Here is a 143,772-nt window from a genome sequence, read left to right as displayed (position 1 = left end):
CATGAACCACTGCGCCTGGCCAGCTTATGTTTATTATGTCTGTGTTTACTTAGGGTATAATCTCAAGGAAGGAGGAAGAGGCAATACAAGGGTGCACCACCAACCAGGTCACCACTTGGTACTGAGCATGACTGATTGCTCGATCTCCTGGAAATGTCTTCTATGAGACCACATGAATAAAGCCAGCTCAGGACAGTCCACCCAAGGGAACAAAGGGAAAGGAATTAATCCACCTGCTTCTGCTCCCACTAGGTAAATATTCACTAGTGGGGCATTGATATGGTTTGGATTTGTGTCCCCACCCAAACCTCATGTTGAATTGGAGGAGGGACCTGGTGGGAGGTGATTGGATTGTGGGGGCAGATTTCTCCCTTGCTGTTCTCATCATGGTTATGATGAGAGTGAGTTATTGTGAGATCTGATGGTTTAAAAGTGTGTGACCCTGTGAGATCTGATGGTTTAAAAGTGTGTGACACTTCCCCCTTCACTGTCCGTCTCCTGCCACCATGCGAGGAAGGTACTTGCTTCTCCTTCGCCCTTCCGCCATGATTGTAAGTTTCCTGAGGCCTTCCAGTCATGCTTTCTGTTAAGCCTGTGGAATTGTGAGTCAATTAAACCTCTTTTCTTAGTAAATTACGAAGAAATTCTTGGGTAGTTCTTTATAGCAGTGTGAAAATGGACTAACACCGGCATTAACCCCCTCACTTTCCCAGTAGCTCAGGCATGGGCTCCTAGCAGGTCCCAGGTCATCTCCCACCTCAGTGTCAATAGGGAATCTCCAGAGCAGGAGGCAAGGGCAGGTGGCCCAGGCATGAGATCAGTGAGAGCCCACACAGAGCTGGCCACAGAGCAGTGGCAACTAAGCTGGAACCAGTGGCCAAATCTGTGGAGCCAGGGGAGGCCGGGAGGACCGGGAGTGCCCATGAGCAGTACTTGCTACCAAGCTCCTCTTGGCTCGATCCTCACTTTCCTCTTGAGGGCTCAAACACTGCCCTCACAGAACCCTTCCCTGATCATTTTTAAATTTTCTTGTTTAATTAAATTTTTCGTTTTGAGTTGGGGTCTTGCTCTATTATCCAGGCTGGAGTGCAGTGGTGTAATCACAGCTCACTGCAGTCTCCATCTCAAACCATCCTCCTATCTCAAACCTCTCAAGTAGCTGGGACTACAGGCACGCAGTACCATGCCTAACTAAATTTTTGATTTTTAGTAGACAGGAGGTCTTGCTATGTTGCCCAGGCTGATCTCAAACTCTTGAGCTCAAGTGTTCCTCCCACCTCGGCTTCCCAAAGTGCTGGGATTACAGGTGTGAGCTACCGCGCCCGGCCCCACAATCACCCTTTTAAACATTGCAGCTCCCTCATCTGCTTGAGTCTTCTCCAGACCAGTCATCACTTCTGATAAATGTGCAATTTACTTTAAAAGGAATGTGGTCCCATTGGGGGAGGAGATTTTTTTGGCCTGTTTGTTCACCGATGGGTCCCCAGTGCCTTGAACAGTACGTGGCACCTAGCAGGTGCTTGGTAAATATTTACTGAATAACTTGAACAAAGGGCGGAACTGGATGGAGCCCTTGGAAGTCATTGAGTTTGCCGGTCTTTAGGTTTATTTCCAATGAAATCTGACATGGAAGCCCCATGTTGAAACAGATAAAAGACAACAACAGCTGCGGCCTCTCTGCAGGTGTCCTGGGCATACCCTCTCCTATGCTGGTGACAGAAAAACTGCCCAGAGAGGGGATGTCCCTTTCCCATATAACTCTACACTCAAAAATCACAGATATAAATAAGCAAGAGTTTCTTTTTCTGCTTGAAAGGCTTACCTGAAGGCCTAAAAAGGAAACAAGAATGAGCACAGCCTAAATTAATGTTCCCTGGGCTGAGAATTCTCCCAGTATCTGCAAAATCCTTTCCTGAACAGGAAAGCCCAAGTTCTCTACACTGAATTAGATTCATGGGAAACCAGGGGGATCAGTGTATTGATGCTAGAAGAAAACTTGTTATTTTATTTTAATTTTAAAATTAATTATTATTTTTTTGAGATGGAGTCTTGCTCTGTTGCCCAGGCTGAAGTGCAGTGGTGTGATCTTGGCTCACTGTGATCTCTGCCTCCCAGATTCAAGCGATTCTCATGCCTCAGCCTCCCGAGTAGCTGGGACTACAGGTGTGTGCCACTGTGCCTGGCTAATTTTTGTATTTTGTATTTTTATTTATTTATTTATTTATTTATTGAGACAGAGTTCTGCTCTGTTGCCCAGCCTGGAGTACAGAGGCACAATCTCAGCTCACTGCAGCCTCCACCTCCCGGGTTTAAGCTATTCTCATGCCTCAGCTCCTGAGTAGCTGGGATTACAGGAGCGTGCCACCATGCCCAGCTAATTTTTGTATTTTTAGTAGAGACGGGGTTTCACCATGTTGGCCAGGCTGGTCTTGAACTCCATTGATCCACCCACCTCGGCCTCCCAAAGTGCTGGGATTACAGGTGTGAGCCACCACACCTGGCCTATTAATTTTTTTTTTTTTTTGAGACAAGGTCTCTCACTGTTACCCAGGCTGGAGTGCAGTGGCACAATCACAGCTCACTGCAGCCCTGACTTCCTGTGCTCAAGCGATGCTCCCACCTCAGCCTCCCAAGTCACTGCAACTGCAGGCTCGCCCCCACACCTGGCTAAGTTTTGTATTTTTAGCAGAGATGGAGTTTCGTCGTGTTGCCCAGGCTGTTCTCAAACTCCTGGGTTCAAGCAATCTTCCCACATTGGCCTCCCAAAGTGCTGGGATTACAGGCGTGAGCCACTGCACCCAGCCAAAACATGTTATTTTATAAGCAGTGTGCGCATAATACTGTCTATAGGCAGATATTAGAATTCTTCCTTGAGAAAGAACTCCTCTTTTGTTTGGGAAAATATTTCAAGAGACCTATTGATTATGCAAAGAAATGCCTGGGGAGTGGGTGAGACACCTGCCAGGGGGGCCAGTGTCGCTGCACTTGATTAAAGAACCGGGATTTTCAGCTCTCCCTAAATACTTAAATACTGTCTATGGCATTTGCCTCATGTATCTTTGCTCTTTTTTTATTGTTAACCTTTATTTAGCACTTTGTTTTAACTGATTTTTGTAAATGGCATGCAGAGGGGAGATTGGCAACAGGCCAGGGTGAAAGGAGTGACATTCCCAGGTGGGGGATGTTGGCTACAGCAATGTCTAACAGTCGGTTCAAGAGACTATTTATTCTGTGATGGCACCTCCTCGTCTTTGTTCTCAAATCTTCAGTATCAGTTGAAACTCTAGTAGTGGGTTGAATTGTGGCCCCCCAAAAAGATATGTTCACATCGAAATCCACAGCAGCTGTGACTATGACTTTTTTCTGGGGAAAAAAAAAATGCTTTCACAGGTATAATTAAGGATCTTGAGATGAGATCATTCTGGATTATCTAGGTGAGCCCTAAATCTAATGACAAGCATCCTTATAAGCAACAGAAGAGGCCGGGTGTGGTGGCTCATGGCTGTAATCCCAGCACTTTGGGAAGCTGAGGCAGGTGGATAACTTGAGCACAGGAGTTCTAGACCAGCCTGGGCAACATGGTGAGACCCTGTTTCTTTTCTTTTTTTCTTTTTGAGATGGAGTCTCACTCTGTTGCCCAGGCTGGAGTGCAATGGCGTGATCTCAGCTCACTACAACCTCTCCCTCCTGGATTCAAGCGATTCTCCTGCTTCAGCCTCCCAAGTAGCTGAGATTACAGGCATCCGCCACCATGCCCAGCTAATTTTTACATTTTTAGTAGAGATGGGGTTTCACCGTGTTGCCCAGGCTGGTCTCAAACTCCTGACCTCAGGTGATTCACCTGCCTCGGCTTCCCAAAGTGCTGGTATTACAGGAGTGAGCCACCGTGCCTGGCCTACCCTCATTTTTTGAATGTTTGTTTTTCTTCTAACCAGCAGACTCTTTACTAAGGCATGAGAGGTGAAAGGAGTCCAAGTGGAAGGAGGATAGAACGCGAATTGTTTCCTTTTTCTTATTTTAATTTTTTGAGACAAGGTCTGGCTCTATCACCCAGGCTGGAGTGCAGTGGCATGATCACGGCTTGCTGCAACCTCACACTCCTACGGTCAAGCAATCTTCCTGCCTCAGCCCCTCAAGTAGCTAGGACCACAGTTGTGCACCATCACACCAGCTAATTTTTTATTTTTGTAGAGATGAGGGCTTGCTGTGTTGCCCAGGCTGGTCTCGAACTCCTGGGCCCAAGTGATCTTCCTGCTTCAGCCTTGCAAAGTGCTGGGATTATAGGCAGGAGCCACCACGCCTGACCGAGACTGACAACCCCAGCTCTGGGTTGGGCTCCTTAGGAGGTAGGTCTTTGGGCTTCTCACTTTCTTCACACTCCCCCGCCTCCACCTACTAGCCCTGTCCAGAAACTGAGGTCTTAACAAATGCCTGCAGTACATAGAATACACCTCGGTGCTTCTTGTTATTTAATATTTATTGGAATGGAATGAAATAGTAGATGCAGGGTGTGTAAACAGATCCCTGGATGTATGGAGTAGCTCTCCATTTCATAAAATGGATTTCGAATTTGTTGGAGAGGACTGGAGGAGTGGAGTTATGATGGGATGTGACCAGCGGGTAACTGCCCTGTCCACACCTCAATATGCAATGTACTGTGGCCTCACAGATTTCTCATTTGTCTCGACCCAGCACCTGGCACTTAGCAGGTGCTCAGTAAACGTCTCAGGCTGAACTGTGAATCTGGCATGCCACTCATGATCAGTACTGCCCTTAGACCCAGGCAAGTGGGGACCCCTGCCCCAGGCCTCAGGGGCCCCATGCTTTGGAGTGCCTTCCTCAAAGGAAGTCTCTTTCTGGTGTCTGGGACCTGGTGGAGTGGGCAATTCTATTCCACCCTGGTACCCTGTGAGGTGTTCAGTCAAGGTCACCAGAAACACCTACCTCGAAAATTTCTAAAAACCGCTCTGGGGGCTGGGACCGGCAGTGCCATGTGGGCGGAGTCCCCTGAGCCTGAACTAGGCTCCAGAGGGGCTCCTTTTCCTATTTATCCTCTTTGAAATGGTCTCCAAGGCTGGGCATGGTGGCTCATACCCATAATCTCAGCACTTTGGAGGCCTAGGTAGGAGGATCGCTTCAGTCCAGGAGTTTGAGACCAGCCTGGGCAACATGACAAAACCCCGTCTCTACCAAAAATACAAAAATTAGCTGGGTGTGGTGGTGCACGTCTGTAATCCTAGCTACTCAGGAGGCTGAGGTGGGAGAATCGCTTGAACCTGGGAGGCGGAGGTTGCAACGAGCAGAGATCGCGCCACTGCACTCCAGCCTGGGTGACAGAGTGAGACTCTGTCTCAAAAAAAAAAAAAAGAAAGAAAAGAAACCTCGGCATTGCATGCAAATATTTTTCTATCCTATTAGGTTCATTATTTGTTGTTTTTTTGTTTGTTTGTTTTGAGAGACGGAATCTCACTTGCTCTGTCGTCCATGTATATATGATCATGCCAGAATGAATGAGTCTCTAGAATGCTCCCAACACACACATTTTGGGTGACTCTTGGATCAGACCCAGGAATAGTTCAGAGCTCTGGGCTATCAATGGCCTGGCCTACCACTGACCCTTGAGTTTCACTCCTGTGTAGGGCCCATGCACTGGGTCTCACCCATTTGCATTCAGGCTGTGATGCCACCTCTGGTCTGCAGCACCCACGGCTGCAGGGTGGCAACAGGCATCCTTACTCCGTGCACTCTGCTGCTGGGCCCCCACCCCTCTGTAGGCTTCAAGCCACGTGTCAGACAGTCCTCTGGTGCAGCTGGGACCATTCATTGTTCTGCAGCACCCATGAGCTCTTTCTACCAATGCCCTTTCTTGCCTCTGATTGATATGACAAGTCCTGCTGTTCTAGGTTGGCCTTAAGCTGTGCTGGATTGGAACAAACATTCCTCACATGAGTGGTACAGTTCTTGCTCTATTCATGAGCCCCTCACCTATGCTCCCCACTGGTAGTGGTGTGTGGAAGGCAGGGGGTGAGGTCAGCGTTGAAATAGATCACATTTTAGGAATGCAGTGATTGTGGCACAAAGAGTTGAAGAGAAGAGATGGTTGGGAAAAGCACTGTCCTACATTTCCATGGTGTGTTCGTCCTTTTATGTTACGGTATACCTGAGACTGGGTAATGTATAAAGAAGAGAGGTTTAATTGGCTCCTGGTTCTGCAGGCTGTACAGGAAGTGTGGTGCTGGGGTCTGCTCCTGGGGTGGGCCTCAGGAAGCTTACAGTCATGGTGGAAGGCAAAAGGGGCAGGTGCATCATGTGGTGAGAGCGGAGTGAGAGACAGCTGGGCAGACGTGCCAGGCTCTCTAAACCAGCTCTCTAAACCAGGCTCTCTAAACCAGCTCTTGCATGAACCATCAGAGCCAGAACTCACTCATTACCATGGGGATGGCACCAAGCCATTCCTGAGGGACCCGTCCCCGTGATACAATCACCTCCCACCAGGCCCCACCTCCAACACTGGGAATTACACTTCAACGTGAACTTTGGAGGGGACAAACATCCAAACCATATCACACTGTAAAATTCTAAATGGTAAATTTAATATGACCAGAAGACAAGTGATCGTTCATATATTCTCTAGACTCTGGGGAAGACTTCCCTTGTGGTCATCATCAATGAAGCACTGTCTTTGAGTCATTGGAAGCCCAGTACTCCCCAGTAGCACAACGGATGATGCAACCTAATGAGTAACCAGCATTCAATAAATGTTGTCAGGGAAATGCAGAGGCAAGAAAATCTTTATTGTTTTGATATAAACAGAGCCTGAGGAGCCTGGCATTGTGAGCAATAACAATGTTGCTTGTGTTTTTTCTTTGTGGTGGGACATATGAGCCCAGAGCCACACATTTGACAGTAAAGATCAGGAAGAGATGGTGCCTGGATACTGCAAAGAATCTTCACATGCACTAATTGAAAAATATTCAAATACCTAAGTACTTCTTCTGTATTCACAACTCTCAATCTTCATCAATACCTCATCATTCCTCACATGGGCCCAATAATTTTGTAATACATTTTAAAATCAAATTGTTTATATAGGCAGGGCTTCCACAAACATATTTTCCAGGGTCCCATGCACCTTAGGGACAGCCCTGTTCTCACTTTCAGATGCAATGTCTTCCGGAAGCTCACACGTGGGCCCCACATCCATTTATCCTCCTTCCAGTATCCATGGCCCCATTTTCCTCTGAAAAAAACACTCCCTGCCCATAATCAGCCCGCATGGAATCTGATGAAGCAGAATTGACCAACTCTGGGGATGAAAGTCCTGACTTAGCCCTAAGCCAGTCAGCATATCTCATTCTGTGGTCCCAGCACTTGGTTCAGGAATGGGTATATGACCCAATCAAAGTCAATGAGATGCAATGAAACTTTTATTTGGGATTCTGGGAAAGGGACACTTTCTTTCCTGCTGTACCTGAAACCTAAAAGCACATAATAGCTGGATCTATTCCTGCCATCTTGTTGTCACATGAGGCCTAGAACTCAAGCAGCAGCTGAAGAAGCAAGTGGGGACATGGTAAGGGAGCTAGGATCTGGTGAGTTCATCTGTGTTCCTGATCAAGCTGCACCTGAAGCCAGGACACACCCTTGGACCATAGACCAATAATATCCCCTTTTGCGGAAGCAGTTTTGGTTGGACTTCTTCTTATTTGCAACCAGATTAAATCAAATGGATTATCATGTCTGAGTGTAAATGCTTTTGTTGTCCATATAGTAATGCCTTCTCAATTCTGATTTTTTTGGCTGTCTAGCAGAATAATGTCCTGAAGTATGCATTAACCTCTGCCTGATTCCTCTTTCTTTTCTTTTCTTTTCTTTCTTTCTTTCTTCTTCTTCTTCTTTTTTTTATGGAGTCTCGCTCTGTCACCCAGGCTGGAGTGCAGTGGCATGACTACAACCTCCGCCTCCCAGGTTCAAGCAATTCTCCTGCCTCAGCCTCCCAAGTAGCTGGGATTACAGATGCCCGTCACCACACCTGGCTAATTTTTTTGTATTTTTAGTTGAGATGGGGTTTCACCACCGTGTTGGCTGGACTGGTTTCGAACTCCTGACCTCAGGTGATTCATCCACGTTGGCCTCTCAAAGGGTTAGGATTACAGACCTGAGCCACCGCACCCGGCCCTGGTTCCTATTTCTGCCTCCTCCCTGCCCCACAACTGAGGCCTCTTGACATCTGCTGCAGGCTCAGCCCCTCTCCAATTACCATGGAAAAATCCTGCCCTAAGTTGGAGGAGTCAATAACTCCGGCCCCACTACAGACTCAATTGAGACCTTCTCTCTCATTTCATAGCCTGTCCAGCCTTTCCAGTTTATAACTGTATTCCCCACTCACTCTAAGGTCTGAGTCCAAGTCATGGTGTCTGAGATCTTAAAAATAGAATCATCAGAATGACCCGCCTTGCCAGTTTGAGGGTACAAATATAGCCACCTTTATTTCAATTTTCCACTCATTCAAGTTCTCACATACTTTCATTAATGCAAGGTCCCAAGACACCCTCTTTAGGCATCCACTGATCCCTGGATTTTCAAAGTCTAGGGGATAACTTGGGCTTAGAGCATCAGTGTGGTTCCAATGCCACCTACAGAGAGAACTAGTCTATCAGTCCACCAGCAATAGTCATTGCTCCTCTCTGCCACATGGTGTCGCTGTTGAAGACCGATTCTGCATAGTCTCATAGCTGCTTGTCCTTTGCTGCTAGATGTCCTTGCTGGGTTCCTGCACAAGTCACAGTAGTGCCCCCTCTTGGTCTTAGCATTTATCACAAATTTAATCACATATTTGTTTTCCTGCTTATTGTCTGACTCTCCTATAGGATGTAAGTTCCATGGGTGCAGTTCCTATGTGTGCTTTATTCAGCACTACTGAATTTGTACCAGAATAGGTACTTAATAAATATTGCTGAAATCAATGAATGAATGAAGAAAATGCATGCATGCCTGCATGAATAAATGAAATAAAGTGTCTGAAGCAATGGGGAGACAAGACAGAGAAAGTGGTTTCCAGAGACAGAATCTCAGCCTACCTCTTGAGAGGGAGATGGCAATACTTGTTACATAAATGCTTCTACTCCCCACTCCTTTGTCCATCTAATCAATCACATCATTCTTGCTTACTGAGGTTGGAGACAATTTCTAAATCCTCAGTACAGAAGTCCAGCCATCTCTTGTAATGAATTGGAGGAGGCAGACAACAATGGAACGTTTTGTGGTAACAGGATGCAAGGGAATGTTCTCACTGTGGCAGTTTTAACATCTAGCCCCCAAATTCTTTGACATTCCTCTTATTTAATGGTGGGATCCCTGACCCTTGAAGCCCTTGAATCTGGGCTTTGTGAATGCTTGACCAATAGACAACGGCAGAAATGATGTTCTATAAGTTTCCAGGAACAGGCCTTAAGAACCTGGCAACTTCCTCTTTCTGTCTCTTTAAACATTCATCTTGAAACCCAGCTGCCATGCTGTGAGGAAGCCCAAGCTGCTTTGGGAAGAGGCCCACCTGAGAGAAAAGAGCAGCCAATGCCAGCTTGCTGGCCATGTGAGCGAGTCACCTTGGCAACGGACCCTCCAGCCTCAGTAGAGACATCCCTGGTGACATTACATGAACAAAGATGACCTGTCCCCACTGAACCCTGCCCAGACTGCAGGCTCATGACAAAATAAATGGTCTCTGTCTTATGCCGCTAAGTTTAGAGTGTTTTGTTAGGCAGCAGTAGTAACTCGGACACTCATCAAACTTCAGCATCAACTCTCCTACCATGGCTCAGTCCCTACAATCAAGTTCTGTCTCAGTTTCCCTGGCTCCACATGCCAGGTCCCCTTCTGGGCCTGCGGCTTTGAGAGGAAGCTTACATCTTATTCCATCCATGGAATGGGATAGGAGCTTATTCTGCTCCCTATATTGCCAGTCATGTAGGGGGATTGCGTAGCCTGCGGCCACCACCCACTTGGTCTCTCCAGCAGCCCATGCTGAGAGCCTGCATATTTCATGATAGGCTGCAGCTTTTGAGCTTAGGAAGGAACTGTGGGTGTCATTTCAAACTAGTTCCCATCCCTTTCATTCTCATGCCTGGATTTGTCAATGCTTAGCAGAGGACTCACCCTTGTGCACTGTTTGGGAAGCTGTGTGCCATGTCCGATTCACTGCCCCTGTCGCTCCCTGCTACTCCTCATGGATGCAGATGCCCTAGGCTCAGGGGCACCATCTTCAGAGCCTCTGCTAAGTGGTTCTCAAACATGTTTAGATGCCATTTAGCCGCTTGGATGAGCCAGTTACTGCCTCATTAATCTGACAAGCGTTGGAAACAACTTGCTTCCTTCTCTCTTTCTGACATTAGGCACCAGCAGCTTCCTCACCTCTGGGACACTTTGAATTATAGGAGGGCAGTGGAGCCTGCCTTTGGAGGTAGACAGAGGTGAATTCAACTTCCAGATTTATGATGTGAATCTCTCAAGTTCTTGTGATCTTGGGCGGGGGATATCATCTCCTTGGTCCTGGGGTTCCACATTTGTTCAGTGGGGATAATGGCAGCCTCGGAAAGCTGCTATGAGGAGTCAGTGAGACAAGGTGCACAACTCATAGCTTAGTGGGTCCTGTTAGCCCCTTGAGATCAGCACAACATGAGTTCAAATCTCCCACTTGCCATTCTAAGCAAGTTAGTGCTTGTTAGGGCTCAGAATAGTGCCTGTTAGGAAGCACTAGAGAAGCCAGGCATGGTGATTCACGCCTGTCATACCAGCACTTGGGAGGTTTAGGCAGGAGGATCACTTGAGCCTAGGAGGTCGAAGCTGCAGTGAGCTATGATTGTGCCACTGCACTCCAGCCTGGGAGACAGAGCAAGACCCTGCTTTAAAAAAAAAAGAAAAAAATGACAAGAAAGCACTAGAGAAAGGACTGAGCCATGGTAGGAGAGTTGAGGCTGAAGTTTGGTGAGGATGAATTTTATGGATCACTTTTGTGTGTCTCCAACTCCAGCCTTCCGGAATGTCTACCTTTGATAATAATTATTTTTCTTTTTTAGAGATGGGGTCTCACTATGTTGCCCAGTCTGGTCTTGAACTCCTGGACTCAAGTGATTCTCCTGCCTCAGCCTCCCAAAGTGCTGGTATGACAGGTGTGAGCCACCACATTTGGCCTGGAATGTCTGTCTTGAGAGGTGGTGAGGGTCAGTGGTAAAAAGTGTGGATTCTAGACCCAGACTTTCCAGGTTTAAACCTCAGCTCTAATACTTACTATTTATGTGATCTTGGGCGAGTGAACCTCCCTGGGCTGCAGTTTCCTCATCTGTAAAGTGGAAATGATAGTATACCTACTTTTTTTTTTTTGAGACAGGGTCCAGTTCTGTCACCCAGGCTGTAATGCAGCGACACAACGACCATGGCTCACTTCCCATGCTCAAGTGATCCTCCCACCTCAGCCTCCCAAGTAGCTCGGACTACAGGTGTGCACCACTACTCCTGGATAATTTTCTTTCTTCTTCTTCTTTTTTTTTTTTGGACATACAGGATCTTGCTATGTTGCTCTGGCTGGTCTTCAACTCCTGGGCTCAAGCAATCCTCCCTCTTCAGCCTCCCAAAGTGCTGAGATTACAGACATGAGCTACCATGCCTGGGTAGTAACACTTCTTAAGGCTGTGATATAGATTAAATAAGTCACTGTATGTGAAGTACCCAGCACAGACATAGCACTATATAAAAGTAAGCTATTGTTATCCTGCATAATGTTGATCCAGATGTGAAATTCCATCCCTTCCTTAATTCCCACAAACTCTAATTCAAAAACATTTTTTTTTTGTGAGTATATTAGAGCTTACAGAAACCTTTGGGTTCATGCAATGGGTAAAGGAGGGATTTACTGCTTGTTGCACACACTGCTTCAAGTAGAAATGTAGACATGATCATTCATAAACTCCAGCCATGACTCCATCTGTGGCAGCCCCTCACCATGTCACCCCATGTGGTCCCCATCCTCTCACCTTCTCAATGGTTCCTTGCTTCTCCTTCCTTACACCTCCATCTCTTTTCCTCAACCCTCCACCCTGGATCATCCTTATCATCCCATCCAAATTCTTCTCTCTTGAGTATGCCAAGCAATTCTGCTCTCCCCAGCCCTTACTTTCTGCACAAGCACATGCAACACCCACCCCCACCTCCCATGTGCTCAGCAGAACATGAAGACTGATATGGTTTGTCTTTGTTTTCCCACCCAAATCTCATGTTGATTTATGATCTTCAGTGTTGGAGGTGGGGCCTTGTGGGAGGTGATTGGATCATGGGGGATGACTGCTGTTCTTGGGATAGTGAGTTCTCATGAGATCTGGTTGTTTGAATGTGTGTGGCACTGCCGGGCGTGGTGGCTCACATCTGTAATCCCAGCACTTTGGGAGGCCAAGGCAGGTGGATCACAAGGTCAAGAGATTGAGACCAGCCTGGCCAACATGGTGAAACCCTGTCTCTACTAAAAATACAAAAATTAGTTGGGTGTGGTGGCACACGCCTGTAGTCCCAGCTACTTAGGAGGCTGAGACAGGAGAAATGCTTGAACCTGGGAGGTGGAGCTTGCAGTGAGCTGAGATTACACCACTGCACTCCAGCCTGGGTGACAGAGCGAGATTCCGTCTCAAAAAAAAAAAAGGTGTGACATTTCCCCCTTTGCTTTCTCTCTCTCCTGCCACCATGTGAAGAAGGTGCTTGATTCCCCTTCGCCCTTCTGCCATGATTGTAAGTTCCTGAGGCCTCCCCAGCCATGTTTCTGGTACAGCCTGCAGAACTGTGTCAATTAAACCACTTTTCCTCATAAATGACCCAGTCTCAGGTATGTCTTTATAGCAGTGTGAGAATGGACTAATACAAAGAAAGACCTTCCATTTAAACTGGCCCTACCCTCCTTGGAAGGCAGTTTGAGTTATAAAAAGAAATGAGGCTGGGCACTGTGGCTCACGCCTACAATCCCAGCACTTTGGGAGGCTGAGGTGGGATTGCTTGAGTCTAGAAGTTCAAGACTAGCCTGGGCAACACAGTGAGACCCTGCTTCTACAAAAAATTAAAAAATTAGCTGCATACAGTGTAGCATACCTGTAGCCCCAGCTACATGGGAGGCTGAGGCAGGAAGATTGCTTGAGCCAAGGAGGTCAAGGCTGCAGTGAGCTAAGATCACACCACTGCACTCCAGCCTGGGTGACAGAGCAAGACCCTGTCTCAAAAAATACATGTATATATACCTCTTGTTATAGGTGTGTAAAGACTATAATAGAGTATAAATTACACAGGTTCAACTATTAGCTAAAATATACATGTATTATATTACATTTACCCCTTTACCTTCTCACCCTCTTCCTCACTAGACCTCAGCTCTCACTGCTCCAGGGAAAGGGAGCCACAGCAGGATGGGGAGAGAAACCAAGGAAGTTAATTTCCAAATATCCAGGTCCTGGTGATTGAAAGGCAGTTAACACAGAATCTTAGGATAATTTTGACAATCAGTAATTTTCGCTTTAAAGTGTTGAAGTTAGGACATAACTCCCACATGAGATGGGCATCTACAGCTCAAAAAGTGTTGATGGTCTTCTTAGAAAAAAGAAAATTACGCTTCTAACAGAGCAAGAGAGTAAAAGTGAACATGAAATCTTTGCACAGTTATTTGAAAGAGAAAATTCTGATTTTGGCAATGAGATCTACCATGCTTATGTGGATACTTGTTTCAGCCACAAACATAGGGAAATGTTCAATAAAAGTCTTGAAACAGAGCTTGGGGTCTCACTCTGTTGCCCAGGCTAGAGTGCAGTGGCACGATCATAGCTCACTGCAGCCTCCAACTCCTGGGCTAAAGGGATCCTCCTGCCTCAGCTTCCCAAGTACCTGGGACTACAGGTGCATGCCACCAAACCTGCCTAATTTTTTTTTAATTTTTTTGTAGAGATGGAGTCTTGCCATGTTGCCCAGGCTGGTCTCAAACTCCTGGGCTCAAGTGATCCTCCCACCTTGGCCTCCCAAAGTGCTGGGATTACAGGCACGAGATGCCATGCTGGGCCTAAAACATATATTTTTAATGCAGAGCTGAGTTGAGAAGGAGGAAAGGGAAATCTGCAAGGCCCTGAAAATAGGAGTGATCTTCAATGAAGAACAGTAAACTCTCAGCTGCTGTTATGGCAGCCCCCAGGGCACATCCTTGGACTTCAGGGACAAAGGACAAGGGTTTTAAAACCCACGCAGGTCAGGAGATGTGGCCCTGGGGCCCCATGAAACAGTGATCGGGAACGAAGACCCAGTCAAATCAAAGCTGGAGCCTGGAAGGACTCTTTCCCATGAAATGGGGACTAGAAGTTCTCCAGCCCAGGCCCGGGCCTAACAGGCTGAGGACAGAGCAGGTGACAAGGACAGGAATCCAGACACACAAGCAGAGCACAAGACCATTTATCACAGTGTGGGCACAAGATTGGGGCACATTTGATGCTGAGTCTCAAAGCACAAGATTGAATAATAAGAATGAGAATAATTATGGCCATTTATTGTGCACTTACTGTGTGTCACACGCTAAGTATGTCACACTGAATTCTCCTGATGAAGTAGATGCTACTACTGACATTGTCACTGCGAAGCTGATCTTGTAGATTTGGACAATGTCAGGATGGGAAAGTGGTTGTCTACTCCTCCAGCCTTGTGGGGAGCTTTAGTGGAACAATTAAGAGGATACTTTTTCACCCTGATGGGTTTTAAATTATGCCTTGTGGAAGGTCAGGGGCTGCCTTAGGTAGCAAAGGGAAGGTCCTCTATTTGAGGCATTGTTCCACCCCCTCTTCAACTGAAGCAGTTTCATTTATATCTGTTTTATTATTTATTTATTTATTCTTTTTTTTTTTTTTTGAGGTGGAATCTCACTGTCACACAGGCTAGCGTGATCTCGGCTCACTGCAACTTCCACCTCCTGGGTTCAAGCGATTCTCCTGCCTCAGCCTCCCGAGTAGCTGGGATTACGGGCACACACCACCATGCCCGGCTAATTTTTACATTTTTAGTAGAGATGGTGGGCGGGGGGGGTGGGGGGCGGTCTCATCATGTTGGCCAGGCTGGTCTCGAACTCCTGACCTCAAGTGATCTGCCCACCTCGGCTTCCCAAAATGCTGGAATTACAGGTGTGAGCCACCGAGCCCGACTTCTATCTGTTGTATATACTGTGCTTCTCTCTCATGAGATCTGCTTCACTAAGAGGGTTTTGTAGCTAATAATAATCATCATTATAAATAAAATACAATAAAGCAAAATAAAATAAAATAGGCCTCCAAAACAGTGACAATCAGACGTGGTGTCTATTGTTGTGCCACAGCCTGTCCCTGTCCCTTCCAGCACCTCACGATGCTACATTGTCAGCTCTTGTTCGGCGGCCACTGGACACAGGCTGAGCAGGGACTTTGTTCTCCCGGATTTCCCCAGCATCTGGCCCAGAAGAGATCCCCCACAACCATGGAAGAGGAAATTACATTGGATTTCCACATGCCTCAGGCCAACCTGGGAGTCTAGAGGGTGTAGACTTGGAACAGGGGTCTGCCCATGGGACATGGGCTGCCCTCCAACCCCTGGGCACCCCACACATAGCTAAGAAGAATATGGGTCTGTTTCCTGCTCATTATATTCATCTAAAAGGTAAAACAGGCTCTGCTTCTGGAAGATCCTTAATTGCAGCTTTATAAAGAGGTCCCACATGCGGAAAAGAGGGGAAATTAATTGGTCTTCCAGGGAGCAGCTGAACGAGGTCTGGTAATTGAATTTCACAATGGATGCCTCCCTCTGGGTGGCCCACATGTGATCTGGGATGGATATTTGAAGTTTTCCTCATGTAAATGGCTTGGGCTCCTCAAGGTTTATATTTTTTGGTAGGCATTACTCATTCACACTTCTATCTTGGACAAGATGAAGAAGAATTTATGCCATCTTACAAATTCTAAAATGATAGAAGGGAAAGAAGAAGGGGGCAGGGGCCTATCCTCATCTTGAGATGCAATTTGGTAGATCCTTTGCAAAGGTTGGGGAAGGGCTAATTCAGAGAATAAATTATTACTCGAAGGCCGGCTACCCCGGAATGAAGGTGCAGACCCAGCTGGTAGGTACTAGTGCTTGGGAGCTTGACTCCAAAATGAGTTATGATAGGTGAGATCCGGAGGGGCAAGAAACACACCAAGTCGTGATGATAATTAATACCTTGAACAGGTAGCTATATACTGAGATGACCCCCTGAAGATTTAACTAGCACCATGACCCAAATTGTTACTTAAGTCTCTAATGTTTAAAGACTTAACTTGTGTGTTTTCTGTCTCAATAAAATAGTTACTAGTAAATCACTGTCCTTGGGCTGGACGTGCAAGGTAACCCCCAACCACTGCCACTACCAGGATAGGCATCAGACCTTTTAGGTTTTTAAAATCCAAGTCAGCGCTGGAAATATAAAATATATTTCTAGAAATATATCAAATAGAAATATAATATGGGCCACAAATGCAAGTCACATATGTAATTTTAAATTTTCCAGTAGCCATATTTAAAAAGTACCAACAAGATGATATCAGCTTCACAATAGGCTGAGCACAGTGGCTCACGCCTGTAATCCTAGCACTTTGGGAGGCCAAGGTGGTGGATCTCTTGAGCCCAGGAATTCAAGACCAGCTTGGGCAACACAGTGAGGCCCCGTCTCTACAAAACACACACACACACACACACACACACACACACACAAATTAGCTGGGTATGGTGGTGCATGCCTATAGTCCCAGCTACTCTGGAGACTGAGGTGGGAAGATACCTGAGCCCAAGGGGTTGAGGCTGCAGTGAGACGTGACAGAGCCACCGCACTCCGGCCTGAGTGACAGAGTGAGGCCCCATCTCAAAATAAAAACAAAAACTTAATAATGTTTTATTTAACCCAATATATCAAAAATATCTCAACATGTTATCAGTATAAACATTATTAATGAGACATAAACAAATGTAAAATGTGATGCATGTAATGTAAAAGAATTTACATTATTTGAAATTTTTTTGTTTATATTATTCACATGATTCATTATTTGAGGGCTGTAAGAGAAGGATCTGTTTCAGGCCTCTGGAATACACTAATTCTTCTACTAAATACATTATTTCTTATACTAAGTCTTTGAAATCCAGTGTGCATTTTTTTAAGAGATCAGATCTCACTCTGTTGCCCAGGCTGGAATGCAGTGGAGCAATCATAGTTCACTGCAACCTCGAACTCCTTGGCTCGAGTGATCCTCGCGCCTCAGCCTTCTGAGCAGCCCAGCGTGTACTTTAACTTACAACACATCTCCATTCACATGAGCCACATTTCAAATGCTCAATAGCCACGTGTGGCTAGTGCTACAAATTGGAGCATGCAGGTGGAGTCCTTCCTACAGACAGTGAAGCCAAAGAAATAGAATAAACCCTTTGTGATTCAAGGGCCACAAAGGAAACTGAAGAGAGTTCTAGGTTAAGAAAGCCAATTGAGGTGGGGTGTGGTGGCTCATGTCTGTAATCCCAGCACTTTGGGAGGCTGAAGCGGGTGGATCACCTGAGGTAAGGAGTTCGAGACCAGCCTGGCCAACATGGCGATACCTGTCTCTACTAAAGATACAAAAATTAGCTGGGTGTGGTGGCGCACACCTGTAGTCCCAACTACTCAGGAGGCTGAGGCACTAGAATCACTTGAACCCAGGAGGTGGAGGTTGCAGTGAGTGGAGATGGAGCCACTGCACTCCAGCCTGGATGACAGAGTGAGACCCTATCTCAAAAAAGAGACATAATCTACCACAATAGTGCCAAGATAACTCAATAAAGGAAAGAATTTTAGTTTAAACAAATGGCACTGGGACAACTGAATATCCACATGCAACATGAAGTTGGATTCCTATTTGCACCCTAAAAATTAACTCAAAAAGAATCAAATACTTAAATGTAAGAGTTAAAACTATAAAACTCTTCGAAGGAAAAGATGTGAAAATCAGCCAGGCGTGGTGGCTCACGCCTGTAATCCCAGTACTTTGGGAGGCCGAGGAGGGTGGATCACAAGGTCAGGAGTTCGAGACCAGCCTGGCCAACATGGTGAAACCCCATCTCTACTAAAAATACAAAAATTAGCCTGGTGTGGTGGTGTGCACCTGTAATCCCAGCTACTAGGGAGGCTGAGGCAGGAGAATCACTTGAACTTGGGAGGCAGAGGTTGCAGTGAGCCAAGATCACACCGTTGCACTCCAGCCTAGGCAACAGAGTGAGACTCGGTCTCAAAAAAAAAAAAAAAAAAGACGTGAAAATCTTTGTGACTTTGGATTAAGCAATGGTTTCTTAGATATGACATCAAAAGCACAAACAAACCAAAAAACAGATAAATTGGACTTTGCCAAAATTTAAAACCTTTGTGCTACAATAGGGAAAAGACGACCCACAGGATGGGAGAAAATATTTCCAAATCATATACCTTTTTTTTTTTTTTTAAGAGACAGTGTCTCACTCTGTAACCCAGGTTGCAGTACAGTGGAATGATCATAGCTCATTGCAGCCTTGAACTTTTAAGCTCAAGAGATCCTCCCGCCTCAGCCTCCCAAGTAGCTGGGACTACAGGCTTCCACCACCATGCCTGGCTAATTTTTTAATATTTTTTTTGGTAGAGGTTGGGGGGGGGTCTCACTATGTTGCCCAGCTGGTCTCGAACTCCTGGCCTCAAGTGATCCTCCTGCCTCAGTCTCCCAGAGTGCTGAGATTGTGGGCATGAGCCACCCCCGTGCCTGGCCTCCAAATTATGTATCTGGTAAGAGTCTAGTACCTAGAATATATAAAGATCTCTTACAACTCAACAGTAAAAAGACAAATAACCCAGTTTTTAAATAGGCAAAGGATTTGAATAGACATTTCTCTAAAGAAGATGTAAAAATTATCAAGAAGGCCTGGTGTGGTGGTTCATACCTACTAATCCCAGCTCTTTGGGAGGCCAAGGCAGGCAGATCACCTGACATCGGGAGTTCAAGACCAGCCTGACCAACATGGCGAAACCCCTTCTCTACTAAAAATACAAAAATTATCTGGACTTGGTGGCACACGCCTTTAGTCCCAGCTACTCGGCAGGCTGAGGCGAGAGAATCATTTGAACCTGGGAGGTAGAGGTTGCAGTGAGTGAGGTGAGTGAGATGGCACCACTGCACTCCAGTCTGGGCGACTGAGCAAGACTCCATCTCAAAAAAAAAAAAGAAAAAAAAGGAAAAAAATAGCCAAGAAGTACATGAAAAGATTCTCAATATCATTAGTCATTAGGGAAATGCAAACTAAAGCAAAACAAAAAAATCAACTAACAACAATATTGAGGAGGATGTGGAGAAACTGGAACCCACATACATTGCTGATGGGAAGGTAAAATGGTATAGCCACTTTAGAAAACAGTGTGGTAATTCCTTGAAAGGTTAAATATGTTCATAGTAAAACTCATACACCAATGTTTATGGCAACATGATTCATAATAGCCAAAAGTGAAAACTAACCCAAATGTCCACCAACTGATGAATGCATAAACAAAACCTTGTGGCCGGGCGCGGTGGCTCACGCTTGTAATCCCAGCACTTTGGGAGGCTGAGGCGGGCGGATCACGAGGTCAGGAGATCGAGACCACGGTGAAACCCCGTCTCTACTAAAAATACAAAAAAAATTTAGCCGGACGTGGTGGCGGGCACCTGTAGTCCCAGCTACTCGGAGAGGCTGAGACAGGAGAATGGCATGAACCCGGGAGGCGGAGCTTGCAGTGAGCCGAGATTGCGCCACTGCACTCCAGCCTGGGCGACAGAGCGAGACTCCGTCTCAGAAAAAAAAAAAAAAAAAAAAAGAAAACGTTGTATATGCCAGGCACGGTGGCTCACGCCTGTAATCCCAGCACTTTGGGAGGCTGAGACAGATGGATTACTTGAGTCCAGGAGTTGGAGACCAGCCTGGGCAACATAGGGGGACATCCTCCCCTTCCCCTGTCTCTACAAAAAATACAAAAATGACCTGGACATGTTGGCCTGTGCCTATAGTCCCAGCTACCCGGGAAGCTGAGGTGGAAGGAACACTTGAGCCCAGTAGGCAGAGGTTGCAGTGAGCCAAGATTGCCCCACCGCACTCCAGCCTGGGTGGCAGAGTGAGATCTTGTCTTAAAAAAAAATAGTTCTGCCGGGCGCGGCGGCTCATGCCTGTAATCTCAGCACTTTGGAAGGCTGAGATGGGCAGATCACAAGGTCAGGAGATCGAGACCATCCTGGCTAACACGGTGAAACCCTATCTCTACTAAAAATACAAAAAAATTAGCCAGGCGTGGTGGCGGGTGCCTGTAGTCCCAGCTACTCGGGAGGCTGAGGCAGGAGAATGGCGTGAACTCGGGAGGCAGAGCTTGCAGTGAGCCGAGATTGCACCACTGCACTTCAGCCTGGGCGACAGAGCAAGACTCCGTCTCAAAAAAAAAAAAAAAAAGTTCTGAGAGGCCAGGCGTGGTGGCCTGTAATCCCAGCACTCTGGGAGGCCGAGGCGGGCGGGTCACTTGAGGTCAGAAGTTCCAGACCATCCTGGCCAACATGGTGAAACCCTGTCTCTACTAAAAATTAGCTGGGCATGGTGGTGCACACCTGTAATCCCAGCTACCAGGGAGGCTGATACACGAGAATCACTTGAATCTGGGAAGCGGAGATTGCAGTGAGCTCAGATCGTGCCACTGCACTCCAGCCTGGGTGATGGAGTGATAATCCATATCAAAAATAAATAAATAAAAGTGATGGTTATACAATCTTATAAATATACTAAAGCCACTTAATTGTACAATCTAAAGTGGTGAATTTTATGGTATATAGATTATATCTCAATAAAAATGGATGCCTGCAAAAAATCCATGAGACTTCATTAGAAAACAGAAAAATTGATAAAATTTAACAATGTAAAAATAATAATATAAATAACAAAAATTGGGACGTAAAAAGAGAGGAGGTGAGAGTACTAGTGCCATCATTTTCAAAATGGGGAGATAGACAAAACTGAAACACGTAGTTTAAAATAAAAACACAGTGACCACGACTTTAACGTATTTGTAATCTCTGCTTTATAAATTTAGAGAGATATTTCAAAAAGTTGTCTCTTGAAGTACAGAAACATTTGTTTGACTTTCAACAATTCCTTTAGTTTCTCTCCAGTTCTTTTTTTGTCTAGTAAATTATAATAAAATGTAATGCTTCTTAATTAAAATTTGAACCTATAATATAATCTCCTTTTAATAAAATATTTCTATCTCATCCTCCTAATTTTATATTGGCACAAAGAGATGTTTCAAATAATGCACATCTCTTGTAATTTCTAGACCACAAATGTGATTTTTTTTCTACTATCACCTTCACCCTTTCCTTTATTATTTGAATTCTTCATAATAATGTTGTATCAGCTCCCTGAAACAATAGAGTTCAAGTTCTAAATGACTGGAAGAAAACATGCCAAGACAGGCCATGGTGAAATATAGATTTTTTTTCTTCACATTATTCTGTGTTTTTAAAATTGCTACGCCCAGCCTCCCCAGAGGAAACTGACCCAACCTTTAGGCTGGAAACAGGGAAAAAATAATTGTGGTTTTCATAAGGGAAAGATGTCTAAATAGCTTTGGCACAAAACTTCCTGGGCATCTGTGCTCCAGAAGAGAATGGTTGGTAGGGTACAAGAGCTGTGCCTGGCACCTAATGTTAAACATGGCCCCAGAGCAGTGACGGAACTCTCTCAAAGGACCACAATGGTCCGTGCTGGGACCTGGAAATAGTGAAACGTTGCTGCAGCCTGGACCAGCAGTACTCAAGGAGGTAGGAGGGTCACCATGTGACAGTAGCTTCTACTGGATGGGAAGTGACACAGCAACAATAGCACTCCTGGACTCTCCAACGTTGCTCCCATGGCTTTTGGATTTAATTTAAAGAAATAAAAGAGGGCCGGGTGCAGTGGCTTATGCCTGCGATCCTGGCACTTTGGGAGGCTGAGGTGGGCAGATGGCCTGAGCTTGGGAGTTCGAGACCATCCTGGGCAACATGGTGAAATCCTGTCTTTACTAAAAATACAAAAAGTTAGCTGGGCGTGGTGGTGCACACCTGTAGTCCCAGCTACCCTGGGAGGCTGAGGCACGAGAATCGCTTGAACCCCAGGAGGCAGAGGTTGCAGTGAGCCGAGATTGCACCACTGCACTCCGGCCTGGGCTGGAGACAGAGTGAGCCTCTAGTCTCCAAAAAATAAAAATAATAATAATAATAAATAAATAAAATACGGCTGGGCTCGGTGGCTCACGCCTGTAATCCTAGCCCTTTGGGAGGCCAAGGTGGGTGGATGACCTGAGGTCAAGAGTCTGAGACCAGCTTGGCCAACAGGGTAAAACCGTCTCCACTAAAAAAAAAAAAAAAATGGCTGGCCTTGGTGGCATGGGCCTGTAATCCCAGCTACTTGGAAGGCTAAGGCAGGAGAATTGCTTGAACCCGAAAGGCAGAGGTTGCAGTGAGCTGAAATCATGCCACTGTGCTCCAGCCTGGGTAACAGAGTGAGACTCCACCTCAAAAATAAATAAATAAATAAATAAATAAAATAATCTATAGCAGTTGCTATCTACAGTTGAGGAATAGTTTACAACTGTTCCATATACAAACTTACAGGTTGCAAGTCCCCTGTAATATCCATTATTTTATTGAATCCTTTTTAAACAGTCCTATGGGGGAAGGCAAGGATTAGAATCAGTATTTTATGGGTGAGAAAACTGAGGTTCAACAGAGTTCAGTGACTTGTTCAAGATGACACAGCTAGGCCAGGTGTGGTGGCTCACGCCTGTAACCTCAGCACTTTGGGAGGCCGAGGCTGGTGGAACACTTGAAATCAGGAGTTCAAGACCATTCAAGACCAGCCTGGGCAACATGGTGAAACCGTCTCTACTAAAAATATAAAAAATTATCTGGGTATAGTGGCGCAGGCCTGTAGTCCCAGCTACTTGAGAGGCTGAGGCATGAGAATCACTTGAACCCAGGAGGCAGAGGTTGCAGTGAGCCAAGATCGTGCCACTGCACTCCAGCCTGTGCCACAGAGTGAGACTGCATCTCAAAAAAAGAGATCACACAGCTAGTTTGAGACTCAAAGCCAGCTTCGTCTATGGCTAGATGGTGCCTAGCACAGGAATCTAAGGGAAGCGTGGTTCCATTTAGAGTTTTTGGAGAGAACATGTAGCCAGAGGGACAGTGGGTGAGTGTGAATGAGGCACCCAAAGCGAGCTCGGGTCCCGAGTTGAGACCCGGGAGAATCAGTGGGCCCTCTTAGTGTGGGTCTTTTCTTCATTCTTAACTTATTGGCAGCTCCTCGGCTCAGATCTGCCTCTTTCATCAACTAATACTCACAACTCTCTCATTTCCAGGCACTTTCCTTTAATTGTGTGTGGGATCATACACAGTATCAGGGAAAACTATCCATAGCAAGCTTGATTATAGACACTGGGAAATTAGCAAAGAGAGAAGAGGTTTTGTTTTGTTTTGTTTTGTTTACCATTTGTTTAACATATGAGGTCTGCTTACCCATGGTGTCAGTGCCTGTAACAATTATACATGTAACCCAGATGTTCCCCAGGGTCTCTCACCATAGGCAAGCTCAGTAAGATGGACTCAGATTCCATTTCCATGGCCTATACGTCCACAGAGCCCTTCCCAAGAGTCTGGAGACCCTAGGTGACTCATATGCTCGGTAACATTGCCTCTGGGGTCCTGGTTCTGGCATGAATCTCTATGACCCAGATGTGAAACTCAGCCACACTCTCAGACAAATAACCAAAAGCATTCACAGGTATAATTAGATTTTTTCTCAGTTGGTAAAAATCTTAAATACAGAAAAAACAGAGAGCTGTCTAACAAATAACCATGCCCTCCAACTCTTTGAATTTAATGTTATTATTTTACAGGATTGGCTTTGCCTTTTTTAATCTAACAGGGTTAAAAGTGACATGTCTTACATACGCCTTCCTTCCCATAGGAATCCACTGTAGGGAATTTGGTGTCCTTCCAAATCTTGTTTTTATACTTTTACTCATATAATGTATCCATAAATGTTTGTCTTATGTGCTTTTATAATGCTATCATATTTCATTTTCTGCAAGTTGCTTTTTTATGCAATAATGTGTGTGTTTTGTTTGTTTGTTTGTTTTTGAGACAGAGTCTCAATCTATTGCCTCAGCCTCCCATGTAGCTGGGATTACAGGTGTGTGCCACCATGCCCCGCTAATTTTTTGTATTTTTAGTAGAAACAAGGTTTCACCATGTTGCCCAGGCTGGTCTTGAGCTCCTGAGCTCAGACAATCTGCCCGCCTCAGCCTCCCAAAGTGCTGGGATTACAGGTGTGAACCACCACACCCGGCCTGGTTCTTGTTTTTGTAAGGAGATTGGAATGAGATGCAAATAAACAGAGAAGTGATTATATCTAAGAAATACAAACAAGTCTGTCTGCCACCCTCACTACATGGATATAGACCCACCAGGCAATTCCACCTGCTGCTTCAACTCATATTATTCCCAGGCATTTACCTTCTGGCTGGCAACCTTCTCCTCCTTACCTACTTTTAATGCTCCTACCCCCATTCTGTTCTCTCTGCCTTCTTCGCAGGGGCAAAAAATAAATTCCTTCCATTTTCTCATGGAAAGCTCTTAATCATCTCTTCTGTTACTAGGGGCCTGGTGCTCCTGCCTCCAGTTTGTGGTTCCTCAAACACCGTTTCTTCTTGTATCAGTTAAGGATTGCAACGTAGCAAGCCCACTCCAAAACTTAACTGTCTTAAAACAGTACTACTTATTAGCTCTTGAATCTCTGGGTCAGCAGTTTTGCCTGGGCTCAGCTAGGTATTATTTCTGGTCTTGGCTAGGCTCATTCAGGCACTGTCGTTAGCCAGGTGGCTGTGCTTCAGGGATTGGTTGACTGTCAGCTGGGGCAACAGCAGTGACTTGACCACTCGTCTCTCCTGCTCCTGCAGGATAGCCGGGGCCTGTTCTCACAGTAGCAGCAGGACTCCAAGAGTTGCAGAAGAAGCACGCAAGGCTTCTGGAGGTTCAGGCTCAGAACTGGCACAATGTCACCTCTGCCTCATTCTATTGACCAAAGCAAGTCACAGGCCAGCCTAGATTCAAGACGTCAAAAAATAAACTCCATCTCTTGATTGGAGAAGCTGCAAAGTCACATTCTAAGGGGCCTGGAAACAAGGAGGAGGGGAGGACTGTGGGTTGGATTCTCTGGGAAGCCGACTCTGAGATGGAGATTAACATGCAGGAAGTTACTCAGGGAGTGCTCTTGGGATCAACACCAGTGGAAGAGCAGAGAAGGAAGCAGGATGGAGCAGAGGGAGAAACTGAAGCGCAATGTCAGAACAAAGGCTTCCACTGAGCTCATGGAGACATCTGAAACTGGAATAGGTCTTCCAAGTTGTCCTGAGTAGAGGCAAGGGGACCAGCCCTCTAAGCTCCCAAGCTGATCAATCATTTATGCAGACTGCCCTGAAAAGGCAGCTGCCAAGGAAATTCCCAAAGAGGGCTTAGAGCCAAGGATCATCTGCCAACGCTTTTCCCAGTAGCAGGTGGAATAAATCCTTCATTCCTCAGTGGGGAAGGAGGGTTGCCTGTGCCGGAAATCACAGTCCACTCCACTGCCACCTCTCCCTAAGAATGCTAATGCTTATGATAAAACGCTTGTCACTTGCTATATATGTATACATTAAATATTTATAATCACTTATTAAATGCATCGCCTAACATGTACAGATTTTAGATGATCACAATGCTAAATGTCACTCCTTTGAACTTAGTCTTCATAGTTTCATTGCTCATTTATCTAGGTCATCCACTCAAAACTTTAAGGATGAGGAGAAACAGCTTCTCCCATCAGAAATCTAGGCAAGAGGCGCTCGCTGGCTCCCACCCAGGGGGAGGGTCGTCGTGCGCCTGCGCCTGGGTTGGGGGAGCTTTTGCGCCTAGGCCTTTCTCTCAATTTTTCCGCTTTCTCCCCGGCCCCGCACTGGGGCTTCCTGGTCGGCGCTTGCGCAGGGAACTCAGCGCTGAGATTATCTAAAGCCCCAGGAAAAATGGAAAATTCACTGTCACCGTTGCCAGAGAGACCAATTTATGGCCTTGTGCTTCTCTTAAGCTCCCAATTTGGCTTCATACTTTACCTCGTGTGGGCTTTTATTCCTGAATCTTGGCGAAACTCCTTGGGTTTAACCTATTGGCCTCGAAAATATTGGACAGTTGCATTACCTCTCTACTTCCTTATTACTATAGTAATTGGCTATGTGCTCTTGTTTGGGATTAACATGATGAGTACCCCTTCACTCGACTCCATTCGTACAATCACAGATAACTATGCTAAAAATCAACAGCAGAAGAAATACCAAGAGGAGGCCATTCGAGCATTAAGAGCTATTTCTATTAGTGAAGTAAACCAAATGTTCTTTCTTGCAGCCAAAGACCTTTACACCAAAAACTGAAATGTATGTGGCCATACCAATGAGAGGTGAAGCTGGCTGGGCTTCTGGGTCGAGTGGGGACTTGGAGAACTTTTCTGTCTAGCTAAAGCATTGTAAACACACCAATCAGCGCTCTGTGTCTAGCTAAAGGTTTGTAAATGCACCAATCAGCACTCTGTAAAAACGGACCAATCAGCGCTCCGTAAAATGGACCAATCAGCAGGATGTGGATGGGGTCAAATAAGGGAATAAAAGCTGGCCACCCAAGCCAGAAGCAGCAACTCGCTGGGGTCCCCTTCCACACTGTGGAAGCTTAGTTCTTTAGCTCTTCACAATAAAGCTTGCTGCTGCTCACTCTTTGGGTTTGTACTGCCTTTATGAGCTGTAACACACCGCGAGCATCTGCAGCTTCATTCCTGAAGTCAGCGAGACCACCAACCCACCGGAAGGAAGAAACAACTCTGGATGTACCACCTTTAAGAGCTGTAACACTCACTGTGAAGGTCTGCGGCTTCACTCCTAAGGTCAGCAAGACCACGAACCCACCAGAAGGAAGAAACTCTGGACACATCTGAACATCTGAAGGAACAAACTCCGGACATACCATCTTTAAGAACTGTAACACTCACCGCGAAGGTCCGTGGCTTCATTCTTGAAGGCAGCGAGACCAAGAACCCACTGGAAGGAATAAATTCCGGACACACTAACACCAAGCATTTATTTTTTATAAGTTTTTGCTATCATAATTTTGACGACAAATTAATTCAATCATCTCTCTTATTAATAGAGGAGATGTAAAAAATGTAAGTTGATCTTCTCTGAGATTATGTTCAATGAATATTGTAAGTGTTCTCATGTATTGTTAATGAACAGAATAAATAAAATACTGCGTTACCATTAGAAAAAAAGAAAAGTCTAGGCAAGAACCATTTCAAGCCATGCTGGTGACAGAGTCACCAGACTGCAGTTAAGATGGAGACACGGTGTTCCTTGTAGCTCTTTGGAGAGAGAAAGACTAAGATCTGGGTCATGGAGAGATGATCACTCAACAGGGAATGCGGGAAGCTAGAGTAAAATTTGGCTGGCAGATCAAGTCGTGAGAGGAAAAAGAGACCAAATGAGGCATTGAAAGATAAAGAAACAGGCCAGGCGCGGTGGCTCACGCCTGTAATCCCAGCGTTTTGGGAGCCCGAGGTGGGCAGATTGCCTGAGGTCAGGAGTTCGAGACCAGGCTGGCCAAGATGGTGAAACCCCGTCTCTACTAAAAATACAAAAAAAATTAGCCAGGTGTGGTGGCAGGTGCTTGTAATCCCAGCTACTCAGGAGGCTGAGGCAGGAGAATCACTTGAGCCTGGGAGGCGGAGGTTGCAATGAGCCGAGATCGCACCATTGCACTCCAGCCTGGGCAATGAGTGAGACTCCGTCTCGAAACAAAGAAAGAGAGAGAGAGAGAGAAAGAAAGAAACAACCCACCCCACGAGGGCAGCTCTTGAAATCTGGGAAGACATTTCATGCCTTACAGAGGCAAGTTGCTTGTTTGGCAAAATTCCAGGAGAGCTGTCAAATCAGAATTTGGGGACCTGGATGGAGAATTGATTTCACCTGCAACAAAGGCGTCTCCCTGTGACCACATAGAAAAGACTCTGCTTTTTGGAAACCAAAGGCTGTGACCTTCAAACGCAGGCTTATAGATAGGAACAAATTAACAGGTCAGGCCAAAAAGGAGGAGATGACAGCAGTGGCCAGTTGGAAAGTTCTGGGAGAACCATAAAATGTCAGAGTCTCTCAATTAAAGTGGAAAAGACAGCTTAGAGTGATTCAATGGTAAGACCAGGATCATGCCATGGGTTGTTAGCTATTCTGTTTAGCCCTCCAGATCTACCCTTCGCCCTCTCCACCAGTGGTGCTGTGCCCCAGAGATTCACTTTAATGGAATATGTCAAAAGGATTTTTTACTCCCTGGCTTTCTATTGGGTTTGCCCAATGGGAGACACATGCAGGATACTAGAGGATAGAAGAAGAGAGAAATGAGGGTATTTATTTACCCAGCTCCCCCACCACTGGGGCTGAGGACTGGAACCATCATGGAAGACCGTTTTCGCAACTCTAGCTCTTTCCACATTCACGGAAGCACTCCTTCTCCCTGCCTCTTTAGGCTTTGACCCATAATGTACCCCCCTCAACTGTTGCAGTCTTTGGGGTGCTTCCCCCATTCCTGTTGGCTTCCCTTAACCATTGTTACAACTTTATAAATACTTTCCTGGCCAGGTGGGGTGGCTCACACCTGTAATCTCAGAACTTCGGGAGGCTGAAGCAGGAGGATTGCTTGAGTCTGGGAGGTCAAGGCTACAGTGAGCTGTAATCACACCACTGCACTCCAGCCTGGGAAACAGAGTGAGACCTTGTCTCAAATAAATAAATAAATAAATATTTTCCTTGATCGCTGCACTTGAGTGCTATCTCTTTTTTAAGGCAATTCTAAATGCTAATCACTTGAGCTAGCTTGTTGAAAAGGGGACACTGTGAATTTTTATGGATAGTTGTCCCTTTTGGCTGTCCAGCCTCAGAAACACATACTCATGTCTGGAGAATTTCCCATCATATGAGTCTTGGTGGGAAGTAGAGCTCACTTCCCCACATAGAATGTGGAAGTGCTAGCTATTTGCTTTTCAGCCTTCCTTGCGGCTAAGGTTTGGGCAAGTGACCTAGGCTCAGCCAGTCAGAGGCATAAACTAAACTTTGAATGAGGAGTCAGTGATATAAAGACATAAGGACAGTGCTGGGCATGGTAGCTCACGCCTGTAATCCTAGCACTTTGGGAGGCTGAGGCGGGTGGATTTCTTGAGGCCAGGAGTTTGAGACCAGCCTGGCCAACATAGCAAAACCCCATCTCTACTAAAAAATTCAAAAAAACTAGCCAGGTGTGGTGGTGTGCACCTATAGTCCCAGCTACTTGGGAGGCTGAGGCAGGAGAATCACCTGAACCTGGGAGGTGGAGGTTGCAGTGAGCCAAGATCATGCTACTACACTGCAGCCTGGGCAACAGAGCGAGACTCTATTTTTTTATTTTTTATTTTTTAAATTTTATTTATTTATTTATTTTTGAGATGGAGTGTTGCTCTGTCACCCAGGCTGGAGTGTAGTGGCACGATCTTGGCTCACTGCAACCTCTGCCTCCTGGGTTCAAGCGATTCTCCTGCCTTAGCCTCCTGAGTAGCTGGGATTACAGGCGCACACCACCATGGCTGGGTACTTTTTGTATTTTTAGTAGAGGCAAGGTTTCTCCATGTTGGCCAGGCTGTTCTTGAACTCCTGACTTCAAGTGATCCACCCGCCTCAGCCTCCCAAAGCGTTGGGATTACAGGTGTGGGCCACTGTGCCCAGCCGAGACTCTGTCTCTAAACAAAATAAAACACAACACAACACAACAACAACAACAACCACCCAACCCAAACCAAACCAAAAAAACAAAAACTTCCACCTAAATCTTAAAAAAAAAAAAAAAAAGACATAGGGACAGTGGAGAGGCACAGTCTGGTGGTGGTGGCCATAGAAGCAGCAATATCCTGTCTCTGGGGCAGCCCAGGCAGTAGGGCCAGTGACTGTTCCTAGCATGCAGATGTGGAGCTTTAGCAGAGTCAGAGAGGCAAGTGGAAGGGTCTGGTACTCTGCACTGGGGGCAGCAGGGTCCTCACAGGCCCTGTGTTTCTGCCATTGCGGTGTCCAGGTCTGGTTCTTCAGCCTTCCCAGAAATGCCAAAAGCTCTCTGGTATCTTTTCTACTGATTCCTCTCCTGCTTAAATCTACCACAATCAGTTTCTGTTGCTTGCATTATGAATCCCAACTTGTGGTTTGCTTGCAACCCAAATGTGGGCTACAGCTAGGCTTCACAGGGAAATAGAAAACAGGGGCCAAGGCAGCTACTCCCTCTGCCTCCCACTTTGGTGCCTCAATTTCTCTCTCTCTCTATTTATCTATCTCTTTCTCTGTCTCTCTCAATACAACTCCCACATACTTCTTTCCAGCTGTGGTTTTGTCTTAATTCATGGAAAGACATTATAGCTTATTGTTTAGGAAGCACCCACTTTGAGGTCAGAATGCCCGGATTCAAATGTCAGATGTACAGTTTACCAACCGCAAGGTTTTGGTCAAGTTACTGATCCTCTTTGGGCTCTGTTTCCTCATATGTACAATGAGAACAACAGTTTTCCTGTTTTGAGGATGAAATCACACAACGTGTGTAAAGCCCTCACCAAGCTATTAGGCCACAGGAACCATCAGTAATTGTTGCTATTGTTATCTTCATTATCAGCATTATTATCAGCATGGTTTGGGGACTTATAGAGACTACTTAGAGCAGGCATCTTAAACTTCAAATGCCTACAGGAGCCAACAGGGATGATGAAAAGGAGCCATGTATAGAACACAGACACACAAATTTTCCATACTCCCAAGGGACTGTGGAAAGTGCGCGAGTGTGTGCCTGTCTAGAGGGGGCAGCCACTTCCCAGCCACAGCCATTTATTGCCATGTGGAATGTGAGCCCAGTGATGCCAGATTTTCCACTATTTCATTTGGGGTAAGCTTGATGTTTTTCAAAAATCTAAAAAAGCACTATCCTGGCCAAAGGAAACCTTCCTGGGGCCACAGCAGGCTGCAAATGCTAATTTCTATGTTCTAATGCAAATTTCTGGATTGAGTTGAAATTGTCAGGGAGGCAAAGTGGCTAGGCCAGGTTAATTTCATTGGCTCAATCAGGTATGGCCATGGCCCACCACTCACCCAGTGGGGAATGTGGTGGACACTCTCTGACAATGGGGTGTGGGCAGGAACGTAGTGATAGGCATACTTTAGAGAAGGAGGCAAGGACCAAAGGGGTGCCTCAAGAGTTGCTTTCCTATGGATGCCAGCACACTGAAAACAAATGCATCAGGAATGCAATAAGTCCCAATAACTGCAAGGTTAAGATTGAGGATTGTTTATCTTGTTATTTATTTAAATAACAGTGTGTCTGGTGGTAGGGCATAACAGGGCTAGCACAAAGGCTCAGATATATCCATGTGATTCCAGATTATTTCCACCTTTTCACACCTCCGTCCTAGCATGTAGGCCTTTGTCCCCATACTTGTCACCTCATGGTTGCAAAATGGCTGCAACTGTGACCATCGCAACTATGTTCCAGGCAGAGGGAGAGGAAATGAGAAGGAGTAACTAATAGCCCTTATGTCAGGACTTTTCAGAAATCCCCAGCATATATATTTTTTCATCTTATTGGCCAGAGCTAGTTCCCATACCCATACCTAGTGACAAAGGAAATTATGAAGGTGAGTATTTTTAGCTTGGTACATTGCAGCCCCAAAGAACATCAGGGTTTTTAAAAACCCTATTTCGGAAACAAGGAGAGAATAGACCTGGAGTAGGAAATCAGCAGCCTCTGCCACCTCCTCTGAATATGCACCATGTGCCAGACCCCAGCTAAGTACTGGGATACCAGGCTAACAGACACAGTCTGCACAGCAGAAAGATACAGAAGTGGGCCTGGTGCAGTGGCTCACGCCTGTAATCCCAGCACTTTGGGAGGCCAAAGCAGGCAGATCACCTGAGGCCAAGAGTTTGAGACCAGCCTGTCCAACATGGCGAAACCCTGTCTTTACTAAAAATACAAAAAATTAGCCAGGCATGGTGGTATGCACCTGTAGTCCCAGCTACTCGGGAGGCTGAGGCAGGAGAATCACTTGAAACCAGGAGGCGGAGGCTATAGTGAGCCGAGATCGCACCATTGCACTCCAGCCTGGGGAACATGAGCAGAACTCCGTCTCAAAAAAAAAAAAAAAAAAAAGAGAGAGAGAGATACAGAAGTTGTTGTTGTGGAACCCAAGACAGCTGGGCTGGGTTCCAAAGTGAGAAAATCAGCGCTTTGGCTCCTTACAGATCCTCTAGGCCTCCCATCCTTCCTGACCCTTCCCTGACCCTCCTGCTGTCAGTGCAGTCCCACAAAGGGCAGAGTAGGGTGGAAAGAATGTGTGATTAACACCAGTAGCAGTTTCAGGAGGCATCCAAGAGATGTTCCAGAGAGAAATATGTAACTGGCACATCTGGTTTATAATGTGTATTAATTCCTGACATGTAGTTTGAGTAATATATGTAAAGCAAAAAGTCCAAGTGCTGATTTAGGGGCCTTATTATTACTCTGTCAGCAGAATTCATGTTCTATTTGTGCAGTGCTCTGGGCCCAGCATCTCACCTAGGGCAGCAGGAAGGGGAAGGCTTTCTCATGGGTGCCAGCAGATGGTGGAGGCCCCTGCTGATGGCGATAGGGATGTGGATGAGTACTTGGAGCCCCTGGTAGGGCTGGCAGGAGCTCATCTGGCAAAGAAGATCGTGGAGCTAGACTAAGTGCCAGCTGTGGCTAGAAGCAGAGGCATCCTACCCCTCAGAGATGGAAGTAGCTTAAAGTCTAGAAAACTGTGGGCTGCGGAGTTCAAAGCTAGCTCTGCCACTTCATTGACATGTAACTTTGAGTAAGTTATTCTAGCTCTCTGAGCCTCAATTTCTGCTTCCATAAATGAGAACCATAATAGCGCCTACCTAACAGGACCGCTGTGAGGTTTAAATAAAAATAACAGGTGCTGAGAATTTACTGTGGGTCAGCGTAGTGTTGCAAGTGTTTGACATGCATTATCTCATTGAATCCTCACAGTAATCTCACGTAGATACTATTATGATGCTTAATTTACAGTTGAAGAAATGAGGCACAGAGAGGTGAAGTAACTTGCTCAGGGTCACACAGCTAGTGACTGGCAGAGCTGGGGTTCATACCTAGACAATCTAGCCCCAGAGAACACCCACTGAGATGTTTCAACAGACTGCTATATTTTATAGTAAGCACACAGTAAAGGGTAATTCTCTAGGTCAGTGATGTCCAATGGACCTTTCTGTGATGAAAATGTTTTGTAATTCTGTGCTGTCTAATACACGAGCCACTAGCCACAGATGACTATTTAACATTTGAAATATGGCTAGCTTGACTTAGGATGTGAATTTTTAATTTAATTTAATGTTAATTAACTTAAATTTAAATAGCCAGGCTGGGCACAGAGGCTCATGCCTGTAATCCCAGCATGTTGGAATGCCAAGGCAGGTGGATCACTTGAGGCCAGGAATTCGAGAGCAGCCTGAGCAATATGGTAAAACCCTGTCTCTACTGAAAATACAAAAATTAGCTTGGCATGTTGGCACATGCCTGTAATCCCAGCTACTTGAGAGGCTGAGGCACGAAAATCACTTGAGCCTGGGAGGCAGAGGTTGCAGTGAGCTGAGATGGTGCCACTGCATTCCAGCCTGGGTGATGGAGTGAAACCCTGTCTCAAAAAAAAAAAAAAAAAAAAAAAAAGAAGAAGAAGAAATAATTTTGAATATTGAACCAGCCTTGCATACCTTAACAAAATCTCACTTGGTCATGGTGTATAATTCTTTTTATCTATCGCTGGATTTGATTAGCTAGTATTTTGTTGAGGACTTTTACATCCAAATTCATGAGAGCTGTTGGTTTGTTGTGTGCCTTCTTCTTTCCACCCTTGAGAATCTTCCTAGGCTTGCTGTGTTGTGTCCAGGGATTTTTAGTTTTTAGGGAGAGGACCTGGGAGAAATGGAGCTATTCCATGTTGGTGGAACTGGAAATCCCACACATTCTTTTTTTACACATACGTACTATTATATAGATGTGCTGCAATGGATTAAACCAATTTCCTGGTTAACACTTAGATTCTTTCTAATTATTTGTCATTGTGAACAATGCCACAATGAATAAGTTCATGCATTTGTCATTTCATACTTAAAGGTAAAGGTGCTATTGTAAATTCTCAGAAATGGAATTGTTGGGACAAAGAGCACATGTATTTTTAATTTTGATGTTTCCAAATTATCTTCTATAGGTATTGCACCAACTTATATTCCTCATTCTCCTGAGACTGCCATGCCCCCTCCACTGACCCTCTGCCAATAGATACCATGTTAGGGTCTTGCTAATCTGATAGTTTAAAAAAACTCAAATTTATCTGAGTTTTGAGTCATAATTAGGTAGGCCTTTTCCATGTCCTCAAAATAAAGGAATTTTCCTATGTTTTCTTTTAGTGTCTTTACTTTTTTTTTTTTTTTTTTTTTTTGAGACAGAGTCTTGCTCTGTTGCCAAGGCTGGAATGCAGTGGCGTGATCTCGGCTCACTGCAACCTCCAGCTCCCGAGTTCAAGCGATTCTCCTGCCTCAGCCTCCCAAGTAGCTGGGGCTACAGGCGCGTGTCACCATGCCTGGCTAATTTTTGTATTTTTAGTATAGATGGGGGTTTCACCATGTTGGCCAGGCTGGTCTCGAACTCCTGAACTCAGGTGATCCGTCCACCTCGGCCTTCCAAGGTGCGGGGATTACAGATGTGAGCCACTGTGCCCAGCCAACATCTTTACTTTTTTATTTGAATCTTCGATGCATGTAGAAATTATCCTGAACTGTATGTGGTGGCATGTACCTGTAGTTTCAGCTACTAAGGAGGCTGAGTCGAGAGGATTGTTTAAACCCAGGAGTTGGAATCTAGCCAGGCAGCATCAACAGAGGCCTGTCTATCTTTTAAAAATTCCCCTATCTTATCACCAGGAACTAGAGACAAAAAAAGAAAAAAATTACCTGGTGAAGAGAGAGAGGAATAGATCTAACTTGTTGCTGTTGTTGTTTTCTATCATATGGGTATCCAGTTTTCCCGTCAACTCTCTTGAAAAAGTCTATCTTATCTCCTCTGGTGTAAGATGCCACTATTATCATATACTTAATTCCTGTGTGTATTTTGGATGTATTCTAGGCTTTCTAGTCTATCTGGCTAGTTGTCTATCTATTCATACAACAACACTATACTGCTTTAATTATTATTTATAAAGATTGTATCTTTGATAGCAGTAGTCCTGTCTCATTCTTTTTCTTTTCTTATTTATTTATTTGTTTTATTATTTCTTTCTTTCTTTCTTTTTTTTTTTTTTTTGAGACAGAGTTTCACTCTTGTTGCCCAGGCTGGAGTGCAATGGCGTGATCTTGGCTCACCGCAACCTCCGAATCCCGGGTTCAAGCGATTCTCCTGCCTCAGCCTCCCGAGTAGCTGGGATTACAGGCATGCGCCACCATGCCCAGCTAATTTTGTATTTTTAGTAGAGACGGGGTTCCTCTATGTTGGTCAGGCTGGTCTCGAACTCCCGACCTCAGGTGATCTGCCCACCTTCACCTCCCAAAGTACTGGGATTACAGGCATGAGCCACTGCGCCTGGCCTTCTTTTTAAATTTTTTTGTAGAGATGGGAGTCTTGCTTTCTTGCCCAGGCTGCTCTTGAACTGGCCTGAAGGGATCCTCCTGCTTCAACCTCCCAATGTGCTAAGATTACAGATGTAAGCCACCACACCCAGCCTTCTTATTTACATTTCTAAAGTTAACTGTAAAACATCCTCAAGCAGGTCCTTCAGGAGGTATTCCTAAAGAAGGCATTATTATCATAGGAGTTGACAGCTCCATGTATATATTGCCACCGAAGACCTTCCAGTGGCATGAGATGTGGGTGGACCTGGAATATGATGATATTGATGATCCTGATCCTGTGTGGGCCTAGGCCAATGTGTGTGTTTGTGTCCCAGTTTTTAATTTAAAAGTTTAAAAAATAAAAACAAAAATCTTCAGAATCAAAAAAGCTTATAGAATAAGCATATAAAGAAGGAAAATAGTTTTGTAGAGCTGTACAATGTGTTTGTGTTTTAAGCTGTGTTACAAAACAGTCAATAGGTTTTTAAAATTTTTTAAGTTTATAAAGTAAAAAAGTTACAGTGAACTAAATTTATTTTTTAACAAAAAAGATACTTTTCATAAATTTAGTGCAGGCTTAGTGTCCAGTGTCTATAAAGTCGACGGTAGTGTACAGTAATGTCCTAGGCCTTCACATTCACTCACCACTCACCCACTGATGCACTCAGAGCAACTTCAGTCTTGCAAGCTCCATTCATGGTAGGTGCCCTATACAGGTGTACAATTGTATCTTTTATACCATATTTTTACTGTACCTTTTCTATGCTTAGATATGTTTATTTATTATTTATTTATTCAGGAGACAGGGTCTTGCTCTGTCGCCCAGGCTGGAGTGCAGTGGCGCAATCTCAGCTCACTGCAACCTCCTCTTCCTGGATTCAAGTGATTCTCTTGCCTCAGCCTCCCAAGTAGCTGGGATTACAGTGCGTGCCACCACACCTGACTAATTTTTGTATTTTTAGTAGAGACGGTGTTTCACCATGTTGGCCAGGCTGGTCTTGAACTCCTGACTCAGGCGATCCACCTGCCTTGGCCTCCTAAAGTGCTGGGAGTACAGGCATGAGCCACGGCGCCCAGCCAACTTAGATATGTTTAATTACACACACACTTCCCATTGTGTTATAATTGCCCATAGTATTCAGTATGGTAACATGCTGTATAGGCTTGTAGCCTAGAAGCAATAGGCTATACCATATATATGTCTATGGTATAGCAATAGGGTGTGTAGTAGGGTATACCATCTAGGTTTGCGTAAGTGCACTCTATGATGTTCTTTGCACAAAGATGAAATAACCTAGTGAAGCATTTCTCAGTATTTATCCCCATGGTTAAGTGATGTATGACTATTTATATGTATATGTATATATATATATATATATATATAGAGAGAGAGAGAGAGAGAGAGAGAGAGAGAGGGAGAGAGAGAGAGCACATAGGGACTGTGTATAATTATATATATTTTTTCACTATGTCATATATATTAAAAAAGAAATATATATATATATTTTACTATTGAGTCATCTTATCCAAGAACATGACACATTTTCCTATTGTTCAAATCTTTCATGTCCTTTGGTGATATTTTAAACTTTTCTTCATATAAATCTCGCACCTTTATTCCCAGGTATTTTGTTAAGAAGTGTTTAAATTTCTTCACAAATTGAATCTCTGCATCTTTTTTGTTGCTATTGCAAATGGGATATCTTCTTCCTTTGTGTCTTCTGGGTGACTATTGTTTGCATACATGAAAGCAGTTGATGTTTATTAATTCTTTACCACGTTATTCCGTGGAATTCATTTATTGTTGTCAGCAGTCTCGCAATTGATTTTCTTGGTGTTTTCAGTTACATAGTCTTTTCCCCAAATACTGATAGATTTATTTCCTCTTTTCCACATCAATACCTATAAGATGACCTAATAAGAAGAGACCTCAGTTCCCTACCCTAGTAGTCTATCTGGAAAAAAGATGTTTCAACAAATTAACCATAATAAATATACAAAGGGCAGAGTCAAGACAAGAAGCGAAGGTGTCTGGAATCCCAGTTTAAGTTCATTTGCAGTGTTCTATGCAGCCTACGAGGTGAGGGCCTGCCTGCCTCACCCTCCATTACTGTTGCTTCTCAAATAGCCAGCTTAGAGCTGCTTCTCAAAACCCAACCATAATTTTTCCAGACTGGGCTGAACCAATGAAACAAAATATCTAACTGAAAGAGGAGGGGAGAAGAGGAAGGGTGGAAATCATGCTGGCTTTCTTGGGTTTGCACTATGGCTTCTGGCTAAAATCTTCACACTAGCACTTGCCTAACCTTTCCATGGTCTCAGGAATGGGAGAATCTACCAGAAAGACACAGAACCTTTGTGCAACAGTTCTATGTCCAAGATATATCACTAAATAACACATTATTGTTACAAAACAATGTACCAAATAGGTTTATAATAATACTTTTCAAAAAAAGTATTTTTATTTTGAATAAGAATACTTTATTTTAAATAATATTGTTTTAAAATATTTAAATACTTTATTTTTATTTCAAAATAAAATAGTTTTTTTGAAAAGTATTGATATATGCTGGTACATGCATAGAAAAAGAGATCTAGAGGAATATTAGTTAAGATGATGTCAAAAGCAGTTATGAGCCAGGTGCAGTGGCTCACACTTGTAATCCCAGCATTTTGGGAAGCCAAAGTGGGAGGACTGCTTGAGTCCAGTAGTTTGAGACTAGCCTGGGCAATGTAGAAAGACTCTATCTCTACAAAAAATTAAAAAATAACTGGGCATGGTGGTATGTGCCTGTAATCTCAGCTACTTGGGAGGCTGATGAGGGAGAATTGCTTGAGTCCAGGCAGGTGAGGCTGCAGTAAGCCCTGATTACACCACTGCACTCTAGCCTAGGTGACAGAGCAAGATCCTGTCTCAAAAGAGAAAAAAAGAAAGAAAGCAGTTATGTCTAGAGATTGTGGCTGTGAAAGTCTGTTTTCTGCTACTGTAACACAACACCACAGGCTAGGTAATATATAAAGAACAGAAGTTTATTTGGCTCATGGTTCTGGGGGCTGGGAAGTCCAAGAACATTGTATTAGCATCTGGTGAGGGTCTTCCCATGGTGGAAGGGCAGAAGGTGGAAGCTAGTGCACAAGACAGAGAGAGGATATCGGGCTAAACTCTTTCTTTTATCAGGAGCCCACTCCCATGATAATTAACCCACTCTCTCAAGCCCTCATGACCTAGTCACCTCTTAAAGGCCCCACTACCCAATACCATCACACTGGTAAATAAATTTCAACATGAGTTTTGGAAGGGACATTCAAACCATAGCAAGGAATATTTATTTTCCATGTTATCTGTGTCTGTAACATTAGCGTTTTTAAGTAACAACCAGGTATTGCTTTTGTCATTAAAAAAAGAAAGATAGGTCTGACACATACTAAAATGTTTATGAATGAAAAAATGTGATTTCTGAGATTTGCTTCAAAATAATGTGGGAATAAATAAATGAGTGTAGGTAGAGACTAGCCATAAATTGATAAACACTGAAGTTGGATGATGGGCAAATGGGAATTTGATATATTATTTCCTCTGCTTTTGTATATACTTGAAATTTCTCATAATAAAAATATTTTGAAAGGAAGTAATTTTATAGACACAGATTTGAAGAGAGAGCCACATTGTAGTTTTTAAAAGAAACAGCATTGCATATATGATATTGCATTTGTGTGCAATGATACTTGTGTCTCTCTCTATATTGGTATACATGTAAAAAAAAAAGACTTAGGTCAAGTAATAATAACAAGCAAGTTTACTGAACACTTGTGAGAGTATCAGGCAGCATCTTAAGTATAAAAATCTCTACTTTCTTTTTTTTCAAAATGATATATTTAAGGCTGAGCACAGTGATGTGCACCTGTAATCCCAGCACTTTGGGAGGCCAAGGAGGGCAGATCACCTGAGGTCAGGAGTTCAAGACCAGCCTGGCCAACATGGTGAAACCCTGTCTCTACTAAAAATACAAAAATTGTAATCTCAGCTACTCAGGAGGTAGAGGCAAAAAAATATATATTTAAAGCCACTACCTGCAGGTCTTTTGGAAATTTAAGTTTTCACTAGCCCAGTAAATTTTTTGACATACTTCCCATAAAAGAGTGGTGTCATGTACCCTCCTTTTGAACCTGGATGGGCTTCTGTTTTGACCAACAGAGTACAACAGAAGTCCCACCTGCCTAATGTTCACACCCTGGCTCTACCACTTGCTAATTGTGACCTGTGGCACAATATGACTTTTACGGCTCTATACCTCCTTTTCCACCTCTGTATAATGAGGATAATCATAAATACCTCATAGGATAATTGTGAAGATTAGATGAGTTGTATGTGAAATTCACAGAACAATTTCTGGGCAGGTAGTAATTAATAAATCTTTTCTTCATTAACAGCAACAACAACAACAACAACAAGGAAGAGTATAGCAGAAATGATGCAGTGTGATTTCAGAGGCTGAGTCATAAAATACCACGCAGCTGCTGCCTTGTTCACTGGAATACTTACTCACAGGTTCCTGAGCCACTATGTAAGGAGTTTAACTACCCCGTGGCAGCCATGCTAGGAGGAAGCCCAAGCCACACGGAGAAGCTATGTGTAGGTATTGTGATCTACAGTCCCCACTGCGCCCAACCTTTGAGTCATCCCAGCCCAGGCGCCAGATAGGTGAGCACAGAAGTCTTCAGATGATTCTAGTCCTCAACCCTGGGAGTCTTCCTCAGTAAGGCCCTAAACATCATGGAGCAGAAATAAATTATCCCTACAGTGCCCTGTGTGAATTCCTGATCCTCATAATCTATGACCAGAATAAAGTTGTTTTTGTTTTACATCCTAAGTGAGATGGTTTGTTATACACAATAGATAACTGGAACATGCGGACTTTCAGTTGTATGAGATAATTACATTTGGTTCTTATGGTTGAAATCACTGTAAAGAGCATTTTTGTCCTTACTCATAGTTAATCACAGTCTTACACTGTAGTCTTGTTTACTTATGTTTTTAAGTTAATCTATTCTTTTGGTTTAAATATGTCTTTAAGGAGAAAAAAAGAGTATTTGTGTAATGCATAGTAGAAACAATTGCTATGAAAATTTTAAATCATGCATTTCCATATATCATTTTAAATCATCTTGTGGCTCACCAGGGATGTATCCCACCTTCTAGGAATTACTGCATTAAGCTTTTCTTCTGATCACAAAGGTCTCTTCTAACTTTTACTTTTGAGAATGTATGAGGTTCCCTTCCCCAGGTTGTCATTGGATGTTGCCCCAGGACACCCTCTCTCTGAAGGAGTTCACAGACAGAGTTCCCGTGCAGTGCATGAGACAGTTAACACTCATGGGAGGTGACCCACATCAGGAACTGTGAAGGGTCTGAGATTTTACCCTACTTACAAACTCATCAGCTAGATTATTTCCTGAATGCTGGCAGAAGACACAGACTCCTGGGTCAGAGATAAGAAACTGTATTACTTACAGAGAAAGTGGAGGCTGACTTCAGGCTTACCCTGATTCCCCAAACCTCCGAAGTCCTGAGGATGTGATGCAGGTGGGCCTGCTCACACAGAGTTCTGTCACAGGAGAGGAATACTGAGCTAAGAGAAACTACTGCTTTTACAGTGAGCAGTCACAAACCTTCCCTTTGAAGACATGACTTCATCCCTCAAGGTTGTTTTCTGCAAACACAACCCTGAGAAATGGCCAGAGTAAAGGGCAATCAGGGTCTTGCCTTCCTGGTGCACCAGCAAGAACGTGCAGGGATGCTCAGAGCTCATGGATATCCTGATCACAAGCTGCATGGTCCAGGTCAGATAGGCTAGGGAGTGCTGTGAGGTCCCAGAGCTGAAACTCCACCACTCCCTTCCCAACTCCTGAAAGCATAGCATAATGTCAGCAAAGCAGAAAGAGGGATGTTAAGGGGTTCACCTTGACTCCACTTTAATCAGTAATAATAAAAGGTGAATGATTTGCTCACTTCAGCTTTACTTTTATTAGTACAATAATCCAAATGATGCTGAGCTTCTTCAATTTGCACATTCAAGGAAAATCACACTAACAGCTTCTGTCAATTAGTTATTGCTATAGCAATACCACATAACAATCAACCTCAAACTCTCAGTGGCATACGACAGTAAGCACTGGGATTACAAGTTTCCTGATCAGCTGGTGGCTCTGCTTCACTCCACAAGTAGGCTGGGTGGCTCTGCTGCACGCGACTCCCATTCTCTTCCTGGAACCAGTGGGCTAACCAGAACATATTTAGCTCTTGGAGATGATGGAATTACAGGACAGTATGCCTAGTTGTGCAGGCATATTCCAAGCTCATTTGTTTTATGTCTGGTGCTATTCCATTGGCCAAAGCAATTCTCACGGCCAAGCCCAAAGTCAAGGGGTGAGGAAGTATACTCCATCCATGGAGGTGGAGGGGAAGAAGGAAACGTTTCTGACCACGATGGAATCTATTTTCTATCAAAAGCCCATGGTTTCTCTTCCTACTATTTTTCACTCGCATGGAGCCTCACACCCTTTTTGCAAAGTCTTCTTCGGATTCTGCCTTCAACTCCAAAGTACCAAAGTACAATTAATTCTCAAATAATGAATATTCATATGATAGTTCCTCCCTCATCTCTCAGAATGGGGCTATAGAAAAATTTACACTCGTTTTATTTCAATTAAGCAACATTTCTTCCCAAATAATAAAGAAGAAACAAAACATTGACTAGGAGTTTATGCTTCTTAGCTCCTACATCTGCCCACTACACTGGGATTGGCTCCTGGAGGACTTAACAATGACCCCAGCACTTTATGTTCGAGCTTTTACATGCACACGAGAACTTCTGTTTGAGAGATATGTATTGTGCAATTCCTCATAAAGAAGGACTATAGTTTTTATGGTTATATAAGGTTATAAAAGGTAATAAATTAATTTAGGAACGATTCCGAAAGAAGAGCAAGAATAAGAGAACAATAGCTAAAACATCTATTTTCTTTGCTGCCTTATAGAGTTGAAAAGAACATACTTAAGGAATTAGCTTTACAAAGAGGTTAAACAATACAGTACCTGACTAAGAATGTTGTTATGGTAATATCTTTTCCTTAAAGGTATTTTTTCTTTATCCCTGGTGTGTTTGTGTGTGCGTGTGTGTGTGTGTGTGTGTGTGAGAGAGAGAGAGAGAGAGAGAGAGAGAATATCAGGGGACGTGTGTATCCCTAGGAGTCCCTGGAAGGTATTTGTTACATGCTTAAAGACCAGCTATTGGCAGCCATTTTTATAGCCCCCAATCATGTCCTAGCTGTGAACATCTGCTGCCTGGGAGGCCACCTGAAAGCTCCTCATCTTTTCCATTGCTGGGGATATCTGTATTCATCAAAGATTTTTTGTTGGAAGTGATAGAAACCGAACTGCAACTACTTTGAGCAAGAAAGGGTAGTTCATTGGTTCACATACCCAAACCATGGACAGCGCCCGGTGGAGCCAATACCCCAGATGACTGGATTCAGACACCCAAAGGCCACCAGGCTATTCTGTCTTTTCTCTGCTGCTCTTTGCCTGTTGGAGCCATTCTTACCAGTCGCAGGCAGACTTCTCCATAGGGAGGGGAAGATGGACTCTGGCCACTCCAGAATCACAGCCTTCCAGCTTTAGCAACTCTCAGAGTTCAGAGAACATCTCTCCATTAGTTTTGGTGTAAAAAGTTCCAGGAGATATCTCTAATTGGCCTAGCTTGAATGACATGCTCATGGCACGGACCAATCACTATGGCTCCATTTCCACAACAAAGGTGGGACGCACTGACATGGCCACCAGGGACATCATTGGGAACTATGAAACCACTTTAATTTGTATGAGCTATGGAGATTCTTATGAGAACTATCAAGTTGGTAGCAAGCCCTTTCTCTTTGTCTTAGGAGGCCCATCAATGGGAGGGAGGGGATCTGAAGTTCCTCCCATACAGCAGGGTTTGGTCCCTGTGGGTCAGTGAGTGGGGCTTATAAAATTAAAAGCCAGGTGTGGTGGCTCACGCCTGTAATCTCAGCACTTTGGGAGGCCGAGGCAGGTGGATCACCTGAGGTCAGAAGTTCTAGACCAGCCTGGCCAACACGGCAGGAACCTGTCTCTACTAAAAATACAAAAATTAGCTGGGTGTGGTGGTGGGTACCTGTAATGCCAGCTACTCAGGAGGCTGAGGCACAAGAATCGCTTGAACCTAGGAGGCGGAGGTTGCAGTGAGCTGAGATCGCACCACTGCACTCTAGCCTGGGCAACAGTGAGAGTCTGTCTCAGAAAAAAAAAAAAAACTAAATGAGTGATGTTTTAGGGTTCTCTCAGTTGCACACCTTGGGACAAGAATCCAAGGCCAGGTAGTTTATTTGGGGGGTGATCCCAGGGAACACCGTTAACAGACTGGGGAGTGAGACAGGGAGGAAAAGGCTGCCAAGAAATCAGGTGTGATGAAGAAATTCCCCACTGTGGACAACTGGAGCTCAATCCCACTGGGGACCTCCAGGACACAAGAACACTCAGGTTTATCCAGTACAAGGGGAGAGGATACTAACATCATCATCAATTCCCTGTCATTGGCTGAACGATATTTCTGTGAGTACTACATCTCCAGTACTTCTGTCTTGTCCAGTGAGTGGGCCAAGTGTGCCCTGACGTCAGGAGAAAGCTCTCGGCAGGGTCATAGCTGCAGTCATCACCTTAGGGACTCTGAGTGCTGAGGAGGCACAGGCAGGGCCCCTGCAGATGACCCCGGATGGATTTTCAGTCCACGAAACCATGATATGCTGTGGTTTCTCCATCCCGCTGCTGAGTCAATGGGAAGGGCCTCTCAGGTCATATTCCCAGAGGATGGCTCAAGAATCCATGTGTGGCCTGGCTGACACCCAGGCCTTTTTGAGGGAGGAGGAGGTGGGAGGAAAGGAGGATGAACCTTTTACTCAAATGGTATGAAATACTCCTTCATGAGACTTTTAAACTGGAAGACACTTGGTTACAGTTAGTAATCAGATTTATATTTTTCCCTCTCAGAAAATAAAGGAAGCACAAGAAAAAATTGATCACTTATAGAAAATACAGGCTACTCAGGAGACTGAGGTGGGAGGATCACTTAGGCCCAGAGGGTTGAGGCTGCAGTGAGCTATGATTGCGCCACTGCATTGCAGCCTGGAAGACAGAGAAAGACTCTGCCAAAAAAAAAAAAAAAAAAGAAAGAAAGAAAGAAAGAAAGAAAGAAAGAAAGAAAGAAAAAAGGAGAAAGAAAATAAGAACTATGCATTTTTTGCACCTGTGAATTGTAGAGGGTAGAATTCAATCCTTCCATAATCTCCATGATTATATTTGGGGAGCCCTTTATCTGCTTTGATCATTGCCATATTCATTGCATGTAGCATGGTACTAGGCACATAAAAGATGCAGACTAATGATTTATTGAATGAATGTATGCTTCTATATTTCCCTACTAGTGGCCATTTCCCTCCCGAGATCCAAGCCGTTGAATTTCAATTAGTGTATTGCAGCTTCTCCCAGAGCTGGGGCAGTGTTGGTATTTTTTCTCAGACAATTAAGTGCTTTAGTGTAGAGTCAGGGGGTGAGGGGTTGTGCTCTGTGCCCTACACAAGCTGCGCTGGCCTCACAGAAAATGGTGAGACTGTCAGAGCACTGGCTGGTGACGGAAGGGCTGTATGTGGCCCTTCAATTTAATGGCCTTTTAATTAGTATTAATAATAGCTGGGCCATCCCTTGCTGCACTGCATGTCTGTCTCCAAGGCTCATTATGACCAGGGATGAACAGCACTCCTCCAATCCCTTATGTCTCCATAGTCATGAGACCCTTTGCTATTACATAATGTTGCAATCCACCATCACACCTGGCCCACAGTAGTTGCTTAATGGATGTTACTTCTTTTTCACTTTTGGCCCTCCTTTGAAGCCCCAGCAACTTTAGGCATTCAAAGCTGGGCCTCTGCACCCCATTCCTTGTAGCCAGAGGGGTGGGAGAGCTGGAGATGAGAGTCCTCAGAGAGAAAGATGTAGCCACATCCAAGGCCTCCCAGGTGTTCAGGCTCTGTGAGTTGGGATGGGGAGATAGATGGAACTGCTCTGTGTGTGCAGGGCAGGGCTGGGACCGGTAGGCATCCTTCTTTGATGTCGGCATAAACTCTAGCAGGACATTTTGAAATAATCTGATCCAGGGTTTCAAACCAGCAGCCTGTAGGTTTGAATGGCTGTATATTTTTTAAAAATTCAAATGAATTCATAACATTTCTTTTTCTTTTCCCTGCTTTTCCTGAGCTGTATATAACATTTTAATGTTGGGGAATTTAACATCATAACCTACATTTCCTGCCTCTCCAAGGAAAAGAATCAGGTGATCTAGCTACACTGGGCCCCGATTCCATATGGTAACAGTCCGTTGAAGCTGGGTAGCGACCACCCCCGCTTAGAAGGGCATGGGCTCAGCCACCGTAGCCCTCACCTGACCTGCTTCCCTTGTCTGTGTTATCTGCCTGGCCTCTGAGAGCATTTCAGTTTGCTTCCCCCCCTCACTGAACAGCTGGAAAGAAGGGCTCAGGGAGGGAAGTGGTTTGAGTTGTCTAAGCACATACAGACAAATAATGGCCAACTTCGAGACAGGCTATTGTGAATCCCAATCTGGTGCTCCTATACCTCACCACTTTCTGCTGCTCTTTATAAGTTTCTTCAACTAGACAGGAGCTACTGCAGTGGGAGGTGCGGTGAAAGGAGCTCACTCAGAAGTGTACGAATGTGACAGCTCTGTCTCTGCCTGACTGGGCTGTTGCTTCCCATCTTTGGGCCTCAGCTTCCCCATCTGTAAAATGAGGCTAATAACAATTCTAATCTCTTAGGTGTGGGAGAGCTCTGAGAACTCTGTGGAGCTAGGAAATGTTATTGAACATGATTGTTGTTTCGATTGCTATGTAACCCCAAAACTTTGTGATTTAAAACAATAACCATTTTATTTGTTTGTGATTGTTCAATCCAGGCTGGGCTCAGTTAGGTGGTTTTTCTAGTGATCTTGCTGGTGATCACTCTTATGGTTGCATTCAGCTGGCAGGTTGGCTGATGGCTGGGCTCAACAGAGAAGCTGGGATGGCTGGCCTGACTCTCTTCACATAATTTTAGTCTCTTCCCACCATGTGTTCTCTCCATGTGTTCTCTCCAGCAGGATAGCCAGACTTCTTACATTGTTGTTCAGGGCTCCCAAGAATGAACATTCCAAGAGGACAAACCCCAGTGTGCAGGCATTTACCAAGCCTCTGCTTGCATCACAGCTGCTGACATACCATTGGCCAACATTTGTCACATTGAGGTAGAAGGCAGGACTCAACTCCAGAGGTGGGGCTCAAACTCTGGACCAGATTGAAGACTAGGTGAACAGGAAAGCAGTGAAAGCACCTCTCCATGAGACATACCCAGCAACGCCATGTCAGTTTACCACGGTGATGGCAACACCTAAAAGTTACCACCCCTTTCCATGGCAATGGCCTGGAAGTACCACCCTTTGTCCAGAAAATTCTGAATAACCTGCCCCTTAATTTGCATGTAATTGAAAGTGGGTATAAATATGACAACAGAACTACCCCTGAGCTGCTACTCTGGGTATGCTGCCTAGGGGGTAGTCCTGTTCCGCAAGGAGCAGTACCTCTGCTGCTGTTGGACACTGCTGCTCCAATAAAAGTTGCCATCTAGGCTGGGTGCAGTGGCTCATGCCTGTAATCCCAGCACTTTGGGAGTCTGAGGTGGATGAATCATGAAGTCAGGAGATCAAGACCATCCTGACCAACATGGGGAAACCCCATCTCTACTAAAATTCAAAAATTAGCTGGGCATGGTGGCGCCTGCCTGTAATCCCAGCTACTCGGGAGGCTGAGGCAGAAGCATTTTAACCAGGGAGTTGGAGGTTGCAGTGAGCAGAGATTGTGCCACTGCACTCCAGCCTGGTGACAGAGTAAGACTCCGTCTCAAAAAAAAAAAAAAAAAAAAGTTGGCATCTAACACCACCTGTTTGCCCTTCAATTCTTTCCTGGATGAAGTGAAGAATCTTCTCGGGCTAAGCCCCAATTCTGGGGCTTACCTGCCCTGCATCAATATGGCAAAGTCCAGAGTCAATGTGGGAGGGAACCACATAAGAGTATGAATGCCAGAAGCATGGTTCACTGGAAGCCACCAAATTAACAGTCTATTACAATTATTTTCATGGGGTCTAACTAACGGCTAGAGTAGGGAGAGTGGGCCTTCACCTGCAAGGTGAAACTTGATAGTCCCCAAGTCTCCCTACTCAGAATGTTCTCTCTTGATGAACCAGCCCAGATTTGATGTTTACCTTTACTTTGCAGCTTTGGCCCAGCATGACCAGGTTTTCAGAGTTCACATTAGGTCACAGCCCACAGTGCCAATCCAAATGACTGGTATGACTGACCATGGAGAAGGATTCCATGGTGAGCAGGGGGACAGAATGTTCTGATTGGTCAGGCCTGGGTCAGGTGCCATCACCAGGACCAGGGGGAATGAAGTCAGCCCCTTCTGAACTAGTAATAGTAATAATATTAATACTAGATGACATTTGGGGGGTGTTTACTATGTGCCAGTCACTCTTTTGAACATTTTATCTGAATTAACTCATATAATCCAAAAACTCCATGAGGTAGATACTATTCTCCACATTTCTTATATGAGGCACAGAGAGGTTAAGGAATTTTTCCAGGTTCACATAGCTGGTCAATGGCAGAGCCAATATTCAAACCTAGGCAGTCAGACTTTAGTTTCCATACTCTTTATGGCCTGGACCAAGAATAGGAGTACAGGCTCATAGAAAAATCAGATGCTGGCCAGGCACAGTGGCTCATGCCTGTAATCCAAGCACTTATAGGGAGTCTGTGACGGGCAGATTGCTTGAGCTTAGGAGTTAGGGATCAGACTGAGGAACATGGTGAAACCCTGTCTCTACACAAAAATACAAAAATTAGCTGGGCATGGTGGCACGACCTGTGGTCCCAGCTACTCTGGAGGCTGAGGTGGGAGGATCACCTGAGCTTGGGAATTTGAGGCTGCAGTGAGCCATGATTGCAGCACTGCACTCCATCCTGGGTGACAGAGGAAGACCCTGTCTCAAAAAAAATTTTTTTTAAGTCAGATGCTATTAAGAATATTGGGAAATGATACAGCATAGACAAAAATAGTATCTATACCTTGCAACTGCCCACTAATAACCATAAAGACATGATGTGCCATGTAAAGCATGATCTAAGGAAAACCTTCATGTTCTTTATGCAGAAACTTGGGCTAGATGTGGTGGCTCATGCCTGTAATCCCAGCACTTTGGGAGGCTGAGGTGGGAAGACCTCTTGAGCCCAGGAGTTCAAGACCAGCCTTTGCAACATAGTGAGACCCTGTCTTTACAAAAACTTTTTTTAAAAATTAGCTGGGCATGGTGGTACATGCCTATAGTCCCAGCTACTCAGAAGGCTGAGGCAGGAGGACTGCTTAGCTCAAGAGTTCAATGCTGCAGTGAGCTATGATCGCGCCACAGCACTCCAGCTTGGGTGACAGAGAGACTCTGTCTCAGAAAACAAACAAAAACAAACAAAAAAATTGGGTAATTGGGTATCTTCCTCTCTACTCCAGATGGGATTCTTTTAGTCTTAGGTTCCCCTTATCGGATCCAAAGCTGAGAAGTTCTTGGGCCACCTAGTCAAGAATTCCTGAGGTATAGCAAATAAGAACATCTGGGACCACATGTTACCAATATCTGGCCACAAACTCTTAAAATAATATGGAGAAGTAGATTTGGAGAAACAGATGAAGAACATGAGGGGGAATGTGCTGGGTGACACCCACAGAAATGCAGCTGGGGAATCATGATTGAAGCAAGGATGATTGAAAAGTCTCTGCAAGTATGTGTGACACTTCTGAGTATTGGGGGTGGGGTGGGGGTGGAAGGCCTCATGTATCTGTCGTTTCCTGGGCACTCAATCCTTTTTGAACAAGATGCTCTAGAGATGGTTATTCTCATTAGAACAAATGTTACCGACCCAATGTCTTCCTTGTTTGTATTTATTCTAATGTGCTTCTGCTTGAACAAGTGAGCCCTTAATGTCAATTTCAATTAACATCACTGCATCTGATCTCAGTGGTATCACTCATGGATGCAATGAGGGGTGGAGAAAGTTCACTGGGAAGTGGGGAGAGGTGTCCCTTCTTGTTCGAAGGCTTGAAGGCACTGGTCAGGGAGGTATTGGGAGGGAAGGTGTGGAATGATTTGCTCCCTACTTAATAAAGACCGTACTTTAAAGATGTCAGCCTGTCTTTTGTTTGATAAAACACTAATGTGAAGACCTAGTCGCAAGGCAGAGAGCAGGGACAAGGGCTCTGAGGGCTGAGCCAGTGAGGAATGGGAGACACACAACCTTGCATTGACTTATGAGAGCTTCCTCCATAACCTTGAGCTCCCTAGCCATCAGTCACAGCAGGTGGGAACTGTATGCTCCAAATCTGCTATCCGGTATCCTGGGGATTCCCAGGGATGGCTCAAAGCTGGTGGTCTGACACCAACACTTCTGTGTGTGGCCTGATCTCAGCATGGAAATGGGATGGACCAGAGTTTGGGGTGGGTGAAACAGAGCAAGCCTCAGGGAGAGGTAGACGGTCACAACCTGCCAACCCTTCCTCTCTCGTTTTCCATCCTTCTTTCCCTTCCTTCCTTCCTAACAAGGGAATTTGTCCCCTTTGTGCCCTTCCAGAGCGAATTTGTTCAGGAAAGAGAAAATATGGATTTATGTTCTCCAAGACACAATCCTCAGGGATGATTCTCTCTCCTTTGAGAAGTCAGAGCATTTGTTTTTTCATCCTCTTTGTCATCAATAACAATCATTACAAGAGCTTACTATTTCTTGAGCACCTTCTGTGTATCAGGGGACACTACATATATTATTTATAGCCTTCACAGCAACCCTCAAGGTAAATGTAATTTATGCCCACTTTACAGAGGAGGAAATTGGGGCTTAGAGTGCTTGAGGAGCTTGTCCAGTAAGTGGACTGAACTGGGCCAGGTTCATTTGATTTCTGGCTCCAATGTCATCAATTACTTGCAATATATGCTTGCAAGGGCCTGGCTCCTGGCTAAGACCTGCTAATGGATGCATCTGAAATAAGAAATGTCTTCTATTCAAGTCCCAGACGTCCACATCAACAAGCATTAAACACAGAGTTTAACCTGCATCGTACTGGCAGTCCAGATGTAAGGGCTGTAGTCCTGGTTCTGCAACTCTTTTGACGGGCAGCTTTCAGTGTATATGATGTGTGAACTCCCCTCTCCAGATGTCATTTCTCCATCTGTAAAATGGGCAAGTTGGACTAAATATCTCCAAGAGTCAGTTCAGTTCAATCCAATCTGACAGCACCCATGGGGCTTTCCTGTGTGACTGTGCCAGAAGGAAATAAAGATGGACAAGGCAGACCTGCGTTCTCTAGGTGAGCTAAATGTGTGCTCTAATAGTTATACATAAAGAGCAACAAAGCTTGGAGAGCACGGCATCTCATTTAGACTTGGCCAGTGGCAATGTGTGTGACACAGGAGATGAGGCAGGCTTCAGGGTGGAGGCGCCATTGGCACTTGGGCTTGAAAAGGAAATAGAACATGTGGAGGTGGAGACAGGAGGAAGCTTTTCCCAGCCAACACCACATGGAGCAGAAGAACCACCTGGTCATTCCATAAAATTGTGAGAAGTAACAAATCATTGTTGTTTTAAGTCACTACATTTTCAGGATGATTTCTTATGTAGTAACAGATAACAAACCCCAAAGGTGTGTGTGTGATTATAGGCTTTATCCTATAAAGGTCAGAGATTGCTCATTTTTAGACCACAGCCTACAGTAATTGGCCTGCAGACATAATTCACTTGGCTTGCACAGGGTTTTTAAAAATAGTTGAGCCAACATTTAGAAATTGGGAGACTTTATATGAAAATCCAGATTTGGGGGCTCTCTTGAAGAATCCTACATCTCAGCACCTGCATTCTAGGAACAGTATGCAACACACATCCTCCAGTTCATGACGGTGCTCTCCACTCCCTACTGTCTCATGCCTAACCTTCTTTCTAGTCCCTGTAGACACTTGAGGGTTTGCTATTGTTATTTGTTTTGAGAAGGGTCTCACTCTGTTGCCTAGGCTGGATGCAGTGGTGTGAACATGTCTCACTGTAGCCTTGGCCTCCTGGGCTCAGGTGATCCTCTGGCCTCAGCCTCCCAAGTAGCTGGAAGTACAGGCACATGCTACCATGCCGGCTAATTAAAAAAATTTTTTTTGTAGAGACAGGGTCTCACTATGTTGCCCAAGCTGGTCTCAAACTCCTGGGTTCAAGCAATCTTCCTGCCTCAGCCTCCCAGAATTCTGGGATTACAGGCATGAGCCACTGTGCCCGGCATGACATTTGAGTTTTTGATCCATGCTGATGACATGGCAATGGGAGGCTACTGAAGGTTTTTTTGTTTTGTTTCTCTGTTTTTGAGGCGGAGTCTCTCTCTGTGTCTCAGGCTGGAGTGCAGTGGCATGATCTCAGCTCACTGCAACCTCCACCTCCCAGGTTCAAGCGATTATCCCGCCTCAGCCTCCTGAGTAGCTGGGATTACAGGTGCCTGCCACCACGCCAGGTTAATTTTTATATTTTTTAGTAGAGATGGGGTTTCACCATGTTGCCCAGGCCGGTCTTGAATTCCTGACCTCAAGTAATCCCCCCCACCTCGGCCTCCCAAAGTGCTGGGATTACAGGCATGAGCCACTGCGCCCAGCCCATTGAAGGGTTTTTAGCAGAGAAGGAATGATGAGAGTTGGGCAGTAAGTAATGTATTGGTCGGGGGTGACTCTGGGGCAGGTGTAGTAAAAATCCATTATTCAATCTGCCCCAGACCATGAACTCCATCTTTTGGGAAATGCATCTTTCTCTGACTATATGGTTCCGATGGGGCTGCCATCTCCCCGTACGTCCCACTTCCCTATTCACAGTATTGGTTAGAGAATGGCACCTGGCTTAAGTTGGGCCAGTCACAGCACCTGGCTTTCCAGCCATAGATGATTGGTCCAGGGACGGGGACTTACCTACGTTGGACCAATCAAAGTTTTTCCCTAAAATTTCGTCCTTCAGACCAGAAGCAGAAATCCTCAGTCTCTCTCCGGTGGAATGGGTGAGAGTTGTGAGTGGTGAGCGCTGCTGCAGCCAGGTGCCTAGCCTTGAGGAGAAAAGCTCGCATACAGAGAGAAGAGATAAAGGACTGGGAGGAGAATCCTGGCAACATTCAAGCCTCTGCGCTCACCACTTCAGTGCATTTTCTGAGCCTGGTTCTCCAGCCTTCCCATCAGTTCTGGGAGCTCCCCATTCCTTCCTGATAAATTCCTTTGCTGCGTCTGTTAGTCTGAGTTTATTTATGTTTTGTAATTTGCAACCGAGAACACTGGTGATAACCGGGGGCTTTGAGGCAATTCCAGGAGGGCTACTTCTCACCCCCATCAGGGAGGAGCCAAGACAGGGTTTATCTTCAAATGCAGATCCCCTGAGGTCAGGAGTTAGAGCCTAGCTTGGCCAACATGGTGAAACCCCGTATCCACTAAAAATACAAAAATTAGCTGGGCGTGGTGGTACACGCCTGTAATCCCAGCTACCTGGGAGGCTGAGGTACAAGAATCGCTTTGAACCCAGGAGGCAGAGGTTGCAGAGAGCCGAGATCGTGCCACTGCACTCCAGCCTAGGCGACAGAGCGAGACTCCGCCTCAAAAAACACACAAACAATGAACAGACAAATAAATGACAGAACAAGAAGACAAACTAGAGAACATCTTGAGACAAGGCGTTCAGGGAAGAGTTATTTATTTTGAGGAGGTGATATTAAAGCAGAGTTTGGGGAAGAACGTCCCAGGCCTTGCGCTCAGGGTCGTCAACTCTTTAATTTGATTTCTCTTCCTTTTGAAGCAGGGCAGGGAGGTCATCAAACAACAGAAGGGCAATTATAACTGCTGGTATGGCAAAGCCAGGACTCTGAATTCAAACTGCTCCATTCTCAGGAATCCCGTCTGTTAAGCAGGTTCTGGGGAAGCGATGTGAGTCATGAAATCACAGGTCGGAGGAGGCATCGAGAATATGGTCAGTTCTCAACTTTCAGGGAAGTCCATAGCTGAGGAATGATGGACAACGGGCATCGGCATCCCGTGCTCTCACTAGGAAGACTGGTTCACTGGAGGCTGGAACACTGAAAGTGAGAGATCCCGACAGGAGAAATGTGTAGGAGAGAGGACTAGCAGCACCTGGATCAAGTTATAAAACATCTCCTGCATCTTTTTCGGAGATCACCCTTAGCGCGGCCTCTCCGCCCAGTCCCAGATTAGGCAGCTAAGAGCGACCCTCACCCTGTCTAGGTGCCACGTTCCTTAAAAGCGAAAGGACCAGGAGTTTCTTCCTGCCTCGTCTCTTCCGGATCCCTCCTGCACCGCCCACAGCCTACAGGTTTGGGCGCCATCTTCAGGCCCCGCCCACCTCAAGCACCACCCCTCAATCCTTCCTTGGGGCACGCCTCCTTCCGGCACCCGCCCAGAGTAGCCACCCCGGGGCCCCTCCTCCTCTCCCTGCTTCCGGGCCCGCCTCCTTCAGGCCCGCTTCCATCTTCCTCCCACTCTAAGCTTCTCTTCAGCCCCGCCTCCCTCCACCCGTGGCTCCGCCCTCTGGGCGATTCTCCATTTAGCCCCGCCCACGGCATCTCCTTTCAAGCACTGTCCTGGCTTCCGGCTCTCCATCTCCTGCACGGCCTTCCATACTTGTCCGGCGACCCTCTTCCCAGGGCCTCATCACCATCTTAGCTCCGCCCCTACTTCAGCTCCAAACCTGTACAAGCGGCTCTCTTCCCGCCCCAGCCCCGCTTCCCCAAGCCGCGTCTCAGTCCCTCCTCCCTTTCAGGCCCCGCCCCGGCCCCGCCTTCCTCCTGTCCCCGCCGAAGCTCTGGACCTTTCCAAAGCCAGGCTGAGAGGGTGGGGAGAGCCCATGCGCCTGGGAAGCCGGGCTGCTTCTGGGCGGGGCTGCAGACTCCTCGTGCTCGTGTCACCGTGTCCTTCCCGGGAGACAGAGAAGGAGGAGAGCCCGGGACCAGGGCCGGAGCGGCGGGCGGAGCCGAGCTGCGGGGAGCCGCTCCGGGTGCCCCCACCCCCGCGCGCCTCAGTGGTGCCGGCCGAGGGCAGGGCTCGCGGCTGCGGGGCTCGCGCCGCTGTCAGTGCGGCGGGGCGCGCGAGCGGCGCCAGCGCGGGGCAGCGGAAGCCAGGAAAGCTGAGGGGGCGGTAGCGGCGGTGGTGGCGACGGCGACGACGACTCCCGCGCCTGTGCCCAGCCTCCTCCCGCCGCAGCCGCCCTTTTCCTCCCTCCCTTACGTCCCCGAGTGCGGCAGTACCGCCTCCTTCCCAGCCGCGCGGCTTCCTCCAGACCTCTCGGCGCGGGTGAGTGGGGGCTGCGGGCGTCTCCTTAGGGGTGCGGGGAGGGTGTGTGCTTTGTGCCTTTCCGTTCACCCACTTCTTCAGGCAGGCCGCTGCCTATTTTTAGAAACTTATTTCTGCCCTTCGGGGAGTGCCGGGAGCCCGAGTAACTCTAGGCCCCCTCCGCCGCTCCTTTCTCCCACTCGGACCCGCCGCGCCGGGTCCCCGGCCCCAGCCCTCCGCGCCTGGTCCCTCTCCCGCTCCCGCTCCCGGCGTTCCCTGCCTGCTCCCTCTCCGCGGGCTAAGTCGGGGCCAGTAGTTGGCTGGGTGGGCCCGCGCCCGCTCGGAAGTTGGAGTCTTTGTGCTCGTGCCCCGCCCCGCCCCGCCCGGCGTGGGGCGGAGGGAGGGGAACGGAGGCTGCTCCGGGGAGGCCTCGGGCGGGCCCGGCCGCGGCTGCTTCCGGCTCTCCTACCCGTGTTGGGTCTACGGGCTCCCGGAGGCGCGCAGAACTTGTCCTGCCTCGGCTCCCGCCTCTTCTGGGCTCTTTGCACGCCTTGGGCTCGGAGAGAAACAACAACGGGCCCTCGAATTGGGGCTGTATCCGCGTTTCACTCAGCCTCCTTGGCGGCCGAGCCTTAGTTTGTCTCTCGGTAACATGGGGGGAAAGAAGGAAACTCGCCTCGCGGGATGTTCGTGGATTCAGGGAGGGAACTCATGTGAAAGAAGTGTTTAACACCAACAGGGAACATTTAATGAGACTTCACCCAGGAACTTCCCAAGCCTTATTTCATTTAATGTTCACAACGGCCTTCTGGTTTATCCTCATTTACAAAAGCAGAAATTAAGGCGCAGAGGGGTCAAGTAATTTTCTCCAAGTCACAGTAGCCACAGAAGTGTAAAGGAGTAGTGCCAGTACCTATTATTTATTAATATTTCCTGGTGTGAGCATGTCATCTCTTAGTGCAGAGGGCATTTTTACCTAGCCTTGGGTCACACCATTTAATTAGGGACATAACTCTGGGTTTTCCCTGACTCTGGGCCGTAGTCCACTGTACTATGGATGAAATCCCATTCTGGGGTACCATAGCTCTAAAGGGAAAGGTTTGGATGAATTCCTTGCTAGTGTTGCGGCAGTTAGAAGTTGATGGATGCAGACTCCAGGTCTCAAACACAACTCAAATTCCCTGGGGTTTTGGCTCAAGGAAGCTTTGAGACTGTAAACGGTGGGATCCATCCTTTAGTTTGTGTGTGGCGTGTTCCTCCTCCCAGACCTTGCAGGTTCTCTATGTTTAGATTTATCGATCCTAGTTTGATGGGGGTGGGGGAATAGCTCAGGTCATCTGCCTTCAAACAAATATTTCTCCTATTTTCAGATAAGGCCCAGAGTGGTTAAAGTGAACTAAAATTAACTTTGGCAAATGTTCCAGTTTTTCAATGTGATCCGGTTTGAGGGAGCGTCTAAAAATCAGGCAAGGGAGTTTCTGGGCCAGGTCTTGAGGAGTCTCTTGATGTTCACATTGGTTCTTTGGAGTCTGGTAGGTCTGTGGTGCCTGGCCAGGATTCTGGATTTAGGAGTCCTGTGTAGGAGCTGAAAGGGGTCTTACAGACCATCTGGTCCAACTATTTCATATCTGCCTTTCCCCGCTTCCCTGTTAACTGAACCTTGGAAAGGGGAAGTAAGTTGTCTGAATTCAGACTGTCTTAGTGTCAGAGTGAGAACTAAAATTCCCAGTCTTTTTCTTCCTAATCCAGTAATATATTTATTTCTCCCATACCTTGCCACTTCTTAAAAGGGCACAAAACCACTTATTCAGGTCTTAAGGTCAGGAATCCTGAGTAATTGGAAATCCCAAGGAAGTTTTATAGTCCCCACCACTTTCTGTGTCTTATGGTTAGTATTAAGAGGAGGCCAGGTTTAAGCACAAGTGTACTAGTTCTCATAAGTCACCGGTTCGGTTTTATGTGTTTATGGCTTATATACTCTTCCATAACCGTTATCCGATTTAATTTCTAATCCATTTTTGTGAGGGAGTTTGCAGAGCTTGGTTTATGTCTCGTTTTTTACTGTGAGGGAATGGAGACACAGCATAGCACTTGCCTTAGATGACAGAATGAGTAAGTAGTGAGGACAAGACACCTCTCTGGAGCAGAGGATTTGATTTGGCATCATAAACTGAGCCACTCATTGTGGCTCTCTGAGCCTCAGTTTCCTTATCTGTAAACTCTCTCAGGGTTGTTGTGGAGACTGTTAAGAAAATGGCTATGAAAGTGCTTTATAGTGGTAGTAATAATAGCTAAATTTATTAAGTACTTAACGTGTACCACCAGTCAATGGACTGAGGACTTTATGGACTATATTACTTAATTTGTAGAGCAACCTATGAATTAAGTACTATTATTATCCCTGTTTTATAGAAGAAACAGACTTAGAGGGGTTACATTACCTGCCTCAGGGTCATGTAACTGGTAAGTGGCCATGGCAGTATTCAGACTGCAGACAGTATAACCTTAAAGCTGGCATGCTTTTTTAAAAAAAAATTGTGGTAAAATATATATAACATAAAATTCACCATTTAACCATTTCAAAGAGTACGTTTATGTGACATTAAGTACATTCGCATGGTTATGCAACCATCATCACTGTCCATTGTGCACTGTCCACCTGAAATTCTGTACCCATTAAACTAACTCCCCATTCCCTCCTCCCTCCAGCCCCTGAAAACTATCATTCTACTTTCTGTGAATTTGACTACTCTAGGAACCTCATATAAGTGGAATCATGCAATATTTGTCCTTTGTGACTGCAAAGCTGGCACACTTAGTGTCTTCTTTAGTCTCAGAGTGCATTGTAAATGCAAAATATTAGTCCTCACCTGCAGCAGAGATGTGGCATGCAGCTCCAGAACAGGAACCCAGGCCTCTCTGAGTAAGACCTACTTCTCTCCCCCTTAGGTTGATGTTCCTTATCACTGAAGCCTGTTTTGAATCTCTGCTGGCCCCCTAATATCTGCAGAAGACACCTTACACCCTGTTTTTTTGGAGACGGAGTCTTACTCCGTTACCCAGGCTGGATTGCAGTGGCACGATCTTGGCTCCCTGCAACCTCAACCTCCTGGGTCCAAGGGATCTCTTGCCTCAGCCTCCCGAGTAGCTGGGACTACAGGCATGCACCATCACGCCTGGGTAATTTTTGTATTTTTAGTAGAGATGGGGTTCACCATGTTGCCCAGGCTGACTTTGAACTCCTGAACCTCAGGTGATCCCCCTGTCTTGGCCTTCCAAAGTGCTGGGATTACAGGCGTGAGCCACCATGCCAGGCTATTACACCCTTAAAATAGAACCGAGATAACTCCCCACCCTCACCTTGTTCGCACCTGCCTTTCTGACAGTCCAGGGTTTGGGGATATCGGGCTGCAGTTATCAGGATTAACAGTGCAGCGACAGCAGCTTGGATCAAAACTACTCAGGATGATTAAGTAGATCACCTTTATGAAATGTTCCCTCTTTCTTCCCCCTCTTACCATAAAGGCACACAGGAGGGATTAGCTTTTGGGTTGTTGGAGGATGTTTATGGATCCTCACTGCTTGCAGTTGGTTAAGATGGAGTTAGATGCTGCATATAGCCTTTCAAAATGCCCTTTGACCGTTTTCTGTGTTGGTCTATTTAGGGGAGTGGGCTCTTTATGTTTATGAAGATGATTGGAATATTGTCCTGATAACAACTGGGGGTTGGGAGAGGCAGTGTCTCAGAGATGGATAATAGGGTAACAAACACATGATCATGTGTCTGGTCATGTCACACTCTCCTTAAAAATCTGATGGCCCCAACATTGCTTACATATTAAAGTTCAAATAAATATGACCCATGAGGTCAGTGTGTTGAATTTATTGGATAGAATCTTGTAGTTGAGGGACCTTACAGTCATTTAGACCAGCTACCTGGCTGACATTTGAGTTGGTTACTTGTTGAGATTGTCTTTCATTGGATACCTCATTTTTGGAAAGTTTTTCATTCACTGAGCAATTAGTAAGCATCTGTCAGACCTGGTACTATGCTTAGGGATTTGAGTTTGTATAGCCTAGTGGGAAAGATAGGCAAGGAAACAGGCAGTGTGAGAAGTGTTGTTACAGGGGCAGACACCAGGACAGCACAGAGAAATGATGCCTAACCCAGCATTGGAAGGTCAGGGAAGGCTTTTTAGGAGAAGTTGGTTAAGCCCAGCCCTCAAAAGAAGAACAGATGTAAGCCAGGAAAAGAAGAGATCTGGGGAGTCAGGGAGGAGGCAGAGATGAGACTGTTCTAGGTAGAAGGAACAGCAAGTTCAGAAATGGTCATAATAGGTTAAGACCATCCTGAAAGTACGTACTGTTATTATTCCCATTCTGTAGTTGAAACGGGCCAAGAGGGCTAAACAAATTTCTCAGGATTCTTGGGTGGAGCATAATGCTTGAGGTGGGTGGATGTGGCCAGACAGGAGACTTTCAAGGTAGGCAGAACAGAGGCCAAGTCAGGAAAGGGCCTTCTTGCCTGTGTTGAGGAGTTTGGACTTCATCCCGAGGTGAGGGGGCCGTGATTCGACGAGCATTTTGGAAGAATATCTCTGGCTGCCTGTTCAGGAGTGGATTGGAGAGCTAGAACACTATGGGCAGAGAGACCAGTTAGGAGGTTGGCAAGAGGTGATGGTGTTTCAAATGAAGGTTGTGGGGGAGAGTGTGCAAGAGTGTGTGTAGAAGAAAGATGGAATTGCTGGGTGTGGTGGCTCACGTTTGTAGTCCCAGCACTTTGGGAGGCTGAGGTGGGTGGATCACCTGAGGTCAGGAGTTTGAGACTAGCCTGGCCAACGTGGTGAAACCCCGTCCCTACTAAAAATACAAAAAAAATTAGCCGGGTGTGGTGGCAGGCACTTGTAATCCCAGCTACGTGGGAGGCTAAGGCAGGAGAATCACTTGAACCTGGGAGGTGGAGGTTGCAGTGAGCTGAGATCGAACCACTGCACTCCAGCCTGGGTGTGAGACTCCATCTCAAAAAAAAAAAAAAAGGAAAGAAAAAAGGTGGAATTGAGTGATGAGACAAAGATTATTGGTGTGGAAGGGTAAGGAAGGAATCGGGATGACATCTGCTTTCTACCTGGTGCAGTTTTGTAAATGGGTGCTGTTTATTGAGGTGAGGACACAGGAGAAGGAGGAGCACGTAAGGGAGGGGGTAGGGTTTCTTATGCAGGTTCTCCTTATGCTTTCACTTACCTCTGGTTATGGATTCTAGTTCTTTGTGTCAGGTCTGAAAGGGAAAGAACTAGAATCTAGTTCTTTGTGTCAGGTCTGAAAGGGAAAGAGTGAGAGTATGGCACAACTGGTCATGTTCCTGGCTAAACTGGATGATGCGAACATTAGTTTAGGAAGAGAGGAGATATTCAATCCTAGACATCCGGGTGTGGCACAGCCTGGAAACTGCTTATGTTAAGCCAAGAAAAGTTTACATTTTATCCAGGCTACGTCCTTTGGCACTGGTCTTTTCATGTACTAGTGTATTCCTAAGTCCCTCTCTAAGCCGAAGCCACTTCTCTGATTACTCTCTGCTAGGCACTGGGAAAACAAAGATGAGTAAAACGTATCCTAAGGAGCTCATGATCCAGAAGGGCAGAAATCTCAGTAGCTTGGATACAGTGGTGGCCTGGGGAGAGGGTGGATGGGGCAGGGCAGGGTAGGACAGGATGGAGAGGGACCCAGAAGGGTTTTTATTAGGGATAGGAGTCAGGAGACCCCACTGTGTGCTCCAGTCTTTTTCTCAGGTGGCAAGTGTCTAAGTTTATTCATCTGAATAATGACTAGATGACCCATAAGGTCCCTTCTAGCAATTACATTTTATGATTCTAGGTGGTGGTTTAGAGAATATATCTCTAGGAGAGGTATTTTCTTTCTTCTTCTCCCCCTTCTTAGTTTGGCATTGGTTGAGGGGATAGTAGGAATGGAGATAGCAAGGTTTTCACTTGAGTGTCTTGGTCTTATTCAGTTTTGGCTTCATGTATATATAGCTGTAAGGGAGAAAATGACAGCCATAATGTTAACCTGCTTGTCCTACAACTTTCCCCTGGGTACTGTAAGGAAAGTTTCAGACCTGTGCTCAGGGTGCAGCTCACAGACCCTTAGGAATAGAGACAGAGTGCAGTGGAATAAATAGGAAGTCTAGTCACTAGCCTGAGCATCGTTTGGTCAGTGCGTGGGCTGGACTAAGACCCTTTCTTTTTATAGCCTTGTTTCCTCATAAAATTATCTGGGGGGGGGTCTCTGAAATTCTATAAAGGCCCAAAGAGTGGGGGTGGGGAGGTAGGGACAGAAAAAGGGGTGGAGGTACTTCTCTCTCTCACTTCTCCCCTCTCTTCGAATGAATAAGTAGAAGCAGGTATCTGGCCAAGTATTAATGTTGGTCATCTTTTGTTTCCACAGCCTTGCCTTATTTCCTCAGTGTTGGTGTCTTCTGTCATTTCATAATGGCTTTCATGGTAATCAATGTCCTGTACCTCCTGGGAGGAAGGAAGGAAAGATGGGATATTGTCCCTGGGCTCTAGTCTCCATCTCCAGAAGAGCCATTTAAGACATCCACTGCCCCGCGTTCTCTATTCTGGGGTTGGGGTAGGGGTTTGTGGCTGAATACTTGGGTTTCTTAGAGGGTACATACTTGAGTTTCCTAGGGAGTGCTCTACTAACTAAAGTGCAAATCTGGCTATCTTCCCAACATACCAATGAGTTTGACTGGGGAAAATAGCGGTCAGTGGGCTTTTGATGCTTGCCAAACCCATGTTAATTGTAATTATCTAATACTCTGTGGGATCTCTGTCTTCCTGTCTGTAAAACAAGGGAATTGGACTAGATAATCTTGAGTAATATTTCTACCTTTTTACAGTTTTGTGGAAGTGGCTTGAGAATTTATCTCTGGAAGGAGAAAGGGCTTTGTTAAAGTATTGAGAGTTATCTCAGAGGGTTAAATTCTGGGTTCACAAAAGATACCTTTCAGTATATAAACAGATGGATATTGCTTTTTAGAGTGGACAGATTGCTGAAAAATTGCTTGTGAGATGAATTTATCAAATCGTATGCTGAGTTCCATTATAAACTTGGAGCTGTAGCCTCATGGGACAAACTTGGAGTCTAAGACTATAAAAAAATTACATTAAAATATGTAGCAAACTGTTTAAAATCACATAATAAAGGAAAAACAAAAAACACTTTAAGATTTTCACACAATGGTAGTAATGGAAAAACACTAGACCAGAAACTTGCATTTCCTAAGAGCTTTAGCGGAGTAGATACCTCTACTGAGGTTACCTGGCCCTTGAAGTGCCATCTGTAGAGACTGAATAACTCTGTTTATTTGTCAAGGTAAGACTCATTGCTTTATTCCAAGTAAATATTCTCTTGTAGAATGCCAGGTTTAGAAGCTCAATGTTATTGGCTAGATTTTCTTCATTCCAGAGGCATTTATCTGGTATTTAGCTGTCTCCTATTTATTTTATTAAGGATTTTAATAAGCTTAGTTAACGGTACTGTTTACACGGTGTCTCTTGATCTGTTTGTCTAGTTTCCTTTGAAATTCTTTGTGTTAGTGAAAGCGAGCCCAGCAGTAGATTTAAAAGGGTCATTTCCATAACTTCATTTATCTAGATCTGGGTTTTCTTTTTTTTTTTTTTGAGACGGAGTCTTTCTCTGTCCCCCAGGCTGGAGTGCAGTGGCGCGATCTCGGCTCACTGCAAGCTCCGCCTCCTGGGTTCAGGCCATTCTCCTGCCTCAGCCTCCCGAGTAGCAGGGACTACAGGTGCCCGCCAACACGCCCGGCTAATTTTTTGTATTTTTAGTAGAGATGGGGTTTCACCTTGTTAGCCAGGATGGTCTCAATCTCCTGACCTCGTAATCCGCCCACCTCGGCCTCCCAAAGTGCTGGGATTACAGGCTTGAGCCACCGCGCCCGGCTAGATCTGGGTTTTCTTTGTAAGAGATATGACCACACTATATACTGAGAAGTCAAATGTTTCCTTTTTTTTTTTTTTATTTAAAACGGAGTCTCGCTCTGTTGCCCAGGCTAGAGTGCAGTGGTGCAATCTCCGCTCACTGCAAGCCCTGCCTCCTGGGTTCATGCCATTCTCCTGCCTCAGCCTCCCGAGTAGCTGGGACTACAGGTGCCAGCCACCACGCCCGGCTAATTTTTTTGTATTTTTAGTAGAGACAGGGTTTCACAGTGTTCGCCAGGATGGTCTCAATCTGCTGACCTTGTGATCTGCCCGCCTCAGCCTCTCAAAGTGCTGGGATTATGGGCGTGAGCCGCCGTGCCCGGCCATGTCATTCCTTTTTACCTGGAGCATTAATTTAAGGCTTTGGAATTTTGTTTTTGCGGATACCTGTAAGGTGGTGCTGAGGAATGGTGCTGCTGCCAATGTGATAATGAGGGCTGTGCGTGAATCAGTTGAACACAAGAATAACTTCTCTTCAGACTTTAAAGATTCACCCTAATTGATTCTTACACCAATTAAAACCAACCCTTACTAAAATTAGGGTTCAGAGGAAGTTACTTAGTTGCCGTGGCATGATTATTTATGTTTGGGAGTCCCAACAGCCTTCCATCCCTAATCTCAACCATTCGTTCCAGGAATTTGGAGTACCTCCTATGTGTTCTCCTTATGGAGAACATAAAAACCAACAAGACATAATTCCTGTCCACAAATTACTTTCAGTCTTGAGAGGAAGACAGATAAGTAAAGCAAATCCAGCCTGCTGCCCTGGCTCATATATTTGGATTGAGAGTTCAAATGGAAAATAACACAGTTGATGGCTATATCAGTAGACAAGGAGACCAGTTTGATAATCTGAATTCCATTGTGTAGACTTTATTTTTTTGGCATTCCCTTCTCTCCCTTCTGTTTTTTACAGATATTTATCCTCTGTTGCTAAGGTGTCCAACACCCAGTGTGTAAAGTCAAGAATATTAGAGTAGGGGACAACATTGCCCTTCAGGTTTGGGTGTCCAGATATCTGCATCTGGACACTCACACAGTTCTCTGGCTGGCTTCAGGAAGATTTGGTATTGTCTCGCTATTGAATTATTTTAAGTTTTATTATGCTCTATTTTGAAATAAAATAGCTCTATTTTGTATGCAAGTGGAATTATCTGAGGTGTGGTTTCTGGCATTTGATCAGTCTGTGATTTGATAATTGTGATTATACTGTAGTTCGTGAAGCCCATTGCCACTGCCAGCAGCCTTTGAACACTTTGCAGCAAGGAGCCCTAGCAAATGGAAATGGTGGGCACATTGAGGCTCTCCTGATTTTGAAGGGCTCTTCCCTCTTTCCTACCCTTCAGAGAGAAATATTACTTGGGATGCTGTGTTGTGCTCCAGATTTCTTCCAACAATTTAGCATTGCCTGTGGGGTCTAGAATAATAAGGCCATGTAAACTGAAGATGTCATCTTCTCTCTCTTTGAAGTTCCATTTTCTTATCTGTGAAGTGGGGTTAATACTCCATATCTTGCCTTCCTCACAATCGTATTGTGAGGAGCAAATTAGAACGTTGTAAAATCACATGAGACAATTTATATGTGAAGAATCCATCAGTCATTTGTCAGAGGTAATAGGTAAGTGGCAGAATGTTCCATAGGAGGAGAGATCGATCTCTTTGTAGGGAGCAGGGAGAGTGATCTCAGCTGGTCTCTGGGATTGGGAAAAAGTGTGATGAAAGCATCTGGACAGGGGTAATGATGGAGCAAAAGACTGGAGGTGAACTGTTTGGCGGAAACAGTGAGTAAGCGTTCTCTAACCTCATACTGTAAGTCCTAGGTTAGGCATATGTTTACCTTTGGTAAATACTCCAAACAGTTTTAAAAGGTCTACCAGGTTACATGGTTAGCGATGAGGAAATTGCTGTTGTTCTGTGTCGTTGTAAATACTTGGCATTGTCTATCTTTTTCACTTGAAGCCATTCTGGTTAGTAGTTACAGATATGAATTTTAAGAACCATACTATGAATTCTCACATAGCAAGTACCATAAAGGGGTACAATGATTGGGAAGTTCAGAAGGGGAAAAGATTGCTTCCTTTGTACATGGAGGAGGGGCAGAGGGGGAGTTCCCAGGGAACATTTGTGGACCAGTGAGTATTTGTGCTGGATCTTGTAGGATAAGGAGAATGACCATCTGTTGTCCAGGACCATTTTAATTTCTAATATTCTGTCTGGTTGTACTTAAAGATTATGAAATACCAATATTGCCACGTCTGTACTGTATCTCCCATACTATTCAGAAGCAACACCCAGGTATCTTTTCTCAACCATTGTGCTTCCCTTCCCCCCTTTTCCAGAAAGAATGGTCACAGGTGATTAGGCTGCAGAGATAGAGAACATTCTGTGCAATGGGAACAACTTGAGTAGAGGCACAGATGAATGACTAGGCTGAGTACCATCCATATTCCTGCTAATGAGCAGGTGGTGGAAGTGTCCAACACTTTGGAGATGGGTGATAACCTTCTCATCGCCTCTCAGAGCAGAGCAAGGTCATGTTGTTATGAAGCCAATTTGTATTTAAACTGGATAAAAGGATGAGAATGATCTCTTTGCTTATAATTACATCATTTCAGGAAAGAAATTAATCCAGTAAACAATCATACTTGAAGTATATCAAAAGAGAGTTTTTCTTAAAATGGTTGGGGAGGGAATACTAAAACCTAAAGAACTTAGTCTCTCAGAGCTCATCTATTAGTTGTATATTTGCTCAGGGAAAAATTGCCATTTCTTTGTCAGCTTTTATCCTGCCGGTGGACCCTAGCTGGGTGTTTATTTTGTGTAGTTTTACCAAATCACTTTGAAGGTTGGCATGAACATTGATCATGTCTTAGAGCCTTTCCTCTTTGTTCTGTCAGCAAATATTAGAAAATGTACCTTAAATTACCTAGTTGTGAAAAATAGGGTGGCCCTGTCTGCTTCCAGAGAGCAGCACTTTCATGTTAAACATTAGTCAGCTTCTGATCCCGTGTCAGGTCGTGGGGTGTTTGTCAAGATAGACAGGGTGCTAGAGATGCCACTAGGGACTTGGACTAGAGAATTTCTAGGCCCCCTCTCGAGGAGACTAGTCAAGTAGTTGATTTAAAAATCTGATGGGCCGGGTGCAGTGGCTCACGGCCTATAATCCTAACACTTTGGGAGGCCGAGGCAGGCAGATCATGAGACAGATTATGAGGCAGGAGATCAGGAGATCGAGACCATCCTGACGGAGTAGTGAAACCCCGTCTCTACTAAAAATACCACAATTAGCTGGGCGTGGTGGCACGTGCCTGGAATCCCAGCTACTGGGGAGGCTGAGGCAGGAGAATCACTTGAACCAGGGAGTTGGAGGTTGTAGTGAGCCAAGATCGCGCTGCGCCACAGCGCTCCAGCCTGGCGACAGAGTGAGACTCTTTCTCAAAAAAAAAAAAAATCTGACCTGGGTTTTAAATGTTAACACAACCTTGCATGTTAGTGATATTAATTGGGTGTCCACTGTGTTGAGATATTCTTGGTACCTTGTGTTTATACTAATAGAGCTAATATTGGTTACTATGTGCGAAGCCTTTTATACGTACAAAATACTATTTCATTCTCACCTCAACCCTAAGAAGTAGGTTGTGTTGATCGTGATCATATAGATTGGAAACTGAGACAAAGGGAGGTTAAGAGATATGCTGTGGGCAACCACTGGTCTTTTTATAGTCTTCACAGATAGGTCTTTCCAGAACGTCATATAGTTGGAATCATACAGTATGTAGCCTTTTCAGATTTGCTTCTTTCACTTAGTAATATCCATTTAAGTTTCTTCCATGTCTTTTTATGTTTTGATAGCTCATTTCTGTTTAATGCTGAATAATATTTCATTGTCTGGATATGCCACAGTTTATCTATTCACCTATTGAAGGAGTCATTGGTTGCTTCCAAATTTTGTCAATTATGAATAAAGATGCTATAAACAAACAAGAAAAAATATATGCCGTGGTTACACTGCTGATATGATAGATGGAGTTGCTAGGATCGAAACCTAACCAATTCCTCTTTATTTTTAATATGGAAAATTTCAAACATACACAAAGTTGAATAGGTTAATGAAATATGATTTACCCATCACTTGGCTTCAACAGTTAGCAATTCGTCAGTCTTGTTTCGTTTATACCCCTACCTACTTTTCTTCATTTTGTGCTTTGAAGAAAATCTCAGCTATCATATTTTGTCCTTAAATATTTCACAGTGTGTCTCTAAAAGATGACTTCTAAAAACAATTATAATGCCATTACCATCTTTATAAAGTGTAACAGTTCCTTAATAAAATCAAAATCCAGGTGATTGTGTTCAAATGTTCGATTGTTCTGTAAATGTCACAACCTTATTTTGATAGTTTGATTCAGTATTCATATAAAGTCCACACATGGTTCTTAAGTCTTTTAAGTCTCATTTAATTTATATGGTCCCTCCTACAGTCACATGCTGCATAGAGATGTTTCAGCCAGTGATGGGCCACAGATATGACAGTGGTCTAATATGATTGTAATACCATTTTTTTACTGTACCCATTGTATGTTTAGGTGCACAGATCCTTACCATTGTGTTACAGTTGCCTACAGTATTCACAGTAACATGCTGTATAGGTTTGTAGCCTAGGAGCAACTATACAGCCTATGCTATATAGTCTAGGTGTGTAGTAGGACATACAACCCAGGACTGTGTAAGTGCACACTGGTGTTTGCACAAGGACGAAATCGCCTAATGATGCATTTCTCAGAATGTATCCCTGTTGCTAAGTGATGCATGACTGTAGTTATCCCCCCTTTATTTGTTGAAGAAGCTGTATGTTTTTGTCTATAGATTTTTCCATGTTCTGGATTTCGCTCATTGCATTCCTATGGTGTGTTTTCTGTGTTTCTTTGTCCTCTGTATTTTCTGTAAATTGTTGGTAAAGGACAATTTCTCTTAACCCTCATGACAACCCTACAAAAATAGGTATTGTTCTTATTTTGTAGGTAAGAAAACAGACAGAGGTTGGCTGGCTTGTCCAAGGCCACACCTGGATTTGAACACAGGCCTACTTGTCTGCAAAGCTTTTGTTCCTTCATCACTAAACCACTCTGTGAGCTTAGGCAAATCATTTTAAGTTCTCTGGGTCAGCCGGACACACCTGTAATCCCAGCACTTTGGGAGGCCAAGGCGGGCGGATCACGAGGTCAGGAGATCAAGACCATCCTGGCCAACATGGTGAAAGTCTGTCTCTACTAAAAATACAAAAAATTAGCTGGTCGTGGTGTCAGGTGCCTGTAGTCCCAGCTACTCAGGAGGCTGAGGCAGGAGAATCGCTTGAACCCAGGAGGCAGAGGTTGCAGTGAGCCGAGATCATGCCACTGCTCTCCAGCCTTGGTGACAGAGCGAGACTCTATCTCAAAAAAACAAAACAAAACAAAAGCCAGGTGCAGTGGCTCACGCCTGTAATCCCAGCACTTTGGGAGGCCAAGGAGGGTGGATCACCCGAGGTCAGGAGTTCGAGACCAGCTTGACTAATATGGTGAAACCTCATCTCTACTAAAATATAAAAAGTTAGCTGGGCGTGGTGGTGGGCGCCTGTAATCTCAGCTACTTGGGAGGCTGAGGCAGGAGAATTGCTTGAACCCAGGAGACAGAGGTTGCAGTAAGCCAAGATTGCACCATTGCACTCCAGCCTGGGCAATAAGAGCGAAACTCCGTCTCAAAAAAAAAAAAAAAAAAAAAGTTCCCTGGGCCTTAGCTTCTTTGTGACCATTTGAGTGCCTGCCATGTTATGGTGTGGTACTAGATGGTGTGGATAATACCCATATGAGTAAGACTGTCTTCAAGGAGCATATAGTCAATTAGGGATTGCAAGACCATACGCTATTTCAGACAAGGTCATTGTGGGGCTATGGGATCCTTAATCTCCCTTGAGAGTTTCCTGCCTCGCTGTCATCCTGTCTTGCTGTTTTCTGTGCCATGCTATTCACTGCTGCCTGGTACCTTTTCCTACAAACCATTTTTGTTGTATTCTCCCTGCTGTAAGTCTAGTATGGAAGTTTTGGTAAATAAACAAAAGTTTTTCCAGCAATAAACTTTTCTTTGGATTGAGTTACTATTTCAAGGGCAGCTACTCTTTTTTTTCTCTTGTGTTTGGCAAAGGTGTTATTGCTTTTATGGAGATGCTGAAGGAATCTGGGGAAGATAGAATAATGATGGAATGAATGAAGCATGGGGAATGCCATCCTGCATCAGGGGAGAACATATATTTAGCATTGTAGTGTTCAGTCCCAAGGGCATCTGACTGTAATGGGGTCACTTTGCTCTTTTGCAAAGACAAGGAACTTTTAGTTGTGATGTTCAGGGAGCAGAATTTTAAAGGTATTCCATTTAGGGGAACCAAGCTGCTGAACTTTCATCCTCATTGGGGAGTCCTTGGGGCACTCTTAAATCCTTTCTGTTCCAGATCTGTTCAGTCTTATCCTCTAGATCAGAGGTCACATACTGGTAGCCCCTTGGGCTGTGTCTGGCCTGTGTACATATTTTGTTTGGCCTGCAGTGGTGGTGTCGTTGTTTTGTTTTTTTTGTTTTTGTTTTTTGTTTTTTGTTTTTTGTTTTTTGCTTTTTTTGAGACGGAGTCTCGCTCTGTGGCCCAGGCTGGAGTGCAGTGGCACAATCATAGCTTACTGCAGCCTCGAACTCTTAGGCTTAAGCTATCCTCACGCCTCAGTCTCCTGAGTAGCTGGAATAACAGAGATGCCACTACACCCAAGTGTTTTTTAAATTTTTCTGTAGAGATGAGGTATTACTTTGTTACCCAGGCTGATCTCACACTCCTGGCTCAAGCAGTTCTGCTACCTTGGCCTCCCAAAGTGCTGGGATTATGTGTGAGCCATTGCACCTAGCCTCTGTTTTTATTTTGAGTGGAATAAAAGCCTGGGGAGATTGGGACTGCCTTTCAGTGGAGCTAGTATGTATGTGTGAGATGAGGGGTCCTGGCATGGGGCTATGAAGGTGACTGATTTCTCATGAAAAAGGAGGAAGATTTTTGAGAAAGTAGCAGAGGCTAGAGCCTGACGCTGAACATGAGCAATTTTTCCATTTATAAGAGTGGGTGTAGGCCTGTCTTCACTCCTTGAGTCCTCTACCAAGGATTTGTCTTGTTTTGTTTTGTTTTGTTTTGGTGTGTGTGTGTGTGTTTTGTTTTGTTTTTTGGTTTTGTTTTGTTGTTTTTTTTTTGAGACGGAGTCTCGCTCTGTCACCCAGGCTGGAGTCAGTGGCATGATCTCGGCTCACTGCAACCTCTGCCTCCCGGGTTCAAGCAATTCTCCTGCCTCAGCCTCCCAACTAGCTGGGACTACAGGTGCGCGCCACCATGCCTGGCTAATTTTGTATTTTTAGTAGAGACAGGGTTTCACCAATTTGGCCAGGCTGATCTCAAACTTCTGACCTTGTGATCTGCCTGCCTCAGCCTCCCAAAGTGCCAGGATTACAGGTGTGAGCCACCACGCCCTGGCCTTTACCAGGGTTGTTATATTGTGACTCCTTGTACACTGGCTAGTCCGTGCTTTAGAAGCTTGTAACCTGAAGCAAAGAGACATGGCTTGGATCTTTGGGCAACCCTTTGGAGCATCGGCCAAATTTGGCAGAAGCTTTTAGTTTACAACTTCCTGTTCTTCATTTCTCTACTTTTTTCCATATTCTGCTTCCTTATTGACTGGCTTCTTTAGACAGCATATTTGTTCTCAAGTTTGTCAAAGCCACATCATTTCCTGTTGTTTCTTTGATACTCAAGCCCTTTATCACCAGAGTAGCACTTTTTTTGGGAAACACTTGGTCAACTCATTTTTGCTACCTGCTTGCCACCAAGGTCCAACCCAGCTCTAGAAGGAACTCTAATATTGAAGTGACTTTACCCAGTTAAGGTGCTGGTGAATCCCCTGCGACTAAGTGAATTATCTTCATTTTACTGGGAACTTTTGGTGCGCTTATTGGCTGGTAAATCTGTCTCCTGGCCTATCTTAGGACTTCATATGGACAGCAAACTAGTCAAGGCTCAGTGGATCATGTCCTTGTCAAGTTGGCATTTTTTGCAATCCCTATTATATATTTGTAAGGTAGAGTGGATGCGTCATGAAGGAAACCATGGACGTTAATTCAAAATCAAAACTGTTTTACTTATGAGTTGGTACCTGGTCTTTTTTTCTTCCAGTGGCACTCTGTTGCCCAAACTGGAATGCAGTGGCACAGTCTCAGCTCACTGCACCCTCTCCCTCCCGGGCTCAGGTGGTTCTCCCACCTCAGTCTCCTGAGTAGCACTACAGGCACGCACCACCATGTCCTGTTGTTTTTATTTTTTTATTTTGTAGAGATAGGGTCTTGCTCTTTTACAAACCACGCTGGTCTTGAACTCCTGGGCTCAAGCCATCCTCCCGCCTTGGCCTCCCAAAGTGCTGGGATTACAGGCCTGAGCCACTGCACCAGGCCTGAAAGTAGACGAAAGAATCACCCAGAAAGTCACCTGCGGGTTCCCTTTGACTTCTTGTGGTTACTGAAACATCATCCAGTATGTGGAGTACTGTGGTAATTTCCATGACAACTGATCCTGATTTTCCGGATAAACAGAGGAAGCTAGTAAGTGTTAGGAACTCAAAAAGGGTAGTAGGCTAAGTTCTTGTGATGCTAAGTAGAATTTTTAGCTGAAAGGACCATTCAGCAGCAACTGCCTGATTAAACCTTTTCCTCTTATAGATCTGGAGAGGTTAAGCAACTTGCCTAAGGGATTGCTATGTTTGTGGAATAAACTCTGGATCCTCAGCTTATTATCTCTCTGTGCCTCCTATTCTGCATGACTTTTTTCATTATATCTCGGCTGAACTGCGAGCTCTATGAAGGTAGAAACCATGTCTGTCTTGTTGATGAGTGTTTTCCCAGAGCCTGGCATAGGATCTAAGTATTTTTTGAGTGAATGAATAAACCCGGGGTGGGGGGGCGGTTCTCAAACTGGAACACATGGCTGCATAGTAGATGATACATGAAATCACACGATAAAACATACATCTTCCTGAAGTGTCAGTATACTTAGATTTTTTTGGAGTTGGATTAAATATTATAACTGGTAATTTAAAGTTTGCCTTTAACTTTAAACATTTTTATGGAATGAATGAGAAATTAGCATGAATTCTTGAGATAAAGTGAGAAAGCATCAAATAAGTTACAGGATTATAGCAGGCCCTTTGACTTCTACCCCAGGGTGGGTCTGGCATCGCCAGACCTCTGACATTTTTAAGAGCAGCTAGAAATCTAATTTTTTTAAAAGTGAGATCTGATTTTGAATGTTGGCAATTAACTCAGAGGTTTTTAAGTAAATTTTTACATATCAGACAAAAACATATCCTTGGGCCTAAACATCTGCTTGTGACCTATGAGATAAAATACAGGTCTGAGCAGTAACTAGACTTTGGATGGGGCCAAGATAGGTGGTGGTGTCAGGGATAGCTCCTATTCTGAGTCTGGCTCCTTCAGATTTCAAACTAAACATAAGCAGGAGTGGAAAGAATAAAGCTAGAGACTTGATTAGAACAAATTCCTACATTAAACATCCTCTGTAGGAAACAGCTTCTGTAACTCACAGGTTACCATATCCCTTATATCCCTTCTCGTTTACTCCCCTTGTTTTGCAGATGAAACTAAGGTCCAGAGAAGGAACCAGAGCTTTCTTGTAGGACCCTTAAGAAGCAGCCATGGGGCCAGACACGGTGGTTCACGCCTGTAATTCCAGCACTTTGGGAGGCCGAGGCAGGCAGATCGCTTGAGGTCAGGAGTTCAAGACTAGCTTGGCCAACATGATGAAACCCCGTCTCTACCAAAAATACAAAAATTAGCCGGGTGTAGTGGTGCATGCCTGTAGTCCCAGCTACTTGGGAGGCTTAGGCACGAGAATCGTTTGAACCCAGGAGGCAGAGGCTGCAGTGAGCCGAGATTGCGCCACTGCACTTCAGCCTGGGCGACAGAGTGAGACCCGGTCTCAAAAAAAAAAAAAAAAAAAAGAAAAGAAGCAGCCATGGGTCCTGGGCAGGCCTCACTTCAAACTCCTGACCTTTGTCTGATTTTCCTGCCTCACACACTCTTGGGCCATGGGGCAGTGTCTTCTGCCATAGCCTGAGGTGGTTGGGAGAGCTGGGCTAAGGCTTCTTGGTGCAGCCCTATCATCATGAGGTGGTGGAAGGTTGAGGTGGCGGGTGGTAATGTGCTGAGCCTCTTGGTGCAAAGGGTCTATTTCTGTCACTAGCATCAGATTGACCTTATTTTATTTTTTTGCCTAGAAAGATGTAGAAGACAGCTCAGCAAAAAGAAGCCTCAGGGCCGAGATAGATCTATCCCTTCTTGTGCCTTCCTTGCCTCTTCTCTTCCTCTTCTTTTTCCTTTCCTCCACCTCCTTTCTTTTTGAGCCCTACTTACCCTCTCTTCTGCATCCTCCCCCACCCGCCATCCTTTGTTTTTTTCCTCACTGTTGCCCTTCTTGAGAAATTCTTGTATTGCTACTGCAGTGCGCAGAGCTTGGGATTGAACCTGTTTTCTGTGTTTTTAAAGGGGACTTGCAGTAAAAAGTAGGGCATCTAAAATAGGGAGACTAGACATCTTGAAACTGTCCCCTCTTCTCCATTCCCACCTCAAGCTATAAAGGATAAAATCTAAACTGTGGCCTTGGCCACAAGGCTCGTGCAGTCTGGTGCCATATCACTTTGCTGCCTTTTGTCAGCAGCATAGTGCTTAATACCCACTGTTTCCCTGTGTTTCTGCCCAGTAGAAGGTTCCCTGGATGTGCCAGGCTGTATCATGACTTTGTTTTGACTACAGATAGTCCCTGGTTTACAGTTTGACTTACTGATTTTTTGACTTTACGTTGGTTACGAAAGTGATATGCATTCAGTAGAAACCGTACTTGGACTACTCAAACAACTAGTCTGTTTTCACTTTGAGTAAAGTATTCAATAAATTATGTGAGATATTCAACACTGTATTATAAAATAGGCTTTGTGTTAGTTGATTTTGCTCACCTGAAGGCCAGTGTTAATGTTCTGTGCATATTCAGGGTAGGCTAAACTAAACTAGGGTGTTTGGTAAGTTAGGTGTATTAAATGCATTTTCCCAGCCTGGGCAACATAGACTTCATCTCTTTAAAAAAAAAAAAAAAAAACTAGCTCGCATAATGGGGCATTCCTGTAGTCTCAGCAGCTACTTGGGAGGCTGGGGTGGGAAGATCGCTTGAGCCTGGCAGGTTGAGGCTGTAGTAAGCCTTGATTGTGTCACTATACTCCAGCCTAGGCATCAGAATGAGACCTTGTCTCAAAAAAAAAAAAAAAAGGGGGGGGGCATTTTGACTTACAATATTTTCAGCTTACAATGGGCTTATTGGGACGTAACCCTGTTGTAAATTGAGCAACATCTGTATTTCCCTTAAGTAGAAATCCCCTTATCTTATCCCCTTTACCTGACAGGCTCCTATTTATCTTTCATATCAATTCCAATGCCACTTCCTCAGGGAAGCTTTCCCTGATCACTACAGAAGCAGAATTAATTTTGATCAAATAAAATACAGGATTTATAGCAGGCCCTTTGACTTCTAGGACTGCTGTAGTTGTACTCTAGTGCTGTGTCACACCCAAATCCTCTCTCATTCATTAGATCAAGACAGTATAGGCCAGGGGATAGTGTGCTACTTATCTCTATTTCCCTTGTGTCTCTGAAATAGGCTTGGCACAAATAGTACTTGCAAAATGAATGATGGAAATGTGTTTGCATTGATACTTATAGTATAGTTTGGTGTTAAGTGCTACAGATGAAATATGACAATGCGCTTTAAAGAAGAGGCTTAATTTGGGGGTGACTAAAATAAAAAAATGTTGACTTGAGGGTCTCTGTTTTGCAAGAATACATAATTAGCTTAAATAAGCAGCAAAAGGTTAGTTTTAATTATATAGCTTCTGTTAATATTAAGTGTTTTTTGTCTGTTTTACCTCAATTTGAACAGATAAGTTTGCGTGCATGCTGGACATGCCTCAGAACATATGAATAGCCCGTACTAGATCTTGGGAACGTGGATCTTAGAGTCACTTTGGAATAAGTTCTTACATAAATACCCCCAGGCTTTTGAGAACGGGGCTTGTTAAAGGATGCGTATGTAGGGCCAGTACCTACTGGCAGTTGGGTTCAGGGAAATGGGATTGACTTGGCCTTTGGTCCTTTGGTCATAATTTTAAAATATGGGAGTAGAAAACAACAAAGAATGGAATGGACTCTTAAAACAATGAAAGAGCATTTATCATTTGTCTCTTGAATGTAGAGTTTGTTTTTGATTTCATAATTCTGCTGGTAAACGTGACAGTTAAAATGGTGTATTATGTATATGTATTATAATTTAGAAATTCCATTTTATAATTTTACTATTCCAAGGTGAAATAATACATTTAAATTTGGGATTTGGGTGGAGTATTATGTTTAACTGGAGTTGTTGTCAAGTATGAATCCCTCAGGGAAAAAAAATTCTGTTTTAAAAAGCAATCTGATTCTTAGCTCTTGAAACTATTGTTACTTAAGTTGCCAATAATTAAAAATTAAAAATTTTTAAATTAGAATTGCCAGTACTTTGACCTTTGAGAAGGGTTTCTTAGAAATACATTTAGTAGTGTCCCCAAGACATTAGTCTTACATTTAAACTTTTTTCTTTAAAACATGGTATTGGTTGTTAACTTTTACACAGTTCTGAGTACTGTTAATATCTGGAAAGTATCTTGAGATATCAGTGGAAAGCTAAACAGTCTAAATTTAACATGAAATACTTCTTTATGATTCAGAAAATAAAATCAGATTTTTTTCAAAGTCAGAAAAGGAAATGTGACAAAGTGCTCTGGAAATTTACTGGAATTCTTGAGAGAGAACTAACTGGAAGAAATCTTGGAAGCTTCTAGAAGCTGGTAGCATTTGAGCTTGTCCTTAAAGATTCAGAAGTTCAGTTGGCAGAGATGGTGGGAAGAACATTCTAGATGGAAGGAATGGTAGGAGTAAAAGTAATGAGGAAGTACAGAAGTCAGGCCCTACCTACTAATCCACCTGTCCCCCTTATTCAGAATTTCTGCCAAATGTGTGCTACATCTCTGTGGGCCAGCCTAAAGGATATTTACTTTTCTTTCTATTCTTTCCTTCCCTTCTTCCTACCTCTTTTGTCCTTTTTGCCTTTTATTTTTTGTTTCTTCTCAATATTTCCCCCTTTTTTTAATCTCCCCATTTCTCCAGTCCTTTTAAAAAAAAAACAAAAAAGCAAAAAAACTTTATTTACCTTTCTCTGCCTACTTTTTTGCACTCTTCCTAGGTAACCCAAGAAATCCAAGTCTTTGGGTGGAGATGTGAATCAGCCATACAATGTTTAACTCCAAATAACACCTCCCCTTGTGAAGCTGAGAAGTAATTGAGGCATAATTGCTTCTCATCTGTCTCTTGTGTTTTATTGGCATAGACTTTTTTTTTTTTAACCTCCCACAATGCTGGGGGTGTCATTATCATTTTATTTTTCTTAGTTGTCAAAATGTCAGTTTTAATGAGAAATTTCTGCAGATAGGTTTGCCCTTGAGTGGTAGGAGCCTTCAGGCAAAGCCAGGGCTAGATGAGTCAGGAATGTTCATGGATCTGTTTTCTCATGCATACAGGTGTATAGGCCACACAGAGACAGACACACACTTTTCCCCATCCCTACAGGCTCAATGCTTTGCAACATGTGCACACACACACACAATTGAGTCATGATGGCGCGTATATGCCCTCTCTTCTACACACATTCAAAGTATCTCCCTTACACTTTCAAGCCATCTATTCCTCCTCCTTCCGTATGTGCACACATTTACCCTCTTACACCCCTGTCCCACTGTCTTCTACCCAGATACCCAGAATTATGTGTGAACTAAAACTGTTCACTCCCTTACATACACGCACAAATCCTCCCCTCCACACATGCCCACATATACTCAGACATCTCTGCGCATGCCAGATGCCACACACCAAGTACCACAGCATCCTCCACATTTCTTTATACCCAGGTGCTATCACCACCACCCCTTAGGTTCCTGTATCTTCATAACAGACATTTTAGTTTCAGACTAGTTTTGAAAGGAAATGTTCTTTGCTGACAGCCAAGCTAGCAGACTGTTAGGAAGTTGGAACCATTTATCATAGATCCTTTGGATTCAGGCCCCTAGTATAATGATGGGGGTAGGGGAGGACTGGATCAGACAATAGTGGGCTACCTCTGAATGTTACTATTTATGACCCAAGGTGAGTTTGAACCTGAGTTCACTACTATTGGAAGGTGATCCCCATACTTAGCACAAGAGAGCCAAAGCTACTGCATGTGTTCCAAATCAGAATCTCTGGGGTCAGGCATAGAAACTGATGTTTTTAATGAATTCCCTGAGTCCTTCTGTTGTGTAGCCAGGTTGGGAAACACTTATCTAGAGAAAGAACTAGAAGTAAAAAGATATGCATTATCTTCTGATACCACCTTGGACAAGTTTCTTTTCTGGACGTCAGCTTTCTCCACTGAAATATTAAAAACCTGTACTCATAAAGGACCCTTTCAGTTCTAAAATTTCATGCTGCTTTATGATGAGTTTAGTCTGGGATCTTTTTCTACCTCATAGTGTCCGTTCTCTGGGTCTGCCTGAGCCGGGGCATTTTAGGGCATTTGGCCAGAGGCCAGCGAGGCAGCCCAGGCCCTGACCTTCTGCCAGAAGCACTGACACAGCTCCTAATTAGAAATGGATCAATATGGGCCTGCAGCCAGGCCTGGGGAGCCTGGGAGGAGGCCGGAGCAGTGCTCCTAGGTAGGGAGAATGATTACCGTGAAATGGATCTGGTTACACTTGTTAATACAACAGTTCTACTGTTGTAGCCCACCTCCCCTGGGGACCAGCAGGCAGGGCTACCCTGAACAGACGGGGAAATGGTTAACTTGTATCCCTATTTGATGTGTTTTCCTCACCTTTATAAACTCTTACCTAATGTGATGCTAGGTACATAGTATAGGCCCCCTCTTCAGATGGAAAAAATCACTTATTGAATACCTACTAAGTGTTAAATACTGAGCCTCATTGTGTTTATTTCTCCTTGCAACCTACTGGCATAGGAAGGAAAGGAAGCTGAAGCTCAGAAAAGTCAAAGTGAAGTGACTTGGCTGCCCATTGTCATATAGCATAATCTCTATTGTGCTATGCTATTAATACATTTCTGAGCATTTGCAACACCGATTCCAATCTGATGAACTGTTTTCTACCAGGGCCCTCCCTTACTTACCCTTCTACAGACTGAACTGGAGCTTAGGCTGTCTCCCTGGAGCTGTTCAAAGACTGGAGGAAATTCTTTAAAACCTGTGGTAAGGCAGGTACAGGGGGTGGGGGAGGGATGCTCTGCTTGCTTTTGCTTTCTCTTCTCCTTTCCAAGGTCCCTAAGGAGTGAGCAGGCTCTAATGGGAGAGATCAATCATCATTTGGGATCAATGGGAAGGTTTTCTCCTCTACGGAGTGCAGAGTCAGGTTTCTGAACTGGCCTTGTGCAAGGAGGGGGAAGGGATTCGTAACTGGATGCATTGGAGAACCTGCAGGCTTAACATGCTCAGCCAGTGTGGTCAGACCAAATTCCTCCTATAGTTGGTCATTCAACAGATACTTGTTGAGTGTCTCCTGTGTGTCAGGGCTTGTGCTAGTGCTAGGGATTCTTAGGTGACCTCACAATCTAGCATCAGAGTCAGACAAAGACACAAACCACAGTATAATGTATGTTCCTTAATAGAAGAATGTAAAAGGGATTCTGAGATTCCAAAGGCATGAATGAGGGTTCTCCTAGGGGATGTAATTATGATCTGTGTTTTGAAGGAAGAATGAGGAGTAAGAGTTAAGCCAGGAAGGGCACTCCAGACCAGGGAACCAGCACAAACAAAAGCATAAAGATGTGTCCAGGAATTACTGATAAAGGGGTGGGCATTAGAGCAGTACCTAACGTGTAGCAAAACAGATGGACTGCTCTGAGCCCTTATCCTTTGCCAGATTTAAGGCTGTAGTAGTGGCCATTGGGTGGCAGTAATGCAGGTGCAGCAGGTAGGGAGAAGGAGATCGATTTATTAGCAAGTGCCGACTGAAACTTATTTCTAGACTTCCGTGGGGGAGAAGGGAGGAAGCCTGAAGAGCAGCAGTCCTCTGTCCTCTGTGCCAGACCTGCAGAGGTGTTGTGGTTCTTGGCAGTGGTTTGAAAGTTTGTCTGGCCCAGGCAAATAACTTTGGTTCTCTCATGGCAAAATCCTCTGCTTCACACAGCCTGCCCCTCCTTTCTCTGTTCTTTTAAAGAAAGAAATTAATGGAATCTGTTCAAAATACCCCTGAAATGAAATTACATTTTTAACTCTAATTACCCTAATTAAAACTTGACAGCCGTAATCCTGGAATGGAAGATATGCTAAGTACCCCTTGCCTGTGACAAGCTCACTTACCCAGATGGAATGTTGTTCTGTTCTGGGTTTAGAAGAAAATTTCTTTTGGTGTTTGTTTTGTTTTTTCCATTAGCAATTTAGTCTTCGACTCCACAAATTCCCCAAGGTAGGATAGCTGTATCTGTGGACTACAGGCTTGACCAGGACCCCTAATCTCAATAGAAGTTCCTTTGCATCAGGAGGTGGAGCTCCTAATGATTCTTACTACATACCTTTGAGTTTTTTCTTCAGTTGAGGTTGAATTGCAGCCTTTCCCTCAGTGAAATCACCTGCCTTGGGGAACCAGGGATCTGTACTTGTTAGAAGGCTGTCTTCTGGTCTAGGGCTAAATACAGATTGGGGGTCAGTTTAGGGCTAGTACTTAGGATACAGTTTGAGCCCAGGGACAAGGAGGTCTGAAAATAGGATCCCTCGGCCGGGTGCAGTGGCTCATCCCTGTAATCCCACCACTTCGGGAGGCCGAGGCGGGTGCATCACTTGAGGTCAGGAGTTCAAGAGCAGCCTGGCCGAGTTGGTGAAACCCTGTCTCTACTAAAAATATTTTAAAAATTAGCCCAGCATGGTGGCGGGCACCTGTAATCCCGGCTACTTGGGGGCCTAAGGCAGGAGAATCGCTTGAACCCAAGAGGTGGAGGTTGCAGTGAGTCGAGATCATGCCTCTTGCACTCCAGCCTGGGTGACACAGCGAGACTGTCTCAAAAAAAAAAAAAAAAAAAAAAGGATCCTTCTGCTCTTCACATAGCTCCAGTTCCTTTAACGCAGCACAGGTGAGAGCAACCTAGTGCGATGCCTGGTCTTGGCCCCTGCTTTAAGTGGTTACCTGGCCAGACCCAAAAACATGATGGGATGGGAGGTAGGGGCAAGCCCATAAAGCAGACTGAAGGATTCTTTGATGCTGTGGGTCGTCTCATGTTTCTGCTAGATCCAAAGATCCCCATGTTCTAGTAATCTACTCAGCCTTAGAAGCCTGTTCAGTAGGCAGACACTGGGTGCTCTGTTAGGTACTGCAAGAGACACAGAGTTGAGTAAGACACAGTCCCTGCCCTTGAGAAACTTAGAATTCTGGGGGAGTGGGAAGGTAGTGGTGGGTGAGGGACAACCATCTACATAAAAATTATGTAACACAGAGCAAGCTTTATTCGGTAGATAGGAAGCTTGAGTGCCCACTGTGTACCAGGTTCTGAAAATAGTGTATAGACATATGAGACACAGTTCCTGTTTTCCAAGAACTCCCAGTAAATTAGATAGGCATGTGAAGGTTCACTGTAACACATGTAAGTGGAGGATGTGCTGGACAGATTACCTGGGAAGGAGGCTAGTCAGGGAATGTGAGGAAGGATTAACTCCCATGGGGGTGAGGGGAGGAATCATCGGCAAAGACTTCTCCCAGGTGTTGGCATTTGGACTTGTCTCTGAGTAGATAATATTGGCAAAGGGATGGAGAAAGTCATTGAGGATGTTAGGGAACAGCATGAGGAATGGTAGAAGCTGCCAGATTACAACTCAGTGTGATTAGAGTGCAGTGTGCAGGAAAAGGATGTGGTAGAGGATGAATAAGGGTAGAGTTTAAACCATCCTGTAGGCAAAGGGGATCCACTGAGGTTGCAGGACTGTGATAGGAATAATGGATTAGGTGACAGGTGATTGGAGACAGATTAGTTAGAACATGTCAGCAAACTAGTGGGCCAAATCTAGCCCACTGCCTCTTTTGTAAAGTTTTACTGGAACACAGCCACACTCATTTGTTCATCCATGATTGCTTTTGCACTGCAATGGCAGAGTTGAATACCGCACAGACTATGGTAGCCCACAAAGCCTAATTGCTGTGTGATCCTATACAGAAAAAGTTTGCTGACCTGTAAGAAAGGAGGTAGTTATGCAAGTTCTGTAAGAGAAGATAAATGTCAGAACTAGGCCTGAAATGGATTGCAGGTGTTTGAAGAAGGGACATGATTTAGCAGAGAACACCTGTCCTACCTACTGCTCAAAACTATAAAAATCAAATTTGCTGAAAGTCACTGTCTTTTTTTTTAATTAGTTGTTTTTTTTTTCTTTTTTTTTTTTTTTTGAGACAGTCTCACTCTGTCACCCAGGCTGGAGTGCAGGGGTGCGATCTCGGGTCACTGCAACCTCTGCCTCCCAGGTTCAAGTGATTCTCGTGCCTCAGCTTCCCAAGTAGCTGGGGTTACAGGCGTGTACCACCACGCCTGGCTAATTTTTGTGTTGTTAGTAGAGATGGAGTTTTGCCATGTTGGCCAGGCTGGTCTTGAACTCCTGACCTCAAGTGATCTACCTGCCTGGACCTCCCAAAGTGCTGGGATTACAGGCATGAGCCACTGTGCCAGGCCAAAAGTCACCGTCTTAGTCCATTTTGTGCTGCTGTAACAGAATACCATAGACTGAGTAATTTACAAACAATAGAAGTTGGTTTGGCTCATGCGTCTGGAGGCTGGGAAGTCCAAGATCAAGGGGCCACATCTGGTGAGGGCCACGTTGCTGCATAAAAACGTGGCAGAAGGCATCACATGGTGAGAGAGAGCAGGAGGGCTCAACTCACTTTTATAATAAACCCACTCTCAAGATAGCAGACACTTTCCTGCAGTAATGACATTAATCCATTCATGAAGGCAGAGCCCTCATACACTAATTTTGCCTCTCAGAGTCCCCTGTCTCAACATTGTTGCTTTGGGGATTAAGTTTCCAACACATGAGCTTTAGGAGACACATTCATACCATAGCAGTCATGGCCATAAAAGGATACTTGATACACAGGCAAGTCCTGATTTGCCTTTATTAGCTGTGTGACCTTGGGCCAGTCACTTAACTCAGAAGTTCGGGTGAATATAATGAGTAGAATATGGTGAGTAGAATAAAGATAAGACTCATCAGTCAAATCTTCCTCAGGAGACGGAACTCTTTTTAAAAAATGTGCTTTTTAAAATTTTTTTATTATTAAAAAATTTTTTTTTTAAATAGAGATGGGTCTTGCTCTCACGTTGAGGCTGGTCCACAACTCCTGGCCTCCCAGAGTGATCCTTCCACCTTGGCCTCCCAAAGTGCTGGGATTACAGACATGAACCACGACACTCAGCCTTCTCTTTCTTTTCTTTTTTCTTTCTTTCTTTCTTTCTTTCTTTCTTTCTTTCTTTCTTTTTATTTATTTATTTATTTATTTATTTTTAAATAAAGACAATGTCTCACTTGGCTGCCCATGCTGGTCTCGAACTCCTGGGCTCAAGTGATCTCCTGTCTCGGCCTCCCAAAGTGCTGGGATTATAGATGGGAGTCACCACGCACAGCCCGGACAAAGCTCTTATTCTCTTCTCTATACCTTATACCTCACCCCTAGTTTTTTAAGTTTGAAGGCCCTCTAGTGGAAAAGACAGATACCATAGAAAATCTGGAATATAGTCTGAGTTGAGAAGTTGGGGATGGGTAGGCAGAAGGTTTTGATCACTCAAAACAGCTGATGTTGTGGGTGGAGGGGCTTATGATACTTTGAGACACCCTATACCTTTCTCCTCCATGACTGTTGACACTTGTTCTGGCCAGTTTGAACTTGTTTCTGCCCCTCAACTGCCAGAAGGCCCCTATGAAACTAAAGGCTGGCTTTGTCCCTCAGTCACCTTTACCAAACAGAAACTGTGTAAGTGCCACTTGACGTCCCTATATGCCTCTCCCTGCCACTCTACTGAGCCTCCTATGGCTCACTTCCTTTTTCCTTCAGCACTGTGCATCTGCCCTGAAGGACGGAAAAAGTACCATTTAGGGAGACCACAGTGGTGAGTTTTAAGCTCATTGCTGCCTTCAGCTTCCTATGTGACCTGAGGCAATTCATTTCATGTCTCTGGCCCTTCTGTAGGCTCCAGTACAGATTATTTTCAGCCACTTTTTGGACTTGGGATTTCTTCTCTAAGGCTCCAGCTTCATAGCATAGCATTTTTTCCCCCAAAGTTCCCCTCTCTTTTCAATCTAGAATATTAGTATATGCTCAAAGATCATTTGCTTGAAATTCACTACCTTCACCTGTGAGGAGAGTAGTCCTGTCTGTTTTTATTGGTAGGGTTCCAGGAACTGGCAGTCAGTCTTACTGCTAGAGTGGAACAGACCCTGTCAGCAAGGCATGATGTCTCCAGGATGGGCGGTGTAGTTCAGTACAGACAAACTTTTGGCCCCGGGAATCCAAGATACAGTAGAGGAAGAAGGGCCAGGCACTAGCCTAGGCTGTTTACATACTTTTTTGCCCTCATTTATCTTCAGTATTCTGAGGTAGGTGATTTAATCACCATTTTACAAATGTGAGGAATTAAGTTTTAGAGAGTATCATTTGGTAGACAATGACTGACTCACTGCGGATACAGGAAAACAACTAAATATTTCGTGCTCCCAAATAGGGAAGAGTGGTAGAAGAGACAGGCAAGTGAACAGTGGTCAAAGCACTAAGGATACCCAGTTTTGGTGGCAGAGCCATGGCTTAAACCTAGGTCTATCTGCTAGTTGTTTCTACTATATGCTGCCTTCCTTACAGAGGGGTGGAGAGAGCAGCAAACCCTAGTGGACATCCAGGTTGGCAAGCAGTCTCTGGACAATGGCCATTGGTGGGGAGGCCTGTCCTTGGACTTTGAGTTGGGCTTCAGTTTGAGGGGGTGGGGGTCTGAAGTCTTAGACGGGTGACTAAGGCAGGGGCTCTCATGTGGAACTAACCCCATTTATAGAATAAAGCACCTAGTTTTGTGCACTCTAGAAAGTGAAGCCTCATGGTCAGCACTGATCATATGCTAGAGTATCACAAGAGCCCCACAGTCAGTCTATGGTATAATAGGGCCAGAACTAGTCTCCTTATTCCCAATCAGGCCACCTCTCACCTCACTCAGACTTAATACAGTATAGAATAACTTCAGAGGGGACCTCAATGTGGAGGCTGGAACTGCAGATTTCAAGCTTACAATCAGTTTTTGAATAGGTATTCAAAAACCAATGACAGACTGGGTGTGGTGGCTCACGCCTGTAATCTCAGCACTTTGGGAGGCCAAGGCAGGCAGATCACCTGACATTGTCAGGAGTTCGAGACCAGCCTGGCCAACATGGTCAAACGCTGTCTCTACTAAAAATACAAAAAAAAAAAAAAAAAATTAGCCAGGCATTGTGGCTATAATAATAACAGGGAGGAAGAGTTGGTATCCAGGCCTTATGGTTAGGGGATGGGATGGGAGTTATATGACTGTTTTGTTTCCTGCCTGGAGTCAGAATTAGTCTGAGAACTGGATTTGAATTGCTGAATCCCACCTGAAGTGAGAGAGGCGAGGGACTTTAGAAGCTGATAGGGAGGCAGTCTTCGGGTTACAAATAAGCCTTGTTAGAGTCTACAAATTATTTCAGCTTAAAAATATGAACCATTTTCCTCTCAGCACAGCATTTGCAAATGCTGGTTCCTTTCCCCAGAGGCCATGTCTTCCTTTTTCTCTGACCATGGCTAGCTAGCTCTGAGCTAGAGCATCCTTCAGTCCTCCTGCTTTAGCTTGGACACTCTTCAGTAAAAGCCCCTGATAATGCTAGGTTCAATTTCTTCATCTGTGAACTAAGGGGATTGGACTATAGACTGAGGTCCCAATGTCCAATGTTCTATACTCAAGAGCCCCTTAATCCACCAGATCCGAACCGAAGTTCATTTTTACAGAAAACTCTAGACCCCATCCGTGTACCTACAGTCTTTACATAACTGAGCTGAATCCTTACTGAATTTTTCACAGATTCTGTTTGGCCTGACCATCCACTTACGATTTTAATTTTTGGGTGAGATTGGCATCATCTCTCAGATCCTAGCCCTCCACTCTGGAACTGGAGTTCTTGGACTGAATCTATGTCTGCAGGTAGAGCAGCGTCATTGCTTTTTGTTGTTGTTGTTGTTGTTGTTGTTGTTATGAAGTCTCACTCCTGCCTCAGCCTCCTGAGTAGCTGGGACTACAGGTGCACGCCACAATGCCTGGCTAATTTTTTTTTTTTTTTGTATTTTTAGTAGAGATGGCGTTTGACCACATTGGCCAGGCTGGTCTCGAACTCCTGATAATCTCAGGTGATCCGCCTGCCTTGGCCTCCCAAAGTGCTGGGATTACAGGTGTGAGCCACCACACCCAGCCTGTCATTGGTTTTTGAATACCTATTCAAAAAATGATATGTAAGCTTGAAATCTGCAGTTCCAGCCTCCACACTGAGGTCCCCTCTGAAGTTATTCTATACTGTATTAAGTCTGAGTGAGGTGAGAGGTGGCCTGATTGGGAATAAGGAGACTGGTTCTGGCCCTGCCACTGACTTCCCTCTGTGACTTTGGACAGATTCCCCTCCCTGCTCTGGTCTTACCTCCCTTTTCGTAAAATGGTTGAGCGCTTCCAGCTCTGGTCTCATCAGGGGCATGAAAGCCATTTTCTACACAGTCTCAGTTGCAAGAGCAGTGTCTGGTCGGAGCTTTGGTGTGTTGGTTACTGATTGTAAAGCTTTAGATTCTCACTTCCAGCTCAAGAGGGGGAAGGGGAACCATCCAACTGTCTCATTAGCATGGAGAAAAGAAAACAGTAATTACTTGTGCCTCCCTTGATAATTCCTCCAGGGTTGGATCTTCTAGGGAAGGAGGAGGGGAAAACTAGAGATAGCTTCAGCTGAGAAAGGAGAAATGCTGTTAGCTGCCCAGAAAATGCAGAGGCAAGAATGATTGTCTTGCACATCTGTTGTATTCTGTGGACATTCCTCCAGGCAGCTTGGAGACTGCCTAGATTGAATTTCATCTATTTATGGCATGCATTATGTTCTCATACATGAACATGGGTTCGGCTCAAGACCCCTAATGTCACCTGTCATTAAGAAACCAGCTGTCCTCTAGGGCCTACTTTTTGATACACTGGGCATCCTGACACCTGTCTTTGTTTGGGAGTATGGGAGGGTTTTACTGAGCCATTTTGTGTCCTGGCTGCATTTTTTATTATGTTGTGGGGTCATTTTTTTTTTACCCCCACAGCAACACAGCCAGTAGTTTTATTATGCTTGGGCATAGGCAGCCATACAGTAGAGCCAGTCACAAGAGTCAAGGTCAGGTATCCTTGTGAGGGGAGGAGTCTGGGAGAACTGTAAGACCACGGGGTTTAGTAAAGGCTGGGATAAGCAAGCCTTACAGAAGGGTTGAGGCAGTTTTGAGGCTGAGAGGTTAGGGGGAGCTGGAACCCAACTGTCAAATAGATTGGCAAGTCGGCTTGTGGGACAAGGGCTATTTGCCCTGTGCCAGTCTTTTACTCCCTGTGTGTGGTCAGTTGTGAGACCTGGAGTGCTGACTGTAGCAGAAATGCGTTGGAGGCTGCCTTCAGGGGAGCCCTGCCTGAGGGAGCCTGGAGCCATTAGGCTGAGATTATCTCCCATGGCTGCTCACTCGTGCCTTGGTTGCCACCCCAGAGGCCTAGAGAACCCAGCTTCCCTTTCTCTTCCTCTCTCCTGAGGAAGATAACCCTTCGGCAACACATCTCTCTCTCTCTTTTTTTTTTTTTTTTAGGACAGTCTCACTCTGTTGCCAAGGCTGGAGTGCAGTAGTGCGAACACAGCTCACTGCATCCTCCGCCGCCCGGGTTCAAGCTTTTCTGCGTCAGCCTCTGGAGTAGCTGGGACTACAGGCATGCGCCACCACACCACACCCAGCTAATTTTTGTATTTTTAGTAGAGACGGAGTTTCGCCGTGTTAGCTAGGCTGGTGTCAAACTCCTGACCTCAGGTGATCGGCCCACCTCAGCTTCCCAAAGTGCTGGGATAACAGGTGGGAGCCACCTCACCTGGCCCAACACCTTTCAGCCAGTCTTCCTGCAGGCCCTGGAGCTTGCTTATTCTAAACAGCAAGAGTTCTGTAGGGACATGCTATTTAAAAAAAAAAAAAATTGTTTTACAAATGTAGGAGATTATTTCCTCTGTCAAAAATTGTCTTCTGTCCCCAGGGAATGCTCCCTGTCTCTTGTCCCAGACCTTTTGCTTGATTCCCCACCCTTTGATGTCCAGACCCAGGCATCCCGTAATTTTCACTCTTCATTCACTTCCTGGCTCCTTTCCCTAGCCTCCAGCAGTAGATTCCTGGTTTTTTTGGTTTTGTTTTGTTTTGTTTTTGGGGCGGTGGTGGGATAAGGAAGGTTTTTCAACAAAGCTTTCATGATGGGGAGCTATTGGGGAAAGGTCCAGAGGATGTCAGTAACCCCTTAGCCACAAGGAACGGTTTACTCCCAAGACTTGTTAGCCTGGAGTAATGCTGGTAGAGGAGGAAGCTGTGACAAGAGGAAGAACCTGCTTGTCTTCTGACCTCTGCAAGCTTCAGCTTAAACCAGGCAGAGGTTGGGCTGGGGCAGGGCAATGGTGAGGACTGAGGGTTGGAACCCTGAGCAACTTGTCGATAAGTGTTTCACTTTACCTGCTATTGGCAGATTTAGTTTGGAGTTTGGACAAGCAAACTCCCTTCATTTAACATTTACAAAGAGGAATTCCTGCTGCTTCACTTTTAAATAAAAGTCCTTGGTTCTGGTACCGGAGGAAAAAGATCTTTTCCAAAGTCTAGACCTCAGACTATTTATTTATTTATTTATTTATTTATTTATTTATTTATTGAGGCAGAGTCTTGCTCTGTTGCCCGTGCTGGAGTGCAGTGGTGTGTTCTTGGCTCACTGCAAGCTCCGCCTCCCGGGTTCACACCATTCTCCTGCCTCAGCCTCCTGAGTAGCTGGGACTACAGGCGCCCACCAGCCATGCCCGGCTAATTTTTTTTTTTTTTTTGTATTTTTAGTAGAGACGGGGTTTCACCACGTTAGCCAGGATGGTCTCTGTCTCCTGATCTCGTGATCCGCCTGCCTTGGCCTCTAAACCTCAGACATTTTAAACCTGCTCAGGTGTCTCCTTCCTTACCTGTTCTCCCTTCACCCCTTTCCCATCCTCTTTTCTCTGCTCCCTGCCTTTGCACTCCTCACATCTCCCTTGACTTGTGAAAACAAGAATGGGAAAAGGACACCTTAAGCCTACAGATTAGTAGATACTTGGTTGATACAGATACTGGGGCTGAGACTCTGAATATGGAGCTTGAGATTTTGGACTTTACTTCTAGTCCTCAGAATAAGAGTTGCTGGGCAGGTTTTGTTTATTCCTTTATTTACTCACAGATACTTAGGCTGACACAGAGCCTGGCAGGTAGTTCTTAAGACCCTAATCTTACATGACCCAAGACCCGTATGACAGTTCATAAGACCCTAATCCTGCCATAAGGTCACAATCTTATGGAGAAGACATAGCAGCAGTGAGCACACAACCCCCACTCCCTCCACATTCCCCATTGAATCATTGAATTTTGAGGTTAGAAAGAACTTTAGTTTTTCTGATCTTCTTTCATGTTGCTGTGTAATAAGTAAGGCAGATCATGAGAGTACATAGGCTCTGGAGAAAGTAAAGCAGACCTGGGTTCAAATGCTAGCCTTGTTGCTTACTAGCTGTTTGACCTTGAATGGCACACTTAGCCTCACCTGTCCAGTTACCTTGGTTGTAAAATGGGCATGTCATCACCTACTTCACAGGGTATCATAAGGATTAACAGTTTAACACCCAGCCTTGTGCCTGAGGCATAGTAGCAGCCCATGTCTTTCTGTCACCCTGCATCAAGGCCTGGCTTAAATCTTTACTTCTTCTGTGAAGCTTCTGAGACACAACCCCAGGTCAGACTAATTTGTTTCTTCACTTCCACAATACATAACATTCTTTGAACTGTTAGATCCTGCCTAATATTCTTAGTAATTTTTTGTGGGACATCATGGTCCCATCCTGAATGCCAGGTGCCTAAGGATAAGGACTGTTCTCAATCATCTGTGCATCCTCCATAACCCCTTATTCAGAGCTGTGTACACAGCAAAGCCAACCAGTACAGCTAGTATCAGGAAATATTTTTTGACTAATTAGATAGAAGGTTCATGTATGTACTCTTGTTTTTCAGCTTACAAGAAGAACTATAAAAGACCTGGCTGGGCCGGGCGCTGTGGCTCACGCCTGTAATCCCAGCACTTTGGGAGGCCGAGGCGAGCGGATCACGAGGTCAGGAGATCGAGACCATCCTGGCTAACACGGTGAAACCCCGTCTCTACTAAAAATACAAAAAAAAAAAATTAGCCGGGTGAAGTGGCAGGCGCCTATAGTCCCAGCTACTCGCCTATAGTCCCAGCTACTCGGGAGGCTGAGGTAGGAGAATGGCGTGAACCCAGGAGGCGGAGCTTGCAGTGAGCTGAGATTGCACCACTGCACTCCAGCCTGGGCGACAGAGCCAGACTCCGTCTCAAAAAAAAAAAAAAAAAAAAAAAAGAGAGACCTGGCTGGGACTCTCCCATCCTAACTCTGCCCTTTTCCTCACCTGTTAATCACATTGATAAAAACATGTGATCATAAGATCCTTGTGTTGGCAGTATAGGAATTCCCATTTTGCAGATGGGGAATCTGAGATGCAGATTAGAACTCAGGTCTCTTATTGAGAGGTGGATCCAGACTAAGGAGGAGGAATAGAAACAGAATGCTTATAACTGGCTGGGCGTGGTGGCTCATGCCTGTAATCCCAGCACTTTGGGAGGCCGAGGCGAGCGGATAACTTGAGGTCAGGAGTTTGAGACTAGCCTGGCCAACATAGTGAAACTCCCTCTCCACTAAAAACACAAAAATTAGCCAGACGTGGTGGCACGTGCCTGTAATCCTAGCTACTTGAGTGGCTGAGACAGGAGAATCGCTTGAAACCAGGAGGCGGAGGTTGCAGTGAGCTGAGATTGCACTACTGCACTCTAGCCTGGGCAACAGAGCAAGACCCTATCTTAAAAAAAAAAAAAAAAAGAAATCTTATAACTGACTAGATCTCCATTCTTCAGAAGAAGTAGGAATTTCTACAAGGAAGAAGGGGAACAGGGGTATTGTATTCTTGAGGCCTTAGCTGATGGTGAGCGCAGAAATGAATATACCCACAAGCCAGAGATGTTTCAATAACATGGCAGATTTGGGAGGCCAAGGCGGGTGGATCACGAGGTCAGGAGATCGAGACCATCCTGGCTAACATGATGAAAGCCCGTCTCTACTAAAAATACAAAAAATTAGCTGGACGTGGTGGTGGGCACCTGTAGTCCCAGCTACTCAGGAGGCTGAGGCAGGAGAATGGTGTGAACCCTGGAGGCGGAGCTTGCAATGAGCCTAGATCGTGTCACTGCACTCCAGCCTGGGCGACAGAGCGAGACTCCGTCTCAAAAAAAAAAAAAAAAACATAGCAGAGAGAGTGGTGAGAAAAGGGTTCAGGATTATGTCATAGATTCACTAGGCCTTGAAAATTAAGAAGGGTTTGAATGTGTATAAATGAAGAAGGGCAATTCCAGTGAGACAACAGTGTGGACAAAAAATATGGGAGCTGGAAAGCCCACGGTAGAAGTAAGGCGGATGATGACCAGATACTGGCATACCTAAGAGCAAGGCTGAGATGACTGGGAGCCATGACTTTTTTTGAGCAGGGAAGTGGCATTAGGACCATTAGTCTGGCTGTGTGGGTCTAATGGATTGGAGTAGGAGGGGTAGGGGAGACTAGTGAAACAGAGACCAGGGAAGAGGCTCTGTAAGTCTGCCTTTGTAATGTCAGTAAGTTTCAAGAAATACGCCAGCAGTGCAAGCAAGAGATAATGTGATCCGGAACCAAGAGGAAGTTGACATAGTAGGGAATAAAGAATACTTTGAGAGGCCAAGGCAGGTGGATCACCCGAGGTCAGGAGCTTGAGACCAGCCTGACTAACATGAAGAAACTCCGTCTTTACTAAAAATACAAAATTAGCTGAGCGTGGTGGCCGGCGCCTGTAATCCCAGCTACTCAGGAGACTGAGGCAGGAGAATCGCTTGAACCCAGGGGGCCAGAAGTTGGAGTGAGCCAAGATCCCGCCAGGATGCTCCAGCCTGGGCGACAGAGCGAGACTCTTGCAAAACAGAAAGAAAGAAAGAAAGGAAGAAAGGAGGGAGGGAGGGAGGGAGATGATTTGGATGTAGAGCTCTTAGAGGGGGAGAAAAAAAAACCCACAAGGATTTGGCAGTTGCGGGAATGGGGAAGAGAGAGAAAGAGGGGTTGAGAGCATGAATATTTGGAATCTAGGTACCTCGGAGAATGGTTATGCCATTCTCTGAATCATGGAGGCTGAGAAATAGAAGATGAATTGAGTTTGTTGACTTGTTGATTGGAGGTGTCCAGTCTCCACTCCCTGGTGCCTCTGCCTTTGTCTTGATCCAGAGCTACAGAGATCCTTCGGTTCCTTGTGCTTGCTGCTTTGTTCCAGATCTGGAGGCCCACCGCACCCTCAATCCCTCCACTCATGACCTGGAGCAACTTTCACTCCCTCTGAAATAAAATAGTGTTTAGGCCAGTACCCAGTCTGTTTCCAGCTGTTCAGTAAATGCCTATTAAATGGCCATTGTTGTTATAGCTTTGAGATTACAGTAGCTAGAGATGAGAGAAGCCTCTGGAACCACCTGGCTGAAGGACTCAGGAGTCATTCAACTTGTATTCAGTAAAAAGCCTGGACTGCAAGTATATGGAGAGGATGTCAGGCTTGGGTGTAGATGGGTGGGGGACTCTGAGCCACGTAAACTAGAACAAGAGAACATGTTTCCTGCCTTCTGTTTTTGAGAATTGTTATATATAATGTGAGGTTAAGAGGGCAAGCCCTGGAGTTGAACTTCTGGGTTCATATCCCAGCTCCACCATCTTGTTAGCTGTGCAATGGGCAAATGTACTTAATTTCTCTGTGCCTCAATTTCCCCATTAGTAAAATAACATACCAACCTTACAAGATTTTTGTAAAGATTAAACGAGTTAATACAAATAAAAGGTTTACATCAGTGCCTGGTATGTGCTGCTATTCTTATTCTAGAGTCTGCTCTATTCCATTCCACATTCCTGGGAATGAATATATAGGGATTTCTCTTCCTCACCCAGCAGAGGAGGGAGCTGAGCACAGAAACCTGAAATAAATCTCAGAGTCCTTGAAAGTTTGTCTCAGCTAGAATCCAGGTGATCTAAGCCTGGAGGAGCCTGGGCCACAATTGAGACAGAGTTAGAGTTGTCTGGAAGACCTGAGTTTGACTCCCGGTTTTACAAACACTTGACTTATTTTGATCTTGGGCAAGTAACCTAGTCTCTGAGCCTTAGTTTTCTCATATGTAAAATACAGAACAAATTCCTTCTTGTGTCTCTAGTATGTACCTCATTCTCCTTATGACTCCACTCTAGCTGTATTATTAGTCTTCTTGTTCCTTAAACATACCAAGGCCTCAGGGCCTGTGTACTTGCTGTTCTCTCCCTGGAACACTCTTCCCTCAGATCTTTGCATGTCTTACCCCCTGACTTCATTCAAATCTCTCTGGATGTCACTCTTTGTAGAGGCCCCTCCCTGACCATTTTATCTAAAATAGACTTCACCCTTACCTTTTGTCATTCGTTATTCCCTTACCTTGCTTTGCTTCCCTTCCCTCCCCCTCCCCTTCCTCCCCCTTTTTTTTGAGATGGAGTCTCACTCTTGTCACCCAGGCTGTAGTGCAGTGGCACAATCTCGGCTCACTGGAACCTCCGCCTCCCAGGTTCAAGCAATTCTCCTGCTTCAGCCTCCCAAGTAGCTGGGATTACAGGCGCCCACCACCACGCCTGGCTAATTTTTTTTTTTTTTTTTCTGTATTTTTAGTAGAGACAGGGTTTCACTATGTTGGCCAGGCTGATCTTGAACTCCTGACTTCAGGTGATCCGCCCCCGTCGGCCTCCCAATTACAGGCATGAGCCACCGCGCCAGGCCTGCTTTATTTTTCTTTATGGCACTTAGCACTACTTGAAATTATATACTGTAAATAATTGACCTGTCTTTTGCTAGGATGCAAAATGTGTGAGGGCAGGAATTTTGAATGCCTGCTGCCTGTTCTGAGCAGCACCCCTAATGGACTTCTCTCTCTATTATAGGTGAGCCCTATTCCCAGAGGCAGGTGGTGCTGACCCTGTAACCCAAAGGAGGAAACAGCTGGCTAAGCTCAGCATTGTTACTGGTGAGTGAGGGTGCCTGGGAAAGCTCTGGGCAAGCTTGGGCCAACATGGAGGGTAACTAGTTTGGGGATTGTTTTTACCTTTAGTACAGATAACTTACAAGTGATTATCTTTCCACTCCTTGTCTAAGAGATTGGATGTTGCATAGGTAACCTTCTGAACTGGGAGGATTGAGACTGCTCTCCTAGAATTGCCACAAGAATGTTTGGGATCATTTGCTATGAATAAGGCAGAGCAGGTCTGCTTCCTTCTTGCTTCTGCTAGCTGCTTTCTGCTGGGATGTGGCAGGTGGGGGGCTATCCTGGGACCTGGCGGCTATACCTGTCCTCTCACAAGCTCTTTAACATGACCTCACAGCCCTTAGAGACTTTTTTTTTTTTTTTTTTTTTGAGATGGAGTTTTGCTCTTGTTGCCCAGGCTGCAGTGCAATGGCGCGATCTTGGCTCAACGCAACCTCCGCCTCCCGGGTTCAAGCAATTCTCCTGCCTCAGCCTCCCGAGTAGCTAGGATTACAGGCATGCACCACCATGCCTGGCTAATTTTGTATTTTTTAGTAGAGACGGGGTTTCTCCATGTTGGTCAGACTGGTCTCGAACTCCCGACCTCAGGTGCTCTGCCTGCCTCAGCCTTCCAAAGTGTTGGGATTGCAAGCGTGAGCCACTGCGCCTGGCCCCTTAGAGACTTTCTTAGCTTTAGTTTTCACTGTGATCTGCCAAGCTCATAGGTCAGCTCCAGAAAATCCTGTAGTTTTTCAATTCTGCAAAATGTCGTATGAATAATGGTGAGAGTGGAGTGATTAGGGTTTTATGAAGTGGATGTCAGGGGAAGCTGACAGATGGTGAGAAGGAAGGAAAATCAACGCATTAAGAACTTACTAAGTTACTGATTTCAATCTAGACAAAATCCTTTTTTTTGTGTGTGTGGGGGGGTTTATTTTTGTTTTTGGGAGACAGGTCTCACTGTGTTGCCCAGGCTGGTCTCAAACTCCTAGGCTCATGTGATTCAAGTGATCCTCCTGCCTCAGCCTCCCGAGTAGCTGGGATTACAGGGGTGTACCACCACAGCCTGCTCCAAAACCTCATTTTATAGATGAGGAAATTGAGGCTCAGGAACTGAAATAATTTGCCCAGGGTTCACACCTGGGAATCCATAAAGCTGATGTTAGAACTCAGGTCAGTCTGACCATAAATACCATTGTTCTTCCAGACCTGACTTTCCTTGGGCTGTTAATCTCCCTGTCTAACTGATTTTTCTTACAAAGTTCAAGAAGGCATACTTACTTAGGGATTCAGAAAGGAGATTCAGTTGAGGGGTTGAACAGGGCAGGTAGGAGTTAGGGGTCCCTCTGAGCAGTGGTATTTCTAGTGAGGGGGGCTACTAGACTGAAAGATAGGAAGAATCTTCAAGCAGGCAGAGGCCCAGGCTAAAAGTGACCACAAGAAGAAGAATACATCTGTAACACGTGGGATTTCATAAACACTTGGGCTGGTACAGGGTAAGGACCTGAGTGCTGGCTTGAAGTTGAGAAACCTAGGTGTTTTTTTTTTGTTTTTTTTTTTTTAATTTATTTATTTATTTATTTATTTTTGAGACGGAGTCTCGGTCTTTCACCCAGGCTGGAGTGCAGTGGCGCGATCTCGGCTCATTGCAGGCTCCGCCTCCCGGGGTTCACGCCATTCTGCTGCCTCAGCCTCCCGAGTAGCTGGGACTACAGGCACCTGCCACCTTGCCCGGCTAATTTTTTGTATTTTTAGTAGAGATGGGCTTTCACCGTGTTAGCCAGGATGGTCTCGATCTCCTGACCTCGTGATCCGCCCGCCTTGGCCTCCCAAAGTGCTGGGATTACAGGCGTGAGCCACCGCGCCCGGCCGAGAAACCTAGGTTTTTATCTTCTCTCTCAACATGTGCCCTTGGGCAGTCTTCATTTCCCTATTTGTAAAGTTGGAGTGCCTCCCTGTCCCCTCACGTCTCGTGTGTACACCTACCAATGCAGGTATGTTACAGAGAATCAAATGAGAAATGCAAGTTGGAAAGCTTTGTGAATTGTAAAGCAGCATGAACGAAACAAGAAAATGAGAAGAAAGCATTTTAAGTGTCTGTCTTAGCTCGTTTTATGTTGTTATAAAGGAGTACCTGAGGCTGAGTAATTTATGAAGAAAAAAGGTTTATTTGTCTCACAATTCGGATGTCTGGAAAAGTTCAAGATTGGGTGTCTGCACCCAGTGAGGGCCTTAGGCTGCTTCTACTGTGGTGGAAAGGGAACTGCTGTGGGTAGAAATCAGATGGTAAGAAAGGGAGAGGGGAGATGCCAGGCTCTTCTTAACAACCATCTCTTACAGGAACAAAGAGAGTGAGAATTCACTCACTTCCCCTACCCCCCTTCCAGGGAGGGGATTAATCTACTTGTGAGGGATCTGCCCCCAACGATCCAAACCTCCCATTAGGTCCCGCCTTAAACATTGGGGATCAGATTTAAGCAAGAGGTTTGGAGGAGTCCAGCATCCAAAATATAACAGTATCTGTAGCATCTCAGTCCCTGACCTGTTTGCCGCCCCATTCCCCAAAAGTAAACAGGAGGGTTTTCCTTTGGAAATTTTCACTGTAAATCTTCTCCTATGCCCTTCTTCTCCTCTCCTTTCTTTTGTGGGCCCTACCCATAGCTTAGTCTTTCCATAAGGAAAAGGATTCCAGGGCACAGATGACAAAACCAGGTAGCACAGGCAGCCACGATTTGCAGTGTGTGGGCTGCAGAGTGCGGGTTTAAGTGCACTCATGAACCCTGGCATAGGATACTACAGCAGTTCCCAAGAGCCCATCCCAACAGGAGTCAGCACTCCACTGAGATGTTGCCTTGTTCCCTGCTGTCATCTCTTGAAGAAGGCTATTCCTCTTTTGGCCCTAGGTTCCCTGCTTGCGCCTGCTTACTGTTAGTGAAAAAGGCTCTTGTGCTGTAGCCTCATATTTTATGGAGGCCATGGTCATTCCAGTTTTTCTACCATCTTGTTCTCCCTCTTCACCAACGATGGGGACCATTCTCTTCGTACTGTGTTTTAACAATGGACATTCTGTTCTTCTGTCTGCCTGAGAGTGCACAGAGGGTTTTGACCCCTACCTTCCCTCCTACTCTGAATATCCAGGCTCTTGCTGCCACTTCTTTTTGCCTTGTTCATCTAAAGTTCTACAGCTTCTGGCCTTTCCCTGGCCTGGGTGCCAAGCTCAGATCTTATATGCTTCCTGTAACAACTGCCCTGTGAAAAAGCTCCACTATTAACTTTTAAAATATGAATGATTCCACGTAAATAAGTGTATAATATATACATTTATATATGATAAGCTACCCATATAATAGCTTATTTGTCTAACAGCCTCATTTTTCCAGAGTCCAACTGAAAAACAAGAGGGAAATAAAGCATTGTCATCCTTAAGTATTTGCACAGTGCTAATTTATTCTTATTTTTACGTGTTGTTGTAACAAGTTTAGCATTTGGTTTCTAAAACCCCATAAGATTAAAAGAAGAATATCAAAAAAGGGAGAAGAGCTGCTATATTAATACCATCTAGGGGTGAGAGCTGAAAGCTGACTGAAAGGGGAGGGGTGAAAGAAGAATAAGTTAAAACAACAGTCTGGGCCGGGCACGGTGGCTCATGCCTGTAATCCCAGCACTTTGGGAGGCCGAGTCGGGCGGATCACAAGGTCAGGAGATTGAGACCATCCTGGCTAACACGGTGAAACCCCGTCTCTACCAAAAAATAGAAAAAAATAGCCAGGCGTGGTGGCGGGTGTCTGTAGTCCCAGCTACTCGGGAGGCTGAGGCAGGAGAATGGCGTGAACCCAGGAGGCGGAGCTTGCAGTGAGCCGAGATCGCGCCACTCTACTCCAGCCTGGGCGACAGAGCGAGACTCCATCTCAAAAAAAAAAAAAAAGAAAAAAAAAAACAGTCTGGAGGCCACTTAATTTAGGAGCAACACCTCCACAAACATCTATGTCCCTCAGTAAGATGAGGGTGGGGCTGGGTAATTTCTGTGGTGGTTTTGGGTTCCTCTTGAAGGCCAGAGTTATCAGAAAATGTTAATTATTTATAGTATCTACTATATATTATCAGGCACTATACTGAATGCTCTACATAAATATATTTCATTTTCATAGCAAGTTGGCAGGTAGGTGGTGATATTCTTATTTTATAAATTACTTGAGAGTTAGAGAGGGACGTGTAGGCAGTGATCAGAAGAGCTAAGCTTAGAACCCAGAAGAATCTGGCTTCAGAAAACCAAGTTTTTTCTATTATGTCCTACATTGGCTCTTTAAAACCCTAGTCCTTCTCGGCCTCTTGAGCTAGTAGTCCCCCACTCCTCCTTTTTGTTCATTCTCCTATACACGTTTTTCTTTTTGAAGATATACATTTATTCATTCATTCAGTGAGTACTGGAGTGTCTGTCATATACCAGGCACAGTTTCAAGTGTTTGAGGTGTAGCAGTGAATAAAATAGTTTTCTCTCTGTAGTTTACATTGTAGTAGAGGAAAGCAGATAAACAAATAAATCTGAAGAAAAATAAAGCAGGGTAAGGGAATAGGGAGACACTGGATTATTAAAGAAGGCCTCTCAGAAAATAAAATTTGTGCAGAAATATGCAAGAACTGGAGTTGTGAGCTATGTGTTTCTTTGGGGGAATAACTTTCTAGGCATAGAGCGTGCTTATTGTGTCTGAGGAACGAAAGGAGGCCAGTGTGGCTACAGATGAAGTAAACGAAGGGGGAGACTGGAATATGGAGAAGTCACAAGGGTAGACAGGGACCAGATCATGGAGAGCTTTATTCTGAGTGAAACAGGAAGGCATTGGAGAGTTTTGAATAGAGGAATGACATAATCTGACATCCATTGAAAAAAAAAAATTCCCTTGCCTAATTGCACCAGCTGGGATCTCTAGTACAGTGTTGAATAGAATTGGTAAGAGCAGACAGCCTTCCTTACCTTGTTCCCAATTTTAGGAGGAAAGTATTCCATCTTTCAGGCTGAGGAAGTTCCCTTTTATTCCTAGTTTATTGAGAGGTTTCATTATGGATGGCTGTTGGATTTTGTTGATTTTATGGTCTTTGTTCTTTATTCTACATTGACATTACATTAATTGATTTTCAGATATTAAATCAACTTCACATTCCTAGAATAAATCCCACATGGTTGTAGTGTATAATCCTTTTTATATGAAGTTAGATTTGATTTGCTGGGGAATATTGTTCTGTAGTTTTCTTAGGTCTTTATCTGCTTTTGGCATTAGGGTGGCTTCATGGAATGAATTGATGTGTTCCCTTCTCTGATTTCTGAAAGAGTTTGTAAAGGATTGGTATTATTTCTTCTTTAATTGTTTGATAGAATTCATCAGTGAAGCCACATGGGCCTGGGCTTGTCTTTGTTGGAAGAGTTTAAAATTACTAATTCAAATGTCTTACTTGTTAAATCTACTTAGATTTTCTCTTTCTTTTTGAGTCACTTTTGATAATTTGTGTATTTTTAGGAATGTTTCCATTTCACCCAAGTTGTCTAATTTGTTGGTAATTTGTGTCTTTCTTTTTTCTTGGTCAGTCTAGATACAGGTTTGTTCATTTTGCTTGTGTTTTCAAAGAACCAACTTTTGGTTTCATTGTTTTTCTTTTCCATTGATTTTTTATTATTTTCTGTTTTATTTATTTATTGTTTTTGTTATTTTCTAATTTCTGCTGCTTTGGGTCTAGTTTGCTCTTTTCTAGTTGCTTAAGGATTTGTTTATCGATTTTTGGGGCAGGATACACCCCAAACCAAACAATTCTTCAGACTTGACTATACCAGTGGACTATCAGTTTCCTCCTTCTGATACAGTAGCCTCTGGAGAAGTATCAAACTTCAGAGGGGGCCTGATTCAGAAACAATAGGGAAGACAAGTGGCCTACAATGTATATGTGTTATCAGTAGAGAGGGTGCTAGGGCTAGACCCATAGCGCTCAGCAGCCTGGATCCTGCCTGCCCCAAACCAGCACTGGGCAGGCAGTGAGGCAGGCTGAGCTTGGAGTAAGACATATGGGGTGGTGTAGCAGGAAGTCAGGTGACACATGGCAAGCCAGGGCCTCCCAGGCTTCTGAGGAAGGTTGCCTGATACAGAGCTAGAAGAGACTGCTGCCCACCTCATGGACTTCAGAGGCTTCACAGTGGCTTTTGGGGGACCTTTCTGAACACCTCTTTTGCCTGTTACAACTGAAATTCTAAGCAGAGATTTGATTCCATTAAATAAGGCTTACAGTGCAGATGCCATAGGTAACACTGAGATGAGAGGGGCTCTGAGCAATGCCTGGCTTGCTGGGGACTTACTTGTGGCCTTTAGTTTCCTCATCTATAAACAAGGAATAATAGTTTCTACCCAGCCTACTGTGTAAAGCACATTTCAGATAAGTGCTATATAAAACCATTGGATAGTGTACAAATGTACAAGACTGTTAATGTTAGTAATTACAGTGATAGGGACCTGGGATAGAGTCTGAGAATGTCTAGGAGCAGTAGCAGTGCATCATTGTCCTTCAAGGAATGGGGATGAATGTTTGACCAAAGAGGACCTGATAGCTTAGAAAGGGCAGGAGACTCATTGTCTGCCAGTGTTATCATCAGATGGCTCCTAGAGAATTCTATGCAGGAGTGGGTATCTGTGGGGGAGGCTGCCAGAGCAGCTCATGTAAGAAACAGCTGTTCCTATTCACTCTCCACCCAAGGATTTTGGCCATATTTTATTACTTTGGTTCCAGAAACAGCTGGCTTGCTTGAGGATTGCTGTCATAGCAAAGCAATAACCTCCAGCTTGCTTGGGGGAAGGGAATCACATGCAGAGGGCTCTGGGCTCTATGAGGTCCCAGGTTCCCCTGCTTCCTTCCCCAGTTTTCATTAAAACTAAAGAAGATCCTTTTGTCCCTTTGGAGCAGCAGGCCAGAGCAGAAGAACAGCCAAACAGGAGAGGGACCTGTAGGTTAGATTAACTGGAGGGCAGTTCTAGGGATTTTGGCTGTGGCAGTGAGACAGGGTCCTGAGCCTGAGAACATGGCCAAGAGAGCAGAATCTAAGCTGGATAGATAACAACAGCTCAAGAAACCAAGGTCTGTGAGCAATGGTGGTTCTAGAACCTTGAGATGTAAGAGATAAATAAAGGGGACTTATTGAATGGGACAGATTGGGGGGTACTCAAAACCTACTTTACCCCATTAATACAAAGCAGAAATTGCTTCTTTGGAATTATCTGTCATTGTATTATTTGAGTCTCCACTATCCATCCTTCCCCTCATTGCCACCTCCCTTATCCCCAATTAACATAATCTGTCAAGAGTCAACAATTCTGAGTACATAGGGCAAGAGGTAAAAGATAAAAGATATCTGTGGTATAACTGGTCTTTAGGAAGATTAACTGCATCTTTCCCACCATTGTGTGTATTCTTAATACCAAGATTTGGGTCCTTGATCTGACATTTATTTTCTGTGTGACTAACTTCTCTGAGCTGTAGTTTGCTCATCTACAAAATGGGAATAATAATGCCTACTTTATATAGTGATTGTGTTGCTAGTAGGAGATGGTGAAGAAAATACCTGGCCTGGCTTGGTGTTCAATCACTAGCGATTAGAATAAATTCTGATACCATGTGTTGAGTGTCAGATTGAAGTAGGACAGTGTGGCGACCCAGGCTCTTAACCTTGTTCTACTGACACAAACCTGGGAAAGCATTTTATACCTGGGCCTCTTTTTCCTCAGTTCTACAAACAGGTAATAAGGTAGAAAGTTGGTCCATAATTGCTGATGTTTCTTCCTGTTCTGTGTCTCCAAAGGCACACTGGTCTGTGGTCCAAGGAGATTAAAGAGTCAACAGGGACCTAAGAGAAGTCTCAACTTCGGTCCTGCTTAAGCCTGCAGCAGGAACAGTTAAAAACAAAGAGCCACTGTCTATAGTAAGGTGTTAGAAGTGGCTGGGAGTCTGCTGCAGGGGCAGTGACCTGCCTGTCACCCAGCATTTGGAAAATAAATGTCAAAGAGAAGATCATAATGGCCTAGAAGGTTGGAAACTGAGTAGCTAGCAAGTGTGAGAGAGGGACCATGAGGCATAGGACCCAGATTGTGCTCTATCACCCACTCACTGGGTGTTCCCAGTCAAGCTGTTTCTCTTTGCATCCTCCGTATCCCCATCTGTAAAAATGAGTTAGGCATTGTATTCTCCAAGTGCCTCTTCAGGGCTTCCTGAAATTTCATTGGCCTCTTTTTTCTGGCTCTTGTGTTTGTACTCTAGCTTTTGCCTTTGGTACTGAGGATTTCATTTTGAGAAGGCTTTTTAACCAGCCAGGCTTTGTCTAGCCCTAGAGTATTTAGAATGCTCTTGAAACTATAAATTTCAGGCCATTCAATTTTCATCTAGAAATGCCTTGGTTCACCTGATCCTACTCCCTCATTTAACATTGAGAGATAATGCAACAGAGAAGAAAGACTACAGGCTTGACAGCTGACCCCCAATTCAAATTCCTGCCACTACTAGCTTAATCTTTCTGAACCATATCACCATCATTTAAAAGTGCAATAATGGGCTGGGCGCAGTGGCTCATGCCTGTAATCCCAGCACTTCAGGAGGCCAAGGAGGAAGGATCACGAGGTCAAGAGATTGAGACCATCCTGGCCAACATGGTGAAACCCTGTCTCTACTAAATATACAAAAATTAGCTGGGTGTGGTGGCATGTGCCAGTAATCCCAGCTACTTGGGAGGATGAGGCAGGAGAATCGCTTGAACCCAGGAGGTGGAGGTTGCAGTGAGCAGAGATCCCACCACTGCACTCCAGCCTGGGCGACAGAGTGAGACCCCATCTCAAAAAAAAAAAAAAAAAAAAAAAAGTGCAATAATGATAATAGATTCAGCACACAGAGAATTATTTAGAAGAGGAAAGAAAAAACTGAGGCCCAAGAGGTGAAGTCACCTGTTCAGGTTCAGATTCAGGTTCACACCCGAATCCAGATCTCTTGTGTCTCATTCCAGAGTTTTTTTCCCTTCTAGAGCCAAGGTCAGTTGTGCCCATATGGATATGGTAGCAAAGATTGGAACTGAAAGCATGTCAACTTTTTTAACATCTCTGCCAACAGCCTTCTCAATTCCCCTGTGGCGTGTGTCAATAACACAGCCCGTACTTGTTTTAGAAACAAGCGCTCCATAAGCACTCCTATTTGATTTGCTTTGGCTGGTACAGGATCCAGATGCTCTTAGAATAGCACAACAGACTCTCCAAATCAGCCCATTCCCATTCTGAGCCACTCACAGCTCTGATCTGCTGCTGGCTGGGGTTCATCCCCGAGTCTTCCCTACCTATCATGTGAATCACATTCAGACTTTTGCTGGTTTGCCCTTTCCCTCTTGAGTAGAAGTAACATTTGTTGTGTGCATACTGTGTGCCAGGTATTGTGACAGGTACTTTAAATAGATTATCTCCCTTAATCTTTATAACTCATTAAGCTATTAATAGCTCCAAAGGGGAAAGCTGAGGCTCAGTGAAGTGAATGAATTTAGTGAAGCCACATATCTAGTCTCTGAAAGAGCTAGAGTTTGAACTGAGTCCTGACCCCATTGACTAAGCTGTAAGGTAAGCTGTTTCCTGAGTATCATACTGCCTCCCTGGCCTCTGGCCACGGCCCTTCTGGGAGGGTAGAGTGTTTGGGAGTACCCAAGAAGAGGCATTTGGTGCCCTGAGTGTAATAGGAATGCCTTCCATGCCTTCAGTGTATTTTCCCGAGAGTTTCTGCACTCTGTGCCTCAAACCAACTTCTCTAGAACCCAGATATAGAGCCCAGAGATCCAAGCACTGAGTGAGAGGCCATGTTTCCGTCGTGATCATGGAACAGAGTCCCTAGTGAAAAGTATATTTGTCCTTTTCAAAGTTGAATGGAGAGAGTATTTCAAGCAATAACCCCTACTTGTATGCCCAACTCCGAAGTACAGGGAAGGAAAGGGAAAGGGTCTGTACTCCTCAACCGTGATAAGTCTCCTCCAGGGACCTGGCAGGAGCGGAGACATGCACACACAAAAGATTTTAGGACTAAGATTGTTCTGATAGGTTCTCAAATCTGTACTCAACAGTTTGCAGAGCAGTTTACCTTCAAGAAACTGTACTTTGAAGAAACTAAAGGAATCTGCCTTTATGTGACAGAGCCAGGGGCTAGAGTCCAAATCTTTAGTCTTGATGATGCCAGTGATGCTAAGTCTTCCCTGAGAGGGTTTTCTCCCTGGCATTGGGCGTACCCAGTCTCCACTTGCAAAAGGAGCAGGCCCTTAGTCTCTGCCTTTTTCTCAGCTTTCCTATTCCTTCTTGTCTCTCTCCTCACTCATTCATACTCAACTCCTAGGGACTTATTTTGACCCCTTATAGGGTGTTATTTTTAGGCACAGGGTGATAGGAGATATTTTTTGTTTCTGTATTTTCCCCAGGATCAATTGCCATAAAATCATGGAATTTTAGGATATCAGAGTGGGAAGGGACCTTAATTGACAACCATCAAGTTTACATAGTAACCCTTTTTTTAAACATGTAACATCCAAAACAGAGCTTCTGGCTGGGTGCAGTGGCTCATGCCTATAATGCCAGCCCTTTGGGAGGCTGAGGCGGGTGGATCATTTGAGGTGAGGAGTTCGAGACCAGCCTGGCCAACATGGCAAAACCCTGTCTCTACTAAAATAGAAAAATTAGCTAGGCATGGTGGCATGCGTCTGTAATCCCAGCTATTCAGGAGGCTGAGATGGGAGGATTGCTTGAGCGCAGGATTGCCATCCCGGCGGGTGGAGGTTGCAGTGAGGGGAGATCAAGCCACTGCAGTCCAGCCTGGGCAACAGAGCGAGGTGCCGTCTGAAAAAACAAACAAACAAAAACAACCAAACACAGCTGCTTTGGCTGAAGCAGCAGCAAGAGGCCTAGTAGCTCAGCCTCCCTACTACCCTTACCAAAGACGATCCCCCCTCCCGCCGAGGCAGCTGCCTTAAACTTCCAGGGTTCCGAGGATCACAGTTTGTAAAACGACACTGACCTGAACCAACTTTCCCATTTTATCATTGTTAAATTGAAGCCCAGCAAAGGAGAGTAATGTGCCAAGGTCAGAGTGAATTAGTGGCAGGTGCCCTGACTCTCTGCCTGGTGTCCTTTTTACCACCCTGAGCTTTATGTCAGTATGTCATTTTGTTAAGTGACCACTTCTAACACTTGACTGGCATCCTGTGCCTGGGTGTCAGGCTTCTCTTGCCTCATGACATCTGGTTCCTGTGAGGTAGGCAGGCTTGTGAATGTGTGTACCTCGGTCAGGGCATAATTTTCATACATAGAGTGAGCATGTGTCGTTTTGTTTAACTGATTAATGTGGAAACCAGCAGAAGTAGAATAGCTGAGAAATTGGATTTAGGTTGTTAATGAAAGAAGGATTGCTGAAATAAGATCGTTTTGGTTAGTACCCTAATGAAAATATAACCTTTGGAATTATTTTGTCTGCATATAAAAGGTATACCTTCTTAGTTTTTTACACATTAACCTCTAACTGCAGAGTTTTAAAACATTTGGGCCCTAATCGTTTGTGGAGAATAACAACATTCCATTTCCCAAGAGTGTCAGATGACTTAGTTTATAATAAACAATGGGTCTAACATGACTTTAAGTGGTCACACAATCATCTTTTTGCCTTCCAAATTTTGGATAATTTTTCTTAACATACAATCACTGAAAATGATCAGAACTGCTTGTGTTAAAGCCAGCTAGAGCCATCCCAACCCAGGAAGGCAGCTTTCTGCTCAGGGAACAGACCTGACCTGTTTACTAAGATTTCTGCAGTCAGCAGCCATCAACAAGATCTTGAGCTTGCTCTCCTTGCAGCCCTGCTCAGTGGCCGGGGATTTGGCGTTTGCTAATCCTAGACTTGCTTCTTTTTCTTCCCCTGCTCAAGGAGGCTTTCTTGCTTGTGGTCTCACCCTCAGGACCATCTTGGATGCAGAGAGGTTACAGAGTTCCATTTGGAAGAAGTTTATTTTATGTGCAGAGCCAGTTCTACTGAGAATAGGCAGCTGCTTTCATTATGTGGTTTTGTCTCTGAACGTGTTTTGTCCATCTTTCCATCCCTACTGCTACCACCCAAGGCCAGATCTTAATAATCTGTCTCTGGCAGCGTTTTAATTATCAATTCACTTGCCGCTCCATGTCCAGTCTCTACCCTGGAATACAACCTTTTCTCTCTCCATAGCTTTTAAGACACAGGTCTTATTCCTGTGACTTCCTTGCTCATGAAACCTCTAAAATCTAATCATCTTAGCATGATATTTGAGGTTCTGCAAAGACTTTCTCCCTTTTCTTTGCAGTCCTTTCTCCAATCCTCTCCTCATACCCTGTTCCATGGGGGTTCATACTAGTGGGTAGGAATATTAGAGAAACCATCTTTGGGACAGTATGAAGGTTAGGAAGCATTCTTTGTTGTGGGGCCATGTTAAGATTCAATTTGATAAAACTTTGTGCTTGGCACAGAAGTAAGTCTTAGGAATAAGGAGTAGCCAAACACATGGTTAAGGCTTTTGGAGCCTGTAGTTGATGAAGGACAGGAAGGTAAAGTAAGTAGGCTAGAGCAATAATCACTCTGAATGGAAACATGGAGAGAGTGCTTTAGGAGCTTGGAGGGGACCACTACCTGAGAGATGAAGGAATACCTCCCAGAAGAGGTAATATTTGAGTTGGACTTCAAAGATGAGGCATTTGGTAATTATGAAGGGGAGACTGTAACTTCCAAGCAGAAAGACCAGTGAGGACAGAGGCACAGAAGCTTATGTGGGTGTTTCAGAGAAGGGAAAACAGTCCATTGTAGCCAGAGTATAAGAGTTCAGGAATAGGACTGTGGTTAGGGTTAAAGTTACCAAAGTAAGTTAGGGTCAAACTCTGAAGGACCTAATATTGGAGGCTATTGTGTATGTACTGTGTTTCACACATAGCATGCAACAATAATTCATTAATTAGGTGATATATATGTGTCTATTTGTACGAGTATGTAGCTGTGTGTTAGTATGTGCGTTACTTTTTTTTTTTTCTAGATGGGGTTTTTCTCTTGTTACCCAGACTGGAGTGGCAATGGTGTGATTTCAGCTCACTCCAACCTCCTGGGTTCAAGTGATTCTTCTGCCTCAGCCTCCCGAGTAGCTGGGATTACAGGCATGCGCCACCACACCCGGCTAATTTCGTATATTTGATAGAGCCGGGGTTTCTCCACGTTGGTCAGGCTGGTCTTGAACTCCCGACCTCAGGTGATCTGCCGACCTCAGGTGATCTGCCTGCCTCGGCCTCCTGAAGTGCTGGGATTACAGGCGTGAGCCACTGCACCCGACATGTGTGTTAACATTTGAAGAACATTGAGGCCAAGCAAATATCAGAAGAACAGATTGGACCTCAGCTTATCTAGGCTTGGAGCCCCTGAGATGTTCCCCAGTCCCACAAGCCCATAAGTTAGTCACAGAAAGCCAGCATTGGAAGGGACCTTAGGGATAGTGTTTATACTTACATACATTCAGTTATCCATTCAACAGATGTCTGATACTGCCCATAGAGCTGGGATAGAGTAGTGAACAAAACAAGGACTGCCTTCATGGAACTCGTTATTTATTTATTTATTTATTGAGACAGGGTTTCACTCTGTCACTCAGGCTGGAGTGCAGTGGCGTGATCATGGCTCACTGGAGCCTTGACCTTCTGAGCTTAAGCAGTCCTCCCACCTCAGTCTCCTGAGTAGCTGGGACTACAGGCATGCACCACCACACCTAGCTAATTTTAAAAATTTTTTGTAGAGCCAGGGTCTCCCTACGTCTCAACATCTTGGTCTTAAGTGATCCTCCCACCTCAGAGGCCTCCCAAAGTGTTGGTAATACAGGTGTGAGCCACTGTGCCCAGCGTAGAACTTGTTTTAATGGGTGAGACAATAAAATTAGTAAATCAATTATGTAATTCTATATGCATTATGAAGAAAGATAAGCAGGAGTAAAGTGTTAAAAAGTGGCCAGAGTAGACCTCTCTAAGGAGGAAGATCATCACCAGCCGAGAGAAGGGCAGATGAAAAGGCCCTGATGCAAGAGCATGTTTGTAGAATAATTAGAAGGCAGCCAGTGTGGCTGGAGTAGCAGCAGTAAAGAGGAAAGAGGCAGGAGATAAGGTTGGAGAGTGGGCAGCTGAGGCCAGAACATAGGGCCCCGAGGTCCACTGGGCTGATGAGGAAATGAGGTTGGCATGTAGCCAGGATCACACAGCAAGTTAAGAGCCAGGCCAGGATTGGGACCGTTCTGGTTCAGCCTCCCTTCCTTTGCTCCCTGCCATATTCTGTCTTTTGGCCAATATTAACTTGAATCCCATTTAATACCTTCATTTTCATCTCCCTCATGTAGCTCTCTCCCATTTCTCAGACCTACATTTGCTCACATGATTTGGTAATAGAGTGATTGCTGGAAGGTCATGGCTAGAGTGGTCCTTGGACATCTTTTAGTTAAATCTGTGGTATTAGAAATCCAGAGAGGGAAATTGGCCTGCTCAAGGCTACTTACCTAGTTAGGAGTAGAACTTGATTTCCTTTCCCCAGTTCTCTTGCCGTCTGGTGTCTGGCTCTTCATTTTCTGTGTGCTGTTCCCGTTTTCTTACAGTTTCCAGCGGAAGGGAATCAAGTTGTGACCCATGTAATTGACACAAGCAGCTAGCAGCATTCCAGGACCCTGTGCCACCTGCCCTCACTTTAGCTTTTTATTTGGTCTTTGTCATGTGAATTTACTGTTTGATTCAGGCCAGTGTCTTTGAACTACTACCCTCTGCAAAGACATGTGGCTAACTCTGCATTCTTGCTCATGCTATTATTTCCACACCTGAACTGGCAGCCTGCTCTTAACCACCGGTCTGTATCCAGGAGGCTTGTCTTTGAAGCCCAGCCCCAGTCTTATCTCCAAAGAAGCAATGTGGAAAGAGGATAAAGTTTGGAGTTGGATATAGTTGGATTTGAATCCCAGCTTTGGCACGTGCTGGGACCAAAGAAATCTTAGACAAGTAACTTGACTTCTGAGAGTGGTTTTCCTGTTTGTAAATGAGGCTATTAACACCTGCTTCATGGGGTCATTGGAAGGATTATTTAAGGTATGTGTACATACTTTAAGCATTGGGTAAAGAGAAACTCTTATTCACTCCTCCTCAAAGGTGCCTTCTGAATGCCCTTTGCCTTTTTCCTAATACTTAATAGGTAACATTTCTTGGGAGGGTTTCTGTGTGACCAGCACTTTGTTAAGTGTCCAGTGCTTTTAAAAGGACTTAAACACTGCAAGTGATTCCATAGTTGTCTCCAAATAAAAAGTTAATTTTTAAAAAGCACTGATCTCATTTTTTATATGTTATTCTTGTTGTATGTAGATAGAGACCAGGTTAGGATTCAGTATATACCTGTGTTCCAGTTGTTGCTCTGTGATTTTCTAGCTATGTAAACTTGGACAAGCCACTTGACCTCCACTTTTTTTTTTTTTTTTTGAGATGGAGTTTTGCTCTTGTTGCCCAGGCTGGAGTGCAATGGTACGATCTCGGCTCACTGCAGCCTCCACCTCTTGGGTTGAAGCGATTCTCCTGCCTCAGCCTCCTGAGTAGCTGGGATTATAGGCATGTACCACCATGCCTGACTAATTTTGTATTTTTAGTAGAGATGGGGTTTCTCCATGTTGGTCAGGCTGGTCTCGAACTACTGACCTCAGGTGATCCTCCCGCCTCGGCCTCCCAAAGTGGGGGGATTACAGGCGTGAGCCACCACGCCCGGCCTTGACCTCTACTCTTAACGTATTTTTCCCACTAGAGCCCTAAAATTCAACACTAGTTACATTTGGAAACCTGACTTGCTAATCTGCTCACCTTGGAAAATGTGTCTTTGTTGAGTACAGAGCAGTAGCACCTGGGCTGGCCCTGTGTGACTTAGAGCGGACAGTATGGGAGGTGGAGAACTGGGTGCATGGGAGCCATTAGATCGAGGATTGGAAATTCCTCACAAATAAATCAAAAGGTTTCTGGGGTAGGAGCAGGGGACAGTGTTGATGGTGACTCTGCTTGGATTATCTTCTAGGGATAGAGGATTGCCAGCTCCATTGAGTGGAAGGACTGGTGATGCGCAGCCACTCTTGCATGTGCCTGGGCAAAAGACAGTGTGTTGGTGGCAAATGCCTAATGTGTCTGCAGCTGACCATGGGCCATCTCTGCCATTCAAGACATCAGCTGCTGGCAGGGTTGTATTGGTTTGATAGAGCTTTAGTCTTCGGAGTCACACAGACCTGAGTTCAAATCCTTGTCTGCCATTTACTATAATAATTGTGTTCCTTAGGCTGATCCTCTAGCTCTCAGATCCTCTTTTTCCTTTTCTGTAAAACAGTGTGGTTGATATCTGCTTTTAAGATTGTGAGGATTTAAAATAACTTAGGTAAATAGGTGCCACACAATACCAGATACTTAGTTGGGTAAGTAGCCTTGTGATCTGTGGCTGTTAGCTCTTTGAAGGCCAGTATCCCTAGGAGATAGCAGTAACATCAGCACTGCTCTGATTCCCTGACCAACCCCCGACCTCACCTTTGCCCTTAGAAATACCCTGGACCCCTTGTTTCCTTCCTCAAGTTCAGACCCCAGAAATGTTGGGCAAGAAGGAGCCTCCCAGGCCAGGCTCTATTGTGCCAGATGTTGTATCTGAGTAAGCAGGATTGTTACACAGCAGAGATACAGGAGCAGAGCAGGTAGCTCAGGCAGCTGCTGATGAACAAAAGGCTTCTTCTCTCTGTTCCCAATAAATTGGTCCTTGGGGATCCTAGCTTTGAAATTCTAATTGACACAGGAAGGAAAAGATTCATTAGGCTCTGGACTCATTAAAATGCTCTGCTGCTCACCTACGATTTATTCTTGGCACTTCATCAAGAGGAATTAAGTAAACCAACGGACTGGGAGGCTCCTGACAGCAGAGTCGTGTGTCTCTTGTGCTCCTGAGGGGATGAGATTGTTGGGTCTCCTATGCTATGGAGCATATAGTTGGCTTTGGAATCTCCTCATCCCTAGGACTTCACATGAGTCTAAGTCTCATATGCTTTTAACAATGGAGGGACCTTCTGAGATCATACAGTGTAACTCATTTATAGATGGTCCAGAGAAGAACTAGGACTTGCTCAAGATCACGAAACGTATTAGTAGTAGAGTTAGAATTAGAATCAGTCAGGCTGCATGACTTCCAGGTCAAGAATATTTTCTCTGTGGCCGTGCGTGGTGGCTCACGCCTGTAATCCCAGCACTCTGGGAGGCCGAGGTGGGTGGATCACAAGGTCAGGAGATCGAGACCATCCTGGCTAACACGGTGAAACCCCATCTCCACTAAAAATACAAAAAATTAGCTGGGCATGGCGGCGGGCGCCTGTAGTCCCAGCTACTCGGGAGGCTGAGGCAGGAGAATGGCGTGAACCTGGGAGGCGGAGCTTGCAGTGAGCCGAAATTGCGCCACTGCACTCCAGCCTGGGAGACAGCGAGACTCCGTCTCAAAAAAAAAAAAAAAAAAGAATATTTTCTCTGCATCTCCTTTGGATTTCTACATCCAGTGTTTCATTCATTCAGCCTTCAACAGATACTTTTAACACATTCTGTGTGCCAGGATTCTGTGATAAACAAAACAGCTGTGGAGGAAAGTAAATACCTGACCCAGTATTAGAGATTAGAAAGGCCTCCAAGTCTGAGAGATGGATAGGAATTAGCTCAGCAAGGAGAGATGAGGAAGTTTAAGGCTGAGGAACTGGCATCTATGAAAGCCAGGCTCTGAAGGGAAAGTTGAATCTTGCTAGAGTGGAGAATTGAGGAAGAGATGAGATGTTAAGGCAAGTCGAGTCTGTGAGGTTTGGGCCACTGTATGGTTGTAAAGAACCCTGGACCCGGGATTAGGATTCCTGAGTTCTAGATATGTTTCTGCTACCAATATATTAGTCATCATTCTAGTAACACTTCACATCTTTTAGGTGTGCCATCATGGGCACTGGGGCACAAAAATGTGTAAGACGTATGTAGTCCCCTCCCTCAGAGATCTGTCAGTTTAATGAGGCAGGCAGGCTAATTAAGAACCCCTGTAATAAAGGAACAGTTACCTCTGCTGTAGGAAGTCAGAATTGAGCTGTGTGTTACTTTCAGCACTTTCTCTGGGCTTTGATGATCTCACCTGTCAAATGGTAAATAACCACTGTCCTATGTAGCTCGTAAACTGATGAGAAGACAGACAGGTTTGTAATGATTGGCGTTTGTTTGGCATTTTGTGGATTTCAAAACACTTTTGACATCATTAATGCATTGAATCTTACGACTTAGGAAATTTCCCCACAATGTACAGGTGAGGAAACTGAGAGGTTGAGGCTTGTTCATAGTTTCACAGCTTTTGATTAACAAAAGTTAGGATTATAAATCCAAATCCCATGCTCTTATTTTGAAAAGTATAAAGATGGCAACCTTTCTTTCTATCCCCTACTTAGTGGCAAATTATCCCCTTCTTCTCCTTTTCACAGTCACCAGAAATGCAGAGAATGTCTACTGTGTTTGAAAAGCAGATCTAAGCTGACTGGGGAGAAAGAAAGGAGCTTATTTCAGGTCTTCTTCAGGCTGGACTCTGAACTTTTAAGATCATGTGCTCCCGTGCTCCCATCAGCTCCTGCTGTTCCATCTCATGCCATTTACAGAGCGCTGTCTGAGCCACTACTTCATTGGCTACTCATAGCAACTTGTGGGGTAGACAAAGTGTGCTTTACAGATGGGCAAACTGAGATCCAGAGTCCCTGAATTGTACATGCCAGAACCAGGATTGAATCTAGAAGTCTTGGGCTCCTGACACCAAACAGGTGCTCTTAACTTGCAGAATGTAGGCTCCTTTGATTCAGTTCAGTTCAAACAATTCTTGAATATAACCCATGTGCCAGAGACTTTGCTATGCAAGAGAGCCTCTAGTTAGGCTCAAACATCTTGGTCCAGTGCCTTACTTAAGAACAGGGACTTGTGTTGTTTACTTCTCTGTCCCCAGGCAGGACCTTGATCCAAAAATGCTTTGCTGTTGTTTTTGGCCTTAATCTGCCAGAAACTAGAGGGAGCAGATGGCCACAGCAATGTGGGTTATGAGGATGTGATCTCAGGCAGGGTTAAAGGATGAATTGAGAGCCCTGCACCCAACTACTTCTGTGTCTGTGCCTAGGCCCTTGTCAGGGTAGTCTCTATCTCAAAGGAGAGTGTAGCTGGTCAGCCTGGTCCCATTTCTCATTTCCAGTCACCTCCCCCTCTTGCCATCCCATATAATGGGGTTAGTCTCCTGGACAGATCTCATACAGAGGCTGCTGGGATATGCTGTCCAAATGACCCTTTGGACCTATTTCCCAGCCATGTTCCAAGATGATGGTAAGGAGTCTAGCCTCACAGCCAGTGTGCTATCTCTATCTAGATAACTCCCAGCTCACAGGCCTCCCACCAGGCTCTCACCCACTCTGATGTTTTCACTCCTGACTCCTAAGAAGCAGATTGGCAATTTAGTGTGAGTCTGTCAGACAGCCTAGAGAGTAATCAATACTGAGAGAAATGGACTTATTTCCTGTTTATTCAAAATCCTAATGAAAATTTTAAGAAGCACTATTTGGGAAGGGATGACTGGGAACCTTGCAAGAACAAACAGCTTAAGATTCATGAACAGAAATAGCAACGTTTATTCGTGATGTTTCAAATGCCCCTAATATTCACATCTTTATATATTACAGACCCCTTTCATACGTGTTACTGCTTTTGAACCTTAGAGCAACTCTGTGAGGGGAAGCAGTGTAAGGATTACTATTCCCACTTGACATTTGGGGAAACTAAGGCCCAGGAAGCTTTAAAGAGAGTTAGGGACCATCTGATAGTCATGGTGGCAGAGCCCACAACAGAACCGAGATTTGGAAAATGAGTACTCCTGGGTTTGAAATCTGGTGCTCACCACTTTCTAGTTGTGTGACCTTGGGCAAGTTACTTGGCCTCTCTGAGCTCAGTTTCCTTCTCTGTAATACGAGGATAACAATGTCTACTTATGGTTGTGTATGGATTTAATGATATAATTAATGGAAAATGCTAGCACAGTACAGAACACGTGTTAGGAGCTCAGTAACTGCAGGCATCCTATCTCATAGGATAGTGTTTTCAGTATATTGTATTCTGAGCCTTTGAAAATTGATACTTTCTTTTTCTTTTCTTTTTTTTTTTTTTTTTGAGACAAGAGTCTTGCTCTGTTGCCCAGGCTGGAGTGCAGTGGCGCGATCTCCGCTCACTGCAAGCTCTGCCCCCTGGGTTCATGCCGTTCTCCTGCCTCAGCCTCCCGAGTAGCTGGGACTACAGGCGCCCGCCACCACGCCCGGCTAATTTTTTTTTTTTTTTTTTTTTTTTTAGTAGAGACGGAGTTTTGGTGTGTTTGCCAGGATGGTCTCGATCTCCTGACTTCGTGATCCACCCACCTCGGCCTCCCAAAGTGCTGGGATTACAGGCGTGAGCCACTGCGCCCAGCCTGATACTTTCACTACAGTAAAATGGACTATATATAATAAATTCTCATTAACCAGAGTATCATTTAAGTGCCTCACTAGGTTAAGAGAACTGGATAAGAAGGGAAGCAGGGTGCTCCAGGCACTGGCTAAGTACTCCTGATGCAAATCACAGTAGGTTAGAGCTGACAGGGACCCTAGAGATCTGTCCCAGTGTGTCTTCCTCAAATTGTGTCTTCCTCAGAGGAGATGTTAATAATTTGGGAAACATCAGATTGAATAATTCTAATAAGTAAATTTCTTTACTGCTGACTTTGCAGACCCTTATTGTGTGTGTCTCTTGGGAACGAGAGTGGAATATGCCAAATTTCCTCTTCTTATTTAACCTTGGAGCCCCTTTTTTGAGGAACTCTCATTAACGTCTTGAGGAACCCTGGTTTTCCATGGAAGATTTCATGTAACTGACTCAGTCCAGTTCTTTAATTTTTAAGATAAGGGAAGCTTAAGGTCTGTAACCAAGGTCTACAGTCCACGGCAGAACCAAGTCTAAATCTCAGAGTGCCTAACTCTTTCCTAGGCCACACCGTAATTTGTACTCCACTATTGTTCCTTTTCTAGCCGGCAAATCCTAAAATTACAGAGGATCCTGCAAACCACTAATCAGAGAGCATTGTTAGAGCATAAAGCTTTCTGTTTTGATGTGTTTATCCCAGTAGGCAGGAAAATGAGGAAACAACAGGCTTAATGGCCATCAGATGTTTCCAAACAGTTGAAGGACCAGGGGTCAAGTAATTATCTCAGTAACTGGAAAGGTGCCCTTACGCTGCAAAGTTGAACTCTGTTCTTCCTGCTATAAGAAGTTTGAGTTACATCTGGGGGACTCATCCAGTAGACCCACAGTCCCGCTCCTACTAAGAACTAAGCTCTGACACCAGTAATATAAAAAAGATCCTGAGAGGGGTTTGAAGAGAATGTGTCAAGTTTCTGCTCCTCTGTCACCATCTCCATCACAAAATTGAGTGGGTAGGAATGTTCTGCTGGATTTCTATCCAGACAGTGGCAGAGGAAGTTAGCTTTGGCATTTGGTGGGGCTATCCTTGCATTTTACTAAGCCCTCTAGTTAAGATCAAATCAAGTTTAAAAAGAAACTTTTTTTTTTTTTTTTTTTTGAGACAGAGTCTCCCTCTGTTGCCCAGGCTGGAGGACAGTGGCGTGATCGCGACCCACTGCAACCTCCCCCTCCCTGGTTCAAGCGATTCTTGTGCCTTAGCCTCCTGAGTAGCTGGGGCTACAGGCATGCACCACCACACCTGGCTAATTTTTTTGTATTTTTAGTAGAGATGGGGTTTCGCCATGTTGGCCAGGCTGATCTCGAACTCCTGACCTCAGGTGATCTGCCCGCCTCGGCCTCCCAAAGTGCTGGGATTACAGGTGTGAGCCACTGCATCGAGCCCCAAAATACCACCTTTAAATTTGCAAGTTTATACGGTGGATTGTTCAAAGCACATCTGATCGCAACACAATCCTGTGACATAGAGGTTCTTTTCCATATATCATATGAGCACGTTAAGGTTCAGAAAAGAGATGGTGACTTGTCCAGGGTTTGACGGCAAATTAGTGATAGACCCTTTTCACAGGTGCCTAGTGCAAGGCCGACATTTAGTAGATGTTCAAATTTTTTTTTTTTTTTTTTTTTTTTTTTTGAGACAAGGCCTCACTGTGTCACCCAGGCTATAGTGCAATGGCACAGTCATGGCTCACTGCAGGTCCAACCTTCTGGGCTCAAGCAATCCTCCCACCTCAGCCTCCCAAGTAACTGGGACTACAAACATGTACCACCATGCCCGACTAATTTTTTAATTGCTTTAGAGACAGGGTCTCACTACATTGCCCAGACTGGTCTTGAACTCCTGAGCTCAAGAGGTCCTCCTGCTTTGGCCTCCCAAAGTATTAGGATTACAGGCGTGAGCCACCATGCCTGGCCAAGAAATATTTATTAATTGAAAATTTTGATATTTAGGATTACAGGTGTGAGCCACCATGCCTAGCCAAGAAATATTTATTAATTGAAAATTTTAATACATTATCAGGGATCAACTTATGGTCTCCTAACTCTTTGCCCAGTATTCTTTCCATTAAGATAGCTTGGCGGGGCCAGTGGTTGGGCTTCATCTCAGGGTGACCAGATAATAGAGAGAGGGCTGGATCTCTGTCACTATTGATATTGCTGACAAGGATGGCATTTTCTGGCCTTTGCTGCTGTCCTTATACATACTCCCCACTACAGAAAGCCCAGATTCAGTAGTCTCTGGGCTGCAGACTCAAGCTTTTGTTGCCTTTGCTCCCTGTAGTATACTGAACAATGACACCAGTGACCCCCAGCTTCTCACTCTGCCTTCTTCTTTATTTTCCTTCTCATCAGTGTCTTGCGTCTCCTTCTGTTCTGCTGATGGATGAGGAATTTGAGCTCATCTCACAAACATCTGCTACACGGTTCACTGTTAAGGAGTTGTTGTGTCACATACCTTGGGAAACCATTTACTGAAAAACGCCCACCTAGGATTCTTTCACCTGTTCGCTAGCAGAAATTTCACTGGTTGCTAGTGTAGTGCTGGAGGCTGGGATTGCAAAGATTAATAAAACAGTCTCTGCCTTCAAGGAGTTCAGAATTTTGCGGAGGTAGACAGATGTGTAAATACAAAAGTGCAGCAGATGTTGCAGTAGAGGTCAGCAGAGAGTATCTGGGTCCAGAGGAGGGAGTGGCTGGATCTGCCTACGGGGTGGGAAACAAAAGCTTTCCCAAAGAGTTTTCTACAGGGACGTCCTATCAGTGGGTTTCTACTCAGAAAACTCCTGGCCCCAGCTACCACCACCATATCAGAAATTGGTTCCAGGCCAGGCATGGTGACTCAAGCCTGTAATCCCAGCACTTCCGGAGGCCGAGGCAGGTGGATCACTTGAGGTCAGGAGTTCGAGACCAGCCTGACCAATGTGGTGAAACCTTGTCTCTACTAAAAATACAAAAATTAGCTGGGCATGGTGGTGCATGCCTGTAGTCCCAGCTACTTGGGGGGGCTGAGGCACAAGAATCGCTTGAACCTGGGAGGTGGTTGCAGTGAGCCGAGGTCGCACTCTAGCCTGGGCGACAGAGTGAGACTGTCTCAAAGTAAAAAAAAAAGAAATTGGTTACAGTCGTACTTTATTGATGAAGCTGTCTCTCTCTTAACCTTACCCAATGTTGAGTATGATATTTTGAGCTACCTGTTAAATGGGGGCAATAGTAATACCATTTTCATTTAGAAAATTCCTGAGCACTTAACTTGCATTATCTTAACATTATCTCATTGAATTCTCACAACAGCCTTATGGAGAAAGTACTGTAATATTATTCCCATTTTACAAATGAGAAAACCAGGCACAGAGAGGTTAAATCATCTACCCAGGATCATACAGCCAACATATAGCAGAGCTGGGATTTGAACCCCAGGTAGTCTGATTCCAGAGTCATTTTCCTAAAACAGCCCCAAAAAGAGCCATTGTGACCTTGATATAATTCTTACCTCAAAGAGTTGTAAGGATGAGAATTTAAATACTTAGCAATGTATCTTCCATGTAATAAGCATTTAATATAATGATCATTTATATTACAAAACATTCTTTCATAAATGCTGGGGTGGATTGGGCTGTTGCAAAGATATTGCCTTCCTGTCTCTCCAGCTTTTCCTGGCTTTAGCATCTATGCAGCCTGCCGCTTTGTATCTTAAACAGCATAGATAAGGAAGGAAGCAGGGGTAGGGCATGGGGTCTGTGGTATGTGGCTCTGCTGGAGTTCAATTCAGCAGATACTCCCTAAGCACCCACTCTGGGCTAGAGCCTGTCCTGATGGCAGTGGGGATGCCAAGATGAAATAGGCTGTGGTCCCTGCTGTCCAGGAATTCACAGTCAGTCTGGGAGGAGAGATGACACTGAAACAGATTATTTTAATACAGTCTCCTCAGATGGATCTTAGCCAGCACATCAGACCCCACTGCCCACGGCTCATACCACAACTAGCAGGGCAAGAATGCCTTGCTATTATATTGATTGTTAAAATAATAATCCTGTTAATATCTTTGACATCATTAAAGTCGCTGTTACTAATGTAGAAAGTAGTAATATCTTAGAGAAGGTCAGCAGCTACTCAAAAGAGACTTTTAACATACTCAATTGGAAAAACCTATTTTATTTTTATGGGTGGGGGTGTTCCAAACGTGCAGGTAGGGCTAAGGGAGTCCTTGGCTTGAGGATTATACTGTGGGTAAGGATTTATGTCTACCCAGCCTCCCTCCTGGCCACCCAATGTGCTCCGTAGTTATCACATACTTTATAGCTTCTTGTACCCAGGCACATTTTTTTATTTGGCAGAATGAGCAAGAATGGGGGAGGTAGCTTTCTGAGGCAGAAAGTCCCTGCCAGGAGAGGCAGTGACTGAGTGTCTGCTGAGATTGGCAGGGGCTATTGCCAGGACAGCTAGGGCTTCGTGGAGTGTATGTCTTATTGCATCTATTACCTCCAATTAATGGATCCATGGGCACTATTGGTGCTTCTACCACATGCCTAGCAATGTGCCCAAAAATCTGTATGCTGCTTGAGGAGAGAAGACTAATACATGAGACAAAAAGGGTTTGGCACAAGATGAGATGCTCTGCTCAGGGGTTGGATTGGTGGTTCAGATGCTCAGAAGCTATAGGGACTTATGAGTGCCTCCTTACTGAGCACTGGGCTGTGTACGACATCAGAATGGGCGATGGCTCACTCTTCAGTGTCCACAAAGCCCTTTCTGATCTGATCTCGGCTAGGCGCTCTAGTATCATCGGCATCATTTCTTCTTACATCCTGGATTCTGGGCAAACCACAATACATCGTATTATTCATTAAATGTGGGATCTCTGTCAAACTTCTGTAACTTTCCTTATGCTGTTTCCTCTCTTACCTGTATGTGGGTTAACTTCAACTCATCCTTCAGGACAAGATTGGAACTTATTAATGACTCTTCTTGTCTGAGTCTTCTCCCTTTCTTTCTGTCCCTTAGGTAATTGACATGCCTCCAAGTTCCTAGTTGCTCCTGTCATAGACCTCATCAAGATGAAACATAGGTTCTGGTTTTCTTGAGGTCTCCACCACTGACTGGACTATAAATTCTTCCAGGGGGGAGATTGTACTTTATTAACCTCTGTACTTTTATACAGTGTCTGGCAGTAATAGGTGGACAATAAATGATTTTTTGATAAATGAGTAGATCTTTTTAGCATGTTATTCCTCTACGTAGGAACCTACAGTAACTTCATGGCACTCAAAACTTTGTAGACTCAAAAACTAGTAAACACAGTAGACTATACATCTTCACATATACATGAAAACAATAATGAGGATTTGATTTTCCCTACTAATTCAACTCTGCTCTCCCTACCCACCACCTGCCCAATGTGGTAATACATGATGCTGCGAGGTTGCCATGAAAGTGGCATTCATTGGAGATAACAGTGTAAATTGGTATTACACTTTTGGAAAGCAGTTAAGCAATGTGTTGCCAGAGCCAATAAAATGTCCATATATTTGACCAGTCATTCCACTTCCGGGAGTCTGTCCTAAGGAAATAATCTAGTTTATACAATAAGCTTTCCCTCAGATGCTATTGTTTATAATAGTGAGAAATTGGAAAAAGCCTAAAAGACCACCAATCTAAACTATGATAAATCTACTCAGGGAAAACCATGAGCTTTTAAAGCAGCAGTGTAAAAAATGATGCTTACCAAAAACCATGCGGCAGTAAGGACAAATATGCTATAATATATGTAATAAATGTGTTATAATGCTAATTGAAAAAATTAGGCTACAGAGTTGAATGAGTTATCTAACCATGTAATCCAAACATAATGTGCAAGAAAAACACTGGAAGGAAATACACGAACATGCTAACAGTTATGTCCCATAAAGGGGTGGGGGTTAGATGATTTCATATGGTAATTTCAAATAATAAACATACTCAATATAATAGCACAAATTCTTACCCAAATTATTGGTTAAGAATTTTAAAATAAACCAGCCAGGTGTGGTGGCTCACGCCTATAATCCCAGCACTTTGGGAGGCCAAGGCAGGCGGATCACGAGGTCAGGAGATGGAGACCATCCTGGCTAACACGGTGAAACCCTGTCTCTACTGAAAATACAAAAAATTAGCTGGGCATGGTGGCGGGCGCCTGTAGTCCCAGCTACTCTGGAGGCTGAGGGAGGAGAATGGTGTGAACCTGGGAGGCGGAGCTTACAGTGAGCCGAGATGGCACCACTGCACTCCAGCCTGGGCGACAGAGTGAGACTCCATCTCAAAAAAAAAAAAAAAAACTCTGATCTTAACCTGTTTTAAACAAAGAAATGATATGGTAATATTACTCTGGCGACAGTAGAGGACTATTTAAAGAATGGTAATAGGAATGGAGAGAGGGGGGCTACATTCTAAAAATATTGAGGCCAAATGAGGAGGGTGTGGTGAATAACAGTATGTGGGGGAAACGTATATGCCTAATAGAGAACATTGGCTCAAGGAGTTTAATGAGATATCCAAGGTCACACAGCTAGTAAGTGGCTGATCCTGGATTTAAACCTTGTTCTGTCTCTGTCCAAAGCCATGCCCTTTCTCCTGCAGCTGAGACGCCTATTACAGTTTTGGAGAAACTTTTTTTTTCTTTTAACCAGTTGCAGTGTAGAAGCTTGTTTAGTGTAGCACCTCCTTTTTTGAGGGGAAGGGGGCCAGGAAGGGTTAATTCTTTCTAAGACAATGAGAAGGGGGAAAGACCATAGATACCAAAGCTGCTTCTATCATGATCAGTTGAATTGATTAGTTTAGAAGTTCACTGGGCATTGGGTGTGTTATACCTGTCGTTTTGAGGGCTGTTTTTTGTGAAGTTGCAGTGGTTCATTGGTTAGCTTTTGTTTGATGCTTGGCTTATGGTAGCAGGGCCTCTTGGACATAAGCATGCATATGTATACCATATTACATGCTAATGAACATTTTGTTCATTACACCAAGTTTATTAATGATGCTGCTGCTGTGGGAGTGAGAGAGGGGTCAGGGTGGCAGCCTCAAACAAGGGACAGTGTCTAAGCTGCTCTGAAAGGAAGGGTTCACCTGAACCATACAATGCCCTATCCCCATACTTACCTCTCAATGACTAATCTAAGAAAAGGTGATTTTGAACTTGAGTCTATCCTTTGGAGTATGATACTCATCCCTTTGGAAGAACCCATTTCACATTGACATGTTCACTCTCTGACCTTGGGCATGTTTTCTGCGCTAGGGTTTACTCTCTGCACTAGGGTTTGCCTAATAGAGAACATTGGCTCAAGGAGTTTAATGAGATGTCCAAGGTCACACAGCTAGTAAGTGCTGATCCTGGATTTAAACCCACTAGGGTTTACTCATTTATAAAGTGAATGACATATAACCACTCAGAGGATTGTTGTGTATAGATTTGGTAGCCTTAACTCGTGAAGAGGCTTGTAAGCCACATTAAAGGATTTGAACTTGATTCTTTATGGTGGGAAGCCCTTGAAGGATTTTAAACAGGAGGTGGCAGGGGCACACTTGATTGATTACACAGGAGGCAGATGCTTATTAATGTTTGTGGAGTTAACGTTGTTACCAGGGAGACAAAGGCAGAGTGGCTGTGACTGTGGCATCATTCTCAGTGGTCCCCTTTAGACCAAACGTGGCACTGTGGGAAATGATGCTTAGAGCCGTAAGTTATGTTTGGATCAGCACCCTGGAGAGAAGTCACCTCTTCCTTCCTTCCCCTGTCTGAATGTGAGAAATTTAAAATACATGTTGATGCATATGCTGTCTTATAGGGTCAAGCCTTTGGGGCTTTGAGGGGTGCCATTCAGTGTGTTCAAGGAGAAGGATTGTTGTAATGAGGAAAATACTGATTCTGCATGAAAGGATTTTAATCAACTGCCCTGATACCTGAGGGACACAGCACTTGGCTGGAGTGCTGAGTTGTGCACCATCCAGCCCTTGCTTCCAGCCTACTGGCTTCCTGCTTGGGTGCCTCTGTCTAGGAAGACCTGCAGCAGCTATCCGTCCTGTGAATATTCCTGTCTATGCTTATGTGGCACATCTCAGGTAACAGAGCATGTTATCTCCTTTGAAACCTCACCACAACCTGTGTTACAAGGATTTTTATCCCCGTTTTACAGGTGGGGAACTATGAACCTCAGAGAAGTCAAGTGCCTTTCCAGGTCATACAGCTAGTAGACACGGGATTCAGGCCCCAGCGCTCTACAGGCAAGGAGGACTCCAAAGCTAATAAGCCCCCATTACTATTTTAACTTAGAGCTATGCCTGTTGTGGTAGGAGTTAAGCCTCCCTCTCATACAGGTTGGGAGTTGAGGACAGGATGCACTACCATGGCACAGCCTTCTGCACTCTTACTCAGAATACAGCAGCCACGGAATGTAGGAGTTCCATCAGAGATACCGAATAGTGAGCAACTGGGGGCTTCTTGAAATACCAGCCCCTGGGACCCTGTTGCCCAGCAGGGGAGCCCAATCTGCTCTAGCGGGTCCTCAGAGCACAAGGAGGCCTTGGTGGGAACCTTTGCTTAGCATCGTCTTCCACCTAATTTCTCAAGTTGTATTCCTTATGAGCTCTGGCAGCTGCATTGTTCCAGATGCTCATTTATTTATTCATTCAGCACTTAGTAAGTACCTACTCTTGTCTTTCCTTTTATGTTCAAGGCACATTTCCAAATACTAGAGTTTTGGTGACACACTTGAAGAGACTTTATTGCATCCACCGTGATAGTATTTTTTTTCCTTGATCACAGTTCAGCTCTAGGTTAATATTCCATTAGAACTGACCACCTTCTCTTTTGTACTCACATGGAAGTTACTGCAGGTTCCAACAACAACAATAATAATTGAGGTTGAGCATCCATAAGTTGAAAATCCAAAATTCTCCAAAATTGGAAACTTTCTGAGTGCCAACATCACATTCAAAGGAAATGCTCATTGGAGCATTTCAGATTAGGGATGCTCAGCCAGTTAAGTATCTGCAGATATTCCAAAATCTATAATCTGAAATACTTCTTGTCCCAAGCATTTGGATAAGGAATACTCAACCTGTAGCAGCAGGAGCTAATAGATTCGCCTGCTGTCTGATGTGCTGGACACTGTTCTGAATGCTTACGTGAATTATTTTATCCTCTGACAACCCTAGAGATATGTATTGCTATCTCCATCTTACAGGTAAGATAGACACTTCGCAAAGGTCATGTCATAGCCAGTTCAGTAACAGAGTGAAGGCATTTGGTTTCAGTTCTCTCCTGACGACATTCCATGTCCTATCACACAGGAGGAAGGATTCAGGCTTTGGCTCCTGCTTGATGTCAAGCCATGTATTTAACTCCTACACACAGCAAGCTTTACCTCTCTCTACACTGTGTCATATGACCCACTCAGCTCTGAGTTATGCTGAAAGATAACACTACATAAGCTCAAAGCAAAAAGCAGTTTTGTACACTGATGAAAATTTGACCGCGCACATGGAAGATTGAGGGTGCAGTATTGTGCCTTTGAACACTGGTTAAGAGCTACTCAATTTGCCCAGTCATAGTCTTAGGTAAGTACAGTAGCATTCAGGAATGAATCTGTTGTCCATTCCTCTCAACTCCCTAGATGGAGAGAGAAGACTGGTTTGTAAACAGCCATGATACAAGACAGAAAATGAGAAAACGTTTTCTTCTCCCTTTCACCTTCCTGTCTGGTTTCCTGGTGTTCGTCAAAGTATGGAGAGAGGGTCTGGAATACCAGACTCTTCAGGAATATACCCCCAGGCTCCAGGAAAGTGGTTCCAGTCCCCCATTAAGCCTAGATTGTCTTCTCTTGCAGGATGTAGCATGACATAGAGCAGAGACCAAGATAAATCACCACTAGAAGTGTTTGGTGGCAAGTCCTTAGTCTGCCTATCCCCTTCTCTCTTAAGAGAGAGACAAGAAAAGGAAAAAAATTGGATAGTTTTTGTAAATTAGTCTGACACCAATGTCTAAAAACAATCAGGCTCAAGGACTTGGAAAGAAATGAAGTAAACTTCATGTTTTCTTTGCTTTGGTTTCATAGAAGTTCATGGTTGGGCAAGAGTGGCTTAGAGCTGTGTTATTCAAAGTGAAGTTTAAAAAGCAAAACAAAAGAAAAAAACTGGTTCTTCACCACAAATAGTTTTGAGAAGTACTGACTTATTAAGTTAGTGTGACAGTGTGAAAAATAACCTCAGTCTTTTGATTATGAGATTAATAATACCTGCCTCAGAGTACTGTTTTGGGGATTATTTGATGGTAAATAATATTTTGAGTACTTAAGATTTGCCTACTGCTGTGCACTGTATGTGTATTATTTAATCTTCTCCACAATTCTGTAGTAAGTTTTCTGAAACTTTGACTAGGTTATAGGACTTGCCAGAGGTCAAAGGTGTGGTAAGTAAGCAAGTAGGTAGGATTTGAATGGGAGTTTTGTGGCATGTTCTGTGTAAGGAGCCTGTTCCACATGAGGGCTCACTTGTCACTGTACTTTCTCTGTATCACAAATGGTAGAGATCTGCTTTCTTTTTCTATCACTGTCCCTAACTTACTTTGTTACCTTGGGCAAGTCCCTTTCTCTGAGACTTAATTTTTTCTTATTCACCCTCAAGGATATGCCACATGACATAGGTTTTTATTCCCTAGATCATGTGGCATATCCTAGGAACCAGGGACTTTATTCATCTCTGGTTCCACAGCATCTAGCTAGATAGGCCTGACATATAGTGAGTATTCAGTACTGAGGCCATTGGTTACTCTAGAGGATCTGTAAGCCTCCTTTTACTCTCTACTTTCTCTGAGCATCCTACATACTTTATTCTCTGCCTTCTCCACCCTTCCTCAACATCATATTTCCTACCTAGTTCATAGGACAGCATGACCTTATTTGCTTATGTCTGCCTGTCGTAAGCAGTCTTGATCCTGCATACTTTCAGACAGCCCACATGGTACCCATGTTTTTGTCTGTGAAATGTGTCTAGGATAAACCATCAGGGATAACGCAAGTTAAAGGGTAGAAGGGGCCTGCTCACAAAATCAGAAGAACACTCTTATTCCATTCCTACCCAGTTGGGCCTGGGCCTATGGCAGCCCTGCCAGGCCTGAGTAATGGCCATAGCCTGGAGCAGGGTTTTCCTTGAGCTCCATCGGGGTTTCCAGTAATTGGAACATGGTGCCTTCCAACTTGTAATGGATGGCAAAACAAGACGGGCATTTGTCACTGCCTGACTTCCCTGTGGGAAAGAGGCTCGTAAGTCACAGCTGACAAACCCTTTGATGACTTTTAAACTTCATTTACAGAAAAGAATAGCTATAATCAACCAACAGCAAGCAGTGACTAATCTTGCCACATTATCACTGTGAAGAGCCAACTCTTAAGGCGTAGGAAGGGGGCGGGGGCCATCCCCAGAGCTCACAGCAAGTGCTGATTGGCTCTTGGACTTGAGATATGCCTTCAGCTAGGCCCTGTGAGTTTATGCTCAAAGGATCAGTGTTAGGAGGTAGAGGAAGAAACTGACCTCCAGGCAGATAACAGGGCATGCCCAGTTTTGAAGCTGTTCTGGACCAAGATTATGAGATCAGCTCTGGTCTTGCACATATTCATCCTACCTCTGCCATTTCCAGGCTTGAGCGAGACCAGACACCAAGCTTTGGTTTCCTCATATGTGAAATGGTCACAACATATATCATCACTATCTCATGGCAGAAGGCTTAGTGCAGTTCCTGGGATGTAAGTACTCCACAGGTATTGATGATGATTATCATGATCACGTGTTTGGGCCTGGAGTACCTTTTGTGGTCACATGGTTTAAAACCTAGGTCATATGGCATGTCAGCAAAGCCAGGACCATTCTTCCTGTGGATGGGGGCTCAGTGGGAGCAATCTAGTGGAATGGGAATAACACAGGCTTTAGAATCAGACAAGCCCTTCGGTCTTTCCGTCCAAAGCATGCAACTTAATGTGACTGTAGACAAATTAAGCTGTTTCTGAGTCTCACTTGTATCTGTAGAGTGCAGATGATACTATATATCTCATTAGATTGTGATCAGGATTACAAGAGATTATGCCTGTAAAGCTTTCAACTCAGTGCCTGGTATGAAGTTCTACATATTAAATTGTGTGTTCCCTTTTTGTTCTCCCTCAAGGCAAGAATAAGTATGCATCTATCCAGGGAAGCAGGAGACAGCAGTGAAGACATTCTTGTATTTTGAACTTCTATTTCCAGCTCTGTGTACAGGAGGAAGAGGAGAATAAGGGGATCAAAGAGGAGAAAGGGATACATTTTGTATATTGTTCCTCCCTCCTGCCAGGCCTCTTCTGGTGTCACTACCCAATGGGAATTCCTCTTAAACACTCTCCCTTTTGGTAGAGCCTTCCATGCTGCTCCTACCCCTTCTCTGATCTCTCAGACTACTTTGCCTGGGCAGTAGACCGTCTCAGGGCACGTGTGCCTTGTGGCCATGGTAGATGTCCCCTGCTGGATTGGGATTTGCTTGAGGTCCCAGACCAACTGCTGGATAAATAAATAAATAAATGATTGGTTAGTTAGTTGATAATACCCGGCCCATAATTAGCTCCGTGTTCGGTTATTTATAATTACAATCAGATGGATAAGTCTGTGTTTGGATGACTTATTTGGCAAAAAATAAAGAGGTTGACAATCATTTGTAGGTCCTTAATTCTAACTCAGTATCGAGGATTGTAGGCGTAAGTTACCTACCCATCCCTCCTTAACATAGTTCCCCTTCCTGGAACTATGAAGGGGAGCATGTCACAGATGGTAAGCCTCAGCCTAAGGCCACAGACAAGAGTAGAGGTAGTGTTCAAGATGCAGGGAGGTTGGGATTATATACCCAGAGCATGCTATGGGGAGATAACTGAGGCCTGTCTGTTTCTGCTTTGGGGTATCCTCTCAGGGCCTATTAGATACGGATACCAATGTCAGTAGTACAGGACTAGGACTGCACAGTACAGTTGAGGGGTGAGAATGACTCAGCAAAGCTGGAACCCCCTCCTGGCCGGTGTTCCGTCCTCTCCCAGCCCCATACAGTAGTGGTTTGACAGGAATGGGGCGGGGACACCTTTATGAAGTTCCTAGGTTTGGTTGCAGGTACTAGGACAAGGGAGAGCATGCATAGCCTCCCTACTCCCCACCGCCAACTCCCTTACTCTCAGGCAAAGTGTGGTACACAGGGAGATGACATAGTAAAGAACATATCATCTCAGGGCTGGGATGCGGAGGAGCTAGAGTGCCAGGCTAGGTTCATCTGTTTTCATAGAGCATTTGGGTTATCCAGTTTCTTAATACCTGCTAGTCCCACCCATTATACCGGCACTTTACTCATATTATCTCCAGTTCTTATCCTAATTCTGGGAGGTTGGTATAATTTCCATTTTGCAGTTGAGGACTCTGAGGTCCAGCAAGTGAAAGGATATGGCCACAGTTACAGTTTCAAGTGATAGGTCTCGGATTAGAACTCAGTCCTGTCTGACTCTAGAGCCTGAGCTATTTTTGCTATTGCATGCGCATTTGTCCTTTGTTACTAAAAAATCGTTTTTAAAAAACAGGTTCCCAGAGAGAGAGGGCTTCTTGAAAAGCAAGTAGAGCAGAAGACTGGTGAGCACTGTGTTTCCCAGCATCTCCACAGTGCCAGCACAGAGGAGGACACTCAAGAAATGTTTGTTAAGTGAGTGAAGGAGATAGGAAGTGGGTAATAATAGAAATTGGCATAATCCATATCCTTTGATAGTACATGACAGATGCAACAGAGCACTTTCACATCAATTAGCCTATTTGATTCTTGTATCAGACCTGAAAGGTAATCAGGGAAGAGATTTCTGTTTTCAGATTAAAGACGAGAAGGCCTAGGGAAGTTACATGACTTGTTGCAGGTCACATGACTAAGAACAGCAGAGCCAAGGCCAAGCCTTCTGGACCTGTAGCCTGCACTGCTTACACTTCACCCATCCAGGAGCTTTTGCTGTTTGACATGCAGGGAGCTGACTCATGAGAGTGGGAATGGTCAGGAACTAAAGAGTATTCCTTGGGAAATTAGTTCCGTCTGGCCAGTAATAATCATTTGGGCACTGCTAATGAACCAGGGCTTGGCCAGTTTAATGAGATTAATAGATGTTCTGTCATCCCTGGCCGCCTGGTAAAAGCAGGAGCGTCTGGACCAAGGAGGCCCTGGACACTGATGAGTCTAATTGCTTGACTTTCTCCAGAAATAGTTTTCCCATCACTAGTAGCTATTTTCCTTCCGAACCACCCGGATGTCCCCAGGGTTATCTAAGGGCAGAGAGCTGGCCACAGGCTGCTGTGACCCTCATCCCTGTGCAGGAGAATAAGACAAGTCTCTTGTCTGAACCAAGACAGAGACTATAAATAGCATTGGGGGCATCAAGACCTAAAGCAGCAGCTCCTCCCTTGAAATGAGCATTCTTCACTGAAGAGATTCAGTGCTGGCGAGGATTTACAGAGTTCTTTGAGTGTCTGAGACTAGACTTGATCTGATAGGCAGGATTTGGAGCACATGAGGGGTGACAAGGCAGAGTTAGAGTGTTAAGACAACCATTGAGACAGTGGAGTGGAGAGTGTCGAGTAAGAAGCCTTGATTCAGGACCCCTAGCTACACTCCCCTCACCAGCTGGTTGGGTTGACCTTAAGTAAGTCACTTACCTTTGCTGATCCTCTTTTTTTTTTTTTCTTTCGTTTATAAAATGGGGCGGGATGGGTGCAGTGGCTCATGCCTGTAATCCCAGCAGTTTGGGAAGCCAAGGAGGGTGGATCAGGAGTTCGAGACCAGCCTGACTAGCATGGTGAAACCCCATCTCTACTAAAAATACAAAAATTAGCTGGCTGTGATGGCGGACACCTGTAGTACCAGCTACTCAGAAGGCTGAGGCAGAAGAATTGCTTGAACCCGGGAGGCGGAGGTTGCAGTGAGCCAAGATCGTGCCATTGTACTCCAGCCTGGGCAACAGATGTCTGGTGAGAGCCCTCTTAACAGTTTCATGGACAACCATCTTTTCACTGTGTTCACACATGATAGAAGACACAAAGTAGCTCTCTGGGCCTCTTATTTGTTTATTTTGTAGATATGGGGTTTTGTGATGTAGCCTAGGCTGGTCTCCAACTCCAGGCCTCAAAGGATCCTCCCACCTTGGCTTCCCAAAGTGCTGGGATTACTTGTGTGAGCCACTTCCTGGCCTGGGGCTCTTTTTTTTGTTTTTTTGTTTTAAGGCATTAAACTCATTCTTGAGGTCTTTCCCTTCCCTTTGGGACCTAATCACTCCCAAAGCCCCACTTCCTAATACCATCACAGTAGGGATTAGGTTTCAACACACAGATTTGGTGGAGGAGGCACATTCATACTATAAGAGATATAAACTGGCTTTGTTCACTAAAATTCTGTGCAACTGTGAGGAATTGTAGTAGAAAAGGGAAAGGACGAGGACCAAGGAGAGCGTGTGTGGCTGACTCAAGGTAACATCATCTTGCCGGGGAAGTCAGAACCCAAGGCATCCCTGTGCCATGTGCAATCTTGCCCCTGCAGGTGCCTGTTTTTGAGGTCCTGATTCCAGTTCTGGCTTTGCTCTATTAACCAATTACCTTGCTTCTCTGAACCTATCTCAGTTTCCCTATGTCAAACACCTCCTCACAGGGCCGTTGTGAGAATTAAATACTGTAATACTGTGCAGCATTCAGTAATTAGTGGCTGTCCTTTTTTTTTTTTTTTGACAGAAAGTCTCCCTCCGTCGCCTAGGCTGGAGTGCAGTGGCGTGATCAAACAGTTCTCCTGCTTCAGCCTCCCAAGTAGCTGGGATTACAGACATGCGCCACCATGCCCGGCTATTTTTTTTTTTTTTTTTAAGTAGAGACGGGGTTTCGCCATGTTAGCTAGGCTGGTCCTGAACTCCTGACCTGAAGTGATCCACCCGCCTTGGCCTCCCAAAGTGCTGGGATTATGGGCGTGAGCCACTGTGCCCAGCCAGTGGCTGTTTTTACTGTGACAGCTCTCTGGGTGTCTCATTTACCCAAAGTTCAGAGGTAACTTTTAGGGCTTTTCTACCTTTGCAGACCCCTGTCACTTTTCTCCACGTTCAGGCTTGGCTCTCCTGTGTTCAAAAACAATTTCCAGCTGAAATGTTTCAACTGGAAAAAAATGAATTTGTTATTGCCACATTTCTTCTGCTCTTACTAGCCTGGAGAAGCAGGCCCATCCCTTTGAGCTGTAAATTGCATTTCAAAGCCTGTTTCCCTAGTGGATTTTAATTAGCTTAAAAGACCCAGCTTTTATGCAGCAATTGTTTCTCCTTCAGGTAAAGGTGAAGGCACTGATTGGGGAGCCAGTCCCCAGTTTTCTCAAACATAGCATTTTTTTTTTTTTTTTTTTTGAGACACTGTGCTATCTCCCAGCTCCTCAGTGTCCTGGGGGCCTGTCTCTTACCAGCCCCAAGTGAAAAATGGAATATAAGGACCCTAAACTTAGCGTCAGAGGACCCATGGGGTAGTCTTGTCCCTGCTACTCACTAGCTGTAGCATCCTGGCCAAGTTTTTACTGTGGGTAAAACTTCTGTTCTTTTGAGTAAGAGCATTTCTAAGCTCCATGTGCACACAGGTCCCTGCTCATCTGACATTGCAGAAGTCTCTAGGAACAAATTTGCTTCTCTCCCTCCCCCAGCCACCAAGGGCAATCCTTCTACCCACCTCTCCTCAGTTCATTGCTAAACCTAGGACCCCTGGGGGCTGCAGACACCTTGCTGTCAATTACACAGCTAATCCGTGAGGCAGAGCTTGGCCCAGGGCAGGAAATAGCTTACCAAGTCAAGTAGCTCCTGCTGAATGGATGTCAATATTTTCTAGGGCTGCCACTCTAAGCTAGGGGGGAACCTTGAAAAGCATAGCAAGAATTGGGTGGGAGGGATTGAGTTGGTCTGTGGAAGTGGGTGTTTGGATGAAAGATTAGAAAATGGTATCTGGGACCTCTGCCCCAGTGGTCCTAACCACGTAAGGCAGCCCACAGCTAGACCTTATCACCACCTCCTGGGACATACGTTTAACCACTCCCTCCCTAACATTGATTGAACACTTACTGTGCCCCGAGTTTTGTCAGGCCTGCCCTATAACATTTGCAGGGCAGAGTAATAAGAGTACAAATAGAGACCCATGTACCATATGTTTAAACATTTGAAGGTTCTGAGTGAAGCTAATAAATTGTGATGTTCCTAACAACCTGGAATACCATGTCTGAATTTAGAATTCTTGGACTCATTAGGATTCTGTACCTGAACCTGGCAGTTCAGGGAGACCTAGCTTGGCTCTACCTCCTTTTCATTCTCTTTCCCACCTCTATCCCTCACTTAGAGGAGCCTCATCAACGTGTGTGGTCACTCAAGCCTTTGTACACCCCCACAGATACCTGTCTCCTTGGGCTGAGGGAGTCCACACAACAGTAGCACATCCTGCCTTCCAAAGGAGTGTGCAGGGCATGAAAGTGAATATGGGGCTGTTTAGACGAGGAGCTCAGAGGTTGGGTACCTAGAGCATGCCATAGGTGAGCATTTCTCGTTTTAACTGCAGATTTCTGACCCAGAGCAGCACTTGCAACCACATACATACACTTCCCAAGTCTCTCCTCTATAGATCAGAAAACTGATCTTCATATGCCATGGCTTCTGGCTGCCCCTCCTTGGCATACAGAATGTGTTCCACTCTGACCTTTACCCTCATCTAGAATGGGGTTCGCAGATGGCAGTATTGGAATAAAGAGGTGCAAGCCAGTGTAATTACAAGATCTTGTGGAGGGCTTTAGGGTTTGCAAAGTCCTTTTATGTACATCATTCCAAACCCCAAGGAATGAGAGAAAAGACTGGCAGGGCCAAACCTTAAACACTTGGCTCACCAGTCAAGGTGAGTACTGATCTCGTCACAATACCACGAACAGCTGTTCAGCAAATGCTTCCTGCTCAGTGGTGCTTGTGGCTCCCAGTAGAGGTCACTCTTTGTATCTCCATCCACACCGCAGGCTTGGTTGACTCCCTCTAGCCAAAGCAAGTGGCTTCTCCCTGGGCCAAAACTATAGCGCTTTCAGCTGAACCACCTAGGAGAGAATCATCTGATGCCCACACAGGGGCCCTATTAACTTCTTGTATACCCATGGATAGACAAGGAATTAACCCTTGAATGGCTTGTCATCCATGTGGGAGAGGGACTGTCAGCGAAAACTGTGAGGAATGGCAAGCCCATGGGAACAACATGCCTTGAGCGTTTCCTGCCTCATATGCACAGTGTGTTATTACCTTTGTGTCCTTTACTGCCTGATAAGTGTAGATGAGTGGAACCATAGGTAAACTGAGTAACAAGAGTCTGTCTCTTTCCAAGTCAGTTCCAAAGCTGGCACCAGCCCCTTCATCAGTAGCAGTGATGGGACCCTCTCAGCCCCTTTCCTTTATCTGAGATAATGCACTCCTGACTCCAGTATATCCATTGGGTTCACTTTAAGCCTAACCCTGGGAGCAGTTTCTTCCCACGTTGGGCTCAGGTCCAGCCTATGATTTCCTTGTAAACAGTACCACCTGCTGGTCAGAACATGCCAGCTTCCAGGCTGGGAGGATTTAAGAGAAAAAGAGTCTCTTACCCCTAGTGGGATAAGAGATACAGATGTATCTTTTCCAGTTCACTGAAAAGAAATCCCCCCAAAATATTAGATAAATAGGCTGGCAGACTGATGAAAGTTTTTATATATGCTATTTGGAGTCTTTTATCACCTGAAATGGCCTTAAGGTTAGGTTATTGAGATAGGAGGATTCCAAAAGGGAGTGACATCAGCCCATACCAATGAGCAGAAGACTGCGCCGGGAACTGCGAATGCCAAGGCTTAACTTGAAGCTTTTCCTACTGAAATTGAGCTTCTCTCCTTTCCCCTTCCCTCTTGGAGCCTATGCCCAGCCGTAAACTGTATGGGAAAAATTTGTACAGCCCTTTGGGGTAAAAGACCTGGCCAAAATAGAGAGAGCAAAGGGTAGGTGCAGTCTCATCTCTAAGCCAAACAGAACAAAATTTGAACGAGTTAGTATTAATATGGGTAACTAAAAAATAAATTTATTAAAAATAATTCTCAGGTGAATGAGCTGACTTTCTGTGGTATCTAAATTGGTTTTAGCTCTGGGAAGCAAAATGATAAAGTTGAAAGAAATAGACTTTAGGGACAGACTGACCTGAGTTCGAATGCTCATTACTAGTAAGTTAATGAACTTGTCATTCAGTTTCTGGTAAAATATGAGTAATCATGGCATTCACCTGTGGGATCTTGGGATTATTCAGTATTGTATGCCACCCTTAGCCCATAGCGAGTGCCTGGTGAGGCTTTGTATTAGTCCATTCTTGCACTGTTAGAAGGAAATACCTGAGACTGGGTAATTTATAATGAAAAGTTTAATTGGTTCACAGTTCTGCAGGCCGTACAGGCTTCTGCTTCTCAGGAGGCCTCAGGGAATTTACAATCATAGTGCAAGGTGAAGGGGAAGTAGACACGTCTTCATATGGCCAGGGCAGGAGGAAAAGAGACAGTGGGAGGTGCTACACACGTCTAAACAACCAGATCTCACGAGCACTCACTATCATGAGAGCAGCACCAAGGGGGAAGTCCATGATTTCAGTCACCATGATCCAGTCACCTCCCACCAGGCCCCACCTCCAACACTGGGGATTACAATTAGACATGAGATTTGGGCACAGACACAAATTCAAACCATATCAGGCTTAGCTAGCATACCCTTTTCAAAATGGCTGGTAGCAATTCAGACGGGTCTGTGTCTGGATCAGACTAAGCAGTTTTCTTTTCTTTTTTTTTGTTTTAGACAGAGTCTCGCTCTGTCGCCCAAGCTGGAGTGCAGTGGCTCACTGCAACCTCCACCTCCTGGGTTCAAGCAATTTTCCTGCCTCAGCCTCCCGAGTAGCTGGGATTACAGGTACCCGCCACCACACCTGGCTAATTTTTTGTATTTTTAGTAGAGACGGGGTTTCACCGTGTTGGCCAGGCTGGTTTCGAACTCCTGACCTCAGGCGATGCACCCGTCTCGGCCTCCAAAGTGCTGGGATTACAGTTGTGAGCCACCATGCCTGGCCCCTGCAATTTTCATCATATGGTGGTAGTCTAGAGTAAACATCACTTGCAAATACCATGTGACCATGGTTCTACATTGAAGATCTTCAAATTTAGATCCTGAATGGGATAACATTTTAGATAAGCATTAAAGGAGTAGACTCAAAAGAATTAGAGTCAAGCAGATCAGGGAGTCAGATCCCAGCCCTGCCATTCACTAACATTGTGGCTTCTCTGAATGTGAGATTTCTCCCTTGTAAAATGTTGTGGTTCTGCATATCATGTGAGTACCAAATGAGGGAATGTATGTAAAGCACCTGGCATGAGGTCAGCAGCCAATATGTGGCAACTCTTGGTAATAATGATAAGAAAACAAGATGCAGGAACAGGTAGGCTGGATGCTATAAGGGTTAAGGAAGGTAAGAGGCAATTCATTTATCCAGGATATGGGCCATGGGCAGTCCCTGAGCCCAGCCCAGGGACCCAGCTTCACAGAGGCTCTTTTTCTTCAGGTGGGCACCATGTCCTTGAAGATGCAGGCAAGCAATGTAACCAACAAGAATGACCCCAAGTCCATCAACTCTCGAGTCTTCATTGGAAACCTCAACACAGCTCTGGTGAAGAAATCAGATGTGGAGACCATCTTCTCTAAGTATGGCCGTGTGGCCGGCTGTTCTGTGCACAAGGGCTATGCCTTTGTTCAGTACTCCAATGAGCGCCATGCCCGGGCAGCTGTGCTGGGAGAGAATGGGCGGGTGCTGGCCGGGCAGACCCTGGGTAAGCCTCTCTCCACTATATTCTCCTAGTATTCTCTACAGTAGCTGCTATCACTATCCAGTTCTCAACCCCCTTCTCTCTTTCTCTCACTGCTACCACTGCTCTGAGATTTTATAAATTTATAAGCTATGTTTAAGTTAAGTAGTTATAAAATTAATCCCTATAGGAAAGAATTTTAGAAGCCGCTGGAAAACACTTCTGACCTGTCTCTGCTTTCTCAGAGCTTCTTAGTGACAGGCTTTACAGTTCCAGTTAAAATGCAGATTCTCCAGAGAAAGAGAACAGAGTGGCCTAGAACAGCCTGTTACACCGGGTACAGATGACTTAGGTTAGAACCCTTTCTGAGAGCGAGCAGGAGGGCCTGAGAGCACAAAGACAGTGTGAATACGCTTGGCTTTGGTGTCATGTCCATGTGATATGACTATGCTAGTGGTCTCTCTTGAAGTATGTACAGTGTTCATGCATGTGCATTTATTCCTGTGTATATGTGTATGTTTGAAAAGGGGTATCTATATGTGTTTTTTCCTGAACAAGAAGTATATGGATTGACTGAACATGTGGAGATATGTGGACTCATACCTTTGTATGTATAGGTGTAGTGTGTGTGTGTGAGAGAGAATATATTTGAATGTGTCAGCAGATATGCATATATTCATTTGCCAGGTATTTACTGAGACCTTTTCATGTAGTAAGGACTATTCTAGGCATGAAGGTGTTTGGTAGAACATCCATGTGAATGTGCATTGGCTCATTTGCATGTGGGTAGTTGTCTATACTGAGTGTACTTGAGAGTACACGTTACCTGTGTGTGAGTTTCTTACCTGGATATGTGAATGTGTGTGTGAGGGTGGCTCTATGTATGTGTTCCCATGTACCTGATGTGTTACGCATTTACGTGAGTGTATTTGAGAATGCACATAGGAATACTCCACGTGTGTGTGTGGTGGGGCGGTGGGGAGGACATGTTTATGAGCATGCATGGATGGATCTGAAAGTGTATGGACATGTAAACAGGCATATCCATGTGATACCTGGATATGAATCTAATGTTTGAAGATTAGATATATGAAGACCTTTGTTGGCACCATCAGTGAGCAGAATCCATGTGTATACCGTGTAAGCACATAAATTGCTGTGTGTGTGCATGAGGGTGATGTGTGTGGGCACACTACTGTCATGCTAGCATTCCAACTCTGCCTTCTCCCTCCACACAGACATCAACATGGCTGGAGAGCCTAAGCCTGACAGACCCAAGGGGCTAAAGAGAGCAGCATCTGCCATATACAGGTGGGGCTGTCTGACTGTCTGTCTGTCTGGGTGGGATGACTCTCTCTTTCCACAGAGGGAGTAAATGCTGGTGTGACAGTGTGCTGAGTCTAGAACTTGGGGAGGTGTTTGGAGATGAGGGCCTGTGGAAAGTGGGCTGAGTGGCCGTCCCTAAGCTCCAGCCCTCTCCCCTTTGTTTCCCCAGTGGCTACATCTTTGACTATGATTACTACCGGGACGACTTCTACGACAGGTGAGCAGGGGAGGGGCGTGCCCAGGCGTGAAACAGCCAAGCTGGAAGGGTCCTGAGAGATTGTTGGTGCAGCCCACTGAGTTCTCCAAATGAGAACCAAAGCCCAGAGGTTTGCCAGGGGTTGCTCCACCAGTCAGTGGCAGAGCTGAGACTGGGGTCTTGTTCTGCAGGTGCCCAGGCCAGAGCTCCTACCACCATACAACACTGTCTACCATGCTAACTGCCCTTTTTCCTTCTTGTCCTTGGGTGAGGCTCAAGGAGACCGTGTAGGCAAGAGCTATATAAATGTGGCCAGTTGGAATACACAACAGGGTACAGCGCTGGTTGCAGGGAGTTTGAGCCCTTCCCTCTGTGAGGTGCCCAAGCAGCTGGTAGGAACCCCAGAGCTCAGTCTAAGCCTCTTGGGTTTATATTTAGAGACAAGAGGCCAGCAGCCATTTGGAAGTCTAATTAGTCCCTGGCGGCCTGTGGCCTACGCTGCACTCCCAAGCCCTACCCAGACTCCAGCCCGGAGGCTGTGGGCTCCCACTACAACAGCACTAGCCACATTCTTGAGTAGAAATCATGGTAGACACTAACTCAAATGTCTCCTCCTCCCTGCTTCTCTCCCTCTGTCCAGCTTAGCCCACCTCAGGCAGCCCAAGAAGAACAGTGCCTCTCTGAGCATCAGTCGTCCACCCCCATCCCCACCCCACCCCTGTGAGTGGTTTCAGGAGAGTGTGGGGTAGTGGAAAGTGTCTTAGCCTGGGGGTCAGAAGATTTAGATGCTAATCTCAGCTCTGCCACTGAATGGATTATGTGATCTTGGGCAAATTCCCTTCCCAGTTTGTGAAATGGGCTTGCACCAAGTGATCTCTCCAGGCTCCTCCAGCTCTGGGATTCTGTGGTTCAGTGATTCTGACCAAGGCCAGAGCCGTCCCCTCCCCTTGGGGGCAGAAATGCAGGGTCTGGGATCGGATCCATTCCCAGAGACTTCCATCTGCAGCCATCACCACCTCCAGGGAGGGGCTCCCTGAACAAAGGAGCCCCAAGGAATGGGGCTTTTGCCCAGCGATGGCAGGTTTCCTGGCCGTTGTCAGGAAAATTGACCCAAAGTTTACCCCCTGGGCTGCGATTCCCTGAAAAAGGTAGTAGCAACAGATGTCAGAGAGACCGCTTCTCAGCCTACTGAGTTTCTGCCTGGTCAGCTGGAAAGGAAGCCCTCCTGGAGAGGGCTTGGAGATGACTTTGGTTGGGGGCAGTGCACAGCCTGGGAGCCCTGGGGGGGTTCTGATTGAGCTGCCCAACTTTGGTACTCTACCAAGCCCCTGGCCTTTGCTCTGGAATGGAGTATGAAGGGTGTGGTGATTAAGGAGGTCAAGTAAGGAAAGGGCTTAGAGTTCAGTCTTACGCCTCTGAGGTCATGGGCTCGTGAGTTTAGGGTCTCAGTACCCTGACCTTTCACATCTATTACACGTTCTAAAAGTGTGTTTTTAACCGAATTCTTTCATGCTTTGCCCTTGGGTGGACACTGAATGTGGCTAGCCATCCTCATTTGGCATATGGGGAAACTGAGGCTCAGGTAGGCTCAGTTGACCCCCACTCTTGTACCTCTCTATTTCTAGCTGGGGATTTGTGCTGCTTTGAGATTTGCAAACTCTGAGCAGAGGTTGGGATGGCAGTTGACCAAGCAAAAGCCAGGTCATGTAATAGAGCAGGCCTGGGTGCCAGGGGACCTAGGGATGTCTCCTCTTTTGAATGGGGTATAACTACTAACACCTGCTCCCTTGCCTGCCCTTACTGGGCCTGGATGGTTGGAGAGGTTGTAGTGAGGTAGTGAGGATCCCAACAGCCATCAGGGTCCGGAAAGCCCTTCCTCTTCACTCCAGGGCTTGCTAGGAGCCAGCAGAGGTGTGTAGTGCAGGCCTCCCAGCCCCTCACCAGCCACACACGTTTGTAGCTGGAGCTGCAATACCCCCCTGGTGGCCACAAACCATGCTGCAGCCTCTGGCCCATCTGCCCTCACAGGCTCTTCGACTACCGGGGCCGTCTGTCGCCCGTGCCAGTGCCCAGGGCGGTCCCTGTGAAGCGACCCCGGGTCACAGTCCCTTTGGTCCGGCGTGTCAAAACTAACGTACCTGTCAAGCTCTTTGCCCGCTCCACAGCCATCACCACCAGCTCAGCCAAGATCAAGTGTGAGTGACTATATCATATTCCTAAGTAATTTGCATTTTTATCATTAGCAAAATAATAGAATCACATTTTTTTACATTGGAAAATAGATAAAAGAACAAATCTTCGACAGTTCTGCTGCTCTAACACAGCCAAGTATTTTCATGCATTTCTAAGACGAAACAGCAGATGTTTTAGGAGGAGGGGTTGGGTTGGGCACAGAGAGTCCAGTGCTGGATATGGGGCCCAGTGAAGAAATGGTGCCATCTTTCCTCTAGTAAGGATAAGGACAGGTCTACACAGGCCCATTACTCCACATTCACTCTGGTACACACATACTGCTTAACTAAGCACCCAGGAATTCAGATTGCAAAAGACACATGTTCTTGCTCAGGTGCACACAGAAGAGCACACCACACATACACACCTGTGCTCCTGTCTGTCTTTGGTCCCTTTCAGAGTTGAGAGATCAGGAGAAAAGATAGCCAGGTTCAGAATTGTGTGCTGTCACTGTAGGGATGGACACCAGGTAGTCTGAGGAGGAGACCTTTTTCCTGAGCAGGGAAAAAAAATAAAAAATAAAAAACATAACTGCTTTCCTGGTTGAAAGAACAGGGCTGAGGTTTTGTGCTAGTGTCAAGCCTCCAGCCCCCTAGGTGACAGCCCTGTCCCCCCTCCACTCCCAGTAAAGAGCAGTGAGCTGCAGGCCATCAAGACGGAGCTGACACAGATCAAGTCCAATATCGATGCCCTGCTGACCCGCTTGGAGCAGATCGCTGCGGAGCAAAAGGCCAATCCAGGTCAGCCTCTGAGGATTCTCACCCACCTCCATGACCAGGGCACAGGGCAGAGCATGGGGAAATAGTACATGGGAGAGAGGAGCTAGGGTGGCCCTGCAGATCCCAGACCACCTGCACTCACCATGCCGAGGCCAGCTTCCGCTAAGGTGCTGCCCTAGACAGCTGCCCCAGGCTGAGTTTTATTCTCCCCTCCTCCACCCCTTCCCCTCAAGATGGCAAGAAGAAGGGTGATGGAGGTGGCGCCAGCGGCGGTGGTGGTGGCGGCGGCGGCGGCAGTGGTGGTGGCGCTGGCGGCAGCCGGCCACCAGCCCCCCAAGAGAACACAACTTCTGAGGCAGGCCTGCCGCAGGGAGAAGCACGGACCCGAGACGACGGCGATGAGGAGGGGCTGCTGACACACAGCGAGGAAGAGCTGGTGAGGGCCTGGCCAGGGGCACGACTGGGACTTGACTGCGCTCCTACTCTCAGGAGGCCAACAGGGGAATGGGCAGCCTGAGCTGGTTGCCCCCACTGTGAACTCCCTGTTCTCTCCTTCCCAGGGGTTCTGGTCCTGGGGGAAAGAGGGAAGAATGAGCAGGGGGCACTTGCCTATCTCAGACACCATCAGAAGTCCCACTGAGGCCTAGGGCAGACCTCCCCCAAGTGCAGGCACATTCTGGCCTCCGGTTTCCACTTGAGTTGGAGAAGGGGAGATTCGGACATAAGGGAGCGCACACGGCCTGCAGAGCTTCAGAGCAGGGCTGGGGTGGCTTGTGGAGGCCACAGCCAGGAGGTGGGTGTCACCTTCACATGAGGATTTTCTAAAAGCCATTGCTGCTCAAGCATGAAGCAAAAGCTGTCTCATAAGGGGGTGAGCTCCCCGCCTATTACTAGAACTATTCAGGCTGAGGCTGGCAGGCCATTTGACAAGGAGCTTATGCTGAGTGGGAGGGGAGACCAAACTCTGCGTCTGTGGGATATGGGTTGTGCACTTGCTGCTCATTTACTTGGTGAGCTCTCATTGAGCACCAAGACCTAGACCATACTCTCTAACTTCACGTAACCTTAACAAGAGCCCTGTACTATGCAGAGTATTCTGTTACCACATTTTACCCTGTGAGGAAACTGAGGCTCAGAAAGGCTGAGTGGTGTGCTCAGGGCATCAGCTCGTAGGGACTGAACCAGGGTTGGAGTCCAGACTGACTTGCTGGATCTGCAGCTTTCTCCTTTTCAGCACTGCTGGGTTCTATCGTGAGAATAGATGGGCTCATGGCCATGACAGTTAGGAGGTCTGCCTTAGGCTAGCTCATCTCTCCTTTGAGTGTAGCCCGATCCTTTATCTTATTTTCTCAGGCATAGCAGTGTCCATAAAGGCCCTAACAAAGACTTGGATGCCCCCAGAAATGGGGAGCTCACCAGTCTATAAAGCTTTCAGTCTTCTCCAGTGCAGGCTCTCTGCACAGAAATGGGGCTCCTGCCACTCCCAGAACAGCCTTCACTGGCCCGTGTGGGGTCCTCAGACCACCCTCCCAAGTTCCCAAGCCAGCGTTGTTGGCTGGTCCCATAGTCATTCCCCTTGGCTGTTCCTGCCTCTTCTGACTGTGTCCTCTAGATGCTCTCTGGACCCTGAAGTTTTTCTGGACAAATGGCTCAGGGCAGGACTCAGAGCTGGCAATGAGTGATGTGTGGTCTCTCTTACCTCCTCCCTATCAGGAACACAGCCAGGACACAGACGCCGATGATGGGGCCTTGCAGTAAGCAGGTACAGGGGTCCTGTCCTGATGGGCAGAGGGTGGGGAAGCAGTGAAGTGGAGGTTGTGCCTTTTCCTTGGATTGGGCAGGAAGTGTCATGAAGCATACCTGGCCAGGTAGCACTGACTATGCCCAAGAATGAAGTCCCCTCCATATCTAGCCATCCCATCACACCCCTTTATGCGTGGGGCTTGCCATGCTGAGGAAACAGGTGCTGTAGATGGGCCAGCCGGGCCCACCTAGCAAGGGTTCCTTCCCTCAGCACACTCAGCCATGTTCCCTGTCTCTGCCCTTGAGGAGCTCCTAGTCTGGTAGAGGAAGACATAAGCCATTACATAACACCTAGTGTGAGCAGGATAACAATAGAGCAAGGCCAGATCATGGAAGAGATGATGTGTAGCTGAACCTGCTAGTGATTGAGGAAGCAATGTTCCACACCAGGGGAATGGCCTTAGCCATACAGAGCTGTGACAGTCCTTGGTATGTGGTGAGGCCAAGAGCCTCCGTGGCCGCAGTGCCCCCCTAGTTGGTAGAGGACTCTGCTTATCATCAGAGGGTGATGATTGTGAAGGGCTGTATGTGTCCGGCTTAGGGGCTGGGATTTGATTCTTTCATGGGGAGGAAATGCCCTGTGTGACAGGAGCTGCACCTGCTTTCTCCGAGTTCATCTTCAGTCCCACAAGCTGATGATTGTACCAATATTAGATGTGGAAACAGACACTAAAGGGTGCAGGGAGATAAGGTAGTAATTGGTGGAGCCTGGATTTCAGCCCAGTGGTGTGTGACTTCAAAGCCCACTCTCTGGCCGCTGTTTACCATCTACTCTGCCCTACCTTAAAGGAAAGCCAGGCCACACCTAGCTCTGCCTACTACTCTCTGACCCATTCCCTTGGGGTGGCTTGTGGGGAGGAAGGTCTCAAACACTAGTGTTCCCAGGGAGGTGTCTGCATAGATAACACATTTATGCTGTAGTAAGATATCCCACCAGCAAAGGCTTCCAGAAGAGCTTTAGAAAATTCTACATATGCAGTCTTCTTTTGGAACTTCTTGGTTTGTTTTGCCTGGGATGCAAACAAACCCCCATATCCAGCCATCCTGCTACACTTTGTGCCTGGTGCTTTCCAAAGCTTGTTAGAATAGTTCACAGGTGAGTTACATGGGCTCAGGTGAGGAAATGGAGGTTCAGAGAGCGGGTGAGACTTGCCCAAGGTTACATGGCCAGGAAATTATGAGGCCACAGCCAGAGTGCAAGAATATCTCTGTCTCCAGACATCATTCCACCCTTTCTTCCCTACCCGTTTTATCAGCACCAGGGTCTCTTCCTCTCAGCCTTAGTCTCTTCTTTGTCTCTCTCTCTTTCTCAGCCTGACAGGAGCAATGGCCACCAGCAGGTGAAGGGCATCGCTGCCCCAGGCCTCAAGCTGGGCACCCAACCCTGGATGCCACCCCCCAGCGGGTACCAGAGGAAAGCTGGCAGCAGGCGCCTCCTCCCCCAACGCATCCCAGCCAGTGCCATGTCCTCTGCAGGTGGAGTTACTGGCCTACTCCTTCCCCATGAGCCCTCCCTGTCTGCACTGCCCAGGCCAGAGGGTAGAGCACAGGGGTTTCCCCACACTGCCTCCCCTCCCCAGGACACTCCCAGGCTTGGGTTTTTTCTATAGGTTTGGCGGGGGGCCACAGGGAGGGGACCCTGACAATAAAGAGATTGGATCCCAACCTGTTCTGAGATGGGATGGTTTGTGTTTTCTCATGAAGATATCCCGGCCCCTCTGCCAACCAAAAAGCTGGTCTAGGGTGCCTAATACTGATCCATCTGGACCTTAGTGTCCTCGGTGGTGATTAAAATGGCCAGTGGGGCTGGGCCACTGGGGAGGGTTGGATATGCTGGCCCATGAGCATCTTGCTGGCTGAAGTGTCAAGCAGTTGTGACCCACTTGGTTTACCCCATAGTAGGTCAAGACCTTATCTCTTTCCCCAGCTTCTAAGTCT

At 45.2% G+C, this 143,772-nt stretch overlaps 2 protein-coding genes and 1 long non-coding RNA gene across 6 annotated transcripts; 2 read left to right on the top strand and 1 right to left on the bottom strand.

Annotated features, from left to right (window-relative positions):
• Positions 1-26,170: 26,170 nt before the first annotated feature.
• LOC100602451 (phosphatidylinositol N-acetylglucosaminyltransferase subunit P-like) lies at positions 26,171-26,572 on the top strand. The gene has a single exon (XM_030826537.1). It carries the CDS (start codon positions 26,171-26,173, stop codon positions 26,570-26,572), a length of 402 nt encoding a protein of 133 aa, XP_030682397.1.
• A 20,308-nt stretch (positions 26,573-46,880) lies between these two features.
• LOC101177561 lies at positions 46,881-54,447 on the bottom strand. Its single transcript, XR_004033095.1, has 3 exons — positions 54,337-54,447; positions 51,154-51,272; positions 46,881-47,307 (listed from the first exon to the last, which is right to left on the bottom strand). It is a non-coding gene; the product is annotated as an uncharacterized LOC101177561 (long non-coding RNA).
• A 458-nt stretch (positions 54,448-54,905) lies between these two features.
• Positions 54,906-143,509, top strand: RALY (RALY heterogeneous nuclear ribonucleoprotein). Of its 4 annotated transcripts, XM_030826713.1 has the most exons (10): positions 54,906-55,410; positions 93,950-94,032; positions 135,318-135,582; positions 136,797-136,869; positions 137,054-137,101; positions 139,109-139,275; positions 139,939-140,052; positions 140,265-140,467; positions 141,745-141,793; positions 143,148-143,509. In XM_030826713.1, the coding sequence occupies exons 3-9, from the start codon at positions 135,327-135,329 to the stop codon at positions 141,787-141,789; spliced, it is 906 nt and encodes a 301-aa protein (XP_030682573.1). In that variant the 5' UTR covers positions 54,906-55,410; positions 93,950-94,032; positions 135,318-135,326; the 3' UTR covers positions 141,790-141,793; positions 143,148-143,509. The 4 variants fall into 4 exon arrangements, with proteins under 4 accessions (XP_030682573.1, XP_030682574.1, XP_030682571.1 ...); XM_030826714.1 differs by lacking the exon at positions 137,054-137,101; XM_030826711.1 differs by lacking the exon at positions 141,745-141,793 and having other exon boundaries at positions 143,148-143,499.
• The last annotated feature ends 263 nt before the right edge of the window (positions 143,510-143,772 follow it).

This window comes from Nomascus leucogenys, chromosome 13 (genome assembly GCF_006542625.1).
Source record: "Nomascus leucogenys isolate Asia chromosome 13, Asia_NLE_v1, whole genome shotgun sequence".
NCBI lineage: Eukaryota > Metazoa > Chordata > Mammalia > Primates > Hylobatidae > Nomascus > Nomascus leucogenys.
The sequence above is the reverse complement of the archived record's forward strand: the minus strand, read 5'-3'. Positions and strand labels throughout refer to the sequence as shown.

Bases quoted from the DNA above. Each gene is read 5' to 3' on its own strand.
- LOC100602451 (XM_030826537.1), top strand. From the start codon at position 26,171: ATGGAAAATTCACTGTCACCGTTGCCAGAGAGACCAATTTATGGCCTT.
- RALY (XM_030826711.1), top strand. From the start codon at position 135,327: ATGTCCTTGAAGATGCAGGCAAGCAATGTAACCAACAAGAATGACCCC. The intron at 137,102-139,108 runs GTGAGCAGGGGA...CTGCCCTCACAG, and splicing joins CGGGACGACTTCTACGACAG to GCTCTTCGACTACCGGGGCC. The intron at 140,053-140,264 runs GTCAGCCTCTGA...CTTCCCCTCAAG, and splicing joins GGAGCAAAAGGCCAATCCAG to ATGGCAAGAAGAAGGGTGAT.